General features: G+C 35.1%; 7 protein-coding genes and 1 pseudogene across 10 annotated transcripts; 5 read left to right on the top strand and 3 right to left on the bottom strand.

Moving 5' to 3' along the window:
- Positions 1–1,732: 1,732 nt before the first annotated feature.
- LOC142519811 (uncharacterized) lies at positions 1,733–2,423 on the bottom strand. The gene is made up of 2 exons (XM_075622835.1): positions 2,130–2,423; positions 1,733–1,801 (listed from the first exon to the last, which is right to left on the bottom strand). Exons 1-2 carry the CDS (start codon positions 2,421–2,423, stop codon positions 1,733–1,735), a joined length of 363 nt encoding a protein of 120 aa, XP_075478950.1.
- Positions 2,424–23,950: 21,527 nt separating this feature from the next.
- On the top strand, positions 23,951–76,515 carry LOC142519404 (flavonoid 4'-O-methyltransferase 3-like). 2 transcript variants are annotated; one of them, XR_012813767.1, is made up of 3 exons: positions 23,951–24,732; positions 24,834–25,207; positions 76,487–76,515. XR_012813767.1 is itself a non-coding variant. In XM_075622408.1 (2 exons), the coding sequence occupies exons 1-2, from the start codon at positions 23,962–23,964 to the stop codon at positions 25,131–25,133; spliced, it is 1,071 nt and encodes a 356-aa protein (XP_075478523.1). In that variant the 5' UTR covers positions 23,951–23,961; the 3' UTR covers positions 25,134–25,258. The 2 variants fall into 2 exon arrangements, 1 of the variants encoding a protein (XP_075478523.1); XM_075622408.1 differs by lacking the exon at positions 76,487–76,515 and having other exon boundaries at positions 24,834–25,258.
- Positions 45,555–49,845, top strand: LOC142519810 (flavonoid 4'-O-methyltransferase 3-like). The gene is given in 4 exon segments (XM_075622834.1): positions 45,555–46,249; positions 46,251–46,421; positions 46,545–46,898; positions 49,654–49,845. Coding segments are annotated over 4 exon segments (1,323 nt in total). The 5' UTR covers positions 45,555–45,643.
- LOC142519195 (flavonoid 4'-O-methyltransferase 3-like) lies at positions 56,890–58,299 on the top strand (annotated as a pseudogene).
- LOC142519194 (COBRA-like protein 2) lies at positions 58,310–62,276 on the bottom strand. 2 transcript variants are annotated; one of them, XM_075622134.1, is made up of 6 exons: positions 61,960–62,276; positions 60,546–60,625; positions 60,009–60,462; positions 59,663–59,822; positions 58,832–59,085; positions 58,310–58,743 (listed from the first exon to the last, which is right to left on the bottom strand). In XM_075622134.1, exons 3-6 carry the CDS (start codon positions 60,361–60,363, stop codon positions 58,439–58,441), a joined length of 1,074 nt encoding a protein of 357 aa, XP_075478249.1. In that variant the 5' UTR covers positions 60,364–60,462; positions 60,546–60,625; positions 61,960–62,276; the 3' UTR covers positions 58,310–58,438. The 2 variants fall into 2 exon arrangements, with proteins under 2 accessions (XP_075478249.1, XP_075478248.1); XM_075622133.1 differs by lacking the exon at positions 60,546–60,625.
- Positions 62,628–63,943, bottom strand: LOC142519218 (putative HVA22-like protein g). Its single transcript, XM_075622159.1, has 5 exons — positions 63,622–63,943; positions 63,398–63,496; positions 63,232–63,288; positions 63,024–63,087; positions 62,628–62,942 (listed from the first exon to the last, which is right to left on the bottom strand). Exons 1-5 carry the CDS (start codon positions 63,738–63,740, stop codon positions 62,709–62,711), a joined length of 573 nt encoding a protein of 190 aa, XP_075478274.1. The 5' UTR covers positions 63,741–63,943; the 3' UTR covers positions 62,628–62,708.
- Positions 75,223–100,992, top strand: LOC142519405 (flavonoid 4'-O-methyltransferase 3-like). 2 transcript variants are annotated; one of them, XM_075622410.1, is made up of 3 exons: positions 75,223–76,000; positions 76,135–76,279; positions 100,717–100,992. In XM_075622410.1, exons 1-3 carry the CDS (start codon positions 75,230–75,232, stop codon positions 100,869–100,871), a joined length of 1,071 nt encoding a protein of 356 aa, XP_075478525.1. In that variant the 5' UTR covers positions 75,223–75,229; the 3' UTR covers positions 100,872–100,992. The 2 variants fall into 2 exon arrangements, with proteins under 2 accessions (XP_075478525.1, XP_075478524.1); XM_075622409.1 differs by lacking the exon at positions 100,717–100,992 and having other exon boundaries at positions 76,135–76,457.
- Positions 100,993–102,539: 1,547 nt separating this feature from the next.
- Positions 102,540–104,400, top strand: LOC142518244 (heterodimeric geranylgeranyl pyrophosphate synthase small subunit, chloroplastic). The gene is made up of 2 exons (XM_075620991.1): positions 102,540–103,002; positions 103,457–104,400. Exons 1-2 carry the CDS (start codon positions 102,670–102,672, stop codon positions 104,114–104,116), a joined length of 993 nt encoding a protein of 330 aa, XP_075477106.1. The 5' UTR covers positions 102,540–102,669; the 3' UTR covers positions 104,117–104,400.
- Positions 104,401–115,616: the final 11,216 nt, after the last annotated feature.

The raw sequence follows: 115,616 nt of genomic DNA, 5'->3' as shown, positions 1-115,616 counted from the left end.
TGCAGAAAATTTTATCCAATAAATCAGCTGGATCCTGATCCTTAACAGAGTAAACTGATAATTTTCAGAGATTCTTCTGACGAGCCTGACTGATTCATTTGAGTAAGGTTAGCAGTTGGCTTGAGTGAAGGTTGCTCTCAATCAGTTGATTTCGATAATCAGTTTTTCAAGAGTAAGCTCTTTGATCTTTGTTCGCACGTATCATTTTTTCAGTAAAATTCAGTACGATTATGCTATTGTTAATCATCTAAAGCTTAATTGATTAAACAAATGTCATAACAACTTTTTTGAATTAAATTAACACGTTAAAGATTATAAAAAACTAAAAAACATCATAACACTTCTCTGAAGAAATAAGAATCAAAATGAGGGTTTTATGAAATAGGAATGAGTTTTTTTTTCCCCTTTTTGTAAGTGAATCTCTGTCTTGTGAGTGTAATGAAGAAGAAGATAAAAATTTATTTTTAGCACTTTGTTTTGGGCATTGTGAGTTATGATACATATGAAAAAACATAAATAATAAATTTATATTTGACAAATTTAAATTTTTAGAAAATTAAAAATTATAGAAAATCCCCATATTTGATTACCCATTTATTTAATCGTGTCACGCCCCGAACTGAGACGTGCCATCGGCGTTGTTTAACAATTTAAAATCGTGTAACAACAAGCCACGTAGTACATCAAATAGCCAAAAGCTAGTCTATTACATAAATCAATAATCGTCTTTACAATGCGATTAAAATGAAATGCGGAAGCGTAAAATACGATAAACTAACTAAAAGATATAATAACAAGACTGGTCTTGAATCGGATCACCATCCCCAAAAGTATTCTTGTTCTTTATCTTCGATTTGTTCCTCGTTCTTATCTGGGGTGGGAATGTAAGGGGTGAGTACTTGGAAAATACTCAGTAAATGGGGGTCGATCGGGCATAACGAATATCAAGGTTATACGAATACATTATCATAATTTCAATAATAAGCATGTTGAATCGAATACGAACAAAATACAAACATAGCACTGAAAATCATCTCATTTCCATGGTTTACTAATCAGTCCCCTATATGTTACTCCTCTAGGGAGCGTGGCCGAAAGAACGGTTATTATATCCCACCGCATCAGGGCCTTAAACAAAACATATCAAATCTCGGAATTTCCTTGCCATTTCTAATTCGAATCATTACACTGCATTTCAAATATTTCAAACATGCTTTCAAATATTATAACTAATACCAACCAACAAATTGTCAAGGATTTTCATAACAAATAGGAACGAATATATCATGCCGATCGAATTTCAAGAAACATACTTAATTTATTTTTGAGCAAATGTGGACATACTTACGAAGAACAAGTATGTCGATATATATATCAAGTAGTACACTTATGAAATGTAAGTGTACGTAAAAATATAGCAAAAACCCACTTACTTGAAAGATTGTGCCAAAATCTTGGAATAACAAGTTGTAGTTTGACACCGACCAGTCACTTTTCAAAAATGTTTGCGCCTAATTGAACCGTTGGATCGGTCTGAATTTTGGATATGTTGCTCCAAACACGTGTAGGTATATTTTGAACGGTGAAGATCGGATTTGTAGGTGTAAAACTATGAGCAAAACCTTCTGAAATTGTGCAGAATATTTGGTACTCGAAAATTGCAACTTTTGGAGAGAACTTTTGATGTTGTTTTGGTGTGATTGCTCCCACCCTTTGGCCACTATTTATAGGCTCATGGAAGGGAAGTGAAAAGGCTCTCATTCAAGGCCATTATATCCATATTTATGGCCTTCTTGATGGCCTTAAACACCATTAACATGTTGTTATGGCTCTTTAAACTTCTCCTTGAATTTATGGCTTGAATGTCATGTTGTTATGGCTCTTCAAATTCCTCCTTGAATTCATGGCTTGAATTTGGTTTAAAGGCTTGTCTTGTGTAGCTAATTCTTGGGTCCTCACATCCTTCCCACCTTATGAGGAGTTTCGTCCTCGAAACTTGGCTATACCCGATCTTCAAAGAGATAAGGATATTGTTCTCGCATCTTTTCTTCTAACTCCCAAGTTGCTTCTTTTTCACTGTGATTAGACCATTGTACTTTGACATATGGAATAGTTCGTCGCCTCAGTACTTGATCTTTGTTATCCACAATTCGGATTGGAACTTCCTCGTATTTTAGTTCCTCATTTAGGTTGCCCTCAACCAGAAGTGGTCCAGCCTCAAGAATATAACTTGGATCGGAAATATATTTCCTTAGCTGCTTAACGTGGAAAACATTGTGGATTCTTGACATATCAAGTGGAAGTGCTATTCTATAAGCAAGTGTTCCCACTTTCTCTAGGATTTCAAAAGGTCCGATGTATCTAGGATTCAATTTCCCAGTTTTATTGAACCGCATCACACCCTTCATGGGTGACACTTTCATATAGGCTTTTTCGCCCACTTCAAATTCCACGGGTCTTCTTTTCAGGTCAGCCTAATTCTTTCAGATCCGCCTCCATCCCCATACTCGAAAATCCCCATATTTGATTACCCATTTATTTAATCGTGTCACGCCCCGAACTGAGACGTGCCATCGGCGTTGTTTAACAATTTAAAATCGTGTAACAACAAGCCACGTAGTACATCAAATAGCCAAAAGCTAGTCTATTACATAAATCAATAATCGTCTTTACAATGCGATTAAAATGAAATGCGGAAGCGTAAAATACGATAAACTAACTAAAAGATATAATAACAAGACTGGTCTTGAATTGGATCACCATCCCCAAAAGTATTCTTGTTCTTTATCTTCGATTTGTTCCTCGTTCTTATCTGGGGTTGGAATGTAAGGGGTGAGTACTTGGGAAATACTCAGTAAATGGGGGTCGATCGGGCATAACGAATATCAAGGTTATACGAATACATTATCATAATTTCAATAATAAGCATGTTGAATCGAATACGAACAAAATACAAACATAGCACTGAAAATCATCTCATTTCCATGGTTTACTAATCAGTCCCCTATATGTTACTCCTCTAAGGGGCGTGGCCGAAAGAACGGTTATTATATCCCACCGCATCAGGGCCTTAAACAAAACATATCAAATCTCGGAATTTCCTTGCCATTTCTAATTCGAATCATTACACTGCATTTCAAATATTTCAAACATGCTTTCAAATATTATAACTAATATCAACCAACAAATTGTCAAGGATTTTCATAACAAATAGGAACGAATATATCATGCCGATCGAATTTCAAGAAACATACTTAATTTATTTTTGAGCAAATGTGGACATACTTACGAAGAACAAGTATGTCGATATATATATCAAGTAGTACACTTATGAAATGTAAGTGTACGTAAAAGTATAGCAAAAACCCACTTACTTGAAAGATTGTGCCAAAATCTTGGAATAACAAGTTGTAGTTTGACACCGACCAGTCACTTTTCAAAAATGTTTGCGCCTAATTGAACCGTTGGATCGGTCTGAATTTTGGATATGTTGCTCCAAACACGTGTAGGTATATTTTGAACGGTGAAGATCGGATTTGGAGGTGTAAAACTTTGAGCAAAACCTTCTGAAATTGTGCAGAATATTTGGTACTCGAAAATTGCAACTTTTGGAGAAAACTTTTGATGTTGTTTTGGTGTGATTGCTCCCACCCTTTGGCCACTATTTATAGGCTCATGAAGGGAAGTGAAAAGGCTCTCATTCAAGGCCATTATATCCATGTTTATGGCCTTCTTGATGGCCTTAAACACCATTAACATGTTGTTATGGCTCTTCAAACTCCTCCTTGAATTTATGGCTTCAATGTCATGTTGTTATTGCTCTTCAAATTCCTCCTTGAATTCATGGCTTGAATTTGGTTTAAAGGCTTGTCTTGTGTAGCTAATTCTTGGGTCCTCACATCCTTCCCACCTTATGAGGAGTTCCGTCCTCGAAACTTGGCTATACCCGATCTTCAAAGAGATAAGGATATTGTTCTCGCATCTTTTCTTCTAACTCCCAAGTTGCTTCTTTTTCACTGTGATTGGACCATTGTACTTTGACATATGGAATAGTTCGTCGCCTCAGTACTTGATCTTTGTTATCCACAATTCGGATTGGAACTTCCTCGTATTTTAGTTCCTCATTTAGGTTGCCCTCAACCAGAAGTGGTCCAGCCTCAAGAATATAACTTGGATCGGAAATATATTTCCTTAGCTGTTTAACGTGGAAAACATTGTGGATTCTTGACATATCAAGTGGAAGTGCTATTCTATAAGCAAGTGTTCCCACTTTCTCTAGGATTTCAAAAGGTCCGATGTATCTAGGATTCAATTTCCCAGTTTTATTGAACCGCATCACACCCTTCATGGGTGACACTTTCATATAGGCTTTTTCGCCCACTTCAAATTCCACGGGTCTTCTTTTCAGGTCAGCCTAACTTTTCTGTATCATGTGCAGTTTTCAGTCTCTCTTTGATCATAGCAACTTTATCCATTGTTTCTTGGATCAGTTCGGGTCCAACCATGGCTTTTTCCCCTACTTCATCCCAATATAGTGGCGATCGACACTTTCGTCCATACAGAGCTTCGTACGGTGCCATTCCAATACTGCTGTGATAACTATTATTGTATGCAAACTCGATTAAGGACAGATGTTCGCTCCAATTACCTCTGAAGTCCAGAGCACATGCTCTCAGCATGTCCTCAAGAGTTTGTATTGTCCTCTCAGTTTGGCCGTCCGTTTGAGGGTGATATGCCGTACTAAGAGTAACTTTTGTCCCCATAGCTTTTTGAAAGCTCTTCCAAAAACAGGATGCAAACCTAGGATCTCTGTCTGATAATATGCTAATTGGAACTCCGTGTAATCGTACAATATTATTCATGTATAAGGTGGCCAGTTTATCCAGATTATAGTTCATGCAGACAGGTAAGAAATGCGCAGATTTTGTGAGTCTATCTACGATTACCCATATACCATCATGGCTTTGTCTAGACTTTGGTAAACCGACTACAAAGTCCATGGAAATATGTTCCCATTTCCATTCCGGGATTTCCAAAGGTTGAAGAAGTCCACCAGGTCTCTGGTGTTCTGCCTTGACTTGTTGGCACACGTGACACTTGGAGACAAACACTGCAACGTCTTTTTTCATTCCATTCCACCAGAAGTTTTTTTTCAAATCTCTGTACATCTTGGTGCTGCCGGGGTGGACTGAAAATTTTGACTTGTGTGCTTCAGACATTACTTCATGTCGAAGATTTTCAATGTCAGGTACACACAATCTCCCTTTCATCCACACAACTCCTTTGTCATCTGTCTGGAGATCCGATGATTTTCCTTCTTCAGTTTGTTGTTTCAATTTCACCAAAGTGGGGTCTCGATCTTGACTTATCTTGATCGTTTCCGGGAGGCATGGTTGTGCTGAAAGTGATACTAGGATTACTTTGCTAATATTCTTCCGACTCAAAGCATCAGCTACCTTGTTTTCCTTGCCCAGATGAGAGCTTATCGTCAAGTCGTAATCCTTCAGGAGTTCAATCCATCGTCTCTGCCGCATATTTAGTTCTTTTTGCGTGAACAAATATTTGAGACTTTGGTGATCGGTGAAAATCTCGCACTTGGCTCCATAGAGATAATGTCTCCATATTTTTAGTGCGAACACCACTGCAGCTAGTTCGAGGTCATGCATCAGATAGTTTTGCTCATATGGTTTCAGTTGCCTTGAAGCGTAGGCGATCACCCTTCCATCTTGCATGAGCACACATCCTAAACCTCCTTTTAAAGCATCACTGTAGATGGTGTAGTCTTTTCCTTCAGTTGGCAATACCAATACCGGAGTAGAGGCAAGTTTCTTCTTCAAGGTCTCGAAACTTTGCTCACATTATTCACTCCATTGAAACTTAGAGTTCTTCTGCGTGAGTTTAGTGAGGGGTATGGCTATTGAAGAGAATCCTTCAACAAATTTTCGATAATAGCCCGCTAATCCCAAAAAGCTTCGAATTTCTGTCACATTCTTTGGTCTTGACCAATCTATGATTGCTTCTACCTTCTTAGGGTCCACAGACACTCCTGCTGCTGATATTATGTGTCCCAAAAATGTGACGCTCTTTAGCCAGAATTCGCATTTCTTGAACTTGGCGTACAGTTCATTTTCTCTAAGCTTCTGGAGGGTGAGACGAAGATGTTCTTTGTGGTCCTCCTCACTTGACGAGTATACAAGAATATCATCGATGAATACCACAACAAACTTGTTAAGAAATGGTTTGAACACTCTGTTCATGAGATCCATGAAAGTTGCCGGAGCGTTTGTTAATCCGAATGGCATTACCATGAACTCATAGTGTCCATACCTTGTTCTAAAGGTTGTCTTCGGAATATCGTTTGTTTTGACCTTTAGTTGGTGGTAACCTGACCTTAAGTCGAGCTTGGAAAAGACTGTAGCTCCTTTGAGTTGGTCAAACAAGTCATATATCCTTGGAAGTGGGTACTTATTCTTGATTGTGATCTTATTCAGTTCTCTGTAATCAATACACAATCTCATGCTTCCGTCTTTTTTCTTCACAAATAGGACAGGAGCTCCCCATGGGGATGTGCTTGGTCGGATTTGCTTCTTATCTAACAATTCTTGAAGTTGTTCCTTGAGTTCTTTCAATTCTGCTGGAGCCATTCGATACGGTGCTTTTGAGATTGGTGTAGCATTGGGTACTAAATTAATCTCAAATTCCACTTCGCGGTCGGGGATTGTGCCAGGGAGTTCTTCAGGAAAGACATCCGGAAACTCTTGTACCACCGGAATCTCTTCTAGTGCAAGTGTGGTTCCTTCATTTACCTCGCTTAACATAGCCAGGTAAACTTCTTCTCCACTTTTCATGGCTTTCCAAGTCTGGGAAGCAGATAGTAAGGATTCCTGTTTCTTGACTTTGCCATAATAAACGATTTCTTCTTGGTTCGGAGCCCTTAGTTTGACGTTCTTCAAGCGGCAGTCTACAATTGCGTGATTCTTTGATAGCCAATTCATTCCCGGAATGGCATCGAACTCCACCATGTTTAGTTGAATCAATTCAGCTTGAAATAGGTGATCATTGATACAGATCTCACAATCTCTGTGCACCTTATGTGTTTCAATTGTCTTACTAGTAGGAGTTACTACTCTAAAGGGTTTGACAAGTATTTCAGGTATAAGCCTTAATTTCTTAGTGAACCTCTTAGATATAAACGAATGAGTGGCACCACAATCAAATAATACATAAGATGGCATTTCATTGATTAGAATGGTACCTGCCACGACATCGTTTGAGTCATATGCCTCTTTCTAAGTCATTGCAAACACACGAGCGTTAGACTTATTTTCCTTTGGCTTGCTGGGGGTAGTATCAGTATTTGACCATGCCCCTTTCTTAGGCTCGGGACAATCAGCAATTCGATGTCCCAACTTCCCACAATTGAAGCATGCACCAGTCTTTCTTCGGCATTCCCCAGAATGACGGTTATTGCAAATAGGACACATCTTGGCCTCTTGATAGGTTGGACTGGACGAAGCGCCCTTGAATGTCCCACTGGACTAGTTTGGTCTTTTGAATGGTTGTTTCCCTTGAAAAGATTGTCCAGAAGGAGGTCGCTTATTCTTGTTCTCATCCTCTCGGCGCTTGATGTCTGTCTCGGCTCGTATTGCTGCGCCCATTAGGTCAGCAAACCTCGTGGGTTGGTAAACTGCTAATGCTGACTGAATACGACTGCTCAGACCACGCTTGAACCGGTGCATCTTTAAGGTATCATCAGCCATAATCGTGGGGGCATAGGTTCCAAGGGAGTTGAATTTTGAAGTATACTCCACCACAGACATATCTAAAGTTTGAGCGAAATTTTCGAATTCACTCAACTTCTGTAATCTCACTTCAGCAGGGTAATACTGTTTCAGGAATACCTCTCGAAACTATTGCCATGTGATTGGTCCATCTGCTGTCAAAGCTGGTGAGACTGTCTCCCACCATTTGGCTGCACTTTCCTCTAAAAATGGTGTTACCACATCCACCTTGAACTCGTTGGGAATCTCGAGTAAGCAGAGTTGTGTCTCGATATTTTTGAGCCAACTTTGGGCAACTTCGGGGTCCGGGTCTTCTTTGAATGTTTGAGTGCGATTCTTTCGCAGAGACTCATAGTAGTACTTGACCCCATGTGCTGGAGGTCCTGGTGGTGGCGGATTGCCATTGGCGTTTGTGTTACCCAATCCTTGGATGGTAGTGGCCACAATAGTTGCTATGGCCATTAAGTCAACTTGACTTAGGCCCAATCCTGGCAGTGGCGGTGGCGGAGGTAGGTTCCCTTCATTGTCATTGTTATTATGGTTGTTGTTGCGATTTCCATAGCGCGGGTTGCAGTTGTTTCGTACCGGTCTTCCGTCCATATCCTACAAGTGTACAAGTTTCTAAGATATTTGTTTGCCAACATATATATGAGTTAATCCTTGAACTGAAATCGACCATTGATAAAACCAAATAAACTTTTATTGATTCAAACGAAAAGGGAAGAATACAAATCAAAGTTTTAGGAAGCACAAAAGGAGAGAAAATTCATGAGAAGGCAAATGGATTATAAATCCTTATTACAACTAGTCGTGACACTAAATCCTCAATCATCTAAAATCTCGCCATCTCCTACTGCTTCGTCTTCCATCGGCTCCTCTATTGGTTCTATTTCAGGTACCAAGTCGATAAGGGCATCCTGAAGTTGTTGCACCTGATTTTGCAAGTGTTCATTATGCATATTCAGATGCTGCACCGAATCTTGAAGTTCTTGAATGATTACTGCATCTTGCTGATGTCGTTGGACTGCTATAAACGAGCTCTGCTCCAAGAGAGCATTGAGATGAGTTTTCTGTTCCTCTAGCTCATGTTTTTCTTCTTGCAGAGTATGTAAAGTTGCCAGCAATTTCCCGTTGTCATTCTGTTCTAGTGCGAGAGATGCTCGGAGGTCCTTAATGATGGTATCCTTGTCAGGGACGGGTATAACACTCATGCGAGCCGTGGTTCGAGTGCGAGGCATAGAAGAATTTGAAGCCATTTCCTGAAATAAAAACAAGTGGAAAGGCTTACAAAATGATAAGGTCATGAATAAACATCAAACGGTAAATTTCATAGTCATCTCATTCGAGATTTGATTCAGAAAGGGTTCAAAGATGGAAAATTCGAGAATTGACGTATGGTTTGAAGATTATACGTCGAGATCAATTCAGAATAATTAATGGAATCGAATTCTTGAGTTTCCTATGGGAAGTCACAATTTTGAAATCTAAGATTGGGGTGGACATGAATGACTAAGTTTTTGCCAAAATCTAACTTCATCAAATTCTGTCTTTCGAAATCCCCAACTGGATTATGAACCTGGCGGCTCTGATACCACTAAAATGTCACGCCCCGAACTGAGACGTGCCATCGGCGTTGTTTAACAATTTAAAATCGTGTAACAACAAGCCACGTAGTACATCAAATAGCCAAAAGCTAGTCTATTACATAAATCAATAATCGTCTTTACAATGCGATTAAAATGAAATGCGGAAGCGTAAAATACGATAAACTAACTAAAAGATATAATAACAAGAATGGTCTTGAATCGGATCACCATCCCCAAAAGTATTCTTGTTCTTTATCTTCGATTTGTTCCTCGTTCTTATCTGGGGTGGGAATGTAAGGGGTGAGTACTTGGGAAATACTCAGTAAATGGGGGTCGATCGGGCATAACGAATATCAAGGTTATACGAATACATTATCATAATTTCAATAATAAGCATGTTGAATCGAATACGAACAAAATACAAACATAGCACTGAAAATCATCTCATTTCCATGGTTTACTAATCAGTCCCCTATATGTTACTCCTCTAGGGAGCGTGGCCGAAAGAACGGTTATTATATCCCACCGCATCAGGGCCTTAAACAAAACATATCAAATCTCGGAATTTCCTTGCCATTTCTAATTCGAATCATTACACTGCATTTCAAATATTTCAAACATGCTTTCAAATATTATAACTAATACCAACCAACAAATTGTCAAGGATTTTCATAACAAATAGGAACGAATATATCATGCCGATCGAATTTCAAGAAACATACTTAATTTATTTTTGAGCAAATGTGGACATACTTACGAAGAACAAGTATGTCGATATATATATCAAGTAGTACACTTATGAAATGTAAGTGTACGTAAAAATATAGCAAAAACCCACTTACTTGAAAGATTGTGCCAAAATCTTGGAATAACAAGTTGTAGTTTGACACCGACCAGTCACTTTTCAAAAATGTTTGCGCCTAATTGAACCGTTGGATCGGTCTGAATTTTGGATATGTTGCTCCAAACACGTGTAGGTATATTTTGAACGGTGAAGATCGGATTTGTAGGTGTAAAACTATGAGCAAAACCTTCTGAAATTGTGCAGAATATTTGGTACTCGAAAATTGCAACTTTTGGAGAGAACTTTTGATGTTGTTTTGGTGTGATTTCTCCCACCTTTTGGCCACTATTTATAGGCTCATGGAAGGGAAGTGAAAAGGCTCTCATTCAAGGCCATTACATCCATGTTTATGGCCTTCTTGATGGTCTTAAACACCATTAACATGTTGTTATGGCTCTTCAAACTCCTCCTTGAATTTATGGCTTGAATGTCATTTTGTTATGGCTCTTCAAATTCCTCCTTGAATTCATGGCTTGAATTTGGTTTAAAGGCTTGTCTTGTGTAGCTAATTCTTGAGTCCTCAAAAATCGGATAAAAAATCCCCACATACCCTCCTAAATTCGCGTCAGGTATTGGATTTTTCGTCTGATTCAGAGGAAATTTGTAATGCCCAGGATTGTATGTGGATTAAATGAAAAGATGAAGTGGTGCTTGAAGAAAGGGACCGCACACGCGCCTAGAGAAGCACCGCACCCGCGGTGCATGGATAGAAAGTTAGCCATTTTTATAGTAGGGTCACCGCACCCGCGGTCCAAGAAAGAGTGCACCCGCGGTTGATGGACAGAGAGTTGAAAAGTATTTACAGAAATGACACCGCACCCGCGTTGATGACACCGCACCCGCGGTTTTATATGTAGCGCACCCGCGGTCGTCGATTTTGGAAAGTGGATGGACCGCCGAAGCTTGAGCGCACCCGCGGTTCCTGAACTACCGCACCCGCGGTCATGCGTGTTACTTGAAAAATATGACACTTGCCCCTCAACATGCAAGATATATATATGAATTGTCATTCATTCTTCCTCATTTTCAGCAGATGGAACGAGAGAGAGAGACTTCAAGAATTCCTTCATGCTCTATTTCTTTTGGAAATTGATTGTATAAGATATCTTCATCAGAATTTTAATTAGAGTTCAGATTTGTGATCTTCTCAACCAAGGCTACAAGAAGAGGTAAATATTGTTCAATTACAACATGATTTAGATTTTATGTGTTGAAGAAATTATGATATGGTTACTATTAGAGATTATTGAGATTATAGATGTCATATATTCGCAACCGGATCGAAGAAATAGTACCGTATGCATTTGTTATGAATTTTAGCGTATCTTGATTGAGAATATGCAGATTTTGAGAGTATGATATATATATGATGATGATTATGAGTTGAGACCTATGAATTGGTGATATATGTTGAGAGTTGGATTGACCGGTATCGAGAAATTACGTCGTTATGCCGTTAAGTTGTACCGAGATCAAGTATTGAATTGAATATGTGTTGATTGAGATTAGAGATTGATAGAATATGTATCAACATTTCCATTTCAGATTTGATATTGACAGATTCGTCTTCGAGACTTCGACTACGACAGATTGTACGACGAAAGGTATAATGCATGTTTTGTTTGGGGAAGACACAACTCAAATGAGATTCAGTTTGAGTTTCCCAACAAAATCAAATACTAGAATTATTGTTTCTTTTGATATGATTGTGATTTGTTTATAGATTTATATTCAAATCTCTTGATATGATAATGCCTTGTTTATATATTTATATTCAAGCCTTTGAGATAGGAGAGTCATTGGCAGACTTGCCAAACTAGATGTTCGGTGGTATCGACGCTTCAGATCAGATTCACTCCGATTGTAGACATTCAATACAGATATGACCGAAGTCTAGGAATAAGACGTACAGTTACCCCGATTGGGAGGGTAGGTGACAGACAGTGACGTCTTATTCACACCGGGATCCCTAGAGTAGAGTCGATTCGAGTCAAGACATGATTTGATTTGATTTGCATGCTTAGATAGATCGGTTTCATAGACTATGGAGCCATTGTTATTGCTTTCATGCATGATTTATGATTTCGTATCAGCATGTTTTATACTGGGATTTGTTCTCACCGGAGTTTCCGGCTGTTGTTATGTCTGTATGTGTGCATAACAACAGGTAGGGCAGGATCAGGGTCGCGACAGAGATGAGAGATGGACATAGCGTGGTGATCACGGGCGTAGCAGATGAACCAGTAGTTGTACTGTATTTAATTACTGGTTTGTAGAATATGAATAAAACGAGACATGTATATTATATTTGTTGTAATGAAATGAATATAGAATTATCTTGTGCCTGAGTTATAAACATTTGATTTAATGTTAAAAGCAAAATGTTGACCCGTATTTTTGAATAAAGATCCAATTAACCCCGAAAAGAATTGAGTTAGAGCTCGGGTCCCCACAAAATTGTCATCCATAATGGTCGTTTTTAATTAATCATACCTGTCACAGTGGCTTCTGTTGAAGTTTATCAAATCTGAAGGTTATAATGAACTATCTCCGATCAACTATGTCACATGATAGATTGGATGGTTTGAACATATTGTACTCAATTGTAAAAAAGATAGTAGCTAAGCTTAATTACGATGATTTAATTGACAATTTTGCAAAACAAAAAACGTAAAAAAATAGGAGCATTTTGCCATTAGATTTAGTTTATATATGCCATTTCATATAATTTAATAAATTTACGTAGTATATTGGATAATGATGATAATTATGTGCATTTAATTATCAGTTCGTATATAATATTTATGTTTAATAAAAAAATTATACAGGACCTTATCAGTTGGTAAGCCTTGCCCTAGCCCTAGCCATAGCCCTAGCCATAGCCCTAGCCATAGCCCTAGCCCTAGCCATAGCCATAGCCATAGCCATACTAGGAAAACTGAATCTATTCCTCTAGGATAGGGTGTGGGTTTAGGTCGAAATATTGTAAGAAGATGTGAGCTATCTCGAGGGGGAGCACCTCATTAACTGGAAATATAATTTTTGGGTAATTTTTTATGTACAAGTTCGAAGAAATATGTTGTGATTATCTTAGCTTTCTGAATTTACATGCTAATATAATTTCATCTTCTAAAGGTTGTATGATATCATGTAATTTTTATATAATAGTACCACGATTTTTAATTGAGAAAATAATTTTTTGATCCGTTAACTTACCTAATTTTAGGTTTTAATCAATTAAGTTCGGTTTCGATACACTAAATTTTTATTTCGACTATTTTGTTCCCATGACTAACGTGACATTTGACAAGTTTAACAATTTTCGATATCACATCAAATTTTTCAATGTCATGTCATCATTTTTTATAATCATATCAGCAACTCTGAACCATGTAAGTTTGAAATTTGTGGCGGCTTCACTCACCCCACGCGGTGGCGGGCCTGTCACGCCAATCCGATCTCTTGCACTCAAGAATTCTTAGAAATCTTGGAGGAAAATATCAAATTATAGTTGTTAGAATCTGAGTTCCCCCCACCCCTTTTTCTTTTCAGAATTTTGCACCAAATTTTCGATTTTCACGGTTATATTAAAGTATATTTTGTTATGTTTGATTTTCATTGTCTTCATAAACATATTTTTATAATTTATTTTGATTTAAATTTTGTGAAAATTATATTCGAGGTCCTGTAATTTGAAAGTTTTTATTTTTGATAAAGTTACTAGTTAATTCAATGTCTTGGTCCATTAATTTGATTGTTTTTTTAGTTGTATTATTTTTCATCATAGTGCTGAAGTGGAATCCGAAACGTCAACGATTTTTGGTGTCACGTCATCATTTTCAAGTGTCACGTCAGCATTTCAATGATAAATGATTGAAATTGAAAAAAATTGCAAATTAGTGGACTAAGACAATGAATTGATCGATAACAAGATAAAAAATGAAAACATGCAAATTATAAGTGATAGGATTTTATGTTTAGGTGTAAACAAAAAACTGAGAAATCAAGTGTTCATCTCTGAACATTCATAAAAAAATTAGATTTTCTGGATGTATCTTGATCATCAAATAATAAGTGTTACAAACTTAAAATATCAAGCAAAACATTCTAAGCCAAAAACCGATGAACCGACGAAAGGACTCAACCAACTAGCCAAGAACAGGTTGATATATATAGACTCACACACAATTGTACATCAACGACATCCAGAGTGCAGACAAGCTCTCAATTCACCATCAACCTCCACTTTTTGAGTAGAGAAACATCTAGTTTATTACTCGTTCTTAATTGTTAAATCAACTCGGAGTATTTCTAGTATCATCACACTATTTCAATGTCTAATCAAATCATTCAAGATCATCATTGTTCAAGACATTTCAACCTTCTTACAAGCTCAACTCATAAGTGAAAGATGTTTGGTTGTAGAGGTTGTTTAAGATCAGCCGACTTGTCGTCTGTTTGATCGGGTTGCGGATTAGTTGGGCGTTGTCGTCTTGGCTGATGTTGAGTGTTTATAGGAGTTCTAATTGATAATGTGATTTAACTTGGACCGAGTATGCACAATAAGATTGTATAAATCAAAGTCTTCTACTAGAATACTTGTGGCAACAGAAGGAGGACATAGAAATATTTTCTCTTCGAACATCCTTAAATAAATTTGCGTGTGTTTAGTTTATTGCACTTATCTACTTTACAAAATCTGTTTAGCCCCCACTTATGATCGGTTTACAAGCTTTAACAATTAATCAATTTGACTAGATATTCGTTGTATTAGTTCGAGTTGTTTCCACAATTTTTCACAAAGTTACTCGATGAGTTTAGATCAAGAACCGCTTCATTTATAATGTCACACCTATCCTAACAATCTATATACTTATAAAAGTGTGTATGATGGAAAATTTTTTCAATTGTGAACATACATATTTATCTTTCACATATTTACTTCTTCTCATTATCAAGTGATACATGTGATACTTTCACATTTTGTCTATTATTTAATAACTAATACTAATTAGCCACATTTTACGATTATGGTTTTGTGTTTTTGATTTTCTCGTGTTCCTTTTCTTTCATTATAATATTTAATTATAACATATTGCATTCTATTGCATTTTTTTAAAAGAAACATTTTATTTCATTCTATATTTCTACAAAAATGTGGATGATGGAAAATTTTACAATTGTAAACGGACTAGTGAAAATAAAATTGAGTTATATTTATATCTTAGTTTGTACGTATCTCCATGTTCTTAAATGTTTGATATAATTTTAAAAAATCACTATTAAATTTACTTAATATCAGTGTTAATTATTTTCTCATTTTAATAATTTTGTTGGACTTTTATTTAAATTCTAAATTAAATTAATTATGATATTTATTGGGCTCATTTTGATAATTTTTTTGGAATTCGGAAAAGTTTTTCAATTTAACAGACATAATTATCATTTACATATTTTTTCTTCTAGTTATCAAGTGATACATATGATACTTTCACATTGTGTCTATTAATTAATAACAAATACTGACAGGATCGATTAGGGGGATCATCGTTAAGCTACAATAGTTCGATTCTTGAAATATTAAACATCGATGAAATAAATCGAGTTTGATTTTCAAACCAATTGGAAGACACTCAAAATAATCATTTGTAGAAACCGATTGAACATACTGAATCGCTTCATTCCAATAACCGAGCTGAGAAATATGGCCAAAATGACGCAACTGCTCATATCCAACTGATTGCTGTTTTTGTGCAATCAGTTTGGTCATTCAGCGATCCGTTTGGCCTAGATAACAACTGATTTTGCCCAACTGACGTGAAATATGACTTGTTCCAAGTTGAGTTTTCTAATCATTCAAGTTGTTAGATTGTCATTTGAATCATCCAGCTGAGAGATCTAAAACACTGAAGCTCGTCAGAAATTATGTTTGGCTAAATTGAGTTTCAGTTTCTTTCTTGTGTTTGCAACTTCACACGTGAGTAGAAATATAACAACAAGTTTTGTTAACATCATAATCAAGATTGCGAACATGAAATGAAACAATCCAATCCAATGGCAATAACATTTTAAAACTAATAACATATGCAGAAGCCTTATCATTTAAAAGGGAACGAACGATATACCATTTAACATCATAAACATTTTCAAAACTAGTATACATAAACATTCACATATGAATTGAGCAAAACAAAGCCAAAAACCGACATAAATTTTTTTCCCATCATTCATTTACAAAATACAAAATTATCAGTACTTCCAACATACAATTCAATGCACCCCAAAATAAAAGTTTCATGACAAAAGTTCAAAAGTTTTCTTTCCTTGCTATATTACTTCTTCCTCCTGGACAATCCATTTTCATTCATTTTTTATTACCTGCATCACATGACATTAAAGATAACAAAGCAATATAGATAGTATTTCATGGCATGAATTAAAAGAAAGGAAATGATAATTCTGTAACTTGTGACCTGTGGATAATATCTCTTTGATATATAAATATATCAAAACTGTGAGAGATACTTATAATCATGAAATTGGCCAATGACATGCATGTAATAACTATCATTCCTTGGCTTCAATTATAGGAAATTTCATTGAAGCAATTTAACAAATACTTGGTGGGCAACAATAGAGTACTATCTCCTTATCAATGAATTCAATGGTATTCTTGGATCAATGAACAAATAACAATACATAAATCAATAATATAACAATGGAAGGAGCTAGACATCAATAAACATGACTTATATACATATATATCATGTGAGCATTTGAAAGAGAAAGCTTCTACTTACAACCCACAAGCAATATGATGGCTATGATGATCTTGAATGAATCCTACAACAATAATCACAATAATAACCATAAATCATCACCAGTAATCCAATGAATCAATGAACCCAACTTAACCCTTAATATTTCAAACCCTTCCAACTCCTAAAAATAAAGAAGACTTACCTTGGAGTTTAGAAAACTTAGCAAGAAAAGCTAAGGAATTTAATAAATCCTTGACCTTGAAGTAGAGAATTGAAGGAGAGAAAATCTTTGAGGGAGAAGGCTAAGAACGATCCAAGGAGAAGGAAAGAAGGAGGAATGGTTAGAAGAGTCTAGAAACATGCTTATAAGCCTTCCAATGCACCAAAAAACGTGTTTTCTAAGCCATAGACACGGACCTCATGCCCCCCTCCGTGTATGGGTCTATGTACACACTGGAAATCACACATTTTGCTTGGCAAGACCCGGACCCCATGTATGAGTCCGTGTATGGGTCCGTGTACCCACTGTCCAAGGGCCAAAACTATACTTTTTCTTTCGAATTAACCAAAGTGGTAAACATAAAAGTTGTAGCCCTATGCCTTTTCTTACATCTCCAATTGGCCTCATGTAATTTGAATCAATATACAAAACATTATACTAAAAACCATAACTATTACCACATTTTTCATACCGTTTCTGCACTTCCATTTCCTATTTGGCTCAAGATCAACTTTCTATTTTACCCATTCATTTCCATAATCATCACCAACTATGAACATAATACCAAAACAATAACCATAAACAATGGCCATATAATAACCATTTCAATAAACATATTTCCTAAACACCCAACCAAAAATAATATTATAAACAATAAAATGCTAAAAGATTGGGATATTACATGAAATGCTCCAACAAATACTAATTAGCCACATTTTACGATTATTATTTTATGTTTTTGACTTTCTCTAGTTGCTTTTCTTTCATTAATATATTTAATTATAACATATTGCATACTATTTCATTTTTTTCGAAAAACATTTTATTTCATTTTATATATCTATAAAAATGTGGATGATAAAAAATATTTCCAATTGTAAACTAGCGAGAGAAAATAAAATTGAGTTATATTTATATTTTATTTTGTATGTAGCACAGTAAGTCAACTTCATGTTCTTAAATATTGAGCTAATTTAAAAAAATCACTATTAATTTTATTTAACATTAGTACTAATTATTTCTCATTTTAAGAATTTTATTTAAAATCTAAATAAAATTAATTATGATATTTTTCGGGCTCACTTTAATAATTTTTTTGGAATTTGGAAAAGTTTTTCAATTGTGAACAGACATAATTATCCTTTACGTATTTTCTTATTCTCATTATCAAATATGCATGTTGTACTTTCACATTTTTTCTGTTAATTAATAAAAATACTAATTAGCCAAATTTTACAGTTATGATTTTGTGTTTTTGACTTTCTCCAGTAGCTTTTCTTTCATTATTATATTTAATTATGACATATTGCATTCTATTTAATTTTTTTTGAAAAACATTTTATTTCATTCTATATACCTATAAAAATGTAAACGATGCAAAAAATTTCTAATTGTAAATGGGCGGTATAAAATAAAGTTGAGTTATATTTTGTTAGGATCGGGAAATAGTTTAGAGGGGGGAGGGGGGTGAATGAACTCTTTCAAATTTTCTCTTTTAAAATATTGGTTTCGACCGTTTTTAGGCGGTTGAAACAATTCTTCTCAAACGGTTGGAAATGTAAACCACTATTTAGTGCGGAAGACGGTTCACACTTTCCAAAGGAAACTTGAACACGTTAACATGCTTATTCAAACAATTAGAGACAAAGAAAATGCTTGCGATAAGTAAAGTGACACAATGGTTTTTATGGATGTTCGGAGATTGAATACTCCTACGTCACCCCTTCTTCCCCTTAGGAAGGTTTCTACTAAAAGACTTTGGCTCTACAAATTTTTTGCAACCGCCCACTCCAATCATGACTTATCCAAAAGGTTACTGATATGAACAATTCAGTTTATTTTGAGTAGCATGAAATTGATCCTTAGGAGATCGAATGTAACGATGTTTAAAGCGTGCTGAAGGAGCGATAAAGTATGTAAGCTTTTGATAGCGCTCTTGAGATCTTTGTGTATGCTCGTAACAAGATTTTTAGCTGTTGATCAAGAGAGATCTCTTCACTAGCACACTCCTCCGTTAATATATATGTGATCTTCTTAACGGTCGAAAATGATGCAGCAACGTTAACCTGATCCACTAAACTGATGAGTTGTTGTCGACTTTGATGAGCATTAAATGATCTTTCATAGAGGCATTTAATGTTCCTTTTGCTCGGCATAGTTCTGAAGCGCTTTACCTGAGGAGTTCCTTTTATGATAACTGCCTTCTTTAATCAGAACTTGAAGTCTATACTTGGTCTATCCTTTCTGGGATAAAGATATGAATGCAGATCATTCTTGGAACTGATGAAAATATACGTTGACTTTAAGGCGGTGTAATATTTTGAATGTATCAAGCCGGTCAGAGAATGTCTTTGAGCAATAACTAGTTCTCTTTAATGATCCGGTTCAGAGAATCATTAAAGTCCACTAATGGTCAGAAGTAAACGGTTGATATATCTTTGAGCTTCAGCCGGTTAGGAAGATATACCAGCTGATGAGCCGAGCGGTCGAACTGATGCATATCTCAAATACGAACCGCAACTGATTTCGAGCTGATTTGTTTTTGTCATACACCAAAATTTTTGGGAATAATATTTTCTTAACATATTTATATTTTAGTTTGTACATAGCAAAGTAAGTCATCTCCATGTTCTTAAAAGTTTGAGCTAATTTTAAAAAATCCACTATTAATTGACATTCATGGTCATTGGCCCATCAACCCGAGAATAAATTATGTTAGAAAATTAAAGTTAATAAAATAAAAATTATATTGAATACAATTTTAATATATGTCTTATGATAATAAAATTTTAAATATATGTCCCTAAGATTTCTTTCGATTAATGTAGATGATTTGAAATTTTCACAATTTGACAACTAAAGTTAATTAAAATGATAATTATTTTATTTAATTTACTTGTTTGATTGTCGTTTTTTTTAATGCTATGTCATCCATTTTTTTCTTATTGTACTTACTATTTACTTCTATGATGGATCGTGTGAGGGCACCATTGAAGGTGTGTCACGCCCCGAGCCCGGGTCTACGGCTGCGTGACTACACAATGTGTCCTTATAGCAACTACTGCGTATTCGTTCTCGCTTTACGAAATTGATTAACCCAAGTTTCAATAGAAGTACATTGTAAGCCATTATAAACTCATTTTAAATATTTCATTTTTAAGATGTGGGACAAGGGTATTACAATCACCCCACCTTCAGAACGCGACGTCCTCGTCGCGGCATGACCCCTCGATCCACCAGCGCCGAGAATCTAGAGGTGGCTCCTACAGGTTCAAAAGGTGGCTCCCCGTCATGTAGTACTTTGCCCCGCAGGTTCAAGAGATGGCTCCCATGCACGTAACACTTTGCCCCGTATAGCACTTATTTTCCGGTGTTCAATGCCGGTGACCGGCTCTGATACCATTCTGTCACGCCCCGAGCTCGGGCCCGCGGCTACGTGACTGCACAATGTTCCCCTATAGCAACTACTACGTATTCGTCATCGCTTTACGAAAATGATTAACCCAAGTTGCTATAGAAGTCCATTGTAAGCTATTATAAACTCATTTTAAATCTCTCATTTTTAAGATGTGGAACAAGGGTATCACAAGGTGCTTCAAACACAATAAATCAATGAGCTGCAATAGCTCGTGTCCTAAGAATGTAAACACCGATGAATTAGATCGAGTTTGGTTTTAAACCAAGCGAAAAATACCCGAAATAATCTTTCGTTAAAAAAACTAATCAGTTTTATAACTTGTGCAACTGACTAACTGAAAGTTATGAGATCAGTTCTGACTTATATTAGTTTAGTTATGAACAGAACAGAACTGATCAAATCGGTTAAAAAAAAAAACAAGCAGTTAAACAGAAATAACACAAGATATATTTATGGATATTCGGAGACTACAACTGCTCCTACTTCATCCCTTCTACTTCCTCGGACAGGTTACACAAGAAGACTTTTATTTATACAACGGCTTGTACAAACCCACTCAACTTAGGACTTACTCCACTGCCTAACTGAACTCCTAGCCTAGACCGAAGGCATCACCTTCCAGCCAACACTTGTTTAACGTCTGTGTGTCAAAGACTACATAAACAAGTTTATTGTCGTTGTGCAAGACTCACTCAACTGATTCTATAAGCTCTACTCTCTGATATATGTGAATGATAGTGTGTGAGTGTGTGAGAACTGAACAATGAATACATCGGGAAGGTGTTCTCACACACTGAGGGAAAATGACTTCTATATTAAGCTGATAACACGTTGAAGTGTTCCTTCACAACTGGTCTGATTGCTTCTAGTAAGATGATAAAGATTTAAGCGTGCCCTTCTTCTTCACACACTCTTGTTGTTGTTCTGTTACTTGTTATGTTCTTCACTGATATTCATATTCTATTTATAGGCGCGAAGATTGATCGTAAAGTGAGACTAAATTATTGTGTCTGTTGCATTTTGATTCTGTTCCTCGAAAATGTCTGTACTTTCCGACAGCCATTCTGGAATGTTTTGGCTTTAAACATTGATGCAACGTCTATTATTGTCCTTTGACTGGACAATTGCTTATGTACCTTTGTGCACAGCTGGATTCCATTGAATAAGCTTGTCGTGTTCTGCAACTAATTGGATCTAACAGATGCCCTGTTGATGCGATCCCGCCCACGAGATCTTTGATTTGTCTCGATCTTTGAAACAAGTAACCGACAGGTGTGATAATCGCCTCTAGATCACGCGGTCTAGCAATAATTAATCAACAATAGAAACAATCGCGTTCAAGAGAACCTCCAAAGAACCTGTCCTTGGCAACCCTCGTGATATTCGATTGACAAACGCCACAAAAGATAAATCTTTTGATAAGTTTGATTTGATACGACGCAAAAGTTATAACGAAACTTAAGCTTGTTTTTGAGAGAATTCTCGATGATAAGATATCATAAAAGATGAATAAAAATCAATGTTGTTTACAATGATGAAATTTTCGAGTATATATTGTCTCAAAAATCAAAATATATCAAATCTATTCCATCAGTTGAACTCTTCATCAGCTGGACTATGCTTCTAAAGGTCTTCCTTCTACTGAACCACCTATCAGCTGAACAATAAGTTGAACTGATTTTCGATTCAGCAGTTGAACTGATTCAGTTCGATTAATCAGTTGGTACTTTCAGTTTGCATTCTTCGATAGCTTCAGTTACGTTCAGCTAACTCCACATTTAGGTAAGTTTATTAGTAACAAATAACAAGTTTTGTTAACAACAAAATCAAGATTGCGAACATGAAATTCTAATATTCTATGATATATATTTAGTGAGATGTTGCAATGATAGTAGATGATTAAGGTCAAACTATAAATTTGAATTGACATATGTTGTATTATCTATATATTTTGCATGTCATTTCATCTTCATCTAAATTACTATTATTATTGGTTACTTTCCCTAATGTATATATAGTATATGGATGAAAAAACATTTTTTGAGTAATATATGTTTTGTTTATTATCATTTGCTAATAATACAAGTTTCTCAGATTGAATTTAACTTTATATATATATATATATATATATATATATATATATATATATAACGTGTATCACACGTACTTCGTGTCAGTAAGATTAACGTGTTAGTTACAATTGTCTCACTTCATGTTCATTGGAGCTCCCCGTCGGTTTGAAAATATTTAGGCAAAAAATTGTGTGAGACGGTCATACGAGTCGTATTTTGTGAGATTGATCCTTTATTTGGGTCATCCATGAAAAAGTATTACTTTTTATACTTATAGCATTATTTTTTATTGTGAATATCGGTAGGATTGACCCGTCTCAAGATAAAGATTCGTGAGACCGTTTCACAAGATACCTACTCAAATATTTAATGCATTTTATATCTTCTTTCCTTTTCCAAGTTTAATTTGAAAAAAGCCAACTTTCATTTATGATGGCCTTCCAACTTTCATTTATGATGGCCTTCCAACTTTCATTTATGAGGGTATTGCCCACATGGGTAGGATCTCATTAACCTAACTTTACTTGCTCCCACTTTTATTGAGATTAAATGCATAAAAATAACAACATACTTATCAATAGAAATGAATAAATTTATATGAATATATAAAAAATAATTGGACGATAATTAGCATAATAAAAATGGATAGTTTACAGTAATAAGAAAATTAAATAATATCTGGATATAAAATAAGTAGAAAAGGGCAAAATATTGATAAATACGAATGAAAAAAAAAAGAAGAAAGAGGTACTTCAACTCATATCGATAGATAATGAAAGAACAACTTCAAAAAAAAGGAAAATCAGAATTGCGGTCTTGTAAATTGAACTTTCTCTATTTTTATCAATGAATTTGCACTTTAATAATATAACTTGCATGTATTTCATTCTAAAAACAAAAATTCATTATAATACGACTAAAAATAAAAAAAATACAAGTTACTTTACTAAAAATGTAAATTCATTGTCAACATTACGAAAAATAAAAAAATTGCAAACTGCACGGCTCTCCATAAACATAACCTATTCTTATATGTGTTCATTTTCAAAGTTTATTTATTAATTCCGAATAAAGAAAATAATAATAATTTCTTAGCCTCCAATAAAAAATCAAGATATACGTGAATAAATTTTGGTTTTTTTCCTTTTTGAACAAACGTGTATTTTAGCCCACACACTTGAAAATAATAAATTGTGCGACTTTCCTTTACTTCACTTCTATTTATTGTGTGTGGTTGCATACATTTTCTTGCACACAGCAATATAAAGAAATTTGAAGGATGGAATCCAAAGTCAAAACACAATCACAACTCCAAGAAAAAGAAGCACAAGCTGCCCAGGTGGATATATGGAAGTATGTATTTGCTTTCACTCCACTGGCAGTACTAAAATGTGCTATAGAACTCCAAATATCTGAGACCGTTGAATCACATGGCGGATCCATCACGCTCCCGGAGCTATCCGTCGCCTTGCACTGCTCCTCCTCTGCCCTCCACCGTATCATGAGATACTTGATCTACCACGGTTTCTTCAAGCAGACTCGGATTATTCGAGACGATGAATCATCACTCTGTTACACCCAAACGCCACATTCTCGATTGCTTTTGAAAGATGGCATGGCTGGTCTCATCCTGCTCGAGAGCAGCCCCGTGATGCTCGCCCCGTGGCATGGCCTAAGCGGACGTGCTATGCTGAAAGGTTCTTATCCGTTTGAGGCCGCACATGGCGGGGTCGACTTGTGGAAATATGCGGCAGCAAATCCTGATCATAGTAAATTAATCAATGATGCAATGGCATGCCATGCTAGGTTGGCTGTTTCAGCAATCGTTGATCAGTATCCTGAGGCGTTCGAGGGGATCAGTTCTTTGGTGGACGTTGGTGGTGGGGATGGGACGGCGCTTAACGCCTTGGTGAAGGCTTGTCCCTGGATTCGAGGGGTTAACTACGATCTCCCGCATGTCATTTCTGTCGCACCGCATCGTGAAGGTGTGGAGCATGTTGGTGGCGACATGTTCAAAATGGTTCCCAAGGGCGATGCCGCTTTTCTTATGGTACGTTTCTCCAACATATATATTTATTGATACACATAACAAGTTGCATGTATGTATAAAATATGAGTAGAGGTGTTACATATTCTTGATTATATATATAGTGGGTGTTACACGATTGGAGCGACGAAGAATGCATTCAAATACTGCGAAATTGTATTGAAGCGATTCCTAGGGACAAGGGGAAGGTGATCATCATGGAGGCGGTGGTCGAAGAAGGCGAAGGGGTTGATCAGTATAGCGAGGTTCGTTTGGCGTTGGACATGGGGATGATGGCTCACACGGAGAAAGGAAAAGAAAGAACTTGGGAAGAATGGGGATGCTTGTTGAACGAGGTTGGCTTTACAAAATACACAGAGAAACGCATTGGAGATGTTTTATCTGTTATAGAAGCTTACCCATGAATCATGATGGATCTTGAAACGGACATCCTCATTGTAAAATTTGGTCTAAAGTGTGTGATGTCATAAATTGCATTGTTGGGGTGAATTCACATGCACGAAATGCAATAATTAAGTTGTTATTCATATGTTTTATCTTCTTAAAATAGCTTCTTCTTCTTTATTTCCCTTTTAACGGTGAAATGCCACTCAATGTCAAAATCACTTCGCGTTGTGCTCATGGTTTTCTATCTAAAATTAGTAAAGAGCATATTCAACAAACCCTAAAAAAATTCTTGCATTTTGATCTTATATATTTGTTTCATTACAATTTTTGTCATATATGTTACGCCCTGGGCTCGGACCCGCGTGATTGCACAATGAGTCCCCTATAGCAACTACTTTGTATTCTTCACCGTTTTACAAAAATGATTAACTCAAATTGCTATAAAAGTCCATTGTAGCCCATTGTAAACCCATTATAAATCTTTAATTTTTACCATGTGGGATAAGAGGTATCACAATCATCCATTCTCTAGAACGCGATGTCCTCGTCGCGACCTGACCTCTCGATCCACCAGCACCGAGAATCTAGAGGTGACTCTTACAAGCTCAAGAGTTGGCTCCCGTCATATAGCACTTTGCTCAGCAGGTTCAAGAGGTGACTCACATGTACATAACACTTTGTCCCGCATAGCACTTATTTCCTGGTGTTCCTTGCCCGTGACAGGCTCTGATAGCATTATGTCACGTTCCGAGTCCGGGCCCGCGTGACTGCACAATGGTCCCCTATAACAACTACTTCATTCGTCATCGCTTTACGAAAATGATTAACTCAAAGTTGCTATAGAAGTCTATTGTAGCCCATTATAAATTTATTTTAAATCTTTAATTTTTACTATGTGAACAAGAGGTATTACACCTTGCCTTTATAAATAGGTTCCTGCTGATTCGCTTATCCACGATGACTTTCCATGTATGGATGATGACCCATCTCGAAGAGGCCAACACTCTAATCATACGAAATTTGGAGTTGACATGGCAATACCAGCTGGGGATGCATTGTTCCCTCTTGGTTTCCGCCACATTGTTTCACACACCCCAACTGATATTTTCTGTAACGCTCCAGATTCGACGACTGTCCTCAGTGTACCAAGACGAGTCTTTCCAGCGTGCTTATGTCCTCACTCACACGCACCCTGGGAAACTTCTCAAGAGGTCACCCATCCCAAAATTGCCCCAAGTACGCTTAACTTTGGAGTTCTTATGTGATGAGCTACCGAAAAGAAGATGCACATTCGTGATATGAGTAGTACCAATCAAATCTTTTAAACCCTCTTCAACTGTACAGTCCATTACATTGAACAGTCTCGGAATCTCTCTCATTCCGGTGTGGGATCGGTTCATTCATGTTCCCTCCACTTAGAAGCCTGCCAGAAGCCGCTCATTGTCCGTGCAACCTCATGGCACCGGCGATCACCCCCCTCCCTCTTCGGCCCCGGGCCTCACATTATCCCTGAGGCTCGCCTCATTCGGGTAATTTCTGAGATTGCAACAGCAGTTGGGTCCACTGGCATGACTTCTGGTCAGTTTATGGACCTCGAGGGTGGATGATATTCTGGAAGCAAAATCAGGGACGGAGATTAAGGGTGGCGAATCATTGTATTGTTCGTCGATTTTCTGGAGCGTTTGGAGTCTACAGCTGTTTACGGATCACTTAAAGGCCCATTAATATTGTCTTAGCCCACACTTTTCCTAATTTCATTGATAAAAGCTTCAAAAATTCTAATTGCACTTTTTTTAGGATAAATAATTGATACATTATTATAAACATAAGAAATAAAGTTAGTAAAACTCCTATAATATATTTGGCAATAACTTGTGTGAGACGAAATAAAGTTAGTAAAACTCATATAATATATTTGGCAATAACTTGTGTGAGACGGTCTCACGGGCCGTATTTTGTTATATGGATATTTTATTTGGGTCATCCATAAAAAAGTATTACTTTTTATGCTAAGAGTATTACTTTTTATTGTGAATATCGGTAGAGTTGACATGTCTCACAGATAGAGATTCGTGAGACCGTCTCACAAGAGACCTACTCAATATATTTTAACTTTCACCATATCATTTGTATCCTTACTATATTATAAACCTACATGTTTTTTTTTAAAAAAAAAAACCATTTCTGGCATATTTCAGCAAATTTTCAAACTTATAATTTGCATGTATCAATATTTAGTAATATTTCTTCTATTTTTTTTCCCTAATATACCAACATTTATTTTGACATCTTGCGATTAACTAACTATTGGAAATATAACAAGTCATTAATATATAAACACTCATTAAATAAGAATAAAATTGAAAAATTGTTTATTTAATTGATATTTCCAATGAATTTATTAAGTTATATAAAAAAATAATCTTATATAATTGAAACGAAAATAGTTTATAAAATAAGTAAAAAAATTTAATTTCTTTTCCTACTAACTTCCAAGTTATTATAACTTTTATATTATATTTGTCATACAATAAGCTTCTCATATTAAGCGCGATAATTGTTTGTGATTAGTAGATTAATCAAAACATAGTGTTTCAGCTGTTGTACGATTTCAAATATTGGAGTACACAATTACCATTAGCTATAAGCACTCGGTCTTACAATTGATATCAGAGTCAATGTCAAATGTTCGATTTTCATTGATTGTAAGAGGTGCAATTATTGTGAGAGAGATTGTTGAGGTCCAACCTGACTCGGTTAACGAGAAAGTATTACTTTTATGTCAAAAGTATCATTTTTATTTGTAAATATATTCCATATCAATCTGTCTCACAAATACAGATATGTGAAATGTCTGAACTTATTCATATTAGATATATGCATTCCGAAATTATTTTCTATTTGTAAGAGTTGACATTTTATTTTACAAATTAATATTACAATACATGTACAACAATTCATGAAACCGATCACTATTCAGATATATGATTGAACGTGGATATAATTATGGAATAAATAGGAGTGTTTAGTTTCCGATTTTTCCATTTCCCATCATTTAATTATGTTGTTATTGTTTTAATAATGGATTGTTAATTTTTTTAAAAAAAAATTCTCAAAAGAAGATATATATTATTGAGAATAATAGGTCTAACCTATAAATTTAATTGGGTATTTGGATCGTATATGGGTAGGATTCTTTAAGATCCGTATACATCCACATATCCGAAAATCATCATACTTGATTAACTATTTATTTAATCGGATAAAAAATCCCCTCACACCCTCCTATATTCGGGTCAAGTATTGAATTTTTCGTCGGATTCGAAAGAAATTGTCGTGGTTAGGTCAATGATATATTTATTAGAGTTTTCAAGCAGAATGATTATAATTTTATCTTTTTTTTTTACACCATTTCGATATTGTTTTCGTTACCGATGAAGTTTATAATTTAAAAATTATCTACAAAAGAATATTTGTTGTGATCTTTCGCCTCAGTTTGATTTTATTATTTTAGCGGAATTTAGTTAAGAACAAGTATCAATTGCTTTTTGTCCCAATTAACTCATCTATGTGTACATAGTGAATGCTAAAGAAATCAAGTTTCTCTGAATATATAATAATGTCAGTAGATGTCATTTCCACATGTAGGTATGAAAAAACCATGTTCTAAGAATAAAAACAATAAAGTAAATAGGAGGAGTTTTTCTTAAAATTATATTCTAATTAGAGAAATAATTGGCATGAAAATTAAAATTGAAAATTATTAAACAATTCAACGAAAACAAGTCTGGTCAACTCTGTCAATGAAATTTGATAACTTGATCATTGATGTAATCAGAGACGGATGTATTCTAGGGCTGTACTGGGTTGTAGCCCAGCCCACTTTTTTAATAATTTAGCGACGGTTACTGGGTTGTAGCCCAGCCCACTTTTTTAATAATTTAGCGACGGTTTTTCAAAAATCGTCGCTAATATTTGCGACGGTTGTAGTAAAACCGCCGCCGATCTGGATCGGCGACGGTTTTAATTGCACCGTCGCTAACTAGTGACGGTTTATTCAAACAGTCGCTAATAACAGTCACTATTAGCGACTGTTTTTTGAAAAACCGTCGCTAATAGCGACGGTTGTTTCAAAAACCGTCGTACATCAATGTCTTAGTCCAATCAAGTCCCGTCCATTTACAAGGATGAGACCAAATTTATCCTCTGATCCGCCCCACCTCAATTCTACAAAATTTCTCTCCCACCTCACTTCTTCTACTAAGCGCATTGCTGAATTACATACTGCACAGAGAAATGAAATTGAGTATATGTTGTCAATTGGAGAACGTGATTCTGGAAGTGGTGCAAACCAGATTGGTAATTTGCAACGAGCATGAGCTACTCGTTGGAGTTCTCACTATGATTCGGTAAAAAGCTTGATAGGTATGTACACTGCAACTTGCAAAGTTTTTGAAGTTCTCAGTGATTATTCTCCAAATGGAAGAGTTAAGGCTGAAGTTCGGGGGATTTACAGAAACATGGAAAGCTTTGAATTTGTGTTTATTTTGCACTTAATGCATAAAATTATGAGAACAACAGATACTCTTTGTCAAATTCTTCAAAGAAAATCTCAAGACATTTTGACTGCTATCACATTTGTCACTACTACCAAAACTTGCCTTCAAGAATTTAGAGAATGTGGGTGGAATGAATTTCTTCAGGAAGCTAAAGTTTTTTGCTCAAGAAATGAAATTGATGTACCTGACCTTGATTGTCTATATAAGATTGGACGTTCCTGTCGGCAAACTACAATAGAACATCATTACCACTTTGATGTTTTTAATGCAGCAATAGATTTCATTTTGATGGAGTTAAATACTCGGTTCAATGAGTCATCGGTGGAACTTCTTTCTCTAGTACAGCTTTAGATCCTAAAAATTCATTTGACTCATTTAACAGTGATGATATTTGCAAGCTTGCGAAGAAGTTTTATCTTGGAGATTTCACAGATCAAGAAATTGTTGCTTTGGAGTATGAATTGATACATTATAAACTTGATGTGATGCAGAATTTAAAGGTTTCTACACTTGTTGAGTTGTGTCAGCAATTGACCGAGAGTGGACGGTCAAGTGTTTATGTTATGTTGACTAGATTGATTCATCTTGTTTTGACATTACCTGTGTCTACTGCCACTACTGAGCGGGCCTTTTCAGTAATGAAGCATGTGAAGACGGCACTTCGCAATAAAATGGAGGATGACTTTCTTGCCGATTGTTTGACACTCTATATTGAACGAGATTTAGCTAAACATATTGATGTAAATTCTATTATTGATGAATTTTATGTTTTAAAATCTCGTAGGGCACAACTTCGTTGAACGATCTTTTATTCCTGGATCCGTCCCTGGATGCAACTGAGATCAATTCGTGTTAGAATTTTAATCATTCAACATTTGATTTAATCTAGATAAACAAACACACAATTCTATTTAATCTAGTCACATGTTTCAATAACATGATAATGTTTGTTTTCAAGATTTGAAAACATAGGAAATTGATATATCATTTTTTTCATGGAGCTTTTTTAATTAGTAATCTCGAGATTTAATTGAGGTTGTATTTGTAATTAAGCATAAAATACAAATATAAAAAGTGAATATTAAAATAAGAATAATTTGTTGTTTATGTATTCTTCAATCTTTTGTAAACTTTGATTCTAAACTCTCGTGAATTCTCGATTGTTCTCTTCCCTATTGCCATAACCCTTATTTTTTAAATCGAAGAAAACAGAAAATATACACCATTAGATGAGAAATTGATGCTTGTGAGAGATAAATCCCATTTTTCTATTTTGATTATCATTATTTTTCAATGTCTGTAACCTTATTTACAAAAATGAGTGCATAATACATAAGAACAATCGATCGATTTACTTGATTTATGGTCTGCGTAATTGGAACGAAGACATGAGGTAAGATTAAAACTGATAAAGAAATAGAATTTAGTGGAATTCTTATAGAAGTTTGATGGATGTATATGTGTTAGAGTATATGCCTTGTAAGCCAATTGTTGGTTAGAGAATTTATTGAATCAGTTGTAATAAACAATCTTTGTTTTAATATAATTCATTATTTCATGGTTTGTTATTTCTTTATATGTATACCCATGTGATCAACATAGATAAAAGAACTTGATTATACTTTAGTACAAATGAATCGTAATTCGATGTTGAAACTCATTTGTAAACACTATATAATCTAAATTTGTTCCTAGTCGATTCAGCCGCCTAAAACATTGATAAAGGTCGCTTGAGCTCGAGACTAGCATCTGTGATGTTGTGTACCACATTTCTTGGTAAGGGCATAGAGATGTCCAAACATGCATATGGATAGTCATATGATGATTATACCGAACTACCCTCCCTTGAACTTTCCAAGTGGTTATCATTCATCGAGATGATAATTCTGTGGTTATGATTGTACACCATTAGTCATTACGACCCGGGATAACACTGAGGCTCTATATGCTAGGGCTGTGCTTCGACTCGTTTACTGACTCCAGGAGGGTCATCAGGTGGCAAGATTGGGTATAGTTGCGACACATGTAGGAGTCAATGCATTGTAGTCGGGAATTCACCGCTCACCTACGGGTGTGGATATTCTATGTGATATGATGAAATAATAGTGCATGGAATCTCTGGCCAGAGTATGAGATGTATGTTAGAGAAGGAGTTCTCCAATTGTACATGCGATGCCACTATTTATTCTCAAATATTTGTCACATAGATATCGAATTATTATGCAACCCTCGATGAACCAATGGTTGCAGATTCGATAGGGATATATGAGATGAAGGGACCATACTGTACATTAATCATAATCGACTGGTTCTTGCAGGCACTTTCAGTGATACCTAGGGAATCATGGGGCGATGCTACTAGGCGCTCTTACCATAATTCGATGAGTTTAATTAGAAATATGATTTTTGACATTCTCATGATCAATTGTTGATACATAGAATGAGACAAATTAGGGTAAGCCCGAATAAAAGATTGTGTCCTGAATCACAAAGAGTTGTGAACCCACAGCTAGCTGTATCCCTGAACCATTGATGGTCACACAAGTACTGGATCATTTGTTTCTGTTGAGAGAATAAATTCAAGAAGTTGAATTTATATTATGATTTAGTAAATTCAAGGAGTTGAATTTATGATAATTAAATTTTGAGAAAATAAATTAAAATGAGTTGAATTTATGAGATGGTAAATTCAAGAAATTGAATTTATGAATTTATAAAATTTAGAGAGAATACATTCAAGGAGTTGAATTTATAAAATTTGAGAATTTAATTTATTAAACTCAAAGGTTGAGTTTATTAAATATTAAATTAAATATAGTGAGAATTATGTTTTATGGGTTTGTAGGAGTACAAGTCCAACATACTAATAACTAAAGTTCTTTATGGACTTTGATTAATTAATTAAACTAGCTGGATTAGTCCAATTAATTAATCAAGCTCATTAATGTTAATTATGAAAATTAGGTCATGGCTTATTATAAAAAGTAGTAAATAAGTCATAAGCCCAACCACCAAGCTAGCCTTCACTCTCACCATAATTTTCGAAAAAACACTCTCTTTTTCTCTCAAAATTTTCGGCCTCCATCAAAGTCTTTTGGTTGAGCCATATCTTGATTTTTATCTTCAACATTAAAAGTTCTTCCAATTATTCTAGTGCTATTTGGAAGAGGAACAAATCTTCTAGTCGTGGACTTGATAGAAGAATTGAAGTAAAGGAGCCTCGAAGGAAGATCGTGGGAAATACTTCAAGAGCTATCTCCGCTAATCCCGGAATAGTTGGAGCCTTGTGAATCTTTCACCAAAGTAAAAGTTTTAAACATCCTATGTATGTTTAATTATTAAAATCACATGAGTGCTCAAATATATCTTGAATGTTAAGATCTAAATTTTTTTTAAACTTCCGCTGCGTTTGGGCATTAGAACAATCGAGATCCAACAATATGTTCACCTACCCGTTTCTTCTTTCCAAAAAAATAGATTAGAGGATTTTGAAAATTTGAGACTCAACAATAAAAAAACAAAAACAACAGTACAAGTAGATCGGTGATGAAATTAGCTATAATTTCTGGAAATAAATGAAAGATAAAGGTTGTATTTTAGTTTCCACATGTGGAATGGCACATGGATTTTGAAAAGTTAATATTTTTGGAGAATTTTCTTGAAAACAACTGTCCTAAGTCCTAACCCACAAGAAGTCGGAGTTTTTAGATGAAAAAGATAGTCTCGGGCACTAACCAACCTCTGCCATGATATTTTTTCGTAGACTACTTTTCTGTCTGTTATCAAATCTTTCTAATTTTTTGTGTGTTATTATTATTATCAACGAAACGATTATTCCAACGTGAATTTTGAGCTTTAATCAACTAATTATCTTCTAGCTCAACATACAGAAAAGCAACACATACTTTATTATCCATATCCGATCTTCTGAGATCACTTTGTGTTGCTGTTTCGAAAATCTCTTCAAGCTAAACATTTTACTATATCATTGAGAAGAGTTTGTAAACTGAAAAAGAGTCTTTTTCAGAACTTTGTTGTATTCGTTTTTTTACGGAGTTGTGTAACTAAGAGTTCAGTAGGCTAAGGGTAAGCCCTGTTGAAGTGGGTGTGTACAAGTGTTGTACTATAATATCCAAAGTCTTTTGGTCATACCTTCTGGAAACAGAGGAAGGGGAGACGTAGAAGATTTTATCTTCGAACTTCCAGAAACAACCACTGTTTTACTGCCTACTGTTTTATTATTTCTTATCGTACTCCATTGGATCGTTTCCACACTTATTGTGATCCGCTGGATTTACATTCGAACAAGACCAGTATAATCTCTAACATGATTATAGCACCCTTTGCAAAATCGTCAAACAAAGGAAATAGTTTATTCACCCCCCTCTAAAATCCTTATCGATCCCCAACACAATATATTTGTTAGTATTTAAATTTTATTTTGTATTTGTTTTGTTAAATTTGCGTTGTGAATTATGACGAGAAAAATAAATTTGGAAGTTCAAGGAGGAAAAAAAAGAAGAAATTATCGGATTAGATTAACAAACTACTTGAAGTCTTGGAGTATGTCAAAAATTTCCATCATAGGTTTCTTAATGCTTGGATAGCTTATAGTGACTTTTGCATAAATAAGTTTATCAAAACTGAAGGTTATAAAGAACTATTTTTGATCAACTATGTCATGTGATAGATATAATCATATAATGGTTTGAACATATTATCAGTTGTAAAAAAGATGGTAGCTAAGCTTAATTACGGTTATTAAATTGACAATTTTCAACAACAAAAAGCGCGAAAAATATTAACATTTTGTCATTATGTTTAGTTTATATATGTCATTTCATATAATTTTAAAAATTTAAATAGCATATGGATATTGATGATAATTATGTGCATTTAATTATCAGATCGTATATACTATTTTATGTGTAATAAAAAAATTATGTAGGACTTTATCCTAAAAATTAGTATAGAGTCTCCAATTTTCTAGAAAAAGCTCGGAATGAGATCTTTCCCATAAATAACCAATAAACAACACAAAGTTGAGTATTTGATTAATGATTATATTTAAACCAATTGGACCACAAAGTTAGGCATTTGATTAAAGATTATCTTTAAACCAAAATTGGTGCTGTGAGAATTAACTTCTCGAATTCACATAATGCATGGTCACGCCCGCTATTCTCATTGTAAGCATAGCCATAGCCATACCAGGAAAGCTGAATCTATTCCACTAGGATTGGGTGTGGGTTTAGGCCGAAATATTGTAAGAAGATGTGAGCTATCTCGAGGAGAGCATCTCATTAACTGGAAATATAATTTTTTTAATCCCTTAACTTATCTAATTTTAGGTTTTAATCAATTAAGTTTGGTTTCGATGCACTAAATTTTTATTTCGACTATTTCGGTCTCATGGCTGACGTGAAATTTGACGAGTCTAACAATTTTCGACATCACATCAATTTTTTTCGATTTCATGTCAGCATTTTTTATAACCATGCCATATCAACAACTCTGAACCAAAATATCCGAATCTGTATAATTTTCCAATGATTTTTTTTCATAAACATGATTTTATAATTTATTTTGATTTAAATTTTGTGAAAATTCTATTTTGGGTTCTGTAATTTGAAAGTTTTTTTTTTATTTTTGATAAAGTTATTAGTTAATTCAATGTCTTAGTCCATTAATTTGATTTTTTTTTTCAATTTTAATATTTTTTTCATCAGAGCGCTGACGTAGAATCCGATACATCAACAATTTTTTGTGTCACGTCATCATTTTTCTATCCCATGTCAGCATTTCAATGATAAATGATTTAAATTGAAAAAAAATTGCATATTAGTGGACTAAAACCATGAATTGATCAATAACAAAATGAAAAATGAAAACATGCCAATTATAAGTGACAGAATTCTATGTTTCAATGTAAACAAAGATTAATGTGTTAGTTACAAGTGTCTCACTTCATGTTCGTTGGAGCTCCCAGTGTGAAAATATTTAATGCATTGTATATCTTCCTTCCTTCTCCGAGTTTAATTTGAAAAAGGCCAACTTTCATTTATGATGGTGTAGGACCGAGCGCTTGCCGTTTTACCAAAAGTTATAGCTAGTAGTAATGGTGCAACTCAAATCTTTTAAACCGCACAGCAGCTCAAGCACCACGATTCGATCGCTCTACCAAACATGGACAATTATTGCACCCAACAGATGGCCTTCTAACTTTACTTGCTCCCACTTCTATTGATAGTAAATGCATAAAAATAAAAACATACTTATCAATAGAAATGAATCTATCTATATAAATATATAAAAAGATAATTGTGTTGTGAAAAAGTAAAAATTTATGGTAAAAAGTAAAAATCTCAAACTCTCAAAATTTACAAAACTACACACTTTATAATATTTTTCTCTCTACTCAATTGTGATTTTCTTCACAAATGAGAGATCTATTTATAGGAAATCTTTACAAATAATCCAAAAATAAAATACATCATTACCTACATCATCACACACTAATTTTCAATATTTACAACTCTTATTTTCAACATTCAAATATTCAACATTCAAATATTCAATACACACATTTTAAATATTATTTTCCAATACTCCCCCTTGTGATGATGATCATGATACGATGATGTCTTCATTACGTGTTTTTGTACTGCCTCGTTAAAAACCTTACTTGGAAAAACCCATTGGGATAAAAACCATAGTAAGGGAAAAAGAGTGCAGTCACGTAAACTCTCCCTGATGTTGACATGAACAATTCTTCACAAATTTCGTAGATTGCGCATTCCAATATTATATATGTGCTTTCTGAATATTGACGTAGGAAGTGCCTTTGTGAAGAGATCTGATGAGTTTTCACTTGATTGAATGTGACGAACATCAATACATCTATTCTTCTCAAGCTCCTTGGTGAATGCGAAAAACTTAGGAGGAATATGTTTAGTTCTGTCGCTTTTTATGTATCCTTCTTTCATTTGAGCAACACATGCAGCATTATCTTCATATAGTATCACAGGCTTCTCATCAGATGATAATCCGCATGAAATTTGGATATGTTGGGTCATTGATTTTAACCACACACATTCACGACTTGGTTCATGTAGTGCAATAATCTCGGCATGATTTGATGAAGTTGTTACGAGCGTTTGTTTCTGAGAACGCCAAGATATTGCAGTGCCTCCACGAGTAAATACATATCCAGTTTGGGAACGTGCCTTGTGTGGATCAGATAAGTATCCAGCATCAGCATAACCAATTATACTTGGATTAGCATCTTTTGAATACAAAAGTCCCAAGTCTGTCGTTCCTCGTAGATAACGGAATATATGTTTAATTCCGTTCCAGTGTCTCTTTGTTGGATATGTGCTAAATCTTGCCAACAGATTCACGGCAAAAGATATATCAGGCCTTGTACAATTTGTAAGGTACATAAGGGCACCGATGGCACTTAGATATGGTACTTCTGGACCAAGAATATCTTCATCATCTTCACATGGACGGAATGGATCCTTTTCTATGTTTAATGATCTAACAACCATTGGAGTACTTAAAGGATTTGCTTTATCCATATTAAAACGTTTAAGGATCTTTTCTGTATAATTTGTCTGGTGAACAAACATTCCACATTCTTTTTGTTCAATTTGTAAACCCAGACAATACTTGGTTTTTCCAAGATCCTTCATTTCAAATTCTTCCTTCAAGTATGACACAACTTCTTGAATTTCTTTATTCGTTCCAATGATGTTTAAATCATCAACATATACAGCAATAATTACGCATCCGGATGTTGTTTTCCTAATGAAAACACAAGGGCATATTGAATTATTTACATATCCCTTTTTCATCAAGTGATCACTTAGTCGATTATACCACATTCGACCTGATTGCTTTAACCCATATAATGATCTTTGTAATTTCACAGAATAACATTCCCTGGGTTTTGAACTTTGTGCTTCAGGCATCTTAAATCCTTCAGGGATTTTCATATATATATTACTATCAAGTGATCCATATAAGTAAGCTGTAACAACATCCATAAGACGCATTTCTAAATTTTCAGATACCGCCAAGCTAATCAAATACCGAAACGTAATTGCATCCATCACAGGAGAATACGTTTCTTCATAATCAATTCCAGGCCTTTGAGAAAAACCTTGTGCAACAAGTCGAGCTTTATATCTTACTATTTCATTTTTCTAATTTCGCTTTCGAATAAAAACCCATTTGTATCCAACAGGTTTTACACCTTCAGGTGTAAGGACTATAGGTCCAAAAACATTACGTTTATTTAGCGAATTTAATTCAACCTGGATGGCATCTTTCCATTTTATCCAATCCTGCCGATTTTTACATTCACCAAAAGATTTTGGTTCATGATCTTCGTTATCATTTATGATGTCGATTGCCACATTATAAGAAAATATATCATCAATTTCATCTATATCTTTTCGGTTCCATATTTTTCCAGTATTAATATAATTGATAGAGATTTCATGATTCTCGTCAGTTTGTAGTTTTGACAGAACATTTTCATCATCATGTGTTTCTTCAGGAACACCATTCTCTATTTTGTGATCATCATGTGTTTCTTCAGAAACGTCATTCTTTATTTTGTGATCATCGTGTTTCTCTATGAATTTTCTTTTTCGAGGATTTTTATCCTTGGAACCGACTGACCTTCCACGCTTCAGGCGTTTAATGACATCATGAGTATCTTCCATTTGTTCCTTTGGAATTTCAATTCGAGCAGGGGCATTTGCAGCATGTATATATGATTTAGTTACCCCTTTTGTGTCTGCAAATGCATCTGGTATTTGATTTGCTATTCTTTGCAAGTGTACAATTTGTTGTACATCTTTTTCACATTGTTTTGTTCTTGGATCCAGATGTAACAATGATGATACATACCATGTAATTTCCTTTTCGGTATGTTTCTGTTCTCCCCCTAACATTGGGAAGATTTCCTCATTAAAATGACAATCAGCAAAACGTGCTGTGAACACGTCGCCTGTCTGAGGTTCAAGATATCGAATGATTGATGGACTATCATAACCGATATAAATTCCAACCTTTCTTTGAGGTCTCATTTTCTTTCGTTGCGGTGGTGCAATAGGCACATACACCATACATCCAAAAATTCTCAGATGAGAAATGTCTGGTTCTTTACCAAATGCAAGCTGCAATGGGGAGTATTTATGATATGCACTTGGTCTGATGCGAATTAATGAAGCAGCGTGTAAAATTGCATGTCCCCATATAGAAATAGGGAGCTTTGTTTTCATAATCATTGGTCTAGCAATCATTTGCAGACGTTTAATCAATGATTCAGCCAATCCATTCTGTGTATGTACATGAGCAACAGGATGCTCAACAATGATTCCCATAGACATACAATAATCATTGAAAGTTTGGGAAGTAAATTCACCAGCATTATCAAGTCTAATTTTCTTGATTGTATAATCGGGAAATTGATTCCTCAATTTTATTATTTGAGCAAGTAATCTTGCAAATGCAACATTTCGAGTTGATAATAAACATACATGTGACCATCTGCTGGAGGCATCAATCAATACCATAAAGTATCTGAATGGTCCACATGGTGGATGGATTGGTCCACAAATATCACCCTGAATACGTTCAAGAAACAATGGTGATTCAGTTTGGATTTTGACTGGTGATGGTCTTATAATAAGTTTTCCAAGAGAACATGCTTTACATTGAAACTTATTATTCTGAAAGATCTTCTGGTCTTTCAGTGGATGACCATGTGTATTTTCTATAATTCTTCGCATCATTGTTGAACCAGGATGTCCCAATCGATCATGACAATTGGTTAATATCGAAGAATTATCAACTACCATGTTTGATTCAATGGGACTTATATTTGTATAATGCAATCCAGTAGGGAGCATTGGTAGTTTTTCAATCACATATTTCTTTCCTGATTTATATGTGATAAGACACATATATTTCTCATTCCCTTCATTCATTGTTTGAGTATCATACCCATGGGAATATATATCATTAAAACTCAACAAATTTCTTTTCGATTGTGGTGAATATAAAGCATCATTGATCAAAAATTTTGTACCATTAGGTAACAAAAATTGTGCTTTACCACATCCTTTAATCAAGTCTACAGGACCTGATATTGTATTCACCGTTGTTTTTGTTGGTTTTAGTTCCAAGAAATATCTTTTATCTCGGAGGATAGTGTGCGTTATACCACTATCGGATATGCAAACTTCAGCTTTGCTCATAGCATTTTCCATATTTGAACTTCAAAAAAATATGCAATGAAATAAATTACTTGCAATATATATTTAAATATAACACAAATCATAATTATACAATAAAACATTATTCTATGAATACATGAAAAATAGATTATTGTACATTTATATTCTACCATTATATTGTTCATTTTCAGAGAAATCGTTGAGAAAATCTGCAGCATCAATATTGTTCATTTCTATCCCACCAACATATTGATCATTTCCAGAGAAATCATTCATAAAATCACCAGCATCAAAATGAGTTGAATCACTCAAACGGTCACTGCGTTCAGTGAAGTTGGTCTCCTTTTATTTCCCCTTTAATGATTCTTTATAAAGTTTACAAAGGTGCTCAGGGGCTCGACAAACTTTGGACCAATGTCCTGGAATACCACATCTGTAACAAGAACTTTCATATCTTTTTGAGTGCTTCTCATTAACACTTGTATTCTCATGATGCCTTTTCTGTGGATGGTTTGGGACGTTCTTTTGAGATGAGTTATAAAAATAACTATCTCGATTATTTTCAAAACCACGGCCTTGACCACGACCACGGCCAATTCCACGTCCACGTCCACGACCTCGACCTCGACCAAAACCTTGTCTTTGAATTTGATTTTGGTTTCCAGGTTTAAATTCATTTTTACTTACAGCATTTACTTCTGGAAATGCTGTTGATCCAGTGGGTCGGGACTAATGATTTCTCATTAATAGCTCGTTGTTTTTTTCCGCCACAAGAAGACAGGCGATGAGTTCAGAATACCTCGCGAATCCACGTACTCTATATTGTTGCTGTAGAGTAATATTTGATGCATGAAACGTGGAAAATGTTTTTTCAAGCATCTCAGATTATGTGACCTCATGTCCACAAAATTTTAATTGCGAGATTATTCTATACATCGCCGAATTGTAATCACCGACTTTTTTAAAGTCTTGGAATCTCAATGTATTCCATTCATCCCGGGCGGTCGGAAGTATAACTTCTCTTATATGTTCGAATCTTTCTTTTAATCCCTTCCACAAAGCCATGGGATTTTTTTCAGTCAGATATTCACATTTCAATCCATCGTCGAGATGTCGACGCAAAAATATCATGGCTCTTGCCTTTTCTTGTGACGTGAATATGCCATTTTCTTTAATGGTCTCGCTTAGACCCAATGACTCAAGATGCATTTCTACATCTAGAGTCCATGGTATATAATTCTTTCCCGTGATGTTGAGCGCAACAAATTCGAGCTTTGTTAAATTTGACATGGTGGTACTAAAAAAAATTACGATGCATTTTATTAGTTAATAATTATTGCAATACAAAGTAACGGATAAACAACAAGTACAAGTATTTGTAAAAATAAAGAAAACGCACGAGGAGGATATTCTCCGATAAATACAAGACTCGTGAGTATGACAACCAAAATAATTAAAAATATCCTTGAGAAAGACATCTTCTTTTTTCTTCGAAAAATTTGATGATGAATAATCTTTAGAGAAGAAGAGAAAGTTGGAGTGATGGAATGTGTTTGTGAGATCATATTTATAGGGCAAAAACTAGCCGTTTTTTACCATTTATGACCGTTGGGGTACAAAAAAAATAAAGGTATGTATTTGTATAATTTTATGGTAATAATATGATATATATAATATTAGACATGTTTAAATAATTATGTATATCATACCATAATATTATCATGAGTATCATAATTTATTTTGTTTAAAAACCTTATAGGCTTTTATACTTGTCGTATCCCTTACCGGGAGTGTGGGATGTCGTCTTAACATCCTCCCAGGATTTATAACAAGTTTATGAAAAATTTATTTTTATTATTTCTAATAATAACATTATATTGTATATTAAATAAATACACAATAAATAAATAACAGTAAAATAAATATAATTATTTTTGTTACCTTTTTCTTCTGTTTGGAGCTTGGAAAAGTATGTAGGACTTTTAGAGCTTCGTGCTGATAACGTGTTGTGAAAAAGTAAAAATTTATGGTAAAAAATAAAAATCTCAAACTCTCAAAATTTACCAAACTACACACTTTATAATATTTTTCTCTCTACTCAATTGTGATTTTCTTCACAAATGAGAGATCTATTTATAGGAAATCTTTACAAATAATCCAAAAATAAAATACATCATTACCTACATCATCACACACTAATTTTCAATATTTACAACTCTTATTTTCAACATTCAAATATTCAACATTCAAATATTCAATACACACATTTTAAATATTATTTTCCAATAAATTGCACGATATACATTATCAGCACAATAAAAATGGATAGTTTACATTAATAAGAAAATTAAATAATATCTGGATATAAAATGAGTAAAATGAATTAAATAATATCTGGATATAAAATGAGTAAATGAGTAGAAAGGGGCAAAATATTGATGAATACGAATGAAAAAAAGAAGAAAGATGTACTTCAAATCATATCGATAGATAACAAAGAACAACTACGAAAAAAGGAAAATCACAATTTCTCTATTTTTAGACGATGAATTTGCACTTTAATAATGTAACTTAATGTTTTTTCATTGTAAAAATAAAAATCCAATGTAATACGATCAAAAATGAAAAAAATACAAGTTATGTTACTAAAAATGCAAATTCATGTTAACAATAGCAAAATTGAAAAAATTACAAATTGCAAGACTTTCCATAAACATAACCTATTTTTCTATTTATATGCCGTTTGTGTGTATTCATTTTCAAAGTTTATTTATTAATTCCGAATAAAGAAAATAATAATTATTTCTTAGCCTCCAATAAAAAATCAAGATATACGTTAATAAATTTTTGTTTTTTTCCTTTTTGAACAAATGTGTCTGAAACATCTATTAATTTTAAAAGCGCAAAAATATTTTTTTTTTATAAAAGCTCGAATCTTCGAAATAACATTTAAAATGTCTTAAGTATTTGACAATAAAAATAGTGCGTAAACATAAACGAGTAAAAATTGTGAAAATCATCAGCGTACCAAAACCAGCGTATAAAAATGTTCATATCATCTCTAATCTCATAAAAACAAAATGCGGAAAACATGTGGTCCTCGGGTCGTATCACCCCACCAGGTCTGTCTACTCAGTGTTCAGCACCTCCAGTCCTTTCAATAACAAGCTCACCTGCATCACACACGCCTAGTGAGTCTAAAGACTAACACACTTGTACCGTTAATAACAAGTACATATAAATAGCACACAGCAGTGAAAAATATCATACTCAACATATCTTTCATGAACTTAAAAGCATAACGTAAACGTGTCGTATAAAATCATGTCGTGTCAACTCATGTCATCTCATATCATCATATACGTGTCAAAACAGCTCATCGTGTCATCATAAACTTAAACATTTTCTTTTACTTGAATTCAGTTCATTAGTTGTGACTTTCGTATCAGCTCTATCGATGGATCCATCTATAAAACCGTGGTACCCGGCGGCGGGGGACATCAGCGACAGCATTACCCGCCCACTGAACCCGGGCCTCAGCTCATCATATCTCATGTCAATGGAAATACGATCGTCGGGCTCCCTCTGGGGCCTTCTCCCGTAAACGGGCTCCCTCTGGGGCCTTTTTCCTCACGATATCTCCAATCATATCATCGTATAAATATACATCGTCAGTCACAACCAATTCACATCCTTCAAAAATATCATCATTTTCATCACTTAATAAAATATGCATACGCGTAACTTTCTTTTAAACCAAGCATGCACCGTATTTATCATAATTGCGTAAAAATCGTAAACATGATGCATGAAAATTTAAAATATCATGAATTTGTGCTCAGGGCGCTGCCAGGACCAAAATCTCACCCCGGGGGCATAATGACCATTTTGCCCCTCGAAACCCAAAAATTATCATTTCACCCTTGGACCTCTAAAATTGACCCGAAGCTTACCAAATTCCTTAAAATATCCCAAATCATATTTAAAAGCGTTCCTAGACGTAAATTCGAGCCCACAAACCAAACTTAATTGATTCTCTTTAAAACTCGAACCGGGGTCCCAATTTTAATCCGAATCGACTCAAAACACAACCAATTTTTTTTCCCACTTATTGTCATATCTTAGAACACTTTAATGATCCTAAATCAGTCATTAGACCCTCCCACTCACGGCTTCTAATTTCCAGAATATGCTCCAAATCAATCGGTCCTATTCTCTCTTGCCACCTCATATGCACCTATCTCTTTAAAACTCACACCACAAGCTACCCCTTCGTTTCAGCCATAACCCAGCCCACCCAGGACTTAGACCAGACCCCAAACCACGTAACCGAAACAAGCCCTCAGCCCCATGTACCCATCTAACTACCAAAAACCGAGACATCACTCCAAACCCCTTACCGAAACCAATTCACTCATGACTCCCCTCACGGCTGATAGGACAAGACCAGCGGCGCCCTTGCTTTTCCAGACCATGGTTCAGACCCACCAGGGTCTATCCATGATCTAGAACCACCAATGCACCACCAACCAGAGCCTATCCCTCGATCTGAAACAAGGCAGCGTGAATCCTTCTCTTCTACACCCCTCGGCCCATTGCTGCAACCTCTAGAATCTTACACCGGCCTCTTGACACCACAAACCAGCTCTAAGCTGTCCCTTAGCATCAAAATAACGGCAACCCTTTGCACCAAATTCAGAGACCGTGAGCAACAACAAAAAGAATGAGGGATACAAAAATGTTCGAAACTTCCCTTCCCTGCGGCTGGACCGTATCATACACACACAGATAAATATACATATATATTACGTGAATGATGCAGCAAAAGGGGATACAAAACATGCCTTGATAATTTGAAGACAAGAACGATACAAATGGAGATCCGGATGAAGTTTTTCTCTTGGAAACCAAGGGGAATCAAAGCCTTCAGCTATTGTGTTCTAATGCCAAGAAATTCTGAAAGGGGAGTCACGTATAACGGCTGTGGTGAGGGGTTACGGGAGTTTAGGGGTTTATTTATAATAATTATGTAATTAATCATTTAATTAATGGTCCTAATATGATAATTAAGGGTTTGAAAGAGGGTTTTAAGCACAATAAGCTTAAAAATAGGTCCATTAAATCCAAACCCACTCCCGAAAAATATTTCGTGTTGGAAAAATTTTGAAAATATTAGCCGAACCATTAAAAAGTCATCCGATCCGATAAAATTTGCGTATCGTTAAAAATAAAATCATGCGAGTAAAAATACCCAATAAAATCTCATTTTAGAAAAATACCTTTAAAAACACCTTATATTAATTAATAAAATTAATCATGTAATTAAAATAATTTCCCTGAAAATTCCCCGGTCTCCGTTCCTCGTTCGAGCGTAAAATACACTTAGAAAACTCTAATGCATGAATTTCTAAAATTTAATGAATTAAATCCTATTATGCATGAATTATGCATAAAAATAATTAAACATAAATTAATGAAAGAAACGTGGATTTTAGGTTTTAAAACAATTTAATAAAATATCAAAGAAATTTAATAACTTGCATGCACGTGGACCTTCAAATTTTTGGGACGTTACAGTGTCAGACATAAATGGCCATTTTAGCCCACACACTTGAAAATAACAAATAAATTGTGACACTCTCCTTTACTTCACTTCTATTTATAGTGCGTGGTTGCATACATTTTCTTGCACACAGCAATAATAAAGAAATTTAAAGGATGGAATCCAAAGCCAAAACACAATCACAACTCCAAGAAAAAGAAACACAAGCTGCCCAGGTGGATATATGGAAGTATGTATTTGCTTTCACTCCAATGGCAGTACTAAAATGTGCTATAGAACTCCAAATATCTGAGACCGTTGAATCACATGGCGTATCCATCACGCTCCCGGAGCTATCCGTCGCCTTGCACTGCTCCTCCTCTGCCCTCCACCGTATCATGAGATACTTGATCTACCACGGTTTCTTCAAGCAGACTCGGATAATTCGAGACGATGAATCATCACTCTGCTACACCCAAACGCCACATTCTCGATTGCTTTTGAAAGATGGCATGGCTGCTTTCATCCTGCTTGAGAGCAGCCCCGTGATGCTCGCCCCGTGGCATGGCCTAAGCGGACGTGCTATGCTGAAAGGTGCTTCTCCGTTTGGGGCCGCACATGGCGGGGTCGACTTGTGGAAATATGCGGCAGAAAATCCTGATTATAGTAAATTGATCAATGATGCGATGGCATGCCATGCGAGGTTGGTGTTTTCAGCAATCGTTGATCGGTATCCTGAGGCGTTCGAGGGGATCAGTTCTTTGGTGGACGTTGGTGGTGGCCGGTGGGGATGGGACGGCCCTTAACGCCTTGGTGAAGACTTGTCCGTGGATTCGAGGGGTTAACTACGATCTCCCGCATGTCATATCTGTCGCACCGCCTCGTCAAGGTGTGGAGCATGTTGGTGGCGACATGTTCAAAATGGTTCCCAGGGGCGATGCCGCTTTTCTTATGGTATGTTTCTCCAACATATATATTCATTGATACAACATGACAAGTTGCATGTATGTATAAAATATAAATAAGGGGTGTAAACCACAAATTAAAACGCTTATATTCTTGATTATATATATATAGTGGGTGTTACACGATTGGAGCGACGACGAATGCATTCAAATACTGCGAAATTGTATGGAAGAGATTCCTTGGGACAAGGGGAAGGTGATCATCGTGGAGGCGGTGGTCGAAGAAGGCGAAGGGGTTGATCAGTATAGCGAGGTTCGTTTGGCGTTGGACATGGGGATGATGGCTCACACGGAGAAAGGAAAAGAAAGAACTTGGGAAGAATGGGGATGCTTGTTGAACGAGGTTGGCTTTACAAAATACACAGAGAAACGCATTGAAAATGTTTTATCTGTTATAGAAGCTTACCCACGATGGATCTTGAAATGCCATCCTCATTGTACAATTTGGTCAAAAGTGTGCGATCATGTAATAATTATATTTGTAACGTATCGTACTTTTGCTACTAAAAATTTGCGGAAAAATTTAAAATTTTCTTAAATAAAGCATGAGCCTTCAAAATCTGATAAAAATAAACTGTACTTCCCACAAGTTGCAACTGAAGATAAAGTTTGACAAAAGTATTTGCAAAAATCTCAAAAACCAGCAACATAAATCAGAGTACTTTTAAAAATTTCATAAAAACTTCAAAACATGGGCGGTCCTCGGGTTTAGCCTCCCGTTCAGTCCAAACCAGCTCCTTGGTCACCACCCCTAGCCTCCTCAAAAACATCATCACCTGCATCGATCAAGTCTAGTAAGTCTAAGGACTCAACACGTATAAACTGGAAGTAACGAGTAGTACATAATAAAATCACATGCAACTTTAAAATAGACATACATACTGAAAATTTGAACTTGCATAATAAAACTGAACATACGTACATGCATACTTAGACGTGTCATCAACATAAACTTTTCTTAAACGTGCTTGCATACATGAACATACTTGAACATACATAACTGCATCATTTTGCGTAGAGGATGTTTCAAAGCAAGTGACCCATAACATAATTCGCCTTATCAGACTAAACCACAGTACTGGGATGACAGGGACGTATCCACTGCCACATACATTAGATCCCCGTTCATAATTTAACGGGCTGATTGGTCCACGTTCATGATTTAACGCTATCCAATCACGATCTAAACCCGTTCATAATTTAACGGGGTGGAGAGGTCCTTGGCCACGTTCACCGACTCCCAAACTCATTCATAATTTGGTCACAAGACATTTAGCATACCTCAAAAAGACTTGAAATATTTTCTTTTGCACATCAACATACTTACTTGGCGTTGAGGGATTCGTTGGACTTCGATTGGGGCCGTTGCTGCACATACTAATCATGAATTTACATGCTTAACTTGCATAACTTAGACGTTGGTAATCATGCTTACTTACGAGTTCATTCAATTCCTTAGGACGTTCTAAAATTCCCATGACCCGACCTTGTAAATCATCGTACTAAACCATGACATCAAACCCCGAACATGCTATATAAAATTTTTCCCAAAGTATGAAGGACACGGACCCCGTGCCTAGGTCCGGGTAGGGGTCCGTGTTCGTGCGCTAAAATGTGTCGTGCAGAAGGAGGAAGGCACAGACCCCGTGTCTAGGTCTGTGTAAGGGTCCGTGTGTGTGCGCAAATTGACACCGAAAAGAATACAAAGGCACGGACCCCGTGCTCTGGTCCGTGTGGAGGTCCGTGTCCATACGCAAAAATGACGATCAAGAATAGACAAAGACACGGACCCCGTGCCAGGGTCTGTGTTCGGGTCTGTGTATTCTCGTTGGACGCGAACTCACGAAAATCATGTACGTGTCATGCTTAACATTCTAGACTCGTTTGTACAGACCAAGAACCGACACCTCGAGACACATCTTAACATGCCAAAACATCGAACCAATTACATACAAGCACCCAAAGCAACGACGTTCACCCTACGACACATACAATTCAAAAACGTGGCAATTGACACCAAATCGGTTCCTACGACTTCTAGTATATTCGAGTGCCTAACAACACCAAACGACATGTCAAATAACAACCCAACATCATACTAATCATACCTAGATGCAGCAACGATCACCCGTCGATTCCCAACGAAGCTTGCAACAATAAAATCTCAAAAACGCATCAACACATAATTTTCTGAAAAACGAAGTTTGAGCAGACCCACGAAAAACGTCATAACTCACTCAATTTTTATCCAAATATTTCGAATTTTATATCAAATCGAAGGTATCAAAAAATTCTACAATTTTCACGTTGAAAGTTTTCTCATAATCCCGACCAAAAAATCTCAGTTTTCAAAAGAACAACAAAAACGGAATTTGAGATCTAAACTTATTTCAAAACTGATCCAAATCGTTTTCCGCTCAAACAACGAACGTCACACATGAATTTTTACACATAAATAACAACGCAATGCATAATATGACGAGATCGATGTAGAAATAATAGAATATACGTGCCTTTTGATATTTAAAATACCGTAACGACGATACCGAAGCGGAGACGGAGTGAGGGTCGATCCGGGACGAACGTGGCGCTAAAATTCTTGAAGAAAACCAACGAAAACTCGCTAGAAATATAGAGGGATGGGGCGGCTGCTTCTAGGAGTAAGAACCCTAGTAATTCTCCTCTCAAAAGTAATAAAAACTGAATGAAATAAGTGTGTGTGTGTTTTGATCGGTTCTAGGTGTGTGTAAAAGTGTGTGTGTGTGTGATTAGTAATTTAGGGAAAAATTGCTTAATTAAATAATAAATAAAACTATTTAAAATACTAACACTCTTTAAACTTTACTAAAATCCCTCAATTAAAATAATGCACACAAAAATGCTAATTTTAAAAGTTTTAAACTCTTAAATAACTAAACACATAAATAAGGCTTTAAAATGCTAAACTAAATAAATTATTTAAAATGCCCCTTCCTAGCTTTTAAAATAAAATACCGCATTTCAAATTGCCAAGAATCGTCCCCGGTCTTTTCCTCAATCCCGCCTCGAATAATCGCCTGAAACATGAAACTCGAAAAACATTTTAACGTTCATCGCATAAACATAATTAATTTAAAATAATGCATTTAAATAATTCATGCACTACTAGGACTCGTTTTAAAATTAAATAAATGCTTTAATAATTAAATAAATGCATGGGTTATACGTGTACTGAATTTGAGCACTACAATATTGTTGTGGTGAATTCACATGCACGAAATGCAATAATTATGTTTTATTTTCTTAAAATAGCTTCTTCTTCTTTATTTCCCTTTTTAACGGTGAAATGCCACTCGAAGTCAAAAACCACTTCGCATTGTGCTCATCGTTTTCCATCTAAAATTAGTAAAGAGCACATTCAACAGACGACCTAAAAAAAATTCTTGGATTTTGATCTTATATATTTGTTTCATTGCGATTTTTGTCATATATCAGGTTATCAAATTTTAGAATTAGTTTGTTATATTTGGTTTTTTTCCCGTAATTTTAGTTTTTTTTCCGACGTGTCACTGACACGTGTAGTGTTTACATCAGTAGTACTGCAGATGAAAAAATTTAAAAAATATTGATATACTATCAATTTCACTTAAATTGTTTAAAAAATACATGGATGGACAGATTAAAGAAATTGTTTGAGGACGACAAAAAACTTTATGTCACACCCCGAGACCGAGGTTAATCGATACCGACATTGTTTAACAATCACAAAATTACAAAACAACAAGCCTCGTAATAATCACTATAACCAGGCTGTAAATCCAAAGCATGTTGGTGGGAATATGTTCGAATAACCTTTATACGAATTTTATTTATACATTCATATTGTATATATATCACATAATGCATTGTTATGAAAATTTTAAGAAAAAAAGAGAGCACGAGTTACAAACATTTATAACTTGGGCATAACAGGTGGTAGTATATAACAAAAATATTTTCGAAGAAAAAAAATACTAACATGAGTTTTTCGCTTTGGGTAACTTTAGTTGTCAAGATTTCTTCCAACTAATACGGGGAGGACGATACACAAATAAAAATATTATATCACAAAAACTTTCATAAGATCATCACAAGAGTCAATTTTGCGAGACAGATTTCCAACCCGACTCGGTTAACGAGAAGATATTACTTTTATGTCAATGAGATGCTCTAGCTAATATGAAATTGGAGGAAGTTCGAAAGGTTGCAACTCTCATCCGGTTCACTTATTGCAATCTTTCTCTCCATCAATTCTCCAACATAACTCGATGATAATCAGACGGGCTCTACTGACAGTTAGATCAAAACTGGGCCTCACACAGCTAGGGAGAGATCAAGGATAGACGGCTAAACCTCATGGGGCTAATCGTTCTTCTTAGGTCAGGGAAGGACGGGGGTTACTCACGATCGGTAATGGATATCGTTATAATAGGCAGTGACTTGACTGTTGAAGGAATAACCCAAAATAGGCTATCCATGTTGCTACATTCCCGGGGAATGCCACCTACTCCAACTCTTGCATTTGACTTCAAGTAGGAATTTAAAAAGAATAAAAATTCGATATTAGAATATTCCTATGGATTCTTAATGATGAAACATATAATTATATTTGCAACTGACTTCAAGTCGGGATTGTAGATTTTGAAAAAAATTATTATCAACCTCTTTTATATATAAACGAATTTATCTGATTCAGAAGGGAAGAATTGTATTTTCCAATGTTTATAAGTTTATTTAAAAAATGAGTACATAATACATAAGAACGATTGATCGATTCACTTGATTTATGGTATTCGTAATTGGAACGAAGACATGAGGTAAGATTAAACTTTGATAAAGAAATCGAAGTTAGTGGAATTTTTGTAGAAGTTTGATGGCTGTATATGTTCACCTACCCGTTTCTTTTTTCCAAATAAATTAGATTAGAGAATTTTGAAAAGTTGTGACTCTGCAAAAAAAACAAAAAAACAAAAAAAAACATTACAAGTAGATCGCTGATGAAATTAGCTATAATTTTATGGAAATAGATGAAAAATAAAGGTTGTATTATGGTTTTCGCATGTGGAATGACAAATGGACTTGAAAATTGAATTTTTTTAAGAGATTTTCTTGAAAACAGCTGTCCTAAGTCCTAACTCACAAGAACGTGGAGTTTTTAGATGTAAAGCTAGTCCCGTCCACTAAACAAATTCTGTCGTGGTATTTTTTTCATGACAAAAACTTGTGTGAGACGGTCTCACGGGTCGCATTTTGTGAGACAGATCTCTTATTTGGTTCATCCATGAAAAAGTATTATTTTTTATGCTAAGAGTACTATTTTTTATTGTGAATATCGGTAGGGTTGATCTTTTTCACAGATAAAGATTCGTGAGATCATCTCACAAGAAACCTACTCTTTTTTCATTTACTTTTCTGACGGTTATCAAATCTTACTAGTTTTTGGTGTGTTTTGTGATCGGTGGTTACTAGAAAAGTGTGGATTGTTCCAGAATTATCAATATATTTATTAGTATTTAAATTTTATTTTGTATTTGTTTTTAGATTTGCATTGTGAGTTATGACGAGAAAAATAAAATTTGAATATGTAAATTCAAAGAGGGAAAAAAGAAAAAGAAATTTCGGACTTGAAGTCTTGGAGTACGTATGTCAAAAATTTGCATCATGAGTTTCTTAAGGCTTGGATAACTTATAAAATATAATTAATCTACCTGTTACAGTGACTTCTGCTGAAAGAAGTTTATCAAAACTGAAAGTTATAAAGAACTATCTTTGATCAACTATGTCACATGATAAATTGAATGATTTGAACGTATTGTCAATTGTAAAAAAGCTGGTAGCTAAGTTTAATGACGATGATTCAATTGAAAATTTTGCACAACAATAAACGCGAAAATATGAATATTTTGTCCTTATATATGTATTTCATATAATTTAATAAATTTACGTAGCATATTGGATATTGATGATAATTATGTGCATTTAATTATCACATCGTATATAATATTTTATGCTTAGTAAAAAAATTATATAGGACTTTATCCTAAAAATTTCCAGAGTCTCCAGTTTTCTAGAAAAAGCTAAGCATGAGATCTTTCGCATAAATAATCTGAAGGGAAATATAATTTTCATATTAAATTGATTTCCCTAAAATTATATTTTTCTTGTTGATTTGATTGAGTATAATATTTAATTATGGTTTTGTCTTTTTAGATAATTATGTTAAGATTTTATTGTGATATAATATCTTACTTAATTTTAATTTCATCTTGATAAGATTATGTGGAATATTGTGTTTTACTTTTCTAGATATTATGTTTATGATAAAGATTTTATAGATATAATATTTATGATAATATTTACATGATATGATATTATTGACTTTGTTTCTAATATAATTCTTGTATATCATATCTTATAGATTTCCTTGAAGATAAATCATAGAAGAGGAGACATTTATAAATAAAAGATGGAGATTCAAAAGCTTATGGGATTGAGAGAGAAGAAGAAAAATTCAGAGAGTTCACGTGAAGGTGTTTTTCGTGGGTGATTTTTCGTGTAAAGTTTTCGTGAAGAATTTTCATGTGAGGTATTTTCGTGAAAGGTTTTTTCGTGGACGTGATTTTAATTGGAGGAGAATTTTCGTGGAAGAATTTTTATTGGAAAGATTTTCGTGGAGATTTTTAGTGAAGAGATTTTCGTGGGAGATTTTTGTGGGAGATTTTTGTGGTGGCTTTCTTCGATCTATTGTTCTCGTGTTTATCGCTCTTCACTTGAAAGTTTTCGTTGCTGCATATTGTGTGCAATTTGCACGTCGCGGTTTTTAGAGACAAATAATTCTCAAGGACGTTGCTATTTCTGGAGAGTGCTGATATCAAATGTTGCCGTAAATATTGGAGACATCTCAGACAACACGAGTGCAAGTGTTGGCTGAAAATCTGGTTTTGTTGCTCCAAACTTTTGGCATCTATTTTTTGCTTTCTTGAATGATTTTTATTCTGGTTGTTTGATTTTTAGAAAGAGTTTATTTTCTCTGTTGAGGAATTGATTTTTGTGAAGATCACTAGTGATAGGTTTTTGTAAACGGTTAAGTTTTCTAGTGATTAATTTTTGCCATAAGGCACCGTACAAGTATTTATTAAATACTTGTGCATATTCAATCTCGTCTAAGTTGGTTATGTAAAGTCAATTTGTGTTATAAAATATAATATTCCGCTGCATTTTGTCCTAGATGTTGTAACATCTGGAACAACACCTAATTATGACAAAACACAAATTTACTATTTTACATCCTATTATGATATTGTTATTAATTTAAGTATCTGTCGAACAACCCGAGTTCCTAACATAATCAATAAACAAGACAAAGTTAGGCATTTGATTAAAGATTATCTTTAAACCAAAATTGGTGCTGTGAGAATTAACTTCTCGAATTCACATACTGCATGGTCACACCCGTTATTCTCATTGTAAGCATAGCCATAGCCATACCAGGAAAGCTGAATCTATTCCACTAGGATTGGGTGTGGGTTTAGGCCGAAATATTGTAAGAAGATGTGAGCTATCTCGAGGAGAGCATCTCATTAACTGGAAATATAATTTTTTTAATCCCTTAACTTATCTAATTTTAGGTTTTAATCAATTAAGTTTGGTTTCGATACACAAAATTTTTATTTTGACTATTTTGATCCCATGGCTGACGTGACATTTGACAAGTCTAATAATTTTTGATATCACATCAACTTTTTTCTAATAATTTTTTATATCACATCAACTTTTTTCGATATCATGTCAGTATTTTTTATAACCATGTCAACAATTCTGAACCAAAATATCTGAATCTATATAATCAACTACTCAGCTATTTCAAATTTATTTTGATTCGATTCTTAAACATCTTAAGCTATATATGACTGCTCACATACTCTTAATTCATTTATATATAAAAAGAAAATCATAACTCATGAAATATTTAATATATTTTAAATTAAAGTATATTTTGTTATGTTTGATTTTCATTGTCTTCAATGTTAATTTGGTTTAGAAGTTGAATTGAGGAATGTGATTGGTCATATATCACTAACTACCTCAACTTCTGGTGCAATATTTGGTTTTGTATAGATTGTATTGGATTGAATTAATAACAAGCTTGTGAAAATTTAACATGTGAACACTCGAATTTAAATATATAAATTATAAACACATGTTTATGCAAAATTAATAAATATTATTGGAATTTATTTACGATCATTAAATTGAAAGTTAGGTCAATATTTTTGCAATTTACTTTTTGTTCCTTCTAATTTCTCAATGATTTTTTTTTCATAAAAAAACATGTTTTTTATAATTTATTTTGATTTAAATTTTGTGAAAATTATATTTGGGGTCCTCTAATTTGAAAGTTTTTTTTATCTTTGATTAAAGTTATTAGTTAACTCAATGCCTTAGTCCATTAAGTTGATATTTTTTTTTCAATTGTAGTATTTTTTATCAGAATGCTGACGTAGAATCCGATACGTTAACGATTTTTGGTGTCATGTCATCATTTTACGGTGCCACGTCAGCATCTCAATGATAAATGATTGAAATTGAAAAAAATTATAGATTAGTGGACTAAGACTATGAATTGATCGATAACAAGACCAAAAATGAAAACATGCAAATTATAAGTTATAAGATTTTATGTTTTGGTGTAAACAAAGAACTGATAAAGCAAGTGATCATATCTGACCATTGATTAAAAAAAATTCGATTATCTGGATGTATCTTGATCATCAAATAAGAAGTGTTACAAACTATTAATTGTTAAATCAACTCGGAGTATTTCGAGTATCAGAACACCTTGTTTCTATGTCTGATCAAATCATTCAAGATCATTATTGTTCAAGACATTTCAACCTTCTTACAACCTCAACTCATAAGTGGAAGATGTTTGGTTGAAGAAGTTGTTTAAGATCAGCAAACTTTGGTTTGCGGATTAGTTGGGAGTTGTCGTCTTGGATGATGTTGAGTGTTTCTAGTAATCAAAAAAAATTATTAAATTTGAATAACAAGTACATATAAAAGTTTGGATGTAATAAATCGTTTATCACATACATTATATGATATGATACTGGAACAATATTTTTGTAAAGCTATTAAAATGAGAAAGACATATATATGTCGAAAATCAATAAATTTTTTTATTAGTTTTTCCCGCTAATTCTAATAATAAATAAAATAAATTGAATAATTAATTTTTTTATTTCTCTCATAAATTCTATTTTATTTAAGTCTCTCCATAATTATGTATTAGCAAATAGTACTTACTTAAAACAGTAATTTCATGGTAATTTATTTGTATTTGTAGAGTTATTCTCATGCACATATAATGACAATTATATTGACAAAAAGGTAATCAAATATTTTTCTTTAATAAATTGACTTCATTACTAAAATGATTTCGATATGTGCGGTTGAATATGATTATTTTTGAAGTATTTGTAAATTGTTAAGGGCTTAAAATTGAAAATTTTGATATTTTCTTGAATTGCATTTGGGATCATAGTTTTGGCCTCCAGTTTCTATCAAAGAATTGTACGTGGGAAAGTGCAAAAGAAGATATATAGATCAGTTTATTTATTTAAATTACTTGTTTGGTCATCATTTTTTTTATTTTTCAAGTGTTATGTCTTCATTTTTTTCCTTATTGTGCTTACTATTTACTTCTATGATATATTTAGTGAGATATTGTGTCATATTTAGTGAGATGTTGCAATGATAGTAGATGATTGAGATCAAATTATAAATTGAATTGACATAGGCTGTATTATCTATATATTCTGCATGTCATTTCTTCTCCATGTAAATTATTAATTTTTTTGGCTACTTTCTCTAATGTATAGCGCGTGGATGGATAAATATTTTTTTGAGTTTGTTTCAATCCATAATATTTTATATGTGTATTGTTTATTATCGTTTGCTAATAATACAAGTTTCTGAGAATAAATTTTAACTTTATAATTTTCCTTTGTGTGTTAGTTACATGTCTCACTTCATGTTCATAGGAAGCTCCCCCTAGCTCGGTGTGAAAATATTTAATGCATTTTATATCTTCCTTCTCCAAGTTTAATTTGAAAAAGGCCAACTTTCATTTATTATGGCCTTCCAACTTTACTTTCTCCCACTTTTATTGACAATAAAAGCATAAAAAATACCAACATACTTATCAATAGAAAAATAAATAGTTAATTAATTATTAATTAATTAAAACTAAAATATGTAAGAATTTTAATGAATAAATCTATGTATTTTTTGTTAAATAATGGAATGAATAGTATTTTATCACATACTTTGTAATATCAAATCCTTTTGTTAATATAATCCTTTTTAAAAAAAAATTAGAACATCTGTTTATACAGAGAGAGTAAGTTGTTATATACCTAATTTCTCTTATATTTATGGAGCGCAGTTGCACACTTTTTCTTGTGCATATCAACAAAAAAGACAACCATGGAAGCAAAAATGAAATCACAAGAACATGAGAAAGAAGAAGAAGAAGAAGCTGCTCAGTTGGAAATGTGGAAGTATGTGTTTGCTTTCGCTCCAATAGCAGTTCTCAAATGTGCCATAGAACTCCAAATATCTGAGACTGTCGAACGCCACGGCGGATCCATCATGCTCCCCGAGCTATCCACCGCCTTACGCTGTTCCCCCTCTGCCCTCCACCGTATCATGAGATACTTGATTCACCATGGTTTCTTCAAGCAAACTCGGATGATTCGAGACCGAAGAATCACCAGTCTGCTACACCCAAACTCCACGATCTCGATTGCTGTTGAAAGGTGGCACGGCTGCTCTAATCCTTCTTCAGAGCGGCCCGGAGGCACTTGGTCCATGGAATGGCCTAAGCAGACGTGCTTTGGCTGAATGATGATTCTGCATCTGAGGCCTCGCACGGTGGGGCAGATTTGTGGGAACATGCAGAAGCGAATCCTGATCATAATAATTTGTTCAATGAAGCGATGGCGTGGCATGCGAAGGTTGCTATGTCGGAAATCATTAAACAGTATCCTGAGGTGTTTGAGGGGATTCGCACTCTGGTGGATGTTGGTGGTGGTGATGGGACGGCTCTTAAAACCTTGGTGAAGGCTTGCCCATGGATTCGAGGGGTTAACTATGATCGCCCTCAGGTCATATCCATGGCACAACGTCATGAAGGTGTCGAACATGTTGGTGGTGACATGTTTGAAATGGTTCCGAAGGGTGATGACATTTTTCTTATGGTACGGTTTCTCTCCAGACATCGTTCTAAAATGTTTTATATGCTAAAAGTCTGTCGGCACAAGTTTTTTATATAACAAGTCACTGCCAAGTACATATCTATATAACAAGTCACTGCCAAGTACATATGCTAAAACTGTTATATTCTTGATATTATAGTGGGTGTTACACAATTGGGGCGATGAAGAATGCATCCGAATATTGAGAAATTGTAAGGACGCGATCCCAAAGGACAAGGGGAAGGTGATCATAGTGGAAGCGGTGGTCAAAGAAGGTGAAGGGGAGGACGAGTATAGCAAGATTCATCTGGCACTGGACATGGTGATGATCGCTTTCATGGAGAAAGGAAAAGAGAGGACTTCTAAAGAATGGGAATGCTTGCTGAATGAGGCCGGGTTTACCAAGTACACCGTGAAAGACACTAATACTATTGTGTCTGTTATAGAGGCTTATCCATGATGTATCTTGATATGGCAATGGTGGTTCTCTTCAAAAATAAGATGCATATGTTGAAAATAACTCTTTTTTAAAGATCAAATGTTTCTCGAACTTCACAAAAAGAGTATCAATAAATGTGTAATTTTATTCAACGGTTTTAGATAGTTATAGACTATAGTAAAATCAAAATTTGTCTAACAAGAGTGATATCTATACCTGAAAAGATTACATATGAACATTTGATTCTATTCAAGTATGTCAAAATAACACACTTACAGAAGGAAAAATGATTCAAAACACAGAAAACACCCTGTATAATAAGTAGAAGGAAAGCATTAGAAAACAGTACTGGAAGCTTGAAGTCCTTCGATTCAGGCTACTATTTGGTAGCATCGGAAAGGTGTCCGGAAGGGGCATTCGACAGTTATCACCATTGAAATATATTGCTCTAGGAAAACCCCATCCATTGCTAAGTGTAAATGAACTTGAATCTTTTTGCAAAAGTATCTCTGTAGTAACGGATCCCACTTCACCCTTGTCTGCTTTCAAGAGGTTCGTGTTATGGAAAGCTTTTCCCCATAAAAGGGCAATATCTTCTGCAAAATATTATCTTCATCAGAAATTTTGTAATTTAAAAAATAAATTCCGATTCTTGCAAATGTAAAATTCAGCTATGGAAACTACCTGGGACTCCAACAGTTGGAACTATGGTACTGTTGAAACTAAAAGCAGTCGAAGGCTGACCAAAGCCAGGATGTTGAACTAAAACGTTCCAATCCAAGTAATTTTTTCCATAATTGAAATTTGAGACCGTTAGTTTCACCCGCCAATGGTTAACATAAATGTTCATAATATGCCAGTGAACCCGAAGCGGACACATGTGGTCAGTGCAGTGGATCAGATTAATGTCCAGCAAATTCGATGGAAATACACCTTCACTAATCAGGGACATGTGTAGAGACTGTTTAGTTTAAAAGCAGTACAAATATGACTGAATGCAAACGCAACATGACACATAATTTACGTGATTCCGCTATAAGGATAATAGGGATTTGGATCCTCTACTGTGGCTGAAAACATAATATTTGGTGTTGTGCACTTTTTACACGAGATGATCATCTCGTTTCCTCTGACAATTTTTCAATTTTATCTGACACTGTGTGAGGTCCATCACATGATCAACTAATCATCTCATGTAAAAGCGCACATCATGAGATATATTTTCAGCCACAGCAGAGGATCCAAATCCGGCTAATAGGGCTACGTCAACGACACTATATCCAGATAGACGGAAAAATCTCTCATTGAATTTGTCTTAATATAAAATACATTCATCACCCCTTTAAAATATCTCTTATAACTGAATCAAAAAAAACTCGTAGCAAATATGCATGAAAATATTAAAATAACATATGTAATTCTAAAATACATCTTAACTTTCAACACCGATCTTAGTACAGAAATACAGTTTTGAAGAAGGGGAGGTATGCTTCGTATATTATTACAACAACACACCTTATACATGATGTTGTAAGCGGGTCAGCCACTCGACACCCACAGCTGCATGAAGGACATGATGTGATGGTGGGATTGTAAAATGTTGAAAGTGAAACACAGCAAATTGGTGTTTTGCTTGCAATATAACTGGAGTATGTGCAGGTTGATATCCATGTCCCTGTAAAATGAGAATACTGTTAGACAAGTCTTAGCGTACAAATGAACTTAGTTTCCTCCAATAGTCTGAATAGTGAAAAGTAGATAAAACAGGCCTAATATGTAAGTCAGTAAACTTTTCGGTTTAGTGATAGGCAAAGTTGAATCACATTCATTCTACCATTCATGTTATAATTAAAACACTTACTTGAGACTTGCTCTTCTCGTCTGCCTCCAATGACTGAATATACTGTGGGACTGGAGTCCATGACTGGGCCACAAGTGTAACCTGGTCCTGGGGCAGCTAAGGTCAAATTCAAAGGCTTGTATCCAGTGCAATTCTCCTCCACATTACCAACCGTAACTTCAAAAGATGAGTAAGATGCAGAAGGGTTAATAAACCAGGAAGAAAGAATGCCACCTCGACAACAACCATCAGAACTGTTTTGTGCTGTTGCATCTGACATCAAATCGACTATTACAGGATCTGGTTTGCAAGAATGTGGCACATGGTATTTGAAAGATGAACAGTTTCCTTGTTGGATCGCAAAAGCACCAGCCATTGACCAAATAACCTCGTTTTTCGCCCACGTCCACCCAAGCTTCCAACCTGGTTCCTCCACATGACGATACCTATAGTTATTCTGGATGGTTACTCTGGCCTGAAATTACAAAGAGAATAATTTTTTTCGGAAAAGTAACAGACTTTAAACTCACATAATTTAGAATTGCAAGAATGACTAACCACATAGCCATCGTGTGTGTACTTAAGTGTGTCAAAGGTGACAGTAAAATTTCCATTTGGATCCAATGGGTCATAGCAATCTGCAGTGTGAAAATTTCAGGTGAGGAAAAAAAAGTTAATCCCCCAGAGCTCAGAATTTGAGAAAGGCAGATTGCGATGACAAGAAGGTAGGTAGCATGCCTGAAAGTCTGCAAATCATAACTAATGGTAGTAACTGAAAATAACGCCATATATGCGATGTGATTGTATTCATTTCCATTTTTTGCAATTGAGTAATATGAATCTTCAAGAGCTATAGGCTTGAGATAGAAAATGCTCTAAACCTACAAGGATTGGCCATCTACGCAAGAGATTTTTTCCGGTACCATGATAACTTGGAAGATGGAAAATGGAATACAAGAAGAATCATCGAAAACACCAAATAAATAATAACAGACAAAATGAAGGCATAAATCATAAAATACCAAACAGTTATACATGGTAGATTCTCCTAAGATGTGTGTACACTAAGCAACAAAACATAAATAATTGGGATACTTTTGTTGTCTTTTCCACCATCAGCTCAGTGAAACTTGACGTAGATATCAAGGCATGTCAATATGTCATAATTGTCTACAAATTATACAGATAAACCAACAAGTAGCATATAAAAGTTCCCAGAAACTACCAGAAATTTACATAGTCACAGCTAGAAAGAAATCTCATGCTACATCTTTTGCTACTTGATTCCCAAGATCTATGTCCTAAGCTGAAAATTCCACTAACGCGTGCCGGAAAAAATTCAATTCTCGATAACCAAATGGTTCCGACTCTACAATCAACCACTCAACTGTTTCGATTTATTTTGATTGGAATTTTCTGAGGTGTGACTGCTCATAGATTCCTAATTTTTTTATTTAAGTTTAACACAAAATGCATAAATCATGAATCACACAACAGAATAAAACTTGTGCTTAACTACAATATCAAATGAAGGTCAAAATAGCATGTTCAAATTTCAGCCATAGTGAACTGAAAAATAAAATTATTTATGCTGACCAAAATTTTAAATACTTAACAGTCGTCATCCCCCCTCATCAAACTCCATGCATCGGCAATAAAAAATAGAATGCAAGAAATAATATGATCTTAAAAATAATACAAAACGCACCAATATAAAAGCATCACTGAATGATGATCCAGCCAAATGCATATGTAGAAAATACTAACCAAAAATCCCTCAATTTATTAAAAATATAATGCACACACATTTTTTAATAACCAAATGTTGGAATATTCATGCACATTCCAAAAAGAAAACGATCAAGGACGGTGCATGAGAATGACACGAGGAAAAGGTGGGTCCAAATTCCCTATAATAAACAGACGAATCGCAAAAAGTAAACAGCCAATGAGTTAAAGATGCCGAATTTACCTGCTCAACAAGAACTTCATCACCTCTGCAGCGTATTCTTGACAAGAGTACTGTTTTATTCAAGCATTTTGTCGAACAACTACCAATCATGGATATTGCTTGGATTGTACTTCTAACAACCGAAAAATTTAATGTTCAAGTAAAATACTTCATAAGCGAATTCAGAATATAGTGATAATCAAGAATTTATGGTGGGCTTCGTTTGCTGACATGCATCTAAATTTCTCATCAAGAATTTTGCCGAGTAAAACATGGACGATTTCTTTTCTCATTTTCTTTGTTTTTCTAATATTTTGGTTTTGTCCCAACATCCAAGTTGCAAGCTCCGACTGTGGGCTTCACTTAAGTGACCCGAAAGCCCATATAAGTAGCATATCTGATCTGGGCTTCCCCCAAGTGACCCAATAAGCCCATCAAATATTCAGACAAATTAGAATAAAAAACATTTATTTTTTTGAAGTGTTTTTCAATTGTTTCTTCTCTATTATTATTTTTTTGAAAAAAAATATTTCTTAAGTCAATTTCTCAATCCCAAACGCACTAAAATAAGATTCCACGTATTGCATATGCCAATACTGATAGAGAACAAATTTACATTCTAATATTTTTAAATCACAATTGAAATGCAAAAAACTAAAAAAAAAATTTGAAATAGACATTTCTAACAAAGCAAAATAATCTCCTCTAGGATTACCATTAGTTTCCCAATAATATTCTATTTCCATTTTATCTTTCAAACCAAAATTGTATCATAATTTGCTTGTGGATTCTTGATGGGTTTGAGATCTGCAAACTGCTGATTGATAAGAAATAAATTGCAAGACCTCCAAGAATCTCTTCTGTCCATAACTCAGAGCCTTTTGCCAAGCTAAATTTGCAACCATGGCTGCATTTTCCTTCAGCTTCGCCAAATTTAAATCGATTTCTTGCTGGTGTTTCGCCACATATGGCCGCAGAAATGAACTATAGAAATGCACAGTTGCCTACAAAGCATACAAACACAATTACCATGGGACAAAAAGAGTCAAACTTTAGCCTCTAATGATCACATTTAGACTACTTACTCTTGTTTTAGGATGCCAAAGGCTTAAGACTAGTGCAAGCTTGGCTTCACCATATAGAGGTAACCTTGGGATAGAACGGGCACAACACGTGACTAGTTGAGTTAGTCGCTATCCAACTCATTATTTCAAATCATTTGAGGGTCGAAGGATCGAATTAACTTGTGTAAATGTGGATAGAAAACGATACGAAGTAATATTTGTTGATTACCATGATATAATGTTATCGCCTACCCTTTCGCACACTGCAAGTAATGCAACTATAATCCTGCAAGAATCAGCAAAACAGAACAAAATATGTTGCTAAATTATTTGCAGTGAACTGGAAAAATTGAAGTGACATTATTATTTACAGAGGAACACAGAAATTAATATACCAGTACTGACACCAAAATTTGAGTTGTTCGATCTCTAAATCATGCTTTTCAACAGTTTTGTAACATTCATACGCTGGATAAACACATCCCAATCCCATCCTATGGTACAAAAGTGGGCACCCAAAAAAAACCATGCAAGTTTATGAATTTGTCTGAAATCCAAAATTACAAGAAACCAACCAAAACAATAAGGATAAGAAGTTGAAATTTCTCGCAAAACTTACAGGAATAGTCTTGTTAGAAAACAACCCATCATTTTGATTTCCCAAACCTGTAAACAAGCAAAAATCCTGGGATCAGTGAGAACAAAAAGAAATTTCGAGTTCCATTTTCCTGATACCATACTGCGTGGGAAATTGATTATATTTGTTAAATAATTGCAGAAAATATGAACAAAATCACCTTTTTCAAGAAAAAAAATAGATTAATATTAAATGTAGAGATCTTGAACTGGACTCTGCTTCGAAATTAAGGACACGAGCGTCTGAATATGAAAGAGGGGTTTGAATTAAGGAGCGAAACGTCGCGAATATCAGGAAGGGCACATTAACGGCTAATCACCCAACCAACGTTTTATTAACAATACGAGAACGACTTTTACGTAATTAGGTGAAGTCGCGTTTATGTTCAAATCAATATTTATTTATTTATTTTTCATATTTCATTTCTGAAATACTAGCTGCTCCATACATATACACTAGTTACTCTGTACACGCGATGCGTATGTACAGTTTTTTTTATCATTATCGATGGACTAAAGTGAAATTTGACAAATTATGGAGGGACTAAATTGATATTTGAATTGTTGAAATAAAAAAAATAAAAATAAAAATGTGTTGAAATTTAAAAAACAAAATTGTTATATTAGTATCATATAAGGGTAAAGTTGGTGTCCTTCCTAGGTGGTTACTATCATGTCCTCACCCTTAATAAAATAGAATAGATATACATATACATATACATAGACCTGACCACCGAACCGGTTAATAGGGACAACAGGTTTGGCCCGAAACCGTGATTGTAATCGACCCAAGGCTGTCCAATTACGATTTTAGGGTTAAAAATCCATAGATCCGCTGTGTCGAATGTGTTACACTTGCCGGGTTGGACCCGTTCCATCCGACGGGTCAATTGTTTTTTATTTTAAAAAAAAATTGTACAGCCACGATTATCCAATCACATGACCGTTGGAGATTAACGGTCAAGATCAACAGTTACATTGACGTGGCCATTGTGCAACGATCGACCCAGACCTGGACCGGCTGGTCGACTATTTAATTTGTTTTTGCTGAATTTTTATTCTATAAATACCCATCCCCCAACCTCCTTCATTTTTCACACAATTATCTATCGGTTCTTAATCATTAATTATTAATTTTTTTCAATTATCAAACTATTAAGTCTCGATTGTTGATTTATTGTTATTTATTTTCCTAATTAATTCAATTTTATATTTATACATATGGCTGGATCAAGTGGTATGGGTGATAAGAGGAAGAACATAATGTCCAAGTTCAAAGATCTCTTGATTTTTCCTATGAGGAATAACATCAAGAAAAAAAAGCTCAACACACACATGATCATCAAAGTCGAGAAAGCATGAGCAATCCAAAGATGCCTAAAACTCTAGCGGTGCCTCGTCACACATATAATATTTTCACCAAACATTTCGAAAAGATTGTGTGGAACTCAGGTGATTTACAAGCCAAATGCAAATATTGTTCGAAAAATTAAAATTTGAACAAAGAGGTGGTTATGAAAATTTAATGTCACATGTTGATAAAAATCATCTGGTGGAAATTGATATTGATCGTTCTCAAAGTCAGATTCTGATATTCTAGTCTCAAACTGGTAAAAATTCTCAACTTTTTAAAGTTTTCGAATCTAAATTTAGAAAGAAAAAAAAGCTAAATATTGTGCGAACAACTTTTTTTTAGTTTTAGTGAAAAATTATCTTTCGAAAATTGACTTTCAACAAGTGCAAATATTTATTTTAGACGTATCCCACGAAATACACTAAATACACACTTAAAAAAATAGTTGTTGAACAAAAAAAAATTAATTAAAAAATTTGCAAGTTTAAATAATAAATTTTTTTGTGTCCGAATAGTTTTAATGATCATTGACAAAATTGTTCATATATGAATATTACATATCATTGATAGTTCTAGGAACATTCAAAAGAGATAAGTTGCATATAGATATTTTAATGAATCAAACATGATACAAAATATTTCTCAACTTATGTTAGTTATTTTAGAACTATATGGTTTAACTTCTCAAGCTTTTTCAATTTTTTTTGATAATGCTAGTGCAAATTTTTTTAGTATTAGTGAACTCATTTAAATATGTAAATCATTATAATGTGGTAAATTTTTTCATATCAGGTACACATGTCGTCTTTTAAATTTGTGTATTTAAGATATACTAAAAATTTAAAATCACAATATATTAAACTAATTATGAGAAAAAATCATTATCTAATGACACATCACCAAGTTATGAGATGAATTTTGCAAAATAAATGGTATGGTGCCTAAAAGGTTTGCACGAGACGTTGGGATTCAACATATAAATTGTCATTGTTGTCTTTTGAATGTAAATAATTATTATGTATATTTTCATCAACATGTTCAAGTTCGTGATATTTTTTTCAAATCAATAAAACATATGTACTAGTATTTGTGAAAGTGTAAAAGTGTTTAATGATATCAGTGACCAATTATCTGGTGTTTAATTATTATCATATTTCTCATTTAGTTTTAACACATTGTTGCAACATTAAATGCATTTTTAGTAAACACATTATATATAATGATGATATTTTAGTTCAATGTATTTATATCATGAAAGCAAAATAAAAAAAAAATATTTTTAGGAATTCGTGAAATATTTTTATGTGATTTGCTTGGCCCAATTACACTTCTAAATTTTGCTAAATATGATTTATATTTTTTTACCGTATGAGTGAACTCGATCTTTCTTCTATCTTCACTTGTACAATTTGACCTAGGATTAACATAGTTGTTGTCTCATATAGCATCCATGTTCGTGAGCAGTTGTATCAGATCTCCCTTAATTTGGAAAAGCTGGCGGCCGCGTAACTGGCTTGTCGATGGTATGCGCCATTCACTCCAACATGAAGAAAATTATGTAAATTGCTCGTGATTTGGAATGAACCCTTCGTGGAGCTACATGTTGGGAAATTTCCCCGAAGCGATGCCGATCACGATGATAATATAGTAGCCAAAAAACTTGCGGAATAAAATAACCAACAAGAACACAAAGATTTACGTGGTTCACCCAATATAGGCGACGTCCACGGAGCACTGCAACTTTTATAACTGGAAGAAATATTACAACAAGTGTATACACCAATACGCTCAATATTTCTCACTCCCAAACCCCGAGTATACAGAGAAAATAATTTCTCTAACTCACACAAGAGAATTCTCGCACTCAAAAAAAAATACACTCTTTTTTTCTATGCACTCTTTTTTTATCAAAGCTGAAAAGCTTTTGATTTTGGGATACAATAACTGAAGAAATTGAGCTCTACTTATAACTAATTCATTCATTCAGTTTTGTAAGTTTTCCGATGTGAGATATGATTTTCTGAATTTTTAATTCAGCGTGGGCCCCACCTCATTAACAATCTCACCTAACAATTCTCCCAGTTGAAGACTTGATTTCAATCATGTCTTCACACCATCATTGCAGCAGCTCATATATCTCCATTTATACTTGCAGTCCGACTGAAGTTGAACACAACTTCAGTTTGTCAATGGTTACTGTCTTTGTGAGCATATCGGTTGGATTCTTACTTCCAGGAATCTTCTCCAGCATTAAGATTCCATCTTCCAGCACTGATATGATGAAATGGTACATAACCTGTATATGCTTTGTCCTAGCATGATAAACAGGATTTTTTGCTAAATGAATAACACTCTGACTGTCACAGTGTAACGTGCTATCTTCAAGCTTCTGACCCAATTCTTCCAGAAAGGATCTCAACCATATCATCTCCTTACTAGCTTCTGTAACTACTACGTATTCAGCTTCAGTAGTAGAAAGCGCAACTATCTTTTGCAACTTAGATACCCAGCTTACAACTATACTACCTAATGTGAACACATATCCAGTAGTACTTTTCCTACCATCCAGGTCACCACCCATATCGGCATCGACAAAACCCTGTAAGCCCAATTTTGACCTCCTGAAGAATAAAGAACAACTAGCAGTACCTTTCAAATACCTCAGAATCCATTTAACTGCTTCCCAGTGCTGTTTCCCTGGATTGCTCATAAACCTGCTCACAACTCCCACTGCATGTGCTATGTCTGGTCTAGTGCACACCATTGCATACATGAGGCTTCCGACAGCAGAAGCATAAGGAACCTTATTCATATAAGCATGCTCCTGCTCCGTCGATGGTGATTGTGCTTTGGTTAGTTTGAAATGACTAGCCAAAGGAGTACTCACAGATTTAGCTTCATCCATATTAAATCTGCTAACCACCTTTTTCACGTACTCTTCTTAAGATAACTTTAAGAATCCATTCACCCGATCTCTAAAGATCCTCATTCCAAGGATTTGCTTTGAAGCACCCAAATCCTTCATGGCAAATTCCTTTGATAAATCTTTCTTGAGTTTATCAATTTCTTCCAGACAAGCTCCAGCTATCAGCATATCATCTACATATAGCAGTAGTATGATATAAGAACCGTCAAACTTTTTCACATAACAGCAGTTATCAGCTTGACACCTTAGGAAACCATTATTACTCATGAATCCGTCAAAATTCTTGTACCACTGTCTTGGAGCTTGTTTGAGACCATACAAGCTCTTCTGAAGTTTGCACACCATTTTCTCTTTTCCCCGTACTTCAAAGCCATGTGGCTGCTTCATATAAATTTTTTCATCTAGGTCACCGTGAAGAAACGCAGTCTTTACATCCAACTGCTCCAAATGTAAATCTTCCTTCACCACTAGTCCAAGTACTGTCCTGATAGTGGTTAATTTAACCACCGGAGAGAAAATCTCGGTGTAATCAATTCCTTCCCGTTGTTGGAAGCTTTTTACAACAAGTCTTGCCTTGTACCGTTTGTTATCATCATGCTCTTCTTTTAACCGGTTCACCCATGATAAGTGCATTTTATGCACTTAAATTATCCTTATACTTCATATAGATTGTTAGTCTTTTTGGGTGGAATTACGCGCTTTTGTTGTTTTTTGGTGTGATTGCAGGAACCTAGGTAAGACTGTCATTCGGGCGCGAAGGAAAGTGAAACTGGCACCTAGATGAGAAACATGCGGGTCTGAAGACAGTGAGGCTCGCGCATATTCGCGAGTAAGATCGCGCATATGCGCGAGCAATGCACCGAAGCGAGGTAAAATACAGTGAGCCCCGCGCATATGCACCACTCATGGGGCACGCATATGCGCGAGAGACATGAGGCGAGACCAGTGAGCAGCGCGCATATGCGCCAAACATGGGCGCGCATATGCGCGCGAGAAGAATGCCAACATACAGAAGGACCCGCGCATATGCGCGAGTCTTGGGCGCGCATATGCGCGCAGCGCGACCTCTCAGATTTAAATAGGTTTCGGCGTGGATTTTGAGGGGTTCCGAAAATATTCTAGGGCAGCCGACATATCATTGGAAAAAGTTAGAGTACGGAGCACGGGACGCGAAGAACAGAGATAGAAGACGCTGAATCCGGACACGGAGACGCACTTTCATCTCTCCTAAACACGTTCCTAATTCGGTTCTTTAATTTTACGTTTTTAATAATTACAAACAAGTTTTGTATTGATTTAAATTCGAGTATGAACTAATTTTATTTTCTAGAGATTGACGTAGTCATGGTCGAACCTATGTTATTGACGTTTTGAATTTTCATTGATTTAATTCATTGTGTTTATTTGTGATTTCTTGTTTTTAATGCTTTCGGATTACTGGCCATAATTCGACTGATCTATTAATTGAGATCTAACACTCGAGAGAGGTAATCGAAATTAGGACAGGAGAAATCGCATCGTCAGATGTTTATAACGTGCAAAAGACGCATAACTTTGGCGAATCCATAAGAGAACTTGGTTGCACTTATTACGTGTTACACGATTTTGAATAGACATATTAAAATCGGTAATAGGTAATACATTTTTATTTATCACTTGAAAAAGGGAATAGAAAATATTGTGAGTTCTTGGTTAATAAATATGGTGCAAATTAATGATATGTTAGACGAATTTAATTTAGCATATGGGAGACTCGACGAAATCACATCTCTAGATTGCTTTACTCATTGAATTTCTATTGCGTGTTAGAATTACAGGAATTGTTATTTTCTTTGAATTGATTATAAACCAACCATTTGATTTGTCTAAATAAAGTTGAGTTATGGCAATTATGGTAATTAATTTACAATTTTAAATAATTACTCTTCGTGAGATCGATATTTGTACTCAAACCAGTACTAAAACTTGACATCGTACACTTGCGGTAGTGAAAATACGCAACAACCCGCTTGTTATAACACCTTTTTGCCTTGCGAAAGTTCTGTCAACTCCCACGTCTGATTGGATGAGAGTGAATCCATCTCATCTTCCATGGCCAACTCCCACTTGGTTGAATCATCATTTTGCATTGCCTCTTCATAGGTCTCCGGATCACATTAGTCTGTCAGCAAAATATAGTGAAGTGCAGGGGAGTATCTCTCAGGTGGTCTAATGGTTCTCAAAGATCTCCTGAGTTCAATCACCGGAGTTTGTGGGTCATCATCTTGTGTAGTTTCTTCTTCATCTTCCTGGTTACTGGTTTTCGATTCATTCACAAGAATATATGTCAATGGCACTTCATCAGTCTTCTTGACTTCAGGACATTCATCTCCAGCTCCAATGTCTGACTTGTCCTTGTACAGAAGTTGCTCATTAAATATTACATCCCTGCTCCGAATGATCTTCCGATTTTGGTCATCCCAGAAACGATAACCAAACTCATTATCTCCATAACTAATAAAGAAGCACTTCTTTGATTTTGGATCAAGTTTTGTTCTGCTTGCTGAATCAATATGAACATAGGATAGACATCCAAACACTTTCAAGAAAGAAAGGTTTACTTCTTTGCCGCTCCAAACCTCTTCGGGTATTTTGCAGTCAAGCGGTATCGAAAGTCCTCTGTTGATCAGATATGCTGCAGTATTAACAGCATCAGCCCAGAATGATTTTGGCAATCCAGAATGCAATCTCATGCTCCTTGCGCGTTCATTCAGGGTCCTGTTCATCCTTTCAGCTACACCATTAATTTGAGGTGTACCAGGAATGGTTTTCTCCATCTTGATCCCGTCCTGTGCACAATATTTCTTGAACTCATCATCTTCATATTCTCCACCATTGTCAGACCGTAAGCACTTCACCTTCAAGTTGGTCTCATTTTCCACCATGGCTTTCCACCTTTTAAAGGTCTCGTAAACATCAGATTTATTTTTCAGAAAATAAACCCAAACTTTTCTACTCGAATCGTCAATGAATGTGACATAGTATCTCGAGCCTCCGAGGGATGTCACAGGAGATGGTCCTCATACATCAGTATGAACCAGCTCCAACTTTGTTGCTTTCGGTTCTCTACCGCCTTTTGAAAAACTCACATTCTTCTGCTTTTCAAAGATACAGCTTTCACATAGTTTTTGTTCAACAGTCTTTAATCCTGGTAGCTTTCCTTTTGACACCAACATCTTCATTCCCTTCTCACTCATATATCCAAGTCTATAATGCCATATACTTGAATTGGCTCCAGCATCCACAGCTGCTAATGTGTCTCTGCAACTGGAAGTCATATACAGTGTTCCAGTTTTCTTTCCTCGAGCAACAATCATGGCTCCTTTGTTCACTTTCCAGGAACCATCACCGAAGGTCACATTGTGGCCTTCATCATCGAGCTGTCCCACCGATATCAGATTGCGTGTCAATTTTGGTACATGCTTGACTTTGTTGATTTTTCAGATAGATCCATTTGACATCTTCATCCGTACATCACCCATACCAACAATTTCCAAGGGTTTTCCATCAGTCAGGAAAACTTTTTCGTAATCGCCAGCGATGTAATTATCAAATACATCGCGGTCACCAGTGATATGAAACGAAGCTCCCGAGTCCATAACCCAAGAATCAACAGGGCTTTCCATGGATAATAGCAGAGCATCATGTACTTTCTCAGTGACAGCATTGGCATTATTCTTCATTGATCTGCACTTCTTTTTCATGTGACCAGTCTCACCACAGCTCCAACACTTCATATTCTTTTCAATGATGTTTTTGTCTTTTCCATTTCTTGATTTGGATCTACCGTGCCATCGGTTGGAACTCCTTTCACCACTCCTGCCTCTTCCTCTGTTATCAAGATTTAGAGCAGATCTCGATGATGTTGCTTCACCCGAGTCTTTCCTGCGAACTTCTTCAGCAAGGATTTGATCTCTAACATCATTGAGTTGTAGTTTCCCTTTTCCAACAGAGTTGCTAACCGCTACCCGCATCGGTTCCCAATTGTCTGGTAAAGACGCCAGAAGAATAAGTGCCCGAATCTCATCATCAAATTTGAAGTCCACTGATGTCAGCTGAGAGACAATCGTGTTGAATTCATTTATGTGTTTTGCCACCGAAGCACCTTCTCCCATCTTCAAGTTGAATAACTTCTTCATGAGATGTACTTTGTTGTTTGCTGATGGCTTCTCGTACATGTCTGACAGAATGGTCATCATCTCCTCCGTGGTTTTGACCTCCACCACGTTATGCGCCACGTTCTTTGTTAGGGTCAATCGTATGACACCTAAAACCTGTCGGTCAAGAAGCTCTCAATCATCATCCTCCATCTTTTCCTGTTTCTTTCCTTATAGAGGTTGATGCAACTTCTTACTGTACAGATAATATCTTATCTGTAACCGCCAGAACGAAAAATCTGTTCCGTCGAACTTGTTGATTCCTGGTCCCGATCCATCATCTCCGGCCATCACTTCTCTAGCCTTAGCAAAAAATCTAAAAAATCTTTTCTGATGTGGAAGATCAGACAAAGCTGCAACCACAGAGCATACTCAGAATTCTTAAGAATTTTCACAACAAGGCTATGATACCAGTTGTTGGGAAATTACCCTGAAGCGATGCCGATCACGATGATAATATAGTACCCAAAAAACTTGCGAAATAAAATAACCAACAAGAACACAAAGATTTACGTGGTTCACCCAATATAGGCTACGTCCACGGAGCACTGCAACTTTTATAACTGGAAAAAATATTTCAACAAGTGTATACACCAATACACTCAATATTTCTCACTCCCAAACCTCGAGTATACCGAGAAAATAATTTCTCTAACTCACACAAGAGAATTCTCGCACTCAAGAAAAAAATACACTCTTTTTTCTATGCACTCTCTTTTTATCAAAGCTGAAAAGCTTTTGATTTTGGGATACAATAACTGAAGGAATTGAGCTTTATTTATAACTAATTCCTTCATTTAGTTTTGTAAGTTTTCCGATGTGGGATATGATTTTCTGAATTTTTAATTCAGCGTGGGCCCCACCTCATTAAAAATCTCACCTAACACTACATACCGGGGAACAAAAAACTATTCTAGATTAACATTAACCAGAATAATGAAAATATTTGATTTTATATTACTCAATCACTACGAAAGGCTCGCTTCCATAAGATCTTGATGAGGGTATGGATAGGGGTATGCAAAAGTTCGGTTAAACCGAATTAACCGATCGAACCGAATTAATTCGGAAATTCGGTTCGGTTAATTCGGAAGTTCGGTTTTGAACTTTTAAAAAATCGGTTAATTCGGTTCGGTTTCGGTTTTAATTTGAAAAATTCGGTTAAACCGAATTAACCGAATTAGTATATATATTAATTTAAATTATATATGAGCATTAAAAATACATTAGAAGGAGAAGGAAGTTAATTTATTCAATGATTTTATTTTCAATATTTTTATTTGTTATTTTCATTTTTTTTAAAAAATATCGGTTATTTCGGTCACCGATTTGAAAATCGGTTCGGTTAATTCGGTTTCTATGAATTTTTCGATCGGTTCAGTTATTCGAAAATAAAATCGGTTAAATCCCGATTGCACACCCCTAGGTATGAACAGGTACCTCACGTATCAATAAGCATCACGCAGAGTTCACATTTTGTATATATTATGTTTTTAACCATTATTGAGATGTCACATTGGTAATCTCATTGATGGGTACTAATTTTCGTGTTGTCTTCAAATGACATAATATTTTGCTTATTCTAATGTTTCGCAATTAATTATTCAATCACTCAATGTTTCCACTTTGTGCGTGCTCCATGGAAACTTGTTATATCCCCTTCCTTTGGCGCATACATATATATATATATATATATATATATACATATACATATATATATATATATATCTTTGTCAAAAATCTAGAAATTGATTGTAATAACATTAGAAATTATAAAGATATCATTGTAATTACCTTTTTAGATTAGGGAAACATGGCAATTTGATTTGAAAACACTACGATCAGGCATCACCATGGTTCCAAAATAGATGTTTCCGGTTTCAATTAAGAGTAGGTCTCTTCTGAGACGATCTCACGACGAATGAACCATACCGATATTTACAATAAAAAGTAATATTCTTAGCATAAAAAGTAACATTTTTTCATTGATGACTCAAATAAGATATCCGTCTCACAAAATACGATCCATGAGATAGTCTCACACAAGTTTTTGCCTTCAATTAATGGTGAAACCGGAAATGTACTATAAGTTAATTTGCTATATATTTTCTTAATTTTTTATTATTAAAATTATAAGTTTGAGATACTTAATTAATGAGAAGACAAAAATAGATCATTTTTTAATTAAATATTATAACAAAAATCTGTCATAGTAAATTATTAAAAGATTTGTTCATTTACCCAATAATCTCACATAATCAATTCATAAGTTATCTATTTCACACACTTTCATATATTATTCAAAAATTAATGCAAGAAAATCGATATTTTGGATGCTTGCTTCTGAGCACCCATGGGTGTCGTGGGATGTTCGCGTGAACATATGTTATTAATTTAATGTTTTCTGCGAGATATTCGTGAAAACATCTCACGACACTCATGTGTGCATGCCCATCAACGAGTGTCCAGGATATCATATGTATGCTAGATTCAGGTGCCACTCTCAAATCTTATGTTACTTATTCTGGTCATATATTTTATATAAGCGTGATTCTATCAAATCTTATTCACTTACTTTAGTAATCTATTTAATAATTAGTTAGGCCATGTCTTTTTTATATCAAAAAACATGACGAATTACGGTCTAGATAAAATCAAAAGTGAAAAATATACGAATTACAGAACTAAAAATAAAATTCACAGTAACACGACCAAAAATAAAAAAAAAATGCAAGTTATTTTACTTATAAAAATGCAAATTTATTGTTAATAATAACAGAGGTGAAAAAATTACAAATTACAGGACTCTCCATAAACATAACCTATTTTTCTATTTATAGGCCGTTTGTATGTATTCATTTTCAAAGTTTGTTTATTATTTCTGAATAAAGAAAATAATCATAATTTCTTAGCCTCCAATAAAAAATCAAGATATACGTTAATAAATTTTGGTTTTTTTCCTTTTTGAACAAACGTGGTAAATTTTTATCAGACATACATGGAAATTTTAGCTCACACAAAATAATAAATTGTGTCTCCTTTACTTCACTTCTATTTATTGTGTGTGGTTGCATACATTTTCTTGCACACAGCAAATAATAAAGAAATGTAAAGGATGGAATCCAAAGCCAAAACACAATCACCACTCCAAGAAAAAGAAACACAAGCTGCCCAGGTGGATATATGGAAGTATGTATTTGCTTTCACTCCAATGGCAGTACTAAAATGTGCTATAGAACTCCAAATATCTGAGACCGTTGAATCACATGGCGGATCCATCACGCTCCCGGAGCTATCCGTCGCCTTGCACTGCTCCTCCTCTGCCCTCCACCGTATCATGAGATACTTGATCTACCACGGTTTCTTCAAGCAGACTCGGATTATTCGAGACGATGAATCATCACTCTGTTACACCCAAACGCCACATTCTCGATTGCTTTTGAAAGATGGCATGGCTGGTCTCATCCTGCTCGAGAGCAGCCCCGTGATGCTCGCCCCGTGGCATGGCCTAAGCGGACGTGCTATGCTGAAAGGTTCTTATCCGTTTGAGGCCGCACATGGCGGGGTCGACGTGTGGAAATATGCGGCAGCAAATCCTGATCATAGTAAATTAATCAATGATGCAATGGCATGCCATGCTAGGTTGGCTGTTTCAGCAATCGTTGATCGGTATCCTGAGGCGTTCGAGGGGATCAGTTCTTTGGTGGACGTTGGTGGTGGGGATGGGACGGCGCTTAACGCCTTGGTGAAGGCTTGTCCCTGGATTCGAGGGGTTAACTACGATCTCCCGCATGTCATTTCTGTCGCACCGCATCGTGAAGGTGTGGAGCATGTTGGTGGCGACATGTTCAAAATGGTTCCCAAGGGCGATGCCGCTTTTCTTATGGTACGTTTCTCCAACATATATATTTATTGATACACATAACAAGTTGCATGTATGTATAAAATATAAATAGAGGGTGTAAACCACAAATTAAAACGCTTATATTCTTGATTTTATATATATATATATATATATAGTGGGTGTTACACGATTGGAGCGACGAAGAATGCATTCAAATACTGCGAAATTGCATGGAAGCGATTCCTAGGGACAAGGGGAAGGTGATCATCGTGGAGGCGGTGGTCGAAGTAGGCGAAGGGTTTGATGATTATAGCGAGGTTCGTTTGGCGTTGGACATGGTGATGATGGCTCACACGGAGAAAGGAAAAGAAAGAACTTGGGAAGAATGGGGATGCTTGTTGAACGAGGCTGGCTTTACAAAATACACAGAGAAACGCATTGAAGATGTTGTATCTGTTATAGAAGCTTACCCATGACATCCTCATTGCAAAATTTGGTCAAAAGTGTGTGATGTAATAAATTGTAAAGTTGTGGTGAATTCACATCCACCAAATGTAATAATTATGTTGTTATTTATATGTTTAATTTTATTATCTTAAAATAGCTTTTCTTTTTTATTTCCTTTTTAAAGGTGAATCACTTCGCATTGTGCTCATTTTTTTCCATCTAAAATTAGTAAAGAGCATATTCAACAAACCCTAAAAAAATTATTACATTTTGATCTTTTATATTTGTCTCTTTACCATTTTTGTCATTAATTTAGATGACTAAAATTATAAAGAAGCTAATACACATGACCACAAATACAAGTTTCCCTCAAAAACTAATGAAAGTGAAAATTTGAAAAATATCGATATCCTGCCAATTTGTCTTAAATAATTGTTGATTTTTCGAATTTTTGTTTAAAAATTACAAGAATGGACAGATTATAGAAATTGTCTGGGGAGGACAAAAAATCCACCAAAATATTTGGCGATAGTGTATACAATCGAAAGACAATGATGTGAGATATTGTGCATTTATCGCTTGCATGTTTATATTCTTTATCGGGGTTATTCAAAAACCAAGTGGGCGGATGGGATTTCTTTTTATATAATTAAAAAACATTCCATCTGCCAAGTGGTTTTGAGGATTGCCATACTTTTGCAAAACCATTTTATGTTTCTAAGAGATAAAATTATAATTTTGAACTTGTATGTTTGATTGTCTAATTTTATTTGAGTAAATCTATTGTGAGATGGTCTCACGAAGTTTTATCTGTGAGACGGATCAACCCTACTGATATTCACAATAAAAAGTAATATTTTTAGCATAAAAAGTAATATTTTTTTATGGATGACCCAAATAAGATATCCGTCTCATAAAATACGACCGTGAGACCGTCTCACACAAGTTTTTGTCATTTTATTTTTTGTGGTGTATATTTACTTATTATTATTATTATTATTATGAGTGTTGATATGTCACCGCACACATCAATATCATCTAGACACTAGGTCAACGAAATATCGATGCCAAATTTGCATTAATGTCATAAAGATCACTAAAATTGTAAAAAAATAATAATAATAAAGATAACAAACTAAAAATGTATTGACAACATAAATGATCATAATCACAAAAAAAAAACAAATATACAAAACCGAAAATAAGATTTTCTCTTTATAATTCCTCTGAAAAAATCCCATAGCAACTTCATTGGTAAAGACAAAATGAAGGAAGCAGAAACAAAAGTACGAGCACCACAAAAATGAAGAAGAAGTATGTACGAGTTGATATATCGAAGTATGTGGATGTTTGCTTTCACTTCAATGGGAGTACAAAAATCTGCCACAAAACAGCTATAAAAAATAAAATAAAAAAATGTGTCGGGGTCCAAACATCGATCTGGGTTAATGAGATGTTAGCAAGAGGATAACGCGATCCAATTTTAATTTGATTATGTTATCTTAATTTTGGACAATTGGAACTAACATTAGGACATTGCTCCTAAGCCACAACAAATCCATCGATCACAATCCTTGAGACATCCATTGCCCCTTGATGTTCCTTCTTCACCAATATTCCACCGTATCTCACACCATGGTTAATTTCTTCCAGCAAACGCCGACCAAAGGGAAATGTAATTTTTAAATTTAAATGATATAATTTCTTTAACTTAAATGATTTCCGTAATACTATCTTTTCCTTGTTAATTTGATTGTGTATAATATCTTATGAGATTTTGACTTTCTAGATAATGAGATATTTATGCAAATATTATCATGATATGGTATCGATGTTTATATATTATTTAATAAGCGTTCACGTATTTCAAGTACGGTTATATGATTATTTCGATAAATTATTGAAATTTGTTAGAGTGAGTCTCATGTGAGACCGTCTCACGGATCTTAATCTGTGAGACGGGTCAACCCTACCTATATTCACAATAAAAAGTAATACTTTTAGCATAAAAAGTAATACTTTTTCACGGATGACCCAAATAAAAGATATGTCTCACAAATACGACCCGTGAGACCGTTTCACACAAGTTTTTGCCGATTTGTTAATATGGTATGTATGCAAATTTATGCTTCTCTTCTATTTTATGTGAAATATTTAATTTTTACATGCTACAAAATTAATATAGTGTATTTTTTTTTCTTTGTTTTAGTTCGTGGTTGTGCACTCTACATACTTCCAGGAATTATTGGCAGCCAGCCTGTCGTTGTTTCTTCTACTGCAACCAAAAAACGTATAATTTCTCAAGCGATGCAAAATCTTGTCAATGCTTTTCACCCGGGCTTTAGCCCAGGTGGTCCAAAATTTTTTCTTAACAGTCTACGGGAAGCAAAAGCTAAATATGAATCGACGCCTGAAGGGAATGAAGCTCCATCATAATCAACTGAAGAGACTCCATCGAGATCTGAGTCTGGATCCGAAACAGAAAGGACTGATACTGACTCTGGTCAGGCTGCCAAGTCTGACGATGATGTTGTTACAGCGGTTGTTGGCATTGATGTTGACAACACCCTGGACAACGTTGTTGATGAAGACTATGATCTTGATACTGCATTCTCCAATGCATTCTACTCTGAGGCTGCTGTGAGTCAATGGCATCTATATGCCCACCGTGAATTTTTGGAAGAAAAGAACGTAGATGCTAAGGTATATGAACGGTACAATGTATTCTTGTTCCTCTAGAATCGACAATTCCTCTCAACTGTCAGCTTTGCTCTGCCTTATGCCAAGAGACCAGTGCGAGAATTTTATTGCAATCTCACTGATGCAGTCGGTGATGATGCTTCAGCACGTTATGGACGAGTCTTCCTGCGTGATGCCATTTACCAATTCACTCTGGCTTCTATCAATGAACACTACGGCACTCCAAACATCACTGAAGACAACCCCTTGTTGACAATGATGAAATCTCAACCGTACTGACTAGAGGTGTCATCACCAAGTTCCCTGTTCGTCCACATCGCTTGGCAGCTGCGAAGTTAACATCGTTCTATTCAGTCTTCCACAAGACGGCCATCCGAAATTGGACCCCCTCATCAAATACCACCGTGGTTACCAGGCCTCAGGATTTTGTTCTGTACGATATTGGTACAGGTAGAAGATTTGATTTTGGCAAGCATGTATTTCTGACGATCCTCCAATTTGCTGAGGGAGGACTCAAGTCTACACGGCTCCCCTTTCCCTATCTTATTTATGGTCTTCTTGAGACGCAAGGGTTTGACAGGGAGGAAGAGGAACCCCTGGTTAAAATGGGGAAATCACTGAAAATTGTCCCCGCATTTTTAAAAGGCAATCGGAAGGTAGATCTTCCTTGGTCTGCTGCAGATGTTGCACAGGAGGATGACAAGAGTGTCCCCTCATCCACTGCTGGTGTTGCCTCGGGTGTTGGCAATTGGCAACACCGCTCAATCTTCCTCATCTACGTCTGAAGACTTTATCAAACTTACCACTTCGAAAATACATGCACAAATTACCTTCGGACTCCAACAGATTCAACAGGCTCATGATACCATTTCCTTTGCAACCCAGCGGATCACTCAATCCAATGCCACAATCGCTTATTTTGAAAATCTGATCGCTGACTACCGGCTTCTTCTTGAGGTTGGAATTCATTCTGGCCAAAAAAAGGGAGTGCCAAGTGATGATAATGATAAGGCTGTTGAAGCTTCTGCAAATTAAGATTGCTGATTTTCTTGATTGTTCGGTGTCTGATTTATGTGTTTATCCTTCCTTCATGCTTGTGTTGAATAAAAGTGTGTTTACTATGTTGAACTAACATGAATTCAGGGGGAGATGCATTCTCATAACTCAGGGGTAGTTGCGAACTGGTTAATCATCTCTTTTGGAAGTTTTTGTCCATAAATGCAAAAAAGAAGGAGATTGAAAGGAATTGTGTATTCCTAATTCAATTTCAAATTCAATTATTATTTTTATTGTTTTCATTTCTAGACTAATTTATTCCTCTGTTTCCTTAAATATAGATAATCCTATTTTCGGGAATTATTCAATATACTTTGGGAACTTATCCATAAGATATACTATACCTTGTGTCACGCCCCGAAACTCGAGATTGACACCGGCGTCGTTTAGCAATCACACAATTGAAAACAACAAGCCTTTCGTAGCACAGTATAAACCGAAACCAGTTTATATATCATAATATCGATGAAATAACAATTGTCTTTGTTAGAATTAAATTTATTGTGGAGATGCTGAGGAAAAACCAGTAGATGTTGGATTAAGTACAAAACCAGTAGAACCAGTAGATGTTGTAAACCAGAAGTACTTGTATCGCGCTAAAACCTGCTTAAATAATTTCTTAGCTAAAACCAGAACTAGAAGGATACAAAATTCGAAATATACACTAACAGGATCTTGCGTATCTCAAAGTCTCTAAATATTACCGTTGATCTATTAACGTGATACCAGCATTTATTGCTTCATTAAATGCCATTAAATGCTATACAAGAACATTTAAGATGGTATATCATTTTTGGTATGAACTGCGACTGATTACTTTTAATGTATTCTACAGGGTCCATTTTAAGCAATAAAGCTAAACCACCAAAAAGAAAAAAACCGTTCAGTTTTTTAACGTTGAATAGAGCCTATATATGAAGATGAAGGATTTTGTGAAGAATAATGAAGTATTGAACAAAAATCTGAATTGAAAAACATCATTCGAGCATTATTAGAACTTTCAGTTATCTAAAGAGCTCAACACTGTAAAAGGCAGCACACGCTTCATTGCATACTGTTGATCATTGAGATCATATTGTGCTAGCTACTTCAGTTATATCTTCTTAAGCTATTTATTTCATCAATTCATTGATAGAAGAATTTGTAACTGGAAAAGAGTCTTTTCCAGAATTTAAGATCATTCAAGAAGTTGAGTTGTAAAGCTAAGAGTTTCAATAGGCGAAGGGCAAGTCCTATTGAAGTGGGTGTGTACAATTGTTGTGTTGTATTCACCAAAGTCTTTTAGTGATACCTTCTGGAAACAGAAGAAGGGGAGACGTAGAAGATTCATCTTCGAACTTCCAGAAACAAACATTGTGCCATCTACTGCTTTTCGGCTTTATCATTTTTCACCCACTAACCAACAGATCGTTTTTCGCACATTATCTTGTGATCTGCCGGTCTTTATACTTGAACAAGAATCGTTAAAATCTCTAACAGGATTTTAGCACATCATTCGAAAGAATTTAATAAGTTGGCCATTGAGTTTATTCAACCCCCCCCCCCCCCACCCCCCCTTCTAAACTCAACCCGATCCTCAACAAGTGGTATCAGAGCAGAGTTATTCTTGTTCTGAAAAATATTTAATAGACATGGCTCATTTCAGCAAAGTTCCAATGTTCTCAAAAGAAGATTTCGATGATTGGAAAATCAGAATGCACGCTCATCTTGCGGCTCAAGATGATGACATGTGGTATGTCATCACTGATGGTCCATTAAAGATCTTAAAGCCAAATCCAGCTATTGCTATCACCGAAGGTGCACCTCATATGCTTGAAAAACCAAGATATGAATGGACAAGTGAGGACAAGAAGAAAGCCAATCTTGACAACGTTGCGAAGGACATTTTATACAAGACACTCGACAAAAATACCTTCAGCAAAATCAAGATGTGCCATACTGCCAAGGAAATCTGGGAAAAATTAATTCAGATCTGTGAAGAAAACGAAGAAACAAAGGAAAACAAACTGTCTGTAGCCAAGCAGAAGTTTGAGAATATGAAGATGAGGGCTGGAGAAGCTATGAATGAATTTGATGAACGATTCAGCAGCCTCGTCAATGAACTCTCAACTCTTGGGAAAGACTTTGGCAATAGAGAAATTGCATTAAAGGTAATGAGAGGCCTACCCAGAGAATGGGACGTCAAAACAATGGCAATGAGATCTTCCAAGGATCTCAACAAGTTAGAACTGCACGACTTGTTCTCGGATTTAAAGGCATATGAGTTTGAACTTGAAGTTCGAAGTGGAGAAGAGCTCTTAGCAAATCCACCAACCAAAGCTCTCGCAGCTACTGTTAACTCTACTACTACAGTTGCTCCAAGCTCATCTTCTGCTACTGCTTTAGAAAACACTTCTGAGAGAAGTGCTGAACAAATAAGCAATGACGCAATGTCATTATTTGTTAAGAAGTTTTCCAGATTCATGAGAAAGAATCATAGAACATTTCAAAGTCCCAACCGCAATTTCAAAAAGGAATCATCACCTAGTGATATGGCATGCTTTAACTGTGGAAAAGTTGGACACTTCATTGCTGATTGTCCAAAACCAAAGAAGGATGACCAGAGGAAGAAGGGTGTCAAACGCAATGATAAAAAGACCAGAAGAGACAGGAAGGCAATGGTTGCAGAAGAAAGTAAGTCCAAATGGGCAGACTCAAGTTCTGAATCTTGTGGTTCTGAAATCCATTCGAGTGAAAGTGATGAAGATGAGATCAAATGTCTGATGGCAAATACCGATTCAACCTCGACATATGGAGAGGTATTTGACTTTGATTCTGATGAATTTACAAGCACTGAGTTAGTCAAAGCATTACACGACATGGTAGAACAGTATTCTAGACTTTCTCAATCATTCGAGGAAGTTAAGATCGAAAATCAGGACTTAAAAGATCAGAACAGTAAGTTAACTTGCTTGCAAGTAGACAGCTATAATGATTTACAAGTTGAGATGAGTAAATTAAAAACGGAGAATGAAAGAGCAAAAGCAGAATACCAGAAGATGCTTTCTGAAAACCAGAAGTTATCACTACTGGTAAATGTTTGGAACAAGTCCTCTATTTCACTGGAAAAGATGCAAGAATTACAGAAACAATATGGAGACAGGAGTGGTCTCGAATTTTGTAATAATGAAGGCACTTCTGAAACGAATACTAAGCCAAAACTGGATATGTGCAAAGGGAAGTATATTCACTTTGTGAAATCCAGTGTGGTACAGAAACCAGAAGTACTTACTGCTTCAGTAGAAAGGAATGTAAATCAGATGAACAAAAGGATGCATTATGGTCTGGGTTATGTTGAACCTAAGGAAAAAGTTGACCAGAGTTCTAGAATCAGAAGAGGATTCAACTCAGGAAGACAACCTCCTGTGAAGGTTAAAATCTACCAGTACTACAATTCTAGACCTGTTCAGAAGAGATACAGGCTAGACAACAGAAACAAAAGGGAAGAACAACATACTAAGATGCACAATGTTAGAAACAACAGACCCTCTGTTGCACACACCTCCATGGATACCCGAAGTATAAAAATTGTACAAATGTGGGTTCCAAAGGGACTAATAAGGCTTGGACCCAAATAGATTGGGTACCAGATACTAAAATTTGTGCTTGCAGGAACAGGTGAAGAAAACCAAGATCAGTAGCTCAACATGGTATTTGGACAGTGGATGTTCAAGACATATGACTGGACAGAAAAGTCTACTATTAGAAGTAGTAAGTTGTGCTGGACTAGAGATAACCTTTGGGAATAACTCAAAAGGTAAAACCGTGGGTAAGGGTAAGATTATCCATGGTAACATCACTATTAAGGATATGCTCTTAGTTGAAAATCTTTGTTATAACTTGATCAGTATTAGTTAATTATGTGATAATGGATTTTCAGTAGCATTCCAGAAGCACACTTGCACGGTTAAAAATGCTGATGATTCTACTGTTATAACCGGAGTAAGAAAAGGCAACACCTATAAAATCTCATGGAACATAGATCATATCATTGCTCCTACATGTTTAGTTGCATCTCTAAGTAATAAACACTGGTTGTGGCACAAAAGATTGAATCATCTAAATTTTAAGTCTATCAACAATCTCAAAAAGCAGAACTTAGTCGATGGATTGCCAGACATAAAATTTATTAAGAATCATGTATGTTCTGCATGTCAACTTGGTAAGCAAGTAAGATCTAGCTTCAAAAATAAAGGCAGCAAATCATCCTCAAGATGTTTAGAATTATTACATATGGACTTATTTGGCTCAATCCCTATCATAAGCTTAGGGAGAATGAGATACACCCTTGTTGTTGTTGTTGTTGATTTCTCTAGATTTACTTGGGTAATTTTTCTTGCTGGAAAAGATCAAACCAGTAACCTCCTGATCAAACTTCTGAAAAAGATTCAAAATGAAAAATCAGTTTCTGTCATTAGAATCAGAAGTGATCGAGGTACTGAATTTACTAACAAGATTCTTGAGATATATCTAGATGAACAGGGCATTCATCATGAATATTCAGCTGCCAGGACGCCTCAACAAAATAGAGTAGCTGAGAGGAGAAATAGAACACTTAAAGAAGCTGCTAGAACAATACTAGCAGATGCAGACATCTCTCAGCGCTTCTGGGCAGAAGCTATTAATACAGCTTGCTACACACAAAACAAAACGATGATCAACAAGAGAAACAATCAGACTCCGTATGAAATATGGAAAGGAAGTAAACCGAACGTATCTTACTTTCATGTTTTCGGTTGTAGATGTTTTGTGCACAATAATGGCAAAAATCATTTAGCTGCTTTTGATTCAAAATCTGACACTTGTTTATTTCTTGGATATTCAGCAGTTAGTAAGGCTTTTAGAATTTTCAATAATAAAATTCTTAATGTTGAAGAATCTATTCATGTTGTCTTTGATGAAGACAGCAGTGTTCCCGAGATTACTAACATATCTAATTTAAGTAAAAGATTAGACAGGGTTTATCTGGAATTAGACAGTGAAGATGAAGCAGAAGCAAGTGTCAAGGATATTCAAATCCAGAACCAGACATTCACATTCCAGAACCAGCAGCTGATACTCCAGAACCAGCAGCTGACATTCCAGAACCAGCAGTCGATACTCCAAAACAATCTACTGCCTTATATGAAGACAATCTAAATCCTTTTATTTGGAGAAAATCTCATCCTCCATCTTTGGTAATTGGAAATCCAGCAGCTCCACTAAAGACTAGAAGACAGATGATAAATGAATACATGCATGCTGCTTTTATTTCTCAAGATGAACCAAAGAAGATTGAAGAAGCTCTTCTGGATCCCAGTTGGATAGAAGCTATGCAAGAAGAGCTGAATCAATTTGAGAGGAATAAAGTTTGATTTCTAATACCTAGACCTTCTCACCAAGCTGTCATCGGAACTCGGTGGGTATTCAGAAACAAACTAAATGAGGAAGGAACAGTTGTAACAAACAAAGAAAGACTGGTTGCACAAGGATTCAGACAAGAAGAAGGAATAGACTATGATGAAACCTTTGCACCAGTAGCTAGGCTCGAAGCTATCAGAATGTTCTTAGCCTTTGCTGCTTTCAAAAACTTCAAAGTATATTAAATGGATGTAAAGAGTGCGTTTCTTAATGGTCTACTACAAGAGGAAGTCTATGTTGAACAGCCTCCAGGTTTTTCTAATCATTTGTTACCAAATCATGTTTTTAAATTATATAAAGCATTGTATGGTCTGAAACAAGCACCTAGGGCTTAGTACGACACACTTTCACAATTTCTCATTAATCATGGTTTCACCGTTGGTACTGTAGATAAGACTTTGTTTACCTTAGCCAAAACAAACACATATTGTTAGTTCAGATTTATGTTGATGATATCATATTTGGGTCAACTAACCCCAAATTATGTGCAAAGTTTGCTAAGTTAATGCAGGACCAGTTCGAGATGAGCATGATGGGAGAATTAACATTTTTCTTAGGACTTCAAATCAAACAACTTGATACTGGAATCTTCATAAACCAAACTAAGTATACAAAGGAACTACTGAAAAAGTTTGGGATGGAAACATGTTCCGCAGCTTCCACTCCTATAAGCTCATCTACTAAACTTGATAAAGATGAAGGGGGAATTTCAGTAGAGGTAACTCAGTATCGTGGTTTGATTGGTTCATTGTTATACCTTACTGCCAGTAGACCAGATATCATGTTTTCTGTTTGCATTTGTGCTAGATTTCAATCAAACCATAAACAATCACATTACATTGCTGGTAAAAGAATTTTAAAATATCTTAAGGGTACTCAAAATGTAGGCCTCTGGTATCCCAAGGACTCGTCGTTTAATCTTATTGGATACTCAGATGCTGATTATGCAGGATGTAAACTGGATAGAAAAAGCACAAGTGGTTTTTGTCAATTTCTTGGTGATAGGTTGATCTCCTGGTTTAGCAAAAAGTAGACTTCCATAGCCACGTCTACTGCAGAAGCTGAATATCTTGCTGCTGGAAGCTGATGTTCTCAAATACTTTGGATACAGCAACAACTCAAAGACTATGGAGTTCAAACCTCTGAATCACCAATATTTTGTGACAATACCAGTGAAATTGCTATATCACATAATCTAGTACTCCATTCCAGAACTAAGCACATTGATATCAGACATCATTTTATCAGAGATCATGTGCAAAAGAAGAACATTCGTTTGGAATACATTCCTACTGATCAGCAAGCAGCAGACATTTTTACAAAACCTCTGCCTGAGAATAAGTTTTCTTACTTTCGAAATACACTTGGATTAATAGATTTAACTTGATTATTTATCATCATCTATATTATGGCTTAACTTTTCCTCTGTGATTATTCAGTTTTTAATTTTGCAGAAGGTAAAAGCTGAACGATAGAGATAATCAGTAGACATAAAATTTCATTAAAAATAATAGAAGCGGGGGCGTACATTTCTCACTTTTGTTTTAACGTAAACTCTCCAGAATGCCAACCAAGTGGTCAGCTCTCCAGTAGAGGTACGTAGAAACTCCTCTGAAAAAGCAATCTTTTTCAGAGTCTTTTGCTCCTTTAAGAGCATGGGAAGGTAGACGCCACCATCAGAGACGACGTCTGCACTATCAGCACTATGGAGACATCGATAATATTTCTTCATCATTAACAACTCCTTGGTGGAAGATGCTCGCCCACTCTCGAAGGAAGACTTAAGCTCCTGGATTTTAGTCCAGGTAGCAAGTGTCTTCTTCAGCACTTTGTCTTCTATTGCTTTCTTTCTTGCGACGGTCACCTCCCTCATAAACTCATCAGCCAAATCAGGACTATTATCTCTTGCCATTTCTCTTAAAGAATGATTATCTGGTTTACCCCATGTTCATATTTATAGATGAAAATCATGCACCAAAGCTCGAGAAAGTCTTGACTACAGTAGATATATATATGAAACATCCCATATCAAGCTATCATCGGTTCAGTTACCAAGTATTTTCATTTAATAATTGCACTAATTTAGGTAGAACTTTATTCTGATCTTCTGTGATTTTGTGTCAGATGCAGAAGGTATTTTGTCTCATTAACAAAACAAGGTTTTCTTCAGTTTCCAGTAGAAGCTATCATAAGACGACTTACTTCCTTCTGAACTTAATCATTTATTCATTTTATTCTTCTAACATTGAGTTGTTTGCAGAAAGGAATAAAGGAACATCAAGTACTTCAACTGAAATTTTATTAGAAATTTTCCAGTACATTAAACAAAGCGAAAGTTACAGAAATCTCAAGACAATCGAAACGTCTTCTGAAATTCTAGACTAATCAAGCTTATGTCTTCAGTAATATCAGCAGCTTGTAGTATTTTTGCAAAGTACTTCAGCAGAAGAAGGAGAGTCTTTTTCGAAAAGAATCCAGCAAGCTTAGGTCTTGCAAAGAATCTAGCAAGCTTGGGTCTTGTCAGCACTAATATATAATCAGATACTTTACAGGGCATTATAGATGATATTAGCATTATCGATCCACCAGCACTCTCTTATTGCATTAGCATGCTTCTGGAAGGGATCGATGCTACATATCAATCTCAATGAAAGCAAACAATCTTTTTTATTGTTAATATTACAACTCCAGGAGTATGATCCAAGGATCATTATGTGCAGAACAACTTTTTCCAACATCTTCTTAGAAATCGCAGCAAGCTGTCTTATGAACATTCTTGCTTCTGCTTCCGGATCAGTTGTTACCTCTTCTTTCATTTGATTTTTATGTTTACTTAACCTTGTTTAACCCTTGTAGGTATTTATAGTGATATTCAAAGGAGATAAGGATCCTTGCGACTGTTCAAATTCAACGGTTTAAATTGAAAGATTGCCAAGAGTCGTTTAGTATTTAATATCCATTACTACTGCATTAATTGAGGGGGAACATCTTTATGGCATTTATATTAGAAACTGATTTGTCCTTTCGATAAAACAATATACCTACCAGAAGTTGTTGAAGTGCTGCATTTGTTTCAGCATCTTATCCACTTCCAGTAGATATTATCATAAAATGACAAATCAGCTTCTGTTTATTTAGCAACCGCCTCGGACAGCCCGCCAATTTTTAAAATATTTTAAAATGAGTAGAGTAACTGACACTTTTGCCTCTCTCTCTTCTAACACATCGACACGTGTCCCTATGTTCACTGACGGCTGTATATTTTGCTTTAACCGTTCATTTTCTTCACTACGCATTACGAACTCAAATTATTTCCTTGTCTCTACTGCTTTTTCGCATCTACTGCTAACATACTTCTATTCTCTTTCAAATTTAGAAATGGCCGCAGCATATACGTTGAATGCTTATCAGGTGAATTTTGCTTCTGTTCTCACTATTAAGGATGAGAATCTTGTCAAGATGTTCAAATCATTGGAAAAGTCTGGGCTTCGAATATTCTTGGAATCGCCTGCTGTTATCTACAAGTCTGTTCTTCTGGATTTCTATGCCAAAGCAGAAGTTGTGGAATGCAAGATTACCTATACACAGGGAGATGCATCGATCTCTATTGATGCTGCACTTCTGGGTTCCACTTTCTTCCTATCGATTTCTGGCCTTTCCGAGCTCTCGGACATTTCAAAGGAAGACACGTCCATCGCCTTGACAAATTTTTCAGCCACTGGAGAAGAACTTTCACCCTCTTACTTCAAAAAGCTACTGTAAATTGAGTACCAGGTACTCGCTGATATAGTAGCAAAAGCCTTGTTAGTTAAGGCTGGAACCTTTGACAAACTAACAAAAGAAAATGTTCAAGTGATGGTGGCCATCACATCAGAAAAGAAAGTGGATTGAGGACGTTTTCTGTTTCGCATTATGAAGGATATGATTCTCAGGAAAAGTACTGGATTTGCTGTACAAATCAGTACAATGTTGAAAGATGCTGGTTTTCTTGGAACAGCAGAAGAGGATGGCTCTTCGGTAACAATGACTGATGCTGATAGCGTGCTTGCTTTAAGGCCAAAGCTAACCGTTGGTGAGTTTGTGGCCATTAAGAAGGAGATTGGAGAATCTCAAATTGAGGGACAGAAGAAAATTAAACGAAAAAGAGTTGTGGTCTTGTCTGATTCTGACAAAACAGAATCTGGAGAATCAGCAGCACTCACTCATCAAGCTTCACTGCCTCCCACCCCAGCTAAGAAGAAGCCTCGCACAACAATCCGTATCAAGAAAACAGCGGTTCTTTCTGAACTGGAGAATGTTCCTCTCCGCCAAGTTTTTCCATCTGTTGTTTCATCCACCAAAGCCAAACCTATTGAATCAGGGCCCTCATCTGCTCAAAGCTTCAGACCAACTTCTAGTTTGGTCATTCGAGAATCAGCTACTGGTTCTTCTGCTTTTAAACCAGTAGTCTCTGCCTCTTCTGGAAAAGGGAAAGGTAAGATTACTGAGTTGTCTGAATCACCGGTGGCTCCCTCCTCAATCCAAACAGTAATAAATCTACATCTGGAAGAAGTTGAGATCTCAACCAGAGAAGATATGAAATTTTTTGACGATTGGCTTAAGGTACGAGTCTACCACCCAATCACATTTTTGAAAACTACTGGTGTTTATGCTCAAACAGTAGAAAATGAGAAAAATGTTTTTGATGCTACCGGGACACGAAATGTGATAGAAGCTATAAATCGTCGCAATTACATTCTGGAAAAATTCAAAATGCAGAAGATGGACACTGTTCTGAAAACCTTAAAGTCAAATTTTGACTCTGCAAGTCCTACTGCTTTTCATGACCAGAATGTCATTCAAATTTTGTCGGAGCAGCTGACAATTATTTCTGAACAAATTGCTGATAAGGAAAAGGCCTTTTCTCGGCCTCCAAAGTTCAGTCTCACTTTTGTCTCCGCAATTTTGAAGAATCAGACAGTTGAGGAACCGACCAAAGCTTCTCCTGAAGTCAAGGTCTCTAGTACTCCTGTACCAGTAGAAGTTCCTACTCAATCTTCATCTCTGATCTCTGTACATGATCTGGCCTCTGTTGATGAGGTAATCGAATCGATTATGCCGACCCAAACAGCACAAGATAAATTGCTTCAAGCTATTCCTACTACTACTGATCCTTCTCCAGAATCTGCTACTGCTACTGCAACTGCTGCTGCCAGTGCTACTATTATGACTACTGCTTCATCGTCTCTTCCAGCACTTGAGCATTTTTCAGAAGCTCACCAAGCTGATATGGCAATTTTGTTGCATACTTCACCCTCTGTTGTTGAGCCACAAGCTGTATCTGTACCTGCTGCTGTTTTGCAGCAACCAGACGAAGGGCCAACAGAACAGTCTACTGCTTCAGAAGGACCTTCTGCTGGACCAGAACCAGCTGTTACGACTCAAGCAGAAGCTGCACCATTCTCTATTCCTTCTTTGCAGTCTCCTGAGCGCATTGCCCGAATGGAGGAAATTAGACAAAGATTGCAAGCAAGGACTCCTTCCCCAGCTACGGAACCATTTGATCTAGAATTCCAAATTGATGCTCTCCAAAGGGATCTTGTAAATCTTTCAGACTTAGTCAAGCGGATATCTTATGAAAATGCCGCCGAATTTCATGATGCTCAATTATTTCGAGAACGCATGTCTAAGGAAATACAGAACACTGTGGAATCTCTGAGTAAAATGCATGCTGAGACCATCGTCTTTCGACAGGCCATATCCAGAAGTTCCAGTCAGATCGCGCTTGCTCAATCTGATATATTTACCAGGATCACCGAGCATGATGAAATGTTTCGATCAATCTCCACCACCATGGACCTAATGGATGCCAAGATTGATTCTCAATCTCAAACGCTCACTGCTATTAATGATCGAGTTTCTAATCAGACTCCTTATCTGGAGATGCTGACAAATGGCATTCACAACTTATCTGGGAGAATGGATGAATTACTTGCTAGGGTCCTTCTTGATGATGCCAAAAAGGGGGAAGACGATAGAACTGGAGCAAGTAGCAGCAGACCAACTGGAAGGGATCAAAATCCAGATGAAGCCATCTTCAGGGATATTGGAACAAACTAATTTTTCTTTGTGTCTATGTGATTTTCTCTGGATATAAATTGTTTTGACTATCTAATCCGTTCTTATCTCTATTTTACTAACCCATAACATCTAGGTTTTGGCATCACCATAAAAGGAGAAATTGTTAGAATTAAATTTATTGGGGAGATGCTAAGGAAAAACCAGTAGATGTTGGATTAAGTACAAAACCAGTAGAACCAGTAGATGTTGTAAACCAGAAGTACTTGTATCGCGCTAAAACCTGCTTAAATAATTTCTTAGCTAAAACCAGAACTAGAAGGTTACAAAATTCGAAATATACACTAACAGAATCTTGCGTATCTCAAAGTATCTAAATATTATCGTTGATCTATTAACGTGATACCAGCATTTATTGCTTCATTAAATGCCATTAAATGCTATACAAGAACATTTAAGACTGTATACCATTTTTGGTATGAACTGCGACTGATTACTTTTAATGTATTCTACAGGATCCATTTTAAGCAATAAAGCTAAACCACCAAAAAGAAAAGAACCGTTCAGTTTTTGAACGTTGAATAGAGCCTATATATGGAGATGAAGGATTTTGTGAAGAATAATGAAGTATTGAACAAAAATCTGAATTGAAAAACATCATTCGAGCATTGTTAGAACTTTCAGTTATCTAAAGAGCTCAACACTGAAAAATGCAGCACACGCTTCATTGCATACTGTTGATCATTGAGATCATATTGTGCTAGCTACTTCAGTTATATCTTCTTAAGCTATTTATTTCATCAATTCATTGATAGAAGAATTTGTAACTGGAAAAGAGTCTTTTCCAGAATTTAAGATCATTCAAGAAGTTGAGTTGTAAAGCTAAGAGTTTCAATAGGCGAAGGGCAAGTCCTATTGAAGTGGGTGTGTACAATTGTTGTGTTGTATTCACTAAAGTCTTTTAGTGATACCTTCTGGAAACAGAAGAAGGGGAGATGTAGAAGATTCATCTTCGAACTTTCAGAAACAAACCTTGTGCTATCTACTGCTTTTCGGCTTTATCATTTTTCACCCACTAACCAACAGATCGTTTTCCGCACATTATCTTGTGATCTGCTGGTCTTTATACTTGAACAAGAATCGTTAAAATCTCTAACAGGATTTTAGCACATCATTCGAAAGAATTTAATAAGTTGGCCATTGAGTTTATTCAACCCCCCCCCCTTCTAAACTCAACCCGATCCTCAACAGTCTTTACAATACCGAATTAAATAAGACGACAGAGTTTTAATGCGGAAACATAAATCTAATTAATAACAACTTAAACATAATCGATTTCCTTGAACATTCACCATCCCCAAAACTGCTCGGATTCTTCCTCCTCAATCTGTTCTTCGGTTAGCTTATCGGGCTTACGTCCTAACTTCTTACCAAATCTCTTAGATATACAAGAATGCGTAGCGCCACAGTCAAATAACACATAAGCAGGCACTTGCTGAAAAAATATGGTACCTGTCACAACATCGCTTGCATCACCTGCCTCCTCCTGCGTTATGGCAAACACCCTGGCATTTGGTTTGTTCTCCCGTGGTTTATTGGCATTCGCCCCTGAGCTCGACCCGTCTCTTTTACCTGGTCCAGTTGTTTTGTTGCTGGCGGCTGGACAATCTGCCATACGGTGTCCTGGTTTTCCGCATCCAAAGCAGACGCCGCTGGCTCTACGACATTCTCCCAGGTGTCGTAAGTGGCAAATTGGGCAAGGCTTAATGGCCTGGTAACCTGAGGCAGCCGAAGGCCCTTTAGATGGTTCACCGGAATGGTTCGATTTCTTGAACGGCTGACTGCCATGAGAGGACTGATCATTCATAGGCCTTTTGTTCCTAATCTCCTTCTCTCTGCGCTGGATATCAGCTTCAGCTCGGATAGCTGCGCCCATCAGGTCTGAGAAGTTCGCAGGTTGGTAGACTGCCAAAGCCGACTGTATTCTGCTGTTCAAACCCTTTTTGAAGCGGTGTAATTTCAGAACTTCGTCCGCCATGATTTCCGGAGCATAAGATCCTAAGGCGTTGAACTGGGAGGTGTATTCTACAACTGACATGTCGGGAGCTTGACTGAAATTCTCAAACTCACTTAGTTTTTGCAGTCTGAACTCGGCGGGATAATACTGTTTCAGGAAAGCTTCCTTAAAACGTTGCCACGTGATTGGTCCTGCAGCTGTCACGGCTGGCGAGATTGCTTCTCACCACTTGCCTGCTCGATCTTCCAGGAAAGGCACTATCACGTCCCCTTTCAGTGCATCCGGGACTTCCAATAGTCGCAACTGAGTCTCCACGCTTTTTAGCCAAATTTCGGGGTCGGCATCCCCACTGAAGGTTGGACACCTGTTTTTGCGGAGGGATTCATAATGGAACTTGACTTCATGCTGTGGTGGAGGTGGTGGTGGTTGATTGGCATTCGGGTTCCCTAACCCTTGCAGTGTTGTTGCCACAATCGTGGCTATGGCCATCAAGTCTGCTTGATTAAGACTGAACTAAGGTGGAGGTACGTTGCCTTCTTCGTTGGCATTGTTGTTGTTGTTGTTGTTAGCGTAACGGGGGTTGCGATTTTGTCTTGGTGGTCTACCGGCCATTTCCTACAAGTTAAACGCTTCTAAGAATTTGACGTGCATAACGACAAAATTGGATAAATGAGTTATGCTAGCACAACTGAAGTTAATAAGTAAGAATAAATTGAATATAGATGAACGACTGAGATAAATAAATAATCATACTTTTATTAATTTTCGAACGTAAGGATACAACTGAATGAACAAATCGTACTGAAGAAAAGAAAATGTAGCAACCATGGAAATAGACTACTAAGAATGGTTCACTAAAATGCTCTAATCCGCTATCTCTCCATACCCCATGGCCACGTCAGGTGGGGCTTCTTCCTCTTCGGGATCTTCAGGCATCTCTGGGTCTAAGAACTCTGCAAGCTGCATCTGAAGACTCTGATTTTCCGATTCCAATTCAACAATCTCTTCCCTGTGGGTCAGAATCTTTCCTATCACGTCATTCAATTCATTTCTTGCATATGCGCAGTTTGCTTTATTCTTCTGGATGAGCTCCTTCTCCTTTGCTTTCCTTTCGTCTACCTCCTTGGATAGCCTCTGGTTATTCTCGGATAATTGCATGATCACATTCCAAGACTCTTCAATTTTTTTCTTATCCCTCAGCCGGGCTTGACGGGCTTCAGACAGTTCTATGGTGCGTCTGTCCAATTCCTCCTTAGCTTGCTTGGCTTGACCCATCGTTATTTGTAATGACTCTCGCAGTTCGCAGTTATGTTCCTTAACGAGCTCGAACATTTCAAAGACTTCATCTATCCTCTTTTCCGCTGCCATCAGCTTGGTAGTCAGATTCTCCACTTGATGCCTCCTCTCAAGATTTCTAGCTCTCAGCCTCCCGATAGTCCTATCCTGGTGTCCTATAGCCAATTCCCTTAAATGTATAGCAGCCTGAGCGCGGGTGCGATGCTGGTGGTGATCCAACTGAATAGTCTCCCTATGGGTAATCGGGGCTACTTTCTTACGGGCAGTGACATGAAAACGAGCCATTTCCTGGAAAATAAAAATGGAAATGCTCAGAATCCGAAATAGACAGTATATAACAAGTGAGAATATGCAATATATATGAAATTTTCGAAATTTAAATAAATATATATTTTTTTTCCAAAAATGAAAAGTTTGGAATTTGACATATGGCTTCGAAGCATATGTCGAGAGGATTCTGGAACGATTGACGGAATCGAATTCGGAATTTCCTACGAGAAGTTATAGGGTCTACGAATATTTCCTAAAACGGCAAAAACGACGTTTCGGAGGCCTAAACGAAGGATTTTTGCGATTTCAGCCTGGTGCTCACGACTTTAGGGTCGTGAGTCTCGATCTTTGGGCCGTTTCGGAGGGGGTAGCATCGGCCTCGAGTCAAAATTCATCCGAAAAATTTTCTGTTTTTTTTTCCCAAAAATCGGCTTTTCCACTCGGATTATGAACCGGCGGCTCTGATACCACTTAAATGTCACGCCCCGAAACTCGGGATTGACACCGGCGTCGTTTAGCAATCACACAATTGAAAACAACAAGCCTTTCGTAGCACAGTATAAACCGAAACCAGTTTATATATCATAATCTCGATGAAATAACAATTGTCTTTACAATACCGAATTAAATAAGACGACAGAGTTTTAATGCGGAAACGTAAATCTAATTAATAACAACTTAAACATAATCGATTTCCTTGAACATTCACCATCCCCAAAACTGCTCGGATTCTTCCTCCTCAATCTGTTCTTCGGACTTACCTGGGAAGGGTTGTAAGGGGGGTGAGTATTTGGGAATACTCAGTAAATGGGGGACTTTGAACACAACATAACCAATTTAATAACATTTTCGAAACATATCATAAACGTACAGCATGCTTTTCATAATCGTAACGTAAATTCCATAACGTAATAACACTGCGATTTTTCACCTTTAACGGTTTACTGACGTCAGTCCCTAAGTTTTAATCCTCTAAGGGGGCGAGGCCATAAAACAGTTCTATCCCACTGTTAAGGGCCATATGTTGGAATTCCACCCATTTTCAGGGAATCCTCACAGTGTCAAACATAACGTACCAAAATTTCGTAAAAACGTATAGACGGAACGACGGTGCTCGACCGTATTTTTAAAACAACAAAACCGAAAATTTTCACATATGCATAAACCGAAATTATAATTTTTAAAACAGCCCACTTACAGTGTATTTTCTTGCTAAAAACGTGGATGATTGGCTTCGGGATTTAGATCGTTCCTCGCTCCTTGTCCGGGCAGCGCTTCGGTTCGACTTTAAGGCTAATGTTGGGGCGATATTTGGGCAGAGTTTGGCTATAGAGAGGCTGCTGAATTTCGAGATTTCAGCAAGGGAATTTCAAAAATCTTGAGTAGAGAATGAGTAGGGATGATGGAGTATTTATAGTGAGGGAAAAGGTCTAAATTTGGCACTCAAATCATACCATAATTCATGCCATATCTCACAAATTTAACTCTAAATCCTTGCCCAATTTCGAAAATTGAGTTACCTAGGTTTTGAGGTTTTTTTATTCCCTAATCCATTGCTCTTGATTTGGCTAAAAATATGGTTGCTAGATGGGAAGGATTTTGAGCAACCCTTGATGATTTGCTTCCTTTTTATCATGTATCTACCCATCACAATATTTAGTCATATAATCTTGTAGGATTTCGAAAATGCTTGTAATATAATGCTTCAATCTTCTAGATTTTGAGGGATATCTCAATCTTGCAAATCCCCTTCCCAAAATTTCGAAATTTGCATGCCTTGGTCCTAATTGGATTGACTTAAGATTCCAAAAATCAATTATTTTCCCATATGTATATCTTGTTTAATACAATAAATCAAATCTTAAAATTTCCATATAGTTCTTGATTGCATGCAAAAAAAATCGGTTCTTACACCTTGTGTAGAGTTTGATTATATTTAAATACTTGTTTCCTTGTTGATAGATACGAGAGGATCTATGAAGATCTAGGTGAAGAACCGATACAAATATATATATATATATATATATAAAGGGGATCGGTTATTAAGAAAAAAAGAAGAGAGAAAGAATAATCTGCAGTGCAAAAAGCTTTGATGAACATAGTTCGGTGTTGAAGATTTACACGAAGAGTTTAAGTGATTGTTTCGCGTAATCACGTGTTGCTGATTGGTGTTGCCAACTCTTGAAGAACAAACACTGACTCTGAGTGTTGATCATCTAGTTCTTGGTGTTTCTGATTTTAGTTTATGCATCTTGGTTTTAATGTTATTGGTTGATATTTAATTCTTATATTTAATTCTTTAGTGTGTCAAGAAATTTAGTGTTTGATTATTTCACTAGTATTGGTTGGTGTAACCTGATTACTTATTTTCTAGTGAATTTCTTGCCATGAGGCATCGCATAAGTATTCGTACTTGTTCATAATTTAATTATGGTCTCTTCTTATTCATCGTATTTATATCTGCTTATTAAATGTTAATTTCCGCTGCCGTGTTGTGTGCTGGTGTGTTGTGAACACCTTAGCACAACACTAAACTTCTGATACATACTCAATATATTATTTTCCTGTAAGTTTATGCACAACAGCCCTTTCGGTCATAAAGATCACTAAAATTGTAAAAAAATAATAATAAAGATAACAAACTAAAAATGAATTCGACAACATAAATGATCATAATCACAAAAACACAAATATACGAAATCGAAAATAAGATTTTCTTTTTATAATTCTTCTAAAAAAATCCCATAGCAACATCATTGGTAAAGACAAAATGAAGGAAGCAGAAACAAAAGCACGAGCACCACAAAAATGAAGAAGAAGCATGTACGGGTTGATATATCGAAGTATGTGGATGTTTGCTTTCACTTCAATGGGAGTACAAAAATCTGCCACAAAACAGCTATAAAAAATAAAATAAAAAAATGTGTTGCGGTCCAAACATCGATCTGGGTTAATGAGATGTTAGCAAGAGGATAACGCGATCCAATTTTAATTTGATTATGTTATCTTAATTTTGGACAATTGGAACTAACATTAGGACATTGCTCCTAAGCCACAACAAATCCATCGATCACAATCCTTAAGACATCCATTGCCCTTTGATGTTCCTTCTTCACCAATATTCCACCGTATCTCACACCATGGTTAATTTCTTCCAGCAAACGCCGACCAAAGGGAAATGTAATTTCTTAATTTAAATGATGTAATTTCTTAACTTAAATGATTTCCGTAACCGACAACACCCGTCGGTAAAGTAGCGAAGGTTCTTAATCCGTCGCTAAATTAACGACGGTATTTAAATTTAGCGACGGTTAAAAACCCGTCGTTAAATGTCGCAACAGTTTAAAAACCGTCGCTAAAGTTTGCGTAAAAATAAAAAAATTTAACTTTAATAAATTCATAAATTTTAAAAAAAAATTACAATACAATTATGATAAATTGACTGATGATTTTAACTAACACTTAAAAAATAAACCAAAAATTGAAACAAAATAATGTATGTAAATCAAAATTAAAATCGTATAAGAAGGAAAAAATTTAAGTGTTAGTGAAGTTGTGTGGAAGAAAGCGGAACAGAAATCGGGTATTTATAGAGATATGCGACTATTAGCGACGGGTTTCTATGAAAACGTCGCTATTAGCCACGGTTAAGATATAACCGTCGCTGATGTAATGCTATTAGCGACGGTTAAAAAACACCTTGGCTAATAGCGACGGTTTTGTATTATACCGTCGCGGATTGCAAATCGACGACGGTTGATGGTATACAATCCTTAAAGTTAGCGACGGTTTAATAAACCGTCGCAAAATTTAATGTCCGCAGCGTGGTTTTGATGCCGCCGTTAATGTATATGTTATTAACGGTGCGCATTTAAAGCACGCTGCGGAAGCTAATTTAAAAATTCGCACCCATTTCCCGCAGCATGCTTTTAATGCACGCCGTGAATGCATAGAGTATTAACTGCACACATTATTGTACGCTGCGGATAGTATATAATATTACTTTTCGCAGCGTGCTTTTAATGCACGCTGTTAATGTATATGTTATTAACGGCGCGCATTTAAAACACACTGCGGAAAGTATATAATATTTACAGCACACATAAATACACGCTACGGATATTACTTTCCGCAGCGTGCTTTAAATGCACGCCGTTAAAAGTACTATTCACATGTGCTTTTAATGCACGCTGTTGATGATGTGCTGCGGAAAATCATTTTTCTTGTAGTGATGGCATGTTGAAAGATGGCATGACTGCTACACCCAGACACCGAAATCTCGATTGCTGTTGAAAGATGGCATGGCTACTCTCATCCTGCTCGAAAGCAGCCCGGTGATGCTCGCCCCGTGGCATGGCCTACACGGACGTGCTATGCTGAAAGGTGCTTATCCGTTTGAAGCCGCACATGGCGGGGTCGACTTGTGTAAATATGCGGCAACAAATCCTTATCATAGTAACACTATAAGAAATTTCAGAATCAACAACACTCATACGACAACGGTTTTAACTAAAAGCGTTGTTAAAAAACTTTTTAACAACGCTTTTAGTTAAAACCGTTGTCGTAGATCATTTTTTAATTATAAAACCGTTGTCTTTTGGGGGTCAAAGACAACGGTTTTTAGGGTCAATGACAATGATTCTGTAAAACCGTTGTCTTTGAACGTTTATGACAACGGTTTCATGAACCGTTGTCTATTAGCGTGTTTTTTTGGACAATGGATAACGGTTTTAGAAAATTGTTGTCGATTAGCGTGAGTTTAGAATAAAACACAACGGTATTTAGCGACGGTTTCCTACAACAGTCGCTATTATTAGCGACAGTTATAGCCAAATCGTGGCCAATTTCAAATTAGCGACGGTTTAATTTCAACAGTCGCTAACATTAGCAACAGAATCAAGTAAAACAGTCGCTAATTTGAAATTAGCGACGATTTAGCTATAACCGTCGCTAATATTAGCGATAGTTTAATTTCAACCGTCGCTAACGTTAGCAACATAATCAAGCAAAACCGTCGGTAATTTGAAATTAGCGACGATTTAGTTAGAATCGTCGCTAATATTAGCGACGGTTGTAGGAAAACCGTCGCTAATTTCAAAAATTCGATACCGCCTAAAATTCCCTCCATTTTCTTCCACCACTCTCTATAAATACCTGCAAATTCGCTCCATTTTCTTCCACTTCACTTCACAACACTTAAAATTTTTCTCACTTACACGATTTTACAACTTCACAACACTTAAAATTTTTATCTCTTACACGATTTTACCACTTCACATCTCTTACACGATTTTACCACTTCAAAACAATTAAAAATTTTATCTCTTACACGATTTTGTCACTTCACGACACTTAAATTTTTTTATCTCTTACACGATTGTACCAATTCACAACACAGATTTATTAAATTAATAAATTTTTTTATTTTACCTAAAATATTAGCGACGGAATTCATGTATAAATCATCGTTAAGTAGGGACGGTTTTGCACATGGTGATGACGGCTCACACTGAGAGAGGGAAGGAAAGGACTTGTAAAGAGTGGAGACACTTGCTAAATGAGGCAGGTCTTACAAAACACACCCAGAAACATATTAAAGCTATTGTATCTGTCATAGAAGCTTATCCATAATGGATATCATGAAATGACTGACCGTGGTGGTTCGTGATTTGATTGTATTATTGTCGTGGGAAGAATTCTATTGTTCGAAATGTAATAACCTTGGAATCCAATGTCGTTATCTTCAATGCTCTACTTTTGATTTCCCATTATTCATAAGCCGAGCGACATCAAAGTAATTTGACAAATCAATCATTTTATTTGGTCTCATCTTTTTTTAGACATTAGATGTTTTATTATTTACGAAAATACAACTTATCTTTGTAAAATAATAAAATTGATTTATCTATCGCGTTTTAATGCCTATTTATTTACGAAATCGCTACTTTTTTTTGTATTTTTAAAAATTTACGATTTATTTTTTATTTTTCGATAAAAAAAGCGAACTACAGAAGTAAGTACGTAATGTGTGCATCGGAATATTAATCAGACCGAAAAAACCTAGAGCATCGGCGAACGGAATAAGTTTGGTTTAAGTTATGGGTTACCTGAAGGCCAATATCTAAAATTCCGTGTGAGGCCATCGTCCTCCTGCAAGAAATAAATTTAAAATTTATTTATTTTTCTTACGAAAATATTTTCCACCTCGAACCCATTAACCTAAAAATTCAAGTTCACATTTAACCTATATAGCGTTAAGTACATTTACCATTATAAATTTAGTCGATATACATTTTTATTTTCAAGATTATTTCAATTTATTTTATTAATTAATATTTTAAAAAAATAAATTATATAAAAATTATATTTGATAAAAAAAAAGTATTCGATTCAAATATACAAATAATTATTTTTATCATATTGATAAAAATATAATAAATAAATATATATCATTACAATATTGAGATAATTTTTTCGAAAGATCGAAGCAAAATAATCATCATTTTTGTTTTTCAAAATTTATTATTGATTCATTGAAATTCGAAAAATTATTCAATATAAAAGTTATAAATCATGATAAGACGAATCTCTCGGAAAAAATTGACGGGGCATGGCGACCGAAATATCGATACAACAACATGTTAAAATCTCATTCATTCACGAGTGTAACTCTCATGCTAAATATTTTTTCGAATTCCAACGGATCAATACCAAATTTTTAAAAACTAAAAATTGAAATTATTTTGCTTCGACAGATATTTATTTATTAATTATTTGTATCAGTATAAAAAAGAACTAGTTGTATATTTGAGTTGTAATTATTTATCATAATATAATTTTGTAAATAAATATATTTTTAAAAAAATAATCAATAAATTAAATTTAAAATAAAAAATGTGCATTTGATTGAATGTATTAAACGTAATTTGACTTAAAAACTATTTAAGTTCATGAAGTTCATGTGCTAACTAAATCGCAAGTACAAATTTTCTAGTTTTAAAATTTATCAATAATTCTTGTATTAAATATTTTACTCAATTAAATTATAACAATTTTCTTATGCCAAAAATTTATGTAAGACGATTTCATGGGTTGTATTTTGTGGAACAGATCTCTTATTTGAGTCATTCATGAAAAATTATTATTTTTTAAGCTAAGAATATTATTTTTTATTGTGAATATCGGTAAAATTGACTGATCTCATATATAAAAATCCGTGAGACTGTCTCGTATCTTCCCTTATTTTAATACTACTATGTTTTAGGTCATTTTTAGGTTCAGACATATATATCTATTCAACCAAAAATTGCCACGTAGCTCGTGTAATTTTTGCTTGGTTGTTTTTGCTTACTTTCACCTTATCGTCATCGTCGAAATTTGTCCGAGTCTGAGAAAAAATCTGCCGATTTGTTCCAATTTCGCCTCAATTATGGTGTTCCCTACAATAGCCACAGCATCTCCACAGGTTCCCTTCCCGAAGACGACTTCGCGGATCATACGCCGCCCAATCCGGTGCGGCTCCGCTTCGGTATCTACTCAATTTGATCTCAAAACCTACTGGACCTCTCTGATTAAGGAGATCGACCAGAAACTCGATGAGGCTATTCCAGTGCAGTACCCGCAGCGGATCTATGAAGCCATGCGTTACTCGGTTCTGGCTAAAGGCGCCAAAAGATCGCCGCCGGTCATGTGTGTCGCCGCCTGTGAGATTTTTGGTGGTAATCGCCAAGCCGCCTTCCCCACTGCCTGTGCTCTTGAAATGGTTAGCTTTCTTCCTTTATTTTTGTTTCCTTCTGTTTCGTGGATTATTACTATATGACATCCAAATTAATTAACTGGTACCTTTGGCGCTGACTGCTGAAATACCAGAATCACGTGCCAGCATTAGTTCTTTGTGGACTGTATTCAGTGAATTGGAGTTTATTAGAAACAGGGAAATGGTTCTAGATAGTTGAAGCTATTTAATTAGGCGTTCAATATTTATTCTTTGGCAGTATGTGCGAAACGAAATCGTTTCTTTGCTACAGGTAGATATGATTGGGCACGAGTATGTTTCCTTTGAGGTTTCAAATTTATTGGGAACCAGGTATCTAAACCTTTAATCCAAAAGGAAGTTCTTCCCGTGTGGAATAATGCAATTGTTCGATTCACCAATCGATTTAGTGGATTATTCTTGTATCTCTTATGAAATATCGCATACCTGCCTTTATAAATAGGTTCATGCTGCTTCGCTTATCCACGATGACTTGCCATGTATGGATGATGACCCGTCTCGAAGGGGCCAACCCTCTAATCATACGAAATTTGGAGTTGACATGGCAATACTAGCTGGGGATGCATTGTTCCCTCTTGGTTTCCGCCACATTGTTTCACACACCCCAACTGATATCATCCCTGAGGCTCGCCTCATTCGGGTAATTGCTGAGATTGCAAGAGCAGTTGGGTCCACTGGCATGGCTGCTGGTCAGTTTATGGACCTCGAGGGTGGACCAAATGCAGTTGACTTTGTCCAAGAAAAGAAGTTTGGTGAGATGGGTCAGTGCTCAGCAGTGTGTGGAGGCCTTTTAGCTGGTGCTTCGGATGATGAGATTCAGCATCTGAGACAATATGGACAGGCTGTGGGTGTTTTGTATCAGGTGGTTGATGATATTCTGGAAGCAAAATCAGGGACGGGCGGTGGCGAGAAAAAAAGGAAAGCTAAAAGTTATGTATCTGCATACGGTGTTGAGAAGGCGATAAAAGTGGCCGAGGATCTGAAGTCTCAAGCTAAAAGGGCATTGGATGGATTCGAGAAATACGGTGAGAGAGTTCTGCCGTTATACAGTTTTGTAGATTATGCTGCTGATAGAGGTTTTAGCATGGGCGAATCAGTGTAAGTCACAGCTACATTTAGATAACTAATGTAGTACAACACTGTTCCATCATATAGGAGGACGAGAGGCGACCCACCATTTGTATGGCTGGGTGGGTTCTCTCGTCTATGGCTTTGATATACTATCAGAAAAGAATTGTATCAGATCGGTTTTCTTCCCTAAGAGAGCAAACCTACAACGTTATTGAAAGACGAATCATACATTTGTAACTGGTGTGAACCCGAATCTGTAGTTGTTTGTGTCCAATATTTCCATTCTTTTTATAGAAATCTTGGGATGGGGTGTTATGTCCAGCTTATTAGAGTATGGAGTTATTTATGAAAAAATAGTGGTTTGCATCTTCTAGATCATGGAATCTTCTCATATGCAAATAGAGATGTCAATGCGACGGATATGGGGCAGATATGGCTAAACCCAAGACCTGTCCCATGAAGAAAACTTTGACCCATTTTCAGACCCGCCCTGGTTAAATATTTTTCGGACCCGCCTCACCTCGAATACGAAACGCGATCAGGTAGACCCATGAGACACGAATTTTTTTAAAACAAAAACAATAATCTTTCTTTTCAGATTACTGAATTATGAAACAGACAAACATCTAAATACAACACAATAGAAAATTAATTCATGTCTTCAACTACACTTAATAATAACAAACAAAGTAGTTTCACGAAATAAATAATTACATAAAAAAATAATTACTAGCTCTCCTAAAAAATCTTGACATCTCCAAAAATAAGTCATAACATAACTTAAATAGATCAATATAAAATCAGCGAGTAGGCAATATTCAGACACATTCTTCGGGATCATCTTCCTTTTTATCAAGAATGGTGGGACAAATTGGTAAACTATTTGAAGAATTGACTACAAAAATAAAGAGAGAAAGTATATTGAAAAAATAAAATTGTAATTTAAAACCGTAAAAAAATGTAATTTAAATAGAGAAACTATAGTAACAAAATTAAAATGAAAGTACAACAACAAAATAAAACTGTGATTTATTAACTTTCACCTCACTCCACTACCATCTTCGCGAGCACGTTAATGCCTCCAAAGTCGTTGGATTAAGCCTACTAAGATGAGGACCAACTATTCTTCCACTATTGCTAAAAACAGATTCAAATGCAACAGTTGACATATGTATAGCTAAGACCGTTATGGTTGAGGTGAACTACTAAAACAATGAAAATGCGGGTAAAGGGCGGGTATTATAGGATCCATGACCCGCCCCATACCCGGACGGGTCTGAAAAATTAGACCCGAGACCGTCCCATGACCCATTTAGTATGCTCAAACACACCTCATACGCGCGGGTCCATATGCAAGACCCAAAAAAATAAAATGAAATCTACCTTAGTTTTTGTGATAAATTTGGTTTCCCGCCTTGAGAAATTCTCTTTCTTTTGTTTTATTGTTAAGAAAACAATTTCTTATTACCTAAAATACAACTAAAGACCTTGTAGGATACACATTATGGCCATAGTTGGTAATATCTAATATACAAGACTGGTAAGAAGACAAATCATTGTATTGTTCGTTGATTTTCTGGAGCGTTTGGAGTCTACAGCTGTTTATGGATCACTTAAAGGCCCGTTAATATTGTCTTAGCCCACACTTTTCCTAATTTCACTGATAAAAGCTTCAAAAATTCTAATTGCACTTTTTTTTAGGATAAATAATTAATACATACATTATTATAAACATGTGAAATAAAGTTAGTAATACTCATATAATATATTTTAACTTTCACCATATCATTTATATCCTTACTATATTATAAACCTACATGTTTTTTAGATTTAAAAAAAAAACAATTTTTGGCATATTTCAGCAAATTTTCAAACTTATAATTTCCATGTATCAATATTTAGTACTATTTCTTCTATTTTTTTCCTAATATACCTATATTTATTTTGACATCTTGCGATTAACTAACTATTGGAAATATAACAAGTCATTAATATATAAACACTCATTAAATATGAATAAAATTGAAAATTTGTTTATTTAATTGATATTTCCAATTAATTTATTAAGTTATATAAAAAATCAAACTTATATAATTGAAAGGAAAGTAGTTTATAAATAAGTAACAAAAATTTCTTTTCTTCTCCTACTAACTTCCTAGTTATTATATTTGTCATACAATAAGTTTCTCATAATATTAAGCTCAATAACTGTTTGTGATTAGTAAAGTAATCAAAACATTGTGTTTCAACTGTTGTACGACTTAAAAGATTTGAATACACAATTACCATTAGTTATAAGCACTCAGTCCTACAATTGATATCAGAGTCAAGGTCACATGTTCGATTTTCATTGATTCCAAGGAATGTAATTGTTGTGAGGGAAATTTTTGAGGTCCAACATGACCTCGTTAACGAGAAAGTATTATTTTTATGTCAAAAGTATTATTTTTATTTGTAAATATAGTTCATATCAATCTGTCTCACAAATACAGATACGTGATACCGTTTGAATTTACTCATATTAGATATATGTATTCCGAAATTATTTTTTATTTGTAATAGTTGACATTTTGTTTTACAAACTAATATTACAATACATGTACAACAATCCATGAAACCGATCACTATTCAGATATCAGATTGAACGTGGATAGAATTATGAAATAAATACGAGTGTTTAGTTTCTGATCTTTTCATTCCCATTATTTAATTATGTTGTTATTTTTTTAATAATAGATTGTTAATTTAAAAAAAAAAAAACAGAAGAACATATATATATTATTGAGAATAATAGGTCTAACCTATGGTTGTCTCACGTTTTAGTGTGACTACCACGCATTTATCCTTTTAAAAAAAACACACACACACAGTTACCCAAAATGTCTAGATTCAATGAATTTTCTAATCACGTCCAAGTTCATTAAAAAAAAATTCATCCCTCGCAAAGAACACCATACAATCTTATGTTTTATTTGTATTTTTAAATTGAAAAATAAACAAATGTTTATTTACATGTATAGAAAAAAACAAATATATTGAAGTCTAATCAAGATAGGATGCCTCATAGGAAACATGTGAAGCAAAACTAGCGTTGAGGATACACAGGTTGAAGGTCCACTTCTATCCATATCACAAATTATTAAAATGCATGCAGTGTTCTTAACTTTCATATTTTCTGTGTGGTTTTCACATTTTACTGTGTGATAAAAAATGTCACAGTTGACGTGGACATAGATGTGGATACAGCTGATAGACAACATAAAAAAACTATATATATATATATATATGTGTTGCACATCCATCATGAGAACTTATGTGAGTAGTGATGAGGTGACATTCATCTATTGGATGTACAATTTTTTTATGTTTCACCACATCCATATATGAGTATCAGTGTGTTGTGTGCAATAATTGTCCCTGCTTGGTAGAGCGATCGAATCGTGGTGCTTGAGCTGCTGTGCGGTTTAAAAGATTTGAGTTGAACCATTACTACTAGCTATAGCTTTTGATAAAGCGACAAGTGCTCGGTTCTACACAGTGATTAATAGGAAAGAGGAGGCAGAAGCCCCCCACATATTGGGGCTGGATTGAAAATACATGTGGTCGACATGAATAATGGACTTGAAATGAATTAGGTTTGTGTTCGATAACTTCACCTAAAGAGGAGTGGCGACAAAGACCATTTTGGTCCCTTCACTACTACTATTATTATTATTATTACATTCACTACTTTCAATTTCATAAAATTATTATTATTATTATTTCATAATACTTTTTTTACGATATATTTAACTGACATTTTTTTGCCTCCTTAATTTTAGTAATCAATAAGATTAAATGTTTCATTTGATGGTGATGAAAATGATAAAGACAACAATAATAATAATAATAATAATAATAATAATAATGAGTTTAAAGGTGGGACTAGCTTTTGATTCACCTATTCTTGTACGTTTGACTGTCTGAGAAACAGCTTCCCTAGCTAGGTTCTTCACAATTTTCGTAATTCCTAAATATAATTCAAGATTTGTATGATTTTGTGAACCAAATACACAAGCATGCACGTCATACGAGATTAATAACATGATTTGTAAATTATTATGTGAATCTAAAAATTTATTCAGTCCATATCAAAAGATAACGACGACGTATTTCAAACGTCGCAACGAAAATAAATGTCTATTGATTCAGGAAAATGTCATGTCATTAATTTATTTTACAAAAAAATAAACTCTTTTTCGATATATGTGGAGGAGATGGTGTCGAGACATCTGAGGCGGGTGATGTATGTATGGAGAGATTGCAACTATTGACATTATCGTTATATATATATATATATATATATAATATATAATGTTTGGTTCAAATTTGTATGGTCAAAGTTATCATTAAAATCAGATAAATCAACGATATAGTTATAATCGATCTTAAAAAAAACTTAAACTATATTTAATTTAAAAAATAATGCTAAATGTATAACCAAAATATTGTACAATGATATTTACAACAATTAAATCATGAGCTTTTGTTATGATACCGTGAGATTTTGCATTGAATTTATCATGAGATGTTGATAAATGAAATTTTTGTGTTGATTTTTGTGTGTTGTAAAAATTGTTGTATAAATTTGATTGTATACGTAGCATTACTTTTTTTAAAAAAAAAACATATATATTTCATTATTATATTCATGTGTGTGTGTGTTGAAGTTATGCATGAGTTTCAAAGTAGGATTGGTTTCGTAGGGAAGTTGGGTTTGTTTCAACCTAACCGTGCAGGCAGTCAATGAACGGCCCGGATCACTCCACATGAGTGATCCGGGTCCACCTCCTGTAAAAAAAAAAAAAAAATTGGCTCGAAATAATCCGAGCCGTTGGATCGACCCCTGCAGGCAGTGCCCGCAGGGGTAGGGTCGACCGAACCGGGAAGTAGAGACTTGTGTAGGTATCGCAGAATTACGGCGGCGATTCTCTCTAATACTGGGCGTCGTCGTCGAGCCGCTGCGTGGGCTGCCGCCGACTATTATATTATACACGCAATAAATTCAGTATTTAATCTTAGGATGGAATGGCTTTTGGAGAAACCCAAGGGACCTTTTGTCATGTCAGCAATTGTCCATCATCCATCCACGTTGCTTCCTCATCTTCATGTCGAGTTTCGAATCCCATCGAAATATACTTTATTTATTTTCGTACCTTATTATTCGATATATTATATCGTGAGAATTCGAAATCGTTATTTTTTAGTGTCATTTGGTAAATTTTCAGATACAATAGTTTGCAAATTACATTAATCAAGTAAAATACATTGGACAAGTCGAATGTGACATACTGTCAAGAGAAACTGTTCGTAGAAGGAAGTAAACTCCTGACTATTGACTAACAACTGTTCATCGACTCCATCAATTCGAAAACCTTCTTGAACGCGCCACTATATTCAATATTATCTCTAAAATGGTCAGTTTGATCTTACTTATGATGCCATGTCTCACGTAAGCATACATGTTTACAACGTTGTGAAGTCAAAGGGCTGCTTTAGCCTTCATCTTAATACATACACACATCTTGTTTGTATGTGTTCTTTCTTTCTTTTTATACCAATTACACAAGTGGACAAATACAACAAAAAAATTTTAAAAAATAATTCTTAATGATTAAGGACGGTATTTATTTATGGGAGTTTTGATTAAGTTGATTTATTTCAAAATATGCTAAACTTGTTTTAATTTTTATCATTCTGTTATGTCTCGTAGATGTACGAGACGAATGATCCTTCGAATTATTCGGATATATGCGAGTCGTTTCAACGAGTTTAGTTTATGTAATACGGAGCGAATAACATTATGGATTGACCGCATATGCGATTGGATTCATAATAAACTAGATCTTAACAAATAATATCATTAAAATTTGTGTTAAAATATTAAATTACATGGTTTATACCTTAAATTATGCGAATCAATCCTCGAATGTGTCAATTTCACTTTAATATGCTGATTGGCCACGTAAGTACTGTGCATCTATCTTTACATAAGACTAGATCAATATATATTATCGGGGATCTTAATTATATTTAATTTGACGTTTATTTAAATAAATAATTATTTATTTTTATAAATCGTGGAATACTTCGGAAAGTACGCTGTCGTTTCCGCACAAATAATTCGTGATCTTAAATTACCTCCTAATAAATAATTAACTTATTTTAATTAAACAAAACTTGTGTGAGACGGTCTCACGGATCGTATTGTGTGAGACGGATATCTTATTTGATTAATACATGAAAAGTATTACTTTTTATGCTAAGAGTATTATTTTTTACTGTGAATACCGGTCGGGTTGACCCGTCTCACAGTTACAGCAAGTTTTTCATATTTAAATCAACAAACATTGACTAAAGCAATTCTTGTTGGCCATTTTCGTTAGGATTGTGATTCATCCGGTTATCACGAGAAATATGTGTATTTGATATTATCTCTTGTCCAACTCAATTTTTTTTTCTTCACACATATTAAGAAAATTATTCAAATAATGATTGTCACGTTTTTCACAACTCAGTTAGTAATAATAATAATAATAATAATAATGATAATAATAATAACAAGTAATATTTTTTGACACCTTATGTGTGTAAAATAGTGGATATGATATAAATTTATGTATTTAAATTGATATTTTTTTCTCTAAATTCTAAATTAAATTGAACTAAAATTACTAAAAAATATATAACTCAGAAAAATAAAATAATAAATTATTGATTATTTTAAATAATTTAAAAATGATTATTATAGGAGAGATAGAGTTTATAAAGGTGTGTATTAGGTAAAGGAAAAAAATAAATTTCATAATCCACACCAAAATTATTCTTAAAAAATAATAAATTATTATTATTATTATATAGACACTCACTTCCATTATGATATCACAACAATTAGCATAATAAGTATTTTGTTTGCACTTCAACTTTAGAGTAGATCTCTTGTGAGACTGGTCTCATGAATTTTATCTGTGAGACGGGTCAACCCTATCGATATTCACAATAAAAAGTAATACTCTTAGTATAAAAATTAATAATTTTTCATGGATGACCCAAATAAGATATCCATCTCATAAATAACGACTAGTGAGATCGTCTCATACAAGTTTTTGCCTAAAATTTATTAGACTACTGAAGATGAAATAATTTAAATGAGGTTTTAATTATGAAATTCACTATCTTTAATTAAATCAAATTATTTCCTAGAAAAGCTATAAAATAGGGAGAGAAATACCCTGGAAAATATGAAATTTGATTGAAGTCAAAAATCTTGTTTTGATGTATATAAAATCTTCATAGTGTAATCAAATATCTTTCGCCTAATTCGAATATTTGTTCTTAGGGATAATTCATAATTATGTTCTTATATATAGGTTTTCCTTATTCTCAATCATATCTCTCGAGTTCTTCTGTACTAATTATATCCCTAGGCTATGTTTGGTTTGGAGGATAAAATAATGAAATAATTTCTCTAGAAATGATAAAAAGAATGATTGAAGTAGATAATGATAAAATAATATTACGTTTGCTATGATTGTTAAGAATGAAATAAATAATAATCTTTTGATGAATTGACAAAATTGTCCTTCTAGTTTTGTGGCGGCGGTTGGCGGCAGCGGCGGTCAACGGTGGTTGGCCGGCCGGAAGCGACGGCGGCGGTCCGGCTATCGGCCGACGGTTGGAGGCGGTCGGTTGGCGTGGTCGACAGCGGTGGTCGTCCGACGGCAGGGGTGGAGAGAAGTGGTTGTGAGTTTGGATTTAGGAGTAGGGTAAAATTGAAAAAATAGAATGGATTAAGAGTGGGATAAATAATCCTAGGGGGTGAGGAGTGATTATTTTATCACACCTAATATAACATAATCATTCATAGGAGGGATTGACTTGGTTAAATAATTAAAAAATGTACCAAACAGGTGATTAGGTGGGTCCCCAACCAAACACAACCCTAGAGTTTTAGATTGTGTCTTGATTTTTGTCTCAATCGTTGGTTTACCATTAAGAGTCGACGTCGAGCTCATGTGGGATCATATGTTTCAATTTTTTCCCAAAAATTGAACGATAAGCATCCAATGATCCTTAATTTCATATTGTTCTGTATTCCTAAGTCTTAGTTTAAGCGTTCATGGATATTGATCGTTCAATTTGGGGCAAAGAATAAAATCATGTGATCCTTATGTACGCCGACAATCGACTCTTAATGTCGAACTAACGGTTGAGATGGAATTGAGACACAATCTTAAACTTGAGAGCTATGCTTAGCACACACAAAACTGGAGGACACGTTTAAGAGTATGAACAAACTATAAAGATATAATTATGTATTATTTATGTATATTCACATAATTTATCGTATTATCGGTACGATTGATCCCTTGTATATCTTTGTATAGTACATAATAAGGAGTATGTCTTTGTGAGACGGTCTCACGAATTTTTATATGTGAGATGGGTCAACCATATCGATATTCACAATAAAAAGTAATATTCTTAGCATAAAAAGTAATATTTTTTCATGGATGACCCAAATAAGAGATCCGTATCATAAAATACGACCCGTGATATCGTCTCACACAAGTTTTTGCCATATAATATTATGGGGTACTCTATTTAAAGTTTATTTAATACATTGGTTCCGAAAATAATGTCTATTTAATGAATAATTATGGGTTTTTTAATTAATTAACACACAAAATTGTAGCACGTTCTTCATATTTAACTCAACGAGCATTGACCAAAATAATTAATAAGTATTTTAGGTGCTTACTGCCATTTTCGTTACGATTATTCAATCAAATTATTTTCTAAAAAAATCTGTAAATAAGCATAGAAATACCGTGGAAAATATGAAATTTGATTTGCTATATAAAGAAAATATCCTTAAAGCAACAATCAAGTCAAAAGTATAGTTTTCAATCAAATTTTTTAAAAGTATTTTTTTTCAAGGCATATATAAATCAATCGAGTTGATTCGTCTCACAAATATAGATTCATGAAATCATATCAAAAATATCTATTCATAATCAAATATCTTTTACGTGTCTAAAAAATGATTTTTCTTTTATTTTACTGTATAAAATACGGTTTCGTTTAGTTTTGCTATTTTATGTTTGAATTTTGAACCAAATAATTTTTTATATTAATTGAACCTAAAACCGAGCCAAAATCGTGACTGATTACAAACTCATCCAAACCACGCAATATATTATTATTAGTTTTATTATTAATACTACTTTCGTTCGGCTTATGCTCACATAATTATCATGACAAAAACTTGTGTGATAATAATCTATGTGAATAATGTTTGTGGAAGAAGGAAAAAAATAGAGGAAAATGGTGGGAAAACAAAAGAGAAAAAGAGACGGAAAAAAATAGAAAAAAAGAGAAGAATAAAAAAAATAAAAAAATTTGCAATGTAAAGCACAACAACATTTGCTGTGGTGTAAACCACTCTAGGTGATCCGAGTCCGACTAAAGACAAACCAACATACACTTTTTGTTTGGAACATATCCCTTTTTTTTAGATATCTATATATAGAGAAATGATTCGGTTTAGTAAACAACAACCAGGGCCGATCCTAACAATATTTGAGCCTGAGTCTAACTTTTAAAAACAGGCATCTGAATCATAATGTGTATTCATATTTTTTTAGTTCCATAGAAATTTTTCAAATTAAATCAATACGTTAAAGACAATATAAAAAACTAAATGAATAAAAATATCAAACATGTCCAAAATGATCAATAAAAAATAACTCGCCTAACAGTTTTAGAGCTAAAAATACTAATCAAGTCTGTATAAAACAGAAAATACACTACACATTGAAAGCCGGATAAGCGTTACATCCACCAAAATTTCAATCAAAAGCGTAGATTTTAGATACCACATAAAGCCCCGAAGAAAGTAAAAAACTACAATAAAAAATTGGAAGCCCGAACAAAGCAAATACGAGAAAATAGACTTACAGCTCCTCACGAGTCTTTCAATCAAACCTAGAGACGACGCAACGACTGGAGTCGATTAGGGCTTATCTGCAGATGAATATTGGGGAAGATTGAGGAATAAATTGATAACAGGCTAAGTAAATTCCATTTAATAAATACTTGATTTTGGGCTATCTAGTAACTAATATTATATATAATAATTTTTTTAAAAAAATTTTGGGCCTCAAAAACGAGATGGGCCTGAGTCATTGGACTCATTCGCCTCTTAATAAGCACGGCCCTGACAACAACTTTTATTGAGAATCAAGCATTCAACTTCCAAATATCTAAACTGAAAAATTCAATCATTCGAGCATATTATACAAAGAATCGTATCTGATCATCAAGGATCATTTAGTGCTAGAATATAGCAGTATTATAAATCATTGTATCTAAATAGCAGTTTGTATACTATCTATTATAAGTTGAGATATACTAAGGTTTCAGTTTGACAGCATTTAAGTCCAAACTAAACTGAGATTTTGCAAATTACTTGTACTATACAAAATATTTTAGTGTGAGCCTTCCAAAAAGAAGAATGTGTGACATAAAAGCTCGAGTCTCTTAACATCCAGAAACATACCTACGCATTTTGCACTTTCAGTTTACTTAGTCAATCTTGTTTGTGATTTGTTCTAATATGTCGGTTTTTTTTCTTTCCATACTTATTTATAGTCAACTGACATCGACACTCGAGAATATATAATTTAGTTATCAACTCAACTAAATTAACCAGAAAAAATAAAATTATATCAAGTGTTTATTCGATTGTCTTTCTAAATATTTCAATCAATCTTATCAATTTTATACTAAGAGTATTAATTTTTATTGTGAATATCAGTAGGATTGATCTGTCTCACAGATAAAGATTCGTGAGACCGTCTCACAAGATACATATTCATAAAATAAAATAGTCATAAATTAGATGCTGAAAAGATAAATAAATAAATATATATATAATAAAAAAATAAGACTCATGTACGACGATCTCACGACGAATCTATCCAATTCATACTTAAAAGTGAAAAAAATATTTTTAACACAAAAAATAATATTTTTTTATTAATCAAATCAGATTAAAAATGTATATAACAAAATTAAAAATTAACTCATCATATATAAAAAGTATATGTTGCTTTAAACTTTTTGAACCCATTAAATATGGAAATTGCCACGTTCTTATCTAAAATGTGTTCAGTCACTCTCCACCTCAAACTTCAAAGTGGGTCAAAAAAAATAAAAAAATTCTCCTTCAATTATTCATTTTTTACATAAAATAAAATAAATTCACTTTTACCATTTTAAATGAAACATAAAATTTTGTTCAGTAAATCATGTCCTTATAAATTGGATTAATGGAGTACTAAATTACTCGAGTTTCTCTCTAATATTTCCTTGTTAGCTTTAAAGATGAAAAAAACGGCACACACCTGAAAAATAATATATTTTAAATATAATATATGATAAGGAATATATTAATTGTGATAAAACTTTAAATAATCTTATAAAATATA

This window comes from Primulina tabacum, chromosome 11, assembly GCF_025594145.1.
Source record: "Primulina tabacum isolate GXHZ01 chromosome 11, ASM2559414v2, whole genome shotgun sequence".
Taxonomy (NCBI): Eukaryota; Viridiplantae; Streptophyta; class Magnoliopsida; order Lamiales; family Gesneriaceae; genus Primulina; species Primulina tabacum.
Note: the sequence above shows the minus strand (reverse complement) of the source record. Positions and strands in the feature narration are given on the sequence as shown.

What these genes read in the sequence shown, in the direction of transcription:
- LOC142519811 (XM_075622835.1), bottom strand. Translation starts at nt 2,423, where the DNA reads ATGAAAGTGTCACCCATGAAGGGTGTGATGCGGTTCAATAAAACTGGG. An exon ending in TTGTGGATAACAAAGATCAA is followed by an intron (nt 1,802 to 2,129) that starts GTACTGAGGCGA and finishes ATGGTGTTTAAG; the next exon opens with GCCATCAAGAAGGCCATAAA.
- LOC142519404 (XM_075622408.1), top strand. Translation starts at nt 23,962, where the DNA reads ATGGAATCCAAAGTCAAAACACAATCACAACTCCAAGAAAAAGAAGCA. An exon ending in GCGATGCCGCTTTTCTTATG is followed by an intron (nt 24,733 to 24,833) that starts GTACGTTTCTCC and finishes TTATATATATAG; the next exon opens with TGGGTGTTACACGATTGGAG.
- LOC142519194 (XM_075622133.1), bottom strand. Translation starts at nt 62,049, where the DNA reads ATGATTGGTAGTTGTTCGACAAAATGCTTGAATAAAACAGTACTCTTG. An exon ending in CTTACAACATCATGTATAAG is followed by an intron (nt 59,086 to 59,662) that starts GTGTGTTGTTGT and finishes GTCCCTGATTAG; the next exon opens with TGAAGGTGTATTTCCATCGA. An exon ending in TCCAACTGTTGGAGTCCCAG is followed by an intron (nt 58,744 to 58,831) that starts GTAGTTTCCATA and finishes AATATTTTGCAG; the next exon opens with AAGATATTGCCCTTTTATGG.
- LOC142519218 (XM_075622159.1), bottom strand. Translation starts at nt 63,740, where the DNA reads ATGGTATCAGGAAAATGGAACTCGAAATTTCTTTTTGTTCTCACTGAT. An exon ending in TTTCTAACAAGACTATTCCT is followed by an intron (nt 63,497 to 63,621) that starts GTAAGTTTTGCG and finishes TTTGTACCATAG; the next exon opens with GATGGGATTGGGATGTGTTT. An exon ending in TTTGGCATCCTAAAACAAGA is followed by an intron (nt 62,943 to 63,023) that starts GTAAGTAGTCTA and finishes TATGCTTTGTAG; the next exon opens with GCAACTGTGCATTTCTATAG.
- LOC142519405 (XM_075622410.1), top strand. Translation starts at nt 75,230, where the DNA reads ATGGAATCCAAAGCCAAAACACAATCACCACTCCAAGAAAAAGAAACA. An exon ending in GCGATGCCGCTTTTCTTATG is followed by an intron (nt 76,001 to 76,134) that starts GTACGTTTCTCC and finishes ATATATATATAG; the next exon opens with TGGGTGTTACACGATTGGAG. An exon ending in TGATGATTATAGCGAGGTTC is followed by an intron (nt 76,280 to 100,716) that starts GTTTGGCGTTGG and finishes ATCGTTAAGTAG; the next exon opens with GGACGGTTTTGCACATGGTG.
- LOC142518244 (XM_075620991.1), top strand. Translation starts at nt 102,670, where the DNA reads ATGGTGTTCCCTACAATAGCCACAGCATCTCCACAGGTTCCCTTCCCG. An exon ending in CTGCCTGTGCTCTTGAAATG is followed by an intron (nt 103,003 to 103,456) that starts GTTAGCTTTCTT and finishes CTTTATAAATAG; the next exon opens with GTTCATGCTGCTTCGCTTAT.